The sequence below is a fragment of the Nicotiana tabacum genome, chromosome 11 (assembly GCF_000715075.1).
Source record: "Nicotiana tabacum cultivar K326 chromosome 11, ASM71507v2, whole genome shotgun sequence".
Lineage (NCBI taxonomy): Eukaryota > Viridiplantae > Streptophyta > Magnoliopsida > Solanales > Solanaceae > Nicotiana > Nicotiana tabacum.
Window position 1 is genome coordinate 177943816 of NC_134090.1, and position 144179 is coordinate 178087994.

At 36.3% G+C, this 144179-nt stretch overlaps 9 protein-coding genes, 1 long non-coding RNA gene, 1 other non-coding gene and 1 pseudogene across 16 annotated transcripts; 8 read left to right on the top strand and 4 right to left on the bottom strand.

Moving 5' to 3' along the window:
- The first annotated feature begins 19726 nt into the window (after positions 1-19726).
- LOC107783495 (large ribosomal subunit protein uL13w) lies at positions 19727-22091 on the top strand. Its single transcript, XM_016604474.2, has 4 exons — positions 19727-20073; positions 21099-21215; positions 21304-21391; positions 21753-22091. The coding sequence occupies exons 1-4, from the start codon at positions 19802-19804 to the stop codon at positions 21894-21896; spliced, it is 621 nt and encodes a 206-aa protein (XP_016459960.1). The 5' UTR covers positions 19727-19801; the 3' UTR covers positions 21897-22091.
- Positions 22092-23932: 1841 nt separating this feature from the next.
- Positions 23933-28098, top strand: LOC107783490 (putative pectinesterase 29). The gene is made up of 5 exons (XM_016604467.2): positions 23933-24174; positions 24812-24971; positions 25170-25382; positions 26852-27096; positions 27930-28098. Exons 1-5 carry the CDS (start codon positions 23933-23935, stop codon positions 28096-28098), a joined length of 1029 nt encoding a protein of 342 aa, XP_016459953.2.
- A 6079-nt stretch (positions 28099-34177) lies between these two features.
- LOC142166150 (uncharacterized) lies at positions 34178-40316 on the bottom strand (annotated as a pseudogene).
- Positions 39299-44641, top strand: LOC107783494 (ubiquitin carboxyl-terminal hydrolase 2). 2 transcript variants are annotated; one of them, XM_016604473.2, is made up of 4 exons: positions 39403-39556; positions 40118-40204; positions 40456-43214; positions 44150-44641. In XM_016604473.2, exons 3-4 carry the CDS (start codon positions 40462-40464, stop codon positions 44382-44384), a joined length of 2988 nt encoding a protein of 995 aa, XP_016459959.2. In that variant the 5' UTR covers positions 39403-39556; positions 40118-40204; positions 40456-40461; the 3' UTR covers positions 44385-44641. The 2 variants fall into 2 exon arrangements, with proteins under 2 accessions (XP_016459958.2, XP_016459959.2); XM_016604472.2 differs by lacking the exon at positions 40118-40204 and having other exon boundaries at positions 39299-39556.
- Positions 44642-45143: 502 nt separating this feature from the next.
- Positions 45144-53145, top strand: LOC107783488 (xyloglucan endotransglucosylase/hydrolase protein 2-like). The gene is made up of 3 exons (XM_016604465.2): positions 45144-45252; positions 51961-52154; positions 52767-53145. The coding sequence occupies exons 1-3, from the start codon at positions 45199-45201 to the stop codon at positions 53143-53145; spliced, it is 627 nt and encodes a 208-aa protein (XP_016459951.2). The 5' UTR covers positions 45144-45198.
- Positions 53146-53509: 364 nt separating this feature from the next.
- LOC107783493 (O-fucosyltransferase 1) lies at positions 53510-60857 on the bottom strand. The gene is made up of 9 exons (XM_016604470.2): positions 60640-60857; positions 60384-60534; positions 59045-59123; positions 58851-58921; positions 57377-57465; positions 56311-56434; positions 55947-56230; positions 55481-55610; positions 53510-54748 (listed from the first exon to the last, which is right to left on the bottom strand). Exons 1-9 carry the CDS (start codon positions 60645-60647, stop codon positions 54134-54136), a joined length of 1551 nt encoding a protein of 516 aa, XP_016459956.1. The 5' UTR covers positions 60648-60857; the 3' UTR covers positions 53510-54133.
- Positions 60858-62135: 1278 nt separating this feature from the next.
- Positions 62136-62230, top strand: TRNAY-GUA (transfer RNA tyrosine (anticodon GUA)). The gene is made up of 2 exons: positions 62136-62172; positions 62195-62230. It is a non-coding gene; the product is annotated as a tRNA-Tyr (tRNA).
- A 1865-nt stretch (positions 62231-64095) lies between these two features.
- Positions 64096-69788, top strand: LOC142166151 (uncharacterized). Its single transcript, XM_075224578.1, has 8 exons — positions 64096-65215; positions 65267-65419; positions 65578-66010; positions 66473-66875; positions 67343-67780; positions 68103-68507; positions 68903-69051; positions 69488-69788. The coding sequence occupies exons 1-8, from the start codon at positions 64096-64098 to the stop codon at positions 69786-69788; spliced, it is 3402 nt and encodes a 1133-aa protein (XP_075080679.1).
- A 4129-nt stretch (positions 69789-73917) lies between these two features.
- LOC107783492 (uncharacterized) lies at positions 73918-77495 on the top strand. Its single transcript, XM_016604469.2, has 2 exons — positions 73918-74417; positions 77081-77495. The coding sequence occupies exons 1-2, from the start codon at positions 73989-73991 to the stop codon at positions 77249-77251; spliced, it is 600 nt and encodes a 199-aa protein (XP_016459955.1). The 5' UTR covers positions 73918-73988; the 3' UTR covers positions 77252-77495.
- A 665-nt stretch (positions 77496-78160) lies between these two features.
- LOC107783491 (alkaline ceramidase) lies at positions 78161-82855 on the bottom strand. The gene is made up of 3 exons (XM_016604468.2): positions 82721-82855; positions 80260-80533; positions 78161-79007 (listed from the first exon to the last, which is right to left on the bottom strand). The coding sequence occupies exons 2-3, from the start codon at positions 80511-80513 to the stop codon at positions 78494-78496; spliced, it is 768 nt and encodes a 255-aa protein (XP_016459954.2). The 5' UTR covers positions 80514-80533; positions 82721-82855; the 3' UTR covers positions 78161-78493.
- Positions 82856-103647: 20792 nt separating this feature from the next.
- LOC107812908 (triacylglycerol lipase 2-like) lies at positions 103648-109807 on the top strand. 5 transcript variants are annotated; one of them, XM_075225966.1, is made up of 9 exons: positions 103648-103836; positions 104284-104391; positions 105040-105180; positions 105734-105844; positions 106700-106843; positions 106936-106976; positions 108118-108197; positions 108414-108515; positions 109179-109807. In XM_075225966.1, exons 1-9 carry the CDS (start codon positions 103672-103674, stop codon positions 109496-109498), a joined length of 1212 nt encoding a protein of 403 aa, XP_075082067.1. In that variant the 5' UTR covers positions 103648-103671; the 3' UTR covers positions 109499-109807. The 5 variants fall into 5 exon arrangements, with proteins under 5 accessions (XP_075082067.1, XP_016493577.2, XP_075082069.1 ...); XM_016638091.2 differs by having other exon boundaries at positions 108414-108509; XM_075225968.1 differs by lacking the exon at positions 108414-108515.
- Positions 109808-124527: 14720 nt separating this feature from the next.
- Positions 124528-125792, bottom strand: LOC107812915 (uncharacterized). Its single transcript, XR_001654205.2, has 2 exons — positions 125468-125792; positions 124528-124679 (listed from the first exon to the last, which is right to left on the bottom strand). It is a non-coding gene; the product is annotated as an uncharacterized LOC107812915 (long non-coding RNA).
- Between the last annotated feature and the right edge of the window lie 18387 nt (positions 125793-144179).

Consider the following 144179-nt stretch of genomic DNA (forward strand, 5'->3'; position numbering starts at 1 on the left):
TTGGGGAGGGGAATAATAAAACAAACATAAAACAAAAGGTAATCAAGTTAGTGAGTATCACGAAAAGTATAGCAATATTTAAACACATAGTGCGGGAATGCAAAGCGCGTCCTAATTTGAGGACCTCTTTGTGCCTGAGGTAGGCCTAGAGACAAATTATTTTGGAGAACTAAGAATGCTAAATGCCTCATTTTATTGATAGAAAATAAGATGAATCCCAAGTTGACACTAAATAAACAGGAAATAAAAAGTCACTAATGGTCATTGGCCTTATTACATTTATAAAACAAAAAGATAAACTCCTATCTACTTGGTCCCAAAAGGACCTTCCCCAGATTTGGCATCCTTGGCTTCGTCGAACAACATTCCCAACTCGCGAAGTCCCAGCAACAGGTACGCTCTCGCTAGATGTCCACATTCGGTCCCTTCAACCTCTTGACAGTCTTCAACCCTTTTGAGAAATTTTCTTTCCAATTCTACTATGCCTCGCTCCAAGTATCCTAGTCGCTTGTTGGCACTAACAACCATGTCCTTCCAATCCTCGATCAGCCTCTAGTTGGACTCTTGTATCTCGCGGTGTTCGCTTTCGCACTCACGGATCCTTTTGCGCAGCTGGTTGTATTTGACTTGCACCTTGGCCCTTTCATCTATAATCATGTGGCCTCGAGCAAACCCTGGTTGTCCCAGACCATCATGATTGTCTTTTAACCAACCGGAGTAGAAAGGAGCACAACCGGCATGATTGTCTGGTTCGATGGTATCTCTTCCCATTATGATCTTGCAGTGCCACATATGCTGAGCTTGGCACTTGTAATGGCTATCATCATTCTAGAAGTTAGCCCGGAGATGACTCATCTTGTCAACCCTGGGTATAACCTACTTCCTACCAGCTTGTCTCATAACTCGGAGAGAGACGTAAGGGTAGGTTCCTCTCAGACCAATCAATATCAGGAAATGTGCATCTCTGGATCGAGCGATGAACTCCTCGGTCGGAAACCACTCGAACATCCATTGAACCTGTTCTTCAGTCAGATTATCAAATAGTTCCAACCAACCTTTGCCATCCTCAAGCTGAGCCAACATATTAGGGATGTAATTCATTTACTTTGGATGATGGAAAGTGAAGTGATCATCCCAGTCCCTTCGCTGAATCTCTTGTTGGTATTCGCCCTTTTGGAGATGTTCCATGAGCCAGAGTTGAAGTAATAAATTGCAGCCTTCGAAGTGTTTTTCTCCTCATTGATACTTCTCCAAGATTTGGTATATGTCTGCAATGATCATGGGCACGATGCTGAATAGCTTCTCACCAATACCCTCCATTAGGGTCTTAGTTACCATAGCCAGCGTGGTATGGATTCTCCCTTTCTTCATTGGAAACACGAGCCCCAGGAAACAAAACATGAAGACGAAAACCCTACGATGGATGTGCCCCAAGGATGTGATGGAAAACTCGTCAGGATAGGTATGGTAGGATTTGCTGTGACCGTACCTTTCATACAAGTAGTCAAAAGAGATGTAGGATTCCTTTAGGCATGTCAATTCTAGATTTTTCTTCAGACCTATCATTTTGAGGAAACTCCTACCTTTGCGGTTCTCAGGCATCAGCAGACCCAGAGTTTCCTGCACTAGATCGGCCAATCCTCCTATCTCCTCTAGCAAGTGGGTCATTTTAATGTCCCCAAAGCGGAACACAGCCCTTTCACAATCCCAAAAAAGTGTGGCAGCTTCTATGATCTTGTTATTAGGTTGGATCTCCCGGAGGGAAGGTAGGTTTCCCAGATTCTTTCTGACGAGAGTTTGATCACTAGAGTGAAGATCTTTCCACCAGCTTAAAAATCTTGGGTGGATGTTGGTGACCATGCTGAATCTAGGGACTTCGTGCCTCATTTTCTGCAAAACAAAAGGGTTAGGCCCCTTACCCTCACCAGAATCGACTATTTAATATCAACAATTAGCATAAAGCATTTAGTTCTCTAAATAAATGCACAGAACATGGTGGTGTCCGTTTGGGTTCAATGAAACCCGGTGGACTTTGGACAAGGCTATCTTAAAGGATCATTATGTGGACAACATAACTAACCCGGCTAGGTTTGACCATGTTGCATGCACAATTGAACAGAGTAAGGTTTCTATGGGGTTTTAGACTGGTACCCTTGAGCGGACAACTTAAGGGGGAAGGCACTGAACCATCGACTGCACCGCTAATCGACTGGTTTTATCGCAAATATGCCTTTCCGATTTAATGGGGTAATGGTATAGGAAGAGCGCAACCACTCATTAAAAGCGTTGCTATAGTATTTGTTTGGCACAAGTGGAGTATGATGTCGAGCATGATTATGCAATAATTAAAAACATGTTGGCACGTATTTTCACGTTAAGAAAGCGATAAATACAGTAGTTTCATAATTTAAAGCAGTAATAAAAGAAAGAAACGAAGAAGATAAGTCAGTTTTGCTTTTGAAAAGAAATTAAACGATTAAAGGAATTAAATAAGTAATTGCACACAAGGGAGGTTACAAATTCACAAGAACAATCTGAAGTGGTAAAAGTCTAATATCCTCATAAGAGTCGCCATGCTGGCGCGCCCCCTTTTTCCCTCTTTGCATCGGAAAATCGGGTTTATGATATTTTTTGGGTATAGGACAACTCATTCCTTTTGGGAACTGGATTTGTATTTGAAGAGTCGTCACCTAATGATTTAAGGTGCATTAGGACACCTATAGGGTTCATTTCTAAGTTTGTTTGATAACCATAGATAGGGTAAGGGCTTGAAATTATCCTAAGGGGAAGGTGTTAGGCACCCCTTAGGATCCACTAGTGTGGTTCCCGGTTCCCGGTCAAACAATTTTGTGAATTTGTGCAATTAGAAAATAGAAAAGTATAGTCCCAAACAGTAGGGGATTTAAGTTTAAACACATAAGAGTTTGAAAAGGTGAATTTTGAAAAGGAGTTGCAGTAATAAAGGAAGGGCGGTTCTAAGTTTGTTTATAATATGGATCACATCAATGGGATACCCGGTATGACACTCCTTAGAAGAGGGGATACATGTGGCATTAGCGCATCGGTCATCATATCCATTTCTACCTTTCCCACCCCGTTAAGGTATTAAAGCGCGGATTGGTCTCGACCTCTATTGCATGCTATTACTCGTCACATTTCTATCAGTCTCAGAGGAATTTAGGACTACTATTCCAATGAGAGGGAAGATTTTAGGCTGACTCTCGGGTTTTAAAGGTAAAAAGGCTAGGGCGACCTACAAAACACATAGGACTGCATATTATGGGAAACATATAAACAATTAAGAGGCTAATATATACCTCCACAGACAACGCACATAAATAGCACGACTTAAACACAGTCAGGGTCAGAATTTAAAGTACTAAAGCAGGGTGTTTAAATTGTTGAAGCAGAACCAAATTTATTGCATAACTCAGATAAGAAGTCCGAATCGGGCCTACCTGCTGGTTGTAGCAGTTGCTAATTAAACAAAGAAGGATTAAGCTTTATCATTATTACCTAAGTCTTGCCTAAATGTGTATTGGTGATGCCCTATAAGCATAATATCTATTACTGATTAAGAATGCAGCAGAGCAGTGGTTAATTTTAAAACAGGCGATTTGGATCTTATAGGCATGCTTTTTAAACCGTATTAATAAAAGGAGTAGGTTGCTTAAACTGATTCATAATAGTACGAGTCAAACTGATTTTTAACTAAACCGGTTTCAGATCCTATGGTCGTGATTTCTATTATAGCTGATTTAAATTCTTACAGACATGGTATCTAAATATTAACGGCTGATTTGGGTCCTATAGGCATGGTATCTAGTTGAACGTGAAATGAAGCAGGCAGGATTTATTTGATCACAACGAAATTCCTATAGGCATGATTTCTATAAAAATATTGATTTTAATCTTATAGGCATGACATCTAATTTCAAAGCTAATATTAACCTTGTAGGCATGATGTCTTATTATAGCCATTTAGATCCTATAGGCATGGTGTCTAAGTGTGGAATTAAAGCATGCAGAACTTGAATTAAAATAGAACAGATCCTATAGGCATGTTCTCTACCCTTTCAATAGCTAAAACATGCATAATTACCCATCCCTTTTCACTAGCCAACCTCAATATTTGTTACAAATTATTACAGACCAAATACTGAATTACATCAGAAAAGTGCAAAAATAAGAAGTTACAACCATAGGAAGCCTGATTCTGACTTCCTCTCTGAGTTATGGAATAAACCACCTCAAATGCCATTTGTTTCAAAGCCTTTCTCAGACTTGGGTGTGTCAAAGTTTCCTAAGGGTCTCAAGGGACCCCAGTCAGTGCTTACACCCAGGTTGCATAACCAGACAGAAATGAGTGCAGTGTGGAAAGGACAGCCCTTATGTGTCCAAGTTCAGAGGGAGCTCAAGAGTCCCAAGGCAAGGCTCACACAAGAGGGGCAGAACCTAAGTTCTAGGAATATAGTGGAAGTGCAAAACATAAAGATTTATTTAAAACTGGACTGGGAAATAGTAAAGGGTAAGGGTGCTTTGAAAACAGTAGTAGTAAAACTCAAACTACACAGAATCAGCAATTACACAAAGGGGTCAGGGGTTTTGGGAATACATTGTATGAAGCATATGACCCCAAAAAGGGTCAGGTTTGGTCATGCACAACAATAGGTGATGTTGGCATGCCCACAAACCAGCCAGAGAACGCAAACATATAGAGGGGGTGTGGGGTTTGGGATTCATACACATTGGAGAGCATTACTTTAAAAGGGAAAGAGAACATATTTCAACATGCTAGTAATGTAACTTAATTACAGAAACATAAGCAAAAGTAGACAAGTATGAGAAGTTGGAACAATTAAAGAAACATGTTGTTGTTGATGCTTAAAAATTAACTAGGACATACCAATAGAGAAACAAAGTGCACAAAGGTAAAGCAGGCAAGATTCCACAGTCTAGCTTTGGCTTTCAGCCGGCTAGACAAAGCAATAGCACAAGTAATAGTAAAGAAAGAGAGAGTTTTTGAGTGTGAGTGTGTGTTTTTAACTCAAATTGTCCATCTTTGAAAGAAGAGGGGGTGGATATTTATAGTTTTGAAAACGAGTGAAAAAAAAGGTAATAAGTAAAGTCTTAACACAAACATGGAAACAATCACAAGTCAGAATCAATTACCACAAATGATTCCCTTTAATTAAGGAATCACTGTTCAACGGGTAGTAGCAGGTTTAATTAAGGAAAGAAATCAATTTGGGGACAGATTGATTATTTCCATATAAGGGGGCAGTAAAAGTATGAAATAAACAATCAAGTCTAAGTATAAAATAGGCTTATTTTGGGAAAGGATTCAGCAAGGTAAAACATAAGAGTAAAGGAAAGGAATCAATTAATTTAAACAAGCGAGTGAGATTATGTCTCATAAAAGAAAAGCTTTTGCAATCAGACACAAGATCAAGATCAATCAAGGAAGAAACATGATTCCGCACTTCAGTATATAAATAACAGAAGCATCAGACATGCGAGGCCAAACATATTGGCAAAAGAGATAACATAGGCATACAGTAGCAACATGGTAAGCTAGGATTCAACAGTAAGAAAAATATTCGGAGCATAGTAGTCACATAGGTCAAGTAGTCACGTAGAATCAACAGTGAAGAAAATATAGCAACAAGTAAAGAGAATCAGAAACAAGTAAAGGTCTCACAGTATCAAGTGAGGAAAACCTTTTAAGAAATTAGGGCTTCGACAATAGTCGAGTTTTGGAGATGATAAGAACTCAAAATCAAACAAGTCAAACAAGGAAAAGAGAGTTAGGAACAAAGAACAAGTACACATTTAAACAAATAGTTTCAGAACTCGGATAAGACTAAAAGGAACTAGGGTTTTCTTAACATGCTAAAATAGATAGAAGAACAACATGAGCAAATCGTTTTAAACATAGCAAAATCACAAACAACATTAAAATCGGAAAAGAAATCTTTTTGGAAAATTTAAAGGAAAACCCTAATCGCCGAAGAATGAACAGTCATTTTGAAAGAAAAGTTGAAGAACCTTCGAAAAAACACTTAAGAAATTCATAGTAAGTACAGATCTAAAGTAGATCTGAAAGTAAATCTAGAAGATTAGGGTTTCGAAAAATCTAGAAAAGATGAGAAAGACCTTGAAAGTTACCGATCTAACCAGGAAAATCAAGGATCTGCCTTGAAAGGCAAAGAATGGCCGGTGAGAGGTCGTGGATGGACGGAGAAAGGCCATGAACAAAAGTCGAGCAAGGACTGAACCAGATCCCTTCGAGGTCTGGCCATGAAACCACAGAAACAAACACCCAGGAGCCATAGGAGGCTGATACACATCTCCAATGGCCACGAGAGGCCATGGATTATGCAGGGGTTAAGGCGGATTAGGGTGGGATGAGATGGCGGCGGCTAGGTTTCATGTGAGGTTTCAGAGAGAATTGAGAGAAGAGGGGATTCAAAGTTGGCGTTTGGTGAAAAATGAAGTAGGGTAAGGGGTCTTTTGGGTTTAATTATGGAAAGAGAGGACGGTGGCCGTTGATCTAAATGATCAACGACCGGGATTAAAATGGTTAGGTGGGGAATCTGGGTTGGGTCGTTTAAATTGGGTTAGGGGTCAGGTTTAAAATGGAATTGGGCCGGGAAATTGGGTTTAATTTGGGGTTAAATTGAAGGCCAATTTGAGCTAAAATTTAAATAGCCACTTTTCGCTTTTTAATTTATAAAAAATAGTAAATAAATTTTTGAAAACAAATTGAAGGCACTAAAATGATTTATAATATATAATAAATAATTTAAAAATACAGGATCTCATTTTATAAATGTGAAACCTGATTGAACCTTAAAAGGGCTAATATTACAATTATATGCAATTTAGCTTAAAAATACTAAATAAAATTATAAAAATTACATTAGCCATATCGGTCCAAAGAAAAGATTATTTGGAGATTATAAGGATTATGCTATTTCAAATAAATAATGAACAAATTCATGAAGGTGAGAGGGGAAGCAAGTCAAAGAAAATGAATTTTCGTCCAAGTTTGGCATTTTCAGATAAAATATGGCCTGAGCTAAAATACCTGATATTTATTGACTAATACCATACAAGATACCACATGGCCATGATAGTAAGGTGTATCAGGTATGTTAAAAGTGGGTAGTATTTTAATTAATTTGGGATAATTCTTAATTTGTGAATAATTGGATAACTATTAATTTTTAGTAAAAAATTACCATGTAATTAAGGAATTAGGTGAATAATTATTGGGTTAATCCACAACGTGGCAGCCCTCCATGCCAAGAATGTGACTCATGAATTAAATTGAAAGGTGGCAACATTTAAAATCATTTGGAGAGCCTCAAGAATTCTCTTTGAACAGACCAGTTTGGTTCAGTAGTAGGCTGTTCAAATTAAGCCACGTGTATACTATTAACTCTCATAAATCTTTTATATTTGGAGGTGTAATTTATTTAGCCTTTAATTAATGGGGCAACAACAATCCAAAGAGGAATTATTGTATCAACAAGTCATTGAAAAAAACATTGAAGCTATCAAATCTATTCACAAAGATGGTGCAAGTTTTGAGTGGATCGATAAAGAAGGAAAGACACCATTGATTGTAGCGTGCATGAAGCTGAATGGCTTGAATACTTCAAAAGCTTTACTTGAGATTGGTGCTAATGTAAATGCTTACCGGCTCAGGTATGGTAAGGTTATCCCGTCTTTCTTTTGGCATGATTCATACGATACAAACGAAGCGAGCAAATGCACAATTTCCATAAATGACTCTATTCACAGAAATACTAGAGAAGCCTATGTTCTTGATTCATCATGTGTCATATTATTCTATCATCTATTCATGGGTCTCAGAAAAATACGTAAGTTGAAAAAAATCTACTTCATGATATTAATCAAAGGTAAAATGGTCTTATGACACTCCGAAATTTTTTATTGACGAACTTCTCATGCATTGCATTCATTTACATTGAGCTAGCAAAGCAACACTTGAATAACGAGAAATCATACAACAAAATAGAAATATACCAAAAGAGACACAAACATTTAACGTGGTTCGGTCAATTGACCTACATCCACGGACGGAGATGAGCAATCCAATACATAAAAGAGAGAAGAAAATATCGAGAGAACAACTTCACAAAGAGTCAAACACAAGTGACATACTAACACTTGTTCCGTAATGTTCCTCCTCCTAAACAAGGCTCTCACACCCCTTATGGCTACATTGTGGATGAATGAGAAGGAAGGATCTTCACTTTATAGAAGTTTCAAACCTTTTCCTACAAGAAAAGGGACTAGACAAATATGGTAGATTTATAATTTCCTTCTACAGGAAGAAAAATCCAACTATGGTAATATGTTGCTTTTTCCTTCAAGATATAGGAAAATCAAATATGGTAAGAAAATCAGGACAACATCTAAAAATTCTTCCCCTTGGCCTGAATTTTTTGATAAAACAAACTTGATCCACCTTCTTCACATAATCTTCAACATGTTGCATCTCTAAATCTCCACCGCAAAGTTTGTCTCAAGGTGAGTTATACTCCAGTCAAATTTCTCATATAAAAATCATGATTACTATCAAATAAGTTTCGGCTAGAACAAAATAAACCAGGATGAATCTTTCTTGAACTTTGCTCTGATACCACTTGTTAGGATAGAAAAATCAGGTGTCGTGCGTAAGCTAGCAAAGCAACACTTGAATGGAAAGAAATCAGACAACAAACGAGAACTATACCAAAAGAGACACAAATATTTAACGTGGTTCGGTTAATTGACCTACATCCACGTGCGGAAATGAGCAATCCACTATACAAAAGTGATTACAAAATATCAAAAGAACAACCTCACGAAGAGGCAAGCACAAGTGATACACTAACACTTGTCCCGTAAAGTTCTTCCCTTAAACAAGGCTCTCACACCGTTTATGGCTACATTGTGGATGCTACTGAATGAGAAGAAATGATTCTCAATTTATAAAAGTCAAGAAAAGAGACTAGCCAAATATGGAAGATTTATAATTTTTTTCTACAGGGAAAAAACCCAATTATTGTAAATATGTTGCACTTTCCTTCAAAATATAGTAAAACCAAATATCATAAGAAAATCAGGACAACACCCAATACCCGGATAGCTTAAAAAAATTTTGGACCATAAAAAATAATTTAAGGAACAATAGTCACTGCCTCACCATGACCGTTACTCGTTTTTTTGCGTTTTAGGGCCATAAAACTGGAATCGTGCTTGATTCCATAATTTTCGTGTGCGATAGCCCATGCCTCATGCATGGGCCTGGGCAACTGGACCCGGATTGCCTTAAATTTTGCCAGCCCATTAAAAATAACCAAAAGAACAATAGTCATTGCCTCGCCATGACTGTTACTCTTTTTTTGGCGCTTTAGCGCCATAAATACTGCAATCATTTTGTCGGCCCAACAAAATAATCTTAGGAAAAATAGTCACCGCTTCGCCATGACCGTTACTCTTTTTTTAGTGTTTCAGGGCTATAAAACTGAAATTCTATCCGATTTCTAGATTTTTGTGTGCTATAACCCATGCCTCCTACTTGGGCCCGATGACCGGACCCGAATCACCAAAAATTTACCTGCCTATAAAAAATGACCTAGGATATAATAATCACCGCTCAGCATGACCGTTACTTATTTTTTTGAGTTTTAGCGCCATAAATATAAAATTCCGCTCGATTCTCAGATTTTCGTGTGTTATAGCCCATGCCTCCTGTATGGGCCCGGGCGACCGGACCCGGATCGCCTAAAATATTATCTTCCTATAAAAAAAGACCTAAGGAATAATAGTCACCACCCCGACATGATCGTTACTTATTGTTTTTTAGGGCCATAAAACAGAATTCCACCCAATTCATAGATTTTCGTGTGTTATACACCTCCTACATGGGCTAGGGCAATCGCACCCGGATAGCCTAAAATTTGGCGGCCAATCAACAATAACCTAAGGAACAGTGTTCACCGCCTCGCCATGACCGTATATCATTTTTTGGCATTTTAGGGCTATAAAACTGGAATTCCACCCAGTTCACAGATTTTCGTGTACTATAACCCACGCCTCCTGTATGGGCTAGGGAGATCGGACTAGGATAGCCTAAAATTTTGTTGGCCCATCAAAAATGACCCAAGGAACAATGGTCACCGCCTCACCATGACCGTTACTCATTTTTTGACGTTTTAAGGTCATAAAACTAGAATCTCGTCAGATTCTCATATTTTCGTGTGCTATAGCCCACGCCTCCTGCATGAGCCAGGGTGACCGGACTAGCATCACCTAAAATTTTGCCGGTACATAAAAAATAACCTAAGAAACAATAGTCACCGCCTCACCATTACCGTTACTCGGTTTTTAGCGTTTTAGTGCCATCAAACTGGAATCCCGCTCGATTCCCAAATTTATTGTGTGTTATAACCCACGCCTAATGCATGGGCCCCAGAGTGTCACGATCCAAATGGATAGGCCGCGACCGGCACCCGGTACGTTATTCAACCGAGTACCAAAATAACGTATCTTTTCATGTCATACTATCATAGATAACTGAGCCGGAAGGCTACCGTGAGATAAGTAGAATATAAGATGTGATACCAACTGATACATAAGATATACGGTCATATAAGACCAAAATAACTACTCGTATACTGAACATAGGCCAACAAGGCCATACAATCTTTTACGTACATGACATTTGTCTACAATCCTGTAAGAATACATAATTTTCATAAAGGTCGGGACAGAGTCTCGCCATACCAAACAAATACACGTCTAAATCGTACTAATCAAACAAGGGACTCCGAAGCAAATAGAGCGCACCAACATCTTCCGCTGAGCTAATAGCCTACTTGGAGAGCTCTCGACTTGCCTAGGGCTGTGCATAATTTGGTAAATACCGAATTATCGTACCGAAATCGAAAATTTTGGTATTTGGTATACACTATTCTGATATTTGGTTTAAGTTTTTTAAAAATATTTGGTATTAGGTATAGTATTTGGTATTTTAAAATAAAATACCGAAATACCGATACCGTACCGAAATATATATATTATATTACACAAAATATATATTATCAATTATAACATAAATATAAAAAATCTAAAATTTTACTTTTATTTATTCTCTAAGTTCATCAATTAACTCTAAACAAGTAACAAGACATTTCTAATAATCAAATATTCTTTTATGTACAATTTTCTCTATTTGGGTCGATATTTACTAGTTTTGGACAAATTTTTTGTCAACAAACATTTTCAGTTTTGTATTTTTGAGTACTTTAATTAAGAATATTAGAGTATATAGATCTATGCACTAGTTAGTATTCAAACCGAATAAACCGAAGTTACCGAACCGAACAAACCGAAACTGAAAAGTGAAAAATCGAACCATACTGAATTTAATTTGGTACGGTATTGGTATAGGGTTTTAAGAAACCGAATACCGAAAATACCGAACCGAAATGTCTAAATATCGTATCGTACCAACCAACGAACACCCCTAGACTTGCCTATCGGCACCTGCAGGCATGAAACACAACGTCCCTAGGAAAAAGGGACGTCAATACAAATAATGTACTGAATATGTAAGGAATAAAAATCAGTAAATAATATACACGAGGGAAACATGGAGTAAAAGACTCGACATGTACGTTTGACAGCTTTGTGAATCACTTCATATTATAATATCATGCATATGCATATAAATGTCATACCATGCATGGGTATGGGTATATGCGTTCATGACATCATCAAGACTCTGAGGGTATCCCATCATATCATCTCGGCCACTGTGGGCAAAATCATCAACGTATACCAGTTGATCAGGTGGTGGTGTGTATATAACGCCGTAACCATTTTCCATATCCCATATACATACATACATACATACATACATACATATATACATACATACATATATACATACACACACACGCACACACATATATATGCATATGTTTGGTATGTATTCTTATGGAAAATGGTTACGGCGTTATATACAAACCACCACCTGATCAACTGGTATACGTTGATAATTTTGCCCGCAGTGGCTGAGATGATATGATGGGATACCCTCAGAGTCTTGATGATGTCATGAACGCATATACCCATACCCATGCATGGTATGACATTTATATGCATATGCATGATATTATAATATGAAGTGATTCACAGAGCTGTCAAACGTACATGTCGAGTCTTTTACTCCATGTTTCCCTCGTGTATATTATTTACTGATTTTTATTCCTTACATATTCAGTACATTATTTGTATTGACGTCCCTTTTTCCTAGGGACGTTGTGTTTCATGCCTGCAGGTCCCGATAGGCAAGTCTAGGGGTGTTCGTTGGTTGGTACGATACGATATTTAGACATTTCGGTTCGGTATTTTCGGTATTCGGTTTCTTAAAACCCTATACCAATACCGTACCAAATTAAATTCAGTATGGTTCGATTTTTCACTTTTCAGTTTCGGTTTGTTCGGTTCAGTAACTTCGATTTATTCGGTTTGAATACTAACTAGTGCATAGATCTATATACTCTAATATTCTTAATTAAAGTACTCAAAAATACAAAACTGAAAATGTTTGTTGACAAAAAATTTGTCCAAAACTAGTAAATATCGACCCAAATAGAGAAAATTGTACATAAAAGAATATTTGATTATTAGAAATGTCTTGTTACTTGTTTAGAGTTAATTGATGAATTTAGAGAATAAATAAAAGTAAAATTTTAGATTTTTTATATTTATGTTATAATTGAAAATATATATTTTGTGTAATATAATATATATATTTCGGTACGGTATCGGTATTTCGGTATTTTATTTTAAAATACCAAATACTATACCTAATACCAAATATTTTTAAAAAAACTTAAACCAAAAATCAGAATAGTGTATACCAAATACCAAAATTTTCGATTTCGGTACGATAATTCGGTATTTACCAAATTATGCACAGCCCTAGGCAAGTCGAGAGCTCTCCAAGTAGGCTATCAGCTCAGCGGAAGATGTTGGTGCGCTCTATTTGCTTCGGAGTCCCTTGTTTGATTAGTACGATTTAGACGTGTATTTGTTTGGTATGGCGAGACTCTGTCCCGACCTTTATAAAAATTATGTATTCTTATAGGATTGTAGACAAATGTCATGTACGTAAAAGATTGTATGGCCTTGTTGGCCTATGTTCAGTATACGAGTAGTTATTTTGGTCTTATATGACCGTATGTCTTATGTATCAGTTAGTATCACATCTTATATTCTACTTATCTCACGGTAGCCTTCCGGCTCAGTTATCTATGATAGTATGACATGAAAAGATACGTTATTTTGGTACTCGGTTGAATAACGTACCGGGTGCCGGTCGCGGCCTATCCATTTGGATCGTGACACTCTGGGGCCCATGCATTAGGCGTGGGTTATAACACACAATAAATTTGGGAATCGAGCGGGATTCCAGTTTGATGGCACTAAAACGCTAAAAACCGAGTAACGGTAATGGTGAGGCGGTGACTATTGTTTCTTAGGTTATTTTTTATGTACCGGCAAAATTTTAGGTGATGCTAGTCCGGTCACCCTGGCTCATGCAGGAGGCGTGGGCTATAGCACACGAAAATATGAGAATCTGACGAGATTCTAGTTTTATGACCTTAAAACGTCAAAAAATGAGTAACGGTCATGGTGAGGCGGTGACCATTGTTCCTTGGGTCATTTTTGATGGGCCAACAAAATTTTAGGCTATCCCAGTCCGATCTCCCTAGCCCATACAGGAGGCGTGGGTTATAGTACACGAAAATCTGTGAACTGGGTGGAATTCCAGTTTTATAGCCCTAAAATGCCAAAAAATGATATACGGTCATGGCGAGGCGGTGAACACTGTTCCTTAGGTTATTGTTGATTGGCCGCCAAATTTTAGGCTATCTGGGTGCGATTGCCCTAGCCCATGTAGGAGGTGTATAACACACGAAAATCTATGAATTGGGTAGAATTCTGTTTTATGGCCCTAAAATGCCAAAACAATAAGTAACGATCATGCCGGGGTGGTGACTATTATTCCTTAGGTCGTTTTTTATAGGAAGATAATATTTTAGGGGATCCGGGTCCGGTCGCCCGGGCCCATACAGGAGGCATGGGCTATAACACACGAAAATCTGAGAATCGAGCGGAATTTTATATTTATGGCGCTAAAACTCAAAAAAATAAGTAACGGTCATGCTGAGCGGTGATTATTATATCCTAGGTCATTTTTGATAGGCAGGTAAATTTTTGGTGATTCGGGTCCGGTCATCGGGCCCAAGTAGGAGGCATGGGTTATAGCACACAAAAATCTAGAAATCGGATAGAATTTTAGTTTTATAGCCCTGAAACACTAAAAAAAGAGTAACGGTCATGGTGAAGCTGTGACTATTTTTCCTAAGATTATTTTTTTGGGCCGGCAAAATGAACGCAGTATTTATGGCGCTAAAGCGCCAAAAAAAGAGTAACAGTCATGGCGAGGCAATGACTATTGTTCTTTTGGTTATTTTTAATGGGCTGGCAAAATTTAAGGCAATCCGGGTCCAGTTGCCCAGGCCCATGCAGGAGGCATGGGCTATCGCACACGAAAATTATGGAATCAAGCACGATTCCAGTTTTATGGCCCTAAAACGCAAAAAAACGAGTAACGGTCATGGTGAGGCAGTGACTATTGTTCCTTAAATTATTTTTTATGGTCCAAATTTTTTTTAAGCTATCCGGGTATTGGGTGTTGTCTTGATTTTCTTATGATATTTGGTTTTACTATATTTTGAAGGAAAGTGCAACATATTTACAATAATTGGGTTTTTTCCCTGTGGAAAAAAATTATAAATCTTCCATATTTGGCTAGCCTCTTTTCTTGACTTTTATAAATTGAGAATCATTTCTTCTCATTCAGTAGCATCTACAATGTAGCCATAAGCGGTGTGAGAGCCTTGTTTAAGGGAAGAACTTTACGGGACAAGTGTTAGTGTATCACTTGTGCTTGCCTCTTCGTGAGGTTGTTCTTTTGATATTTTGTAATCACTTTTGTATAGTGGATTGCTCATTTCCGCACGTGGATGTAGGTCAATTAACCGAACCACGTTAAATATTTGTGTCTCTTTTGGTATAGTTCTCGTTTGTTGTCTGATTTCTTTCCATTCAAGTGTTGCTTTGCTAGCTTACGCACGACACCTGATTTTTCTATCCTAACAAGTGGTATCAGAGCAAAGTTCAAGAGAGATTCATCCTGGTTTATTTTGTTCTAGCCGAAACTTATTTGATAGTAATCATGATTTTTATATGAGAAATTTGATTGGAGTATAACTCACCTTGAGACAAACTTTGCGGTGGAGATTTAGAGATGCAACATGTTGAAGATTATGTGAAGAAGGTGGATCAAGTTTGTTTTATCAAAAAATTCAGGCCAAGGGGAAGAATTTTTAGATGTTGTCCTGATTTTCTTACCATATTTGATTTTCCTATATCTTGAAGGAAAAAGCAACATATTACCATAGTTGGATTTTTCTTCCTGTAGAAGGAAATTATAAATATACCATATTTGGCTAGTCCCTTTTCTTGTAGGAAAAGGTTTGAAACTTCTATAAAGTGAAGATCCTTCCTTCTCATTCATCCACAATGTAGCCATAAGGGGTGTGAGAGCCTTGTTTAGGGGGAGGAACATTACGGAACAAGTGTTAGTATGTCACTTGTGTTTGACTCTTTGTGAAGTTGTTCTCTCGATATTTTCTTCTCTCTTTTATGTATTGGATTGCTCATCTCCGTCCGTGGATGTAGGTCAATTGACCGAACCACGTTAAATGTTTGTGTCTCTTTTGGTATATTTCTATTTTGTTGTATGATTTCTCGTTATTCAAGTGTTGCTTTGCTAGCTTCCGCATGACACCTGATTTTTCGGTTCTAACACCGGGTCCGATCACCTGGGTCCATGCAGGAGGCGTGGGCTATAACACACAAAAATATGAGAATCGGGCGGGATACTAGTTTTATGGTCATAAAACACTAAAAAACGAGTAACGTTTCATGGAGAGACGGTGACGATTGTTCCTTAGGTCATTTTTTATGAGCTAAAAAAATATAAGCGATCTGGGTCTGGCCGCCTGGGCCCATGCAGTAAGCATGGGCTATAGCGCACGAAAATCTAGAAATCGGGTAAAATTTTAGTTTTATGGTCCTAAAATGACAAAAATTGAGTAATGGTCATGGCGAGACGATGATTATTATTCATGGGATCATTTTTTATGTGTTGACAAAATTTTAAGTGATACGCATCCGGTCGCCTGGGCTAATGCAGGAGGCGTGGGCTATAGCTCACGAAAATATGGAAATCAGGCGGAATTCCAGTTTTATGGACCTAAAATGCCAAAAATCAAGAAAAGGTCATGGCGAGTCGGTGACTATTGTTCCTTAGGTCATTTATGATGGGAAGGAAAAATTTTAGGCGACCGGTCGCCCGGGCAGATATAGGAGGCGTGGGCCATAACACACAAAAATCTTGTAATTTAGGGAAATTCTAGTTTTATGTTCGTATCATAGTGAGGCACTGATTATTATTCCTTAGGTCATTTTTGATGGGCCGGCAAAATTTTAAGTGATCCGGGTCCGGTTGCCCGAGCCCATACATGAGGCATCGGCTATAACACACGAAAATTTGAGAATCGTGCAAAATTTCAGTTTATGGCCCTAAAACACCAAAAATGAGCAACGGTCATGGCAAGGTGGTGACTATTGTTCCTTTGGTCATTTTTGCTGGGATGGTAATACTTTCGGCGCTTCGGGTCCGCTCACCCGGGCCCATGCAGGAGGTATGGGCACACACGAAAATCTAGAAATCGGGCAAAAATTCAGTTTTATGGTCCTAAAACATCAACAAATGAGTAACGGTCATGCCGAGGTAGTGAATATTTTTCCTTAGATCATTTTTGATGGACAAGCAAAATTTTAGGCGATCCGGGTTTGGTCGTCCAGGCTCATACAAGAGGCTTGGGCTATAACACACGAAAATCTGGGAATCAGGCGGGATTCTAGTTTTATGTCCCTAAAACGCCAAAAAAATGTAACGGTCATGGAAATGTGGTGATCATTGTTCCTTAGGTCATTTTTGATGGGCTGACAATATTTTAGGCGATCCGAGTCTGGTCGTCCGAGCCCATGCAGAAGACGTGGGCTATAGCACATGAAGATTTGGGAATCAGGCAGGCTTCCAATTTTATGGCCCTAAAACGGCAAAAAATGAGTAACGGTCATGGCGAGACGGTGGCTATTATTCCTTAGGTCGTTTTGATAGGCCGATAAATTTTTAGGCGATCCGGAACCGGTTGTCCGGGCCCATGCAGTGCCGATGATGGGCCTTGTCTAACGAACAATAACTTTCGATTTTTCACTACAAGGAGAAGAGTTGATGCCCAACCCTACCTATATAAAAGAAAAATTATCGTTCAATAGCTCTAAAGCAATTTTACCTTCTTTCCATAATCCCGACACTCGTGTATCCCATTTCTTCCACTATTTTAAAGCTTTTAATAAAGCCTTCTTAGATGTGGACGCAACAACCGGTGTTGGAGCTAAAAAATGATATAGTCATAGTGAGTATTTCTCACAAGGCTATATCTGATGGATCCACCAATTTTAAGTTGATCGGAGTCCATCAACCAAGTTTAGAAAAATCATCATGTGTATAAACACATGAAAAATAAATATAATTATTATTTTCTATTTTATGTGGTAGTACATAGTATTCTTATGACCTCAAAATGCTAAAAACGATGTTAATCATGATGAGTATTGCTCACAAGGTTGTATCAGGTGGATTCATCAATTTTAGGTCAATCGGAATTCGTCAACCAAACTCAGAAAAATTACCATGTATATAAACACACAAAAGATGAAGATTCTCATTAATTCCTATTTCATGATCACGAAATGCCAAGAAACTATGTTCTTCACGACGAATAAATGAGCATTAGTCATTAGGCTATTTCCGATGGATCTATAAAATTTTAATTCAATTAGAGTCCATCAACTTTTTGAGCACCAATAGGATCCAAGTGGCCGTGTGGAACACGAGTAGGTTCCACATGGTCGTGCATAGTATTTTATGACCATAAAACGCTAAAAAATAACGTTACTCATGGTGAGTATTGCTCATAAGGTCATAGTTGATGGATCCACAACTTTTATGCCAATCGGAGTCCGTCAACCAAACTAAGAAAAATTATCATGTATATAAACACACGAAAAATAGACATAATTAATAATTCTTGCTTCATGTGGTCGTGCATAGTATTCTTATGACCCCGAAATGCTAAAACACGATGCTAGTCATAGTGAGTATTGATCACAAGTCTGTATTCAATGGATCCATCAATTTTTAGGCTAATCGGAGTCCGTTAACCAACCTCTGAAAAATCATCATGTATATATACACACGCAAAAATAAACATAATCATTAATTTCTGTTTTATGATCCCGAAACGCCAAAAAATGATGTTAATCATTAGTGAGTATTGATCACAAGTCTGTATCCAATAGATCCATCAATTTTTAGGCTAATCGGAGTCCGTCAACCAACCTCTGAAAAATCATCATATATATATATACACACACACAAAAATAAACATAATCATTAATTTCTGTTTTATGGTCCCGAAATGCCAAAAGATAATGTTAATCATTAGTGAGTGTTGCTCACAAGGACGTATCTAATGGATTCACCAATTTTTAGGCCAATCATAGTCCGTCAACCAACCTTAGAAAAATTATCATGTATATAAACACATGAAAATGGGCATAATCATTAATTTCTATTTTATGATCCCGAAACACCAAAAAATGATGGTAGTCATGGTGAGTATTGCTCACAAGGCTGTATCCGATGGATCCACTAATTTTTAGGTCAATCGGAGTCCAATAACCAACTTTAGAAAAATTATCATGTATATAAACATACGAAAAATAAACATAATCATTAATTCATGTTTCACAGGTCGTGCATAGTATTCTTATGATCCCAAAATGCTTAAAATGATAGTAGTAAGACCATATTTGATTGATCTTCCAATTTTTTGGGTCAATTAGAGTCCATCAACTTAACTTATGAAAATCATCGTGTATATAAATATGCCAAAAACGGATATAATCCTATTTCATGATCCCAAAACAACAACAAAAAAATCCAACCCTCACTTTATTAGCAATTTATTTGCACTACATGACCTTTTTTGAGATTACTCTTTCAATTCTGCCCCTATTTGTCCAATGAGCTAAATTTTATCATTAGAAGTAGTCGAATGAATTTTGATTTTTGCAGTCCAATTTTGCTCGCAGATCTAAAAGATGACTTAATTTAAATAGTGGCATAGAATAAGGGAATCTTTATATAAATAGCCGGTCATATTCATTGTTTACTTCTTCTAGCAATATACATGATTATATATTAATTATACACATATAATACACAAATTATGTTTATATTATAACTCCACCGGCTATTTTTAATTTAAGCGGTCGGGTAAACGGCTATTTGGGTTAATTCTTCATAAAATAAATGTTATTTGTGCAAAAACACCATTACTGGCCGGGCTCTTCTGGACCAAATACAAAAAAAGCCCAAAATACGTACTGATTCATCAGCCCATTAGTTCACCTCCATATAAAGAAACCCTAATCACTTCTCTTCATAAACCCTAGCCTCTTCCCATTTTACTCCGTTAGCTGTTTAGCAAGAGAAGAGAGCTAAAAAATGGTGTCAGGTTCAGGGATCTCCGCAAGGAGGGTGGTGGTTGACGCTCGCCACCATATGTTGGGCAGATTATCTTCAATTTTGGCTAAGGAATTGTTGAATGGACAGAGAGTTGTGGTTGTTAGGTGCGAAGAGATATGTTTATCGGGTGGACTTGTGAGACAGAAAATGAAGTATTTGAGGTTTCTTCGTAAGAGGATGAATACTAAGCCTTCTCATGGTCCTATTCACTTTCGTGCTCCTTCTAAGATCCTCTGGCGTACCATCCGTGGGTTAGTTTTTTTTTTCTTTTTTCGGTTGATGATTTGTTGTGAAGTAGTTGTTTTGCTTAAGGTAGATTTTTTTTGATTTTGTAGATTTAGTTGTTACTGTTTGTGTTTGTGTTTAAGTATTTGTTATTTGTAGATTCAGTAGTAACTGTGTGTGTGCAGTCGTTATTTGTAGATTTATCTGTGTTATTCTATAGTACTTAGTTATTGTATATATAGAAATGTGTGTGTGTGTGTTTATGGGCACACATACATTGTATACACAATTCATGAAATGAAAATTAGAAAACTAGGGAGTGAATAGTCCGATTACATATTTTCTAGTAGCATCCTACATTGAATGTTCGGGATATACAGTCTTTTTTACAATGGAGGGATCATTAAAAAAAATGAAGTAAAAAAGGCTGAATATTTCAGTAGTTGGAGAGTAATTACTAGTAGATTGAAATACTTAAATTTTTTTCTTGGATTTGCTATAGTTTGATGTATGTAGATATAACTTAGTGGATTTCCTGGTTGGTGGTATTTTACTATTTTAGCTGGTGTCTGTGTAACAATAAAATTGGAATATCTGATGTTAGTTTGCCAAGTACTTCATACTTCTAGTGCTTAGTGTGTTTGGTATAATGTCTACTTCCAAGACCATGTTACTGAGTTTTTGAGAATTTAGCTGGTGTCTGTGTAACTATAAATTGGAGTATCTGATGTTAATTTGCGGAGGACATCATACTTATAATGCATGGTGTGTTTGGTATAATGCCCCCACTTCATGGCCATTTTACTTGGTCCATGTGACAAGGATGATAGTTTAAAACATACAATGTAAGCCCTTTCATCTGACTATGCATGTCAACGAAGAATTTGTACAATTTGCAAATTGAATTTGTCCAAATGATTTGCTGATCATTTGTTACACACAACATTTGTTTGGTGGATGATTTGTTGGATGGTTTAGTAGACTATGTTGTTGGATAGGGGCAAATTTTGCTCTATGTTGTGTCTGATTGGATCTATGTATTTTTCTTTAGTATGATTCCCCACAAGACTAAGCGTGGAGCTGCTGCACTTGCCCGCTTGAAGGTTTATGAAGGTGTTCCACCACCATATGACAAAATTAAGAGAATGGTCATTCCTGACGCTCTCAAGTGAGTTGCAAGGCTGCTTCAGTGCTTACTTTGTTGTAATATCAATGTTGCTATTAACACTCATGTGTTTGCCCTCTTATGTAAATAGGGTATTGAGGCTCCAAGCAGGACATAAATACTGTCTCTTGGGCAAGCTTTCATCAGAGGTTGGATGGAACCATTATGACACTATTAAGGTGAGTTTCTTGCTATCGCCTTTCTATTTGACCTACCTTTATTATTTTGAATAATGAGTATACAAGGATATCAAGTTGTCCTGCACGTATCTAAGATATGTAAATCATATGACACTTGTGTTGTGCTTCATTTCAATGTGCAGCCACTATTTTCAGTAGTTTGACTCTTCTGCCTGCATGTTATTGTGCATGTAGATGGTTGTAGGTTTCACATTGCTAATTCCACTTTACACCCTTGTTTACATAGTTGCATTACTAATGGAGATATGATTTCATTTCGTTTGTTATCCGTGTTTCCGTATTCATTACCATGTTCCTTGAGTAGTTGCTTACTTCCCTCTTGCAAACATGATTACTACAGGAACTTGAGAACAAGAGAAAGGAGAGAGCCCAAGTTGCATATGAGAGGAGAAAGCAGTTGGCTAAACTAAGGGTTAAGGCCGAGAAAGCTGCCGAGGAGAAGCTCGGTCCACAACTTGCTGTTATTGAACCTATCAAGTATTAGAGCGCAAACATAGTAGTTATCTGAGGTGAAATTTTGCTGGAGATTGAGATTTCAGCTTATCTGTTTTTTTAAAAGTTGTACCGCATGGTTTAGTATTTTGCTTCTAGCAATATTTGAGCAGACTTAAATTGTTTCAACTGTCTTTTTAAAGATACAATTGTCTCATGGTTTTATTGGCAAAACTTTGTTTTCTAATCCTTGCTAGTTTTGCATCTATCATGATAAATAACTCCTTTCATAGAGCCGAGGAAATATCGGAAACAACCTCTCTATCGCTAATGTAGCGGTAAGGTTTGGGTATGCGCTACCCTTCCCAGACCCCATTAATGGGACTATATTGGATTTGTTGTCTCAAAATAACATTTTTTTAATACTTTAATAGGAGTAATACGTTATATATACCGTAAGAGTTGTTTGAGATATTAGTACCATATGGTCCATATTAATGGTGCTCTTTTTCTCAATTTCATTCTCAAAAGAAAACAGAAGAAACAAATTGAATTGTGCAAACATAAATCAATAGCACGATCAGTGTATACCAGCTAGCGGTGGGATTTTCTTATTTAATGCAACAACTAGAATATTCAAATTGTCTACTCCCTCTGGTTCATAATAAGTGACCAATTTGCTTTTGACATGTCCGTTAAGAAAATATTAAATTTTATACAAAAATACCTAGTATGACTAAATTACCCTTAATTAAATATTTAATGTGAGGAGTAAGAAAACTTTTTAGGGATATGTACATAAGGATAATTTTGTAAAAACAAATTGAATTCTTTCTTGATTATATAAATGGACAATTATTTTGGACCAAAATAATTAAGAAAATTGGTCCACTTATTGTGGATCGGAGAGAGTATAACTAAAAGAAAGATAAATATGCAGGACTACAAAGTATCCAATTTCTTTGACGTGTAATATACTCGTTCCATCTCAAATTAATTGTCGTGTTTATCTTTTTCACGCCCCTTCAAAAATATTAATTTGAAGGGATTTCAGACTATTTTATCCTTATTTTTGTCTTTAAGATATAATCTCTCTTCATTGAATGTTTACTTTATTTATGTACTATCTCATCTTCAACAGCAATTATTATTAAGGGTAAAATGAAAAAAATATAATGTATTTTATCTTGCACTTCTAAAATGACAAATAATTTGAGATAACTATTTTTAAAAATCATGACAGATAATTTGAGACGGAGGGAGGATGACATGATATAATGGAAAGTGAACAAAAATTAGGGAAAATTGTTTTAAAAGCGATGTAGTATTAGTGTATCATAGTGATCGTTTACCAGCAAAGGTTATGATGGAATGGTAAATACGCATCCATCCATAACGAGAGATCTCGGGTGTGAACTCTGAATATAAAATTGTCTTGATATAGAGCGCATTAAAGTAGGACTTTTCGGATTAATCCAACCTCAAAGAGGGCACCAAACATAGAAACGAAAAAATAAATTATCATATTGATGGCTCATCTCGTGAGCAAAATCAGATCAAAGTACTACCATTGTTCACGTTATACTTTCTAAATAATTGCAGATTCTATGCCTTTAATCAGATTTTTAATTTTTAATTTAAACCACCCATGCTTTATTCTTTTTTACATTTTATAAAATTCATTTCCATTTTTTTTGTTAGAAATAATCTATTTTCCATATTTGCTATCCTCCCCACTATTCACTTTCCATGTTAGACTCCAATTTAAATTACAAAAATCACTCGGAGGATCAATCAATGGAAATTTAAAATTTACCAAATCTTCCCCAAGAAATAATTTTTTTCCTTAGAAAATTTAAAATAATACTTAATAAAATCAAAGTAAACTATTCAAGAAAATTACTTAACATATTAGAGCAGATTTTGCAAATCATTTGAATTATTTCCCCGTTGAATAATTTTCTTTACTTAGACTCATTATTTCCATTTTAATTTTAACTCCTTATATAGAGTTAAATCCAAGTAGTGGTTTTACTTGTTCTTCATCTTTTATTCATACTAAAAAACTTCTTCATTTTTTCTTCTAAAATGGCTTCTTTTCAATGGTTTTTCTTCTTAATTCTTTTTCTTTATTTCATGAGTTTTGTTGAACAAGGAAATGCAAGATTTCACAGAGTTTTTCATAGGAAAAAACAAATAGTAAATTTGCCAACAGTGTATGTTGATCCATCTGGCCATGGAAATTTCACAACAATTCAATCAGCCATTGATTCTGTTCCTCAATATAACAAAAATTGGATCTGTATTTACATTAAAGCTGGAAAATATAGGTACTCTTTTCCCACTTCACTCAACATTTTGTTCTTTTGATTTCTTTTAGTCGTGTTAATACGTTTACTTTATGTCCCGATGTTTGTTACTAAAAGTCTTTTAGTATGTTTAGAGATGTATATGCCAGTAGAAAATGTGGATAATTTTTAATGCTAGAAAAACTGATGTTTTTGTAATATTGGGACTAAGACCGACTTAAATAGAGTGACGTGGATAAATAATACTTATTTATTATTTATATAGTTTTGGAGCAAAGATAAAGTTGTCTTCGTGTGACCTATAGGTCATAGGTTTGAGTCGTGGAATTATCATTAATGCTTGCATTAGAATAGACTGCCTACATCACACCCCTTTGGAGTGCGGCCCTTCCCCGAACCCGACGTTAACGGGCGTAGTTGTTGTTGTTATAGTAATATTCAATCACCATTCACTTGCATCCAACGGCGTATCCAGTGTGAGACTATGAGTTCATCGGAATCTATAACTTTCGCTCATACCCTGTATTTTTATCTGAAAAATCATCAAATTTGTACAAATAATAAATAGCCTATTAAATTAGATGGGATGTGATGTAATAAAATTGCAAATCCGAACTCATAAATTTTAAATTCTTAATCTGTATCTGTTTGCATGCAGGGAACAAGTGAGAATTCCTAGAGAGAAGCCATATATCTATCTCAAAGGAGAAGGAAAAAGAAAAACAAATGTGACATGGGATGGTCATAATTCAATTGCTTCAGATGCTACATTCATTTCTGAAGCTGATTATACAATTGCTAAAAGCATAACCTTTATAGTAAGACCAAAAAAATTTAAAATTTTAACCTCATGGAGCAACGATAAGGTTGTCTCTGTGTAACCTATAAGTCACGGGTTCAAACCGTGGAAGCAGCCACTAATGCTTGCATTAGCGTAGGCTGTCTAGCGTTGTGCACCGGACTACCTTTAATCTCTTGGAATTTTATTTTATAAATTTTATGTTTATTTTATGCAGAATTCTTATAATTTTCCTCCAGAAGGCAATGTTAATCCAATGCAAGCAGCAGTGGCTGCTATGATATCTGGAGATAAATCAACATTTTATAGGTGTGGATTTTTGGGATTTCAAGATACATTATGGGATGTTCAAGGAAGGCATTATTTTAAGCTTTGTACTATTGTTGGAGCTGTTGACTTCATCTTTGGCGCTGGTCAATCTATTTATGAGGTAAAATAATAATTTATTTCTTACTATTTTAGAATTTATAGGGGAACTTTGGCGTAACTGGTAAAGTTACCTCCATGTGACCAAGAGGTCACGACTTCGAGCCATGCGTGGAAACAGCCTCTTGCATAAATGCATGATAAAGCTGCGTATGATAGGCCCTTGTGACCGGCCCTTCCCCATACCTTACGCATAGCAGGAGCTTAGTGGACCGGGCAGACCTTTTTTACTATTTTAGAATTTCAGTTATATATATCGACACTTCAATAATTATTTATACTATCAATTTATTTTAACCGATTATAATAAGTTATTACTATTTTTTAGATTACCATATCAAACTTGTTATTAAAATTTTCCTATTTTTGTCGGTTAATGTTGTTGTGTGATTATTTAGTAGGGGTTTAACTCTCGAGCGATGTTATTATATATGATAAAAAAATTCCCCTAAGTTTTCCTCTCATAAAGTTTGGCTTAATTTTATTTTTGGAGTGAGCCAAAATCTTTTACGCAAATATTTGATGATAAAACATTAGAGTTTAAGTTTTATATACTAATATTAACCTACCAACAACATGTAACTCTTTATTACAAATACGGTGACAACTTGCTAAACCAATTAAATTGAATTGATAACTTAAAAATTATTACATTGTCAGGTACATATAAATTAAATATTCGCATTAGCCTATCAATTTCCAAAAAAAAAAAAAAAAATAGAGGGTGAGAAGAAGTTTACTAATTACTTCCTCTGGTCTACTTTAATTGATTTTTTGGTCGTTTTCACACATATTAAGGGATCCATCTTTTAACATTAATAAATAATAAAATTGACCATATTAACCTTAATTTGTTCTTTGGAAATATAACAATACTTCTAGGTTCTTTAGTCCAAGGGCAACTTTATAAAAAAGGAGTTAATTCATTCTTGATATCTGAAAAAATTAAATATTGCGGACCACAAAAAAAGGCCAAAAAATCAATTAAAGTGGATCGAAGGGAGTAGTAATTAGTACTCCCTCCGATCCACAATAAGTGACCAATTTGCGTTTTTATTTGGTCCAAAATAAGTGTTCATTTATATAACCAAGAAACAATTTAATTTGTTTTTCCAAAATTACTCTCATATACGTATCCCTAAAAAGTCTTTTACTCATCATATTAACTATGCTTCAACATTTAATCAAGGGTAATTTAGTCACACTAACTACTTTTATCTAGAATTTAGCATTTCCTTAATAGGTGTGCCCAAATCAAATTGATCACTTATTGTGGACCGTAGGGAGTAGTAATTATTTTTATTTCTTTAAAGAAGTAAAGCTTGAATTAGGATATGCGGTCTATATTATACCCTTTGGATGCATCCTCTCAACGGACCGTACGTGAATGCGGGATCCCTCGTGCACCGGACTGCCCTGTTTAATTTACAAAGAAGTAAATCATGTATTAATTTTTTGTTTGTGTACATGCAGAGATGTACAATATCAACAAATGCAGGAGGCTTAGATGGGTTGATAGGGTATATTACAGCACAAGGAAGAATAAGCCCAAATGATGAAAGTGGTTTTGTTTTCAAAGATTCTGCAGTATTTGGAACAGGACTAACTTTCTTGGGCAGGCCATGGAGAGATTATGCTAGGGTTCTTTTCTATAACACCACCATGACAAATATTATTGTTCCTGAGGGTTGGGCTGCTTGGTCTTTTGTTGGCCGAGAGTAAGTTCTTTCCTTTTCTATACTACAAATATCTTCTTCTCATTTGAGTTATATACATTGGAAGATGATTTACATTAATAGTGTAAAGATATTACACGGGTTGTTGCCATATGACCAGAAGGTCACGGGTTCGAGCCGTGGAAACAACATCTTGCAGAAATGCAGGGTAAGACTGCGTACGATAGACCTTACGGCCCGGCCTTTCCCTAGACCTCACGTATAGCGGAAGCTTAGTGCACAAGGCTTTTAGTGTAAAGATTTTAGTTGAAGGATTGCTTTCGGTTATGGGTTTTTGAGTTGAAAATTAGCCACTGATGCTTGCGTTAGGGTAGGACCAGTAGGCTGCCTACATCACATCCTTGCAATGTGACCTTTCCTAAACCCTGCAGAAATGTGTGATCCTTCTTGCATCGGACTGCCCATTTTTTATCATAAAGATTTTAGTTACACTAATTCGATCCATTGTTTAGTGAGGGTTGGAAGGTGGGGGTGGGGAGGGGGATAGCCATTCCTATCAAAGTGGACTATATTATTCTCGCTCGAATCAAGATCTCTGATTAAGAGTAGATGAACCTTTATCATTCTTCACTATATACTCCTTGGTGGTATTATCAATGAATTTTAACATGTGATGAATGCAACAATAAGAACAATATATCTAATATGATCCCACAAGTCGAGTCTGCAGAGGGTAGAATGTATGCAAATATCTTACCCCTACATTGTATGAGGTAGAGCGGCCGTTTCCGGTAGCTAGATCCTTGACTTTAACAATCATGAATGCACTATACCATAATTGCTATCATAATCGTACTCACTTGTTTATGATGCAGGAATCAATTGACATTTTCTGAAGAAAATTGTAATGGAATTGGATCAAACACTACACAAAGAGTGTCATGGGAAGCCAAGTTAAGCCAACAAGAGTTACAACAATTAACAAGCCTCTCATTCATTGATAATGAGGGTTGGATTATGAAGCAACCCGTCAAAGTCCTATAGTTATTATAATAATTAATAAATTATTTTAAGACATGACAATTATGTTTGGAGTCCACGCGCTGATTTATTGCTAGAATGTAACAATTTACTGCTAGAAAGTTTGAATCCTTATTTTACTCAAGTTGGACTTTAAATATTTTTATTTATTTATTGTAAGTTTGTAATTGTTAGATGTAAAACTATGCTTCCTATTTATATGGGAATTATGTGTTCTTTTTTTTCTTTTTCAAATCTATCGATTAGATTAAAATGTGTGTGATTATGACTATGAGTCAAATTGTCTTGGATTGAGATTATTGCAACAAAAATGATCTTTTTTTAACTTCTCATTATTTAATACATGAAAATAGTTTACTTCACACTAAATGCACAACCAAAAATATTGTCGTTTTTGCATTCACAAAGAAAATTGGAAAAGGTAATTCCAGCTTGTAGCGTGAACTTCATATTTGACTTCAAGTATTACATCAAACCCTCGGATTGTGACTCTTTCCCGAATCCTGCATAAACATGAGAGGCCGGTCAAATTTCTTTACGATGTGCCACCATATATTAGGTGCATCAAATGTATGCATAAATTCAATTTCGTCCAACTCTCTAGACGCAAAATGAATTGAAGTGCTACCACACTTTATTATTTTTAATCGCACATATTTATTATTATTATTATTATTATTATTATTATTATTATTATTATTATTATTATTATTTTGGTTTCTCGCCCGGCAATTGAAATTAGTGTCGTATAAAACTCATTAAAAGAGATTACCGTTGAATATGGGAAATCAAGAGAATTTCTTTGAGGCGTAGGACCAACCATGTTCTTGACATCATGCACAAGATGAACTTAGGCTAATAGTGTAATTCAGAGGAGAGTCACCAAAAAGGGCCGAAGCGTGATAAATAAGTAAAAATTATACGGGCACCCTATTTGGTCGCCCTCATTTAATATATACTTGTTTTTTTAAAAAAAATTAACTTGTACTCACTGTTTAAACAATTTCAGGCCTCTTTCTCTCCCTCCTTCCCCTCCTTCATTTTCTGAATGCTGAAGCTTGAGATATTGTTATGCATTCTAGCATGATGATTCATATATATCTGCTTATCACATTATGTTCAGTTTGGTCTTATTCACAATAATTTAACCTCTTAGATATTTTAGCTTTACAGGAACATTGGTTTTTTGTTCTAATTTATCTGTAGTGATTTGTTTTCATGTCGAAAATATTTTTCTTTCTTTAATCTTTGAAATGAACAACATCAATCGTTGCTAATCATGATTTATTAAATTCATTGTTGTTTAGAACTTCAGCTCTAAGAATGTTGAAGTCAAATACAAAACAAACTTTAGCCCTAGAATGCTGAAGTTCATCACAAACATAACAAAGTTTCAGATAAAATATGTTGAAGTTCACCAAATACAAAACAAAGCTTCAGCTAAAATATGCTGAAGTTTCGCAAATACAGAACAAAGCTTCAGCTACTAGAATGCTGAAGTCCAGCCATTACAAACAAAAACTTCAGCCAAGACATGATGTAGTTTTATTGAACTGAAGTTTGCCATTTGCACTATGAACTGAAGTTTGCGTGATTGTTTTTGCAAATCAGGCCAAACTTCATGCAAAAATTGTTGGAATATATATCGCAGACAGTATTTTATTCACGTGTAAATTAAACAATTAGCACATACGGAGATTATACGAGTTACCTCTTGAAGCGTGAACAAAGCAAATCGATATCCTTCTCCAGTTCCAAAATTGCAAGACCTTGGCAACCTTCCACAGTCTTCTACTGTGTTACCCAAATAAAAATCGGAAATAAAGAACTTCGGGTGGGCGAAATTTAAGGAAGAAAAACGTGTGTTTTTCAGTGCAAAAAATGGCTAGCTATATACCATGTATATATAGCTACGTTTTTTTAGGTTAAAACCCTTTTCCAAAACATGTTAGGTTTTTTTCTTCCACTAATGAAAAGTTTCCTTTATTTCCTATTATTCAGGCACAGTAGGGACCACAAAATTTAATTAACAAGGCTTCTTATTATGAAATTAATTTCAAAATTTTGAAATTAATTTCTACCATAATAAATTACGAATTATTTTACTAAAAATTCGTAATTGCACTCCTTAGTTCAATTTCGAAATTCTTCCATAAAACCTTATTTAACTCCTCATGTTAAGATTCAGATACTAACCAATCAAATTAAATTACTGACAATTTAATTTATTGATTACTTCCTTTAGACTTTCACTCAACTTATTTCATGTGTCGGATACAAAATCCATCGGCCGTGTTTACACATGAAAACTTATAAACTTTCATAAAGGAGTATCATCAATTTCAAAAAACCGAGACATGGATTCTATCAACTAATTATTACTTCGCCAATGTTTATCATTATTGTCTTACTTACTAGGCTTATTGACCCACGAAAGAATCTCGCCTTTTAATAAATCAAAATAATAAATGATATACACAACTAATAATAATTATATCAAGATTAAGAGTATAAGTACATTGAATGGACTAGAGAAATTATTTTATTAAGTCAGTATAAAATACCTATCTCTACTTGATCCGTTCAATACATACAAAATGTACTAGCACAAGAAGTTGGAATTAGACCACTCCCATAATCAAGATAAATTATATTTAATCTTGTGCTACAACCATTCCGATGGCTTGTCCAATTCCATCATTAGGTTGTGAACATAAACTTTATGACTTATAAGAACCGATGATTTAATCTTCCGTGTATAAGTTAAACTCTATACACTAAATCATATACTATTTAAGCAACGGACACACAAACAAATACATGATCTATTTAAAATAAAACTTTATTGAATTGAATAAATAAACAAATAATTATTCCATAAAGAATACTATAACAATATGCATGGTTTATAGTATATCCTAACAAAAATATCTGAAGTTTTGCTACAATTCAGGCAAAAAGTTTTGAAGTTCAAACTTCAGATATAAATTTTTGCTACTTCAGGCCTGTATGTCTGAAGTTACGCGAAAAGTGGGTACGCTTGCAATTTTATTTTTTTTGCAATGCGGGTATAAGTTAAATGATGACCCAAAAAGCGGATATAGATGCAAATGCCCCGATAACGAATAGGCCTTCTTATGAAATTCATGATTTACCAAGTTTATTTTTTGAAAAGATTTGTGGAAATGACACCGTGTAGCCACTTTTACCTATGATGTGTAAACTATACCCACAATTTATAACGTATTTAATAATTAGCCAATTCGTTAAAACTTCAAGACATGACGTCCTGAAGTTTAAACCTCAAAGTTCAAATTTCAGGACATCGTGTCCTAAAGTTCGAAAATTGTGTCTAGAAGTTTGAATCTTATTTCTTGAATTTTAAATTAGTAGTTCAGAAATTCATGATACTTTGTCTTGAATTTCAAATTAGCACCTCAAAAATTCAGGACACTAAATCCTGAATTCCAAATTCAGGATACTTAGTTATGAAGTTTGGGTGAATTGGCTAAGCTTTAAATAGAATGTAAATTGTGGAGATATTTTAAACAACAGGTTTAAAAGTGGCTACTAGTCCACTTTCCACGCTCATTCTGATGTGGAATTCACCTAAGGTGAAATTATGAAGAAAGAGGTTATTTCACCTTAGGCGAATTCCACATCAGAATAAGAGTGGAAAGTGAAAAACTTATGAGACATAACACAAGTTCACATGATTTGGGGCTAGATGTGGCATAACTCGAAAGACAAATCCATGCGAGCCTAGGCCCAAAGCGGACAATATGACTCTCCCTTAGTACGATGGTGGGACAAATCTCAACGAAGACACTGAGTCCTAAGGGGGCGAGCCGTCGAGGGCAGGTCAAGCAGGACTAGCAAGCTTGTAGGTTGGCAAGTTTTTGAAGAACAGGTGCACATGTCACCTTAGGCAAATCCCACATCGAAATGGGAGAGGAAAGAGAAGGGTTTTATAAGGTACAACACAAGTTCATATGGTATACGTACTTTTGAATTTCTTTGTGCTTGATGTGGTATAGTTCGAAAGATAAATCCGTGTGAGCCTAGACTCAAAACTGATAGGACATGTCATAGACTTAGATTGTCTCAAATACCCATGTGGATTTTACATTTGTTTAGCTATCAGACTTCTTTTACTTATTATAGTAGGTAAAATATCTTATTTACGAAATTATAATTCGCACTATTTTATGGAGAATTAGCTATGAACGTCTTTTGAATGTCGTGATAATATAACTTTTTTTTAACACTCTCGAGTCTCGATACATATGAATTAGTCTCTTTTGCAATATGCATATATAATAAAGACTTATGTGTCACATTATTAATTTTTTGAAACATCAATTGTGAGTATCAAAATAAGGAATCTTTATACAAATAGTTGGCCCGTTTTTTTTAGCATATAATATAAATTATGATTATTTTAAATTTAAAATATGTATTAGGACCTGCGCGATGTGCAGTTTATTTTAACGAAACTTATCATAGCAAAGAATACTCTGCAATTTGTAGAAAGCAACAAACTTGATTAAAGGACAAAAGTCACAACATCCAACACATTGGTTTGCAGTCCAGTCTATAACATAAGATTTACATCACCCACGTCTGTTTAGAATACTAAAAACATGAAGCAAATGAATTGCTTTAGTAGAAATCAGCAATCTCAGTTAAAGTCGCAGTATAGAAACATATAGTTACATCCTGCATGCATTTGTGGCGATTTTTCGGTTCGATTTGAACACCCCTAACTATAGTGCAAATTTTGTTCACCACTAACCCCAGTCTTCATCTTCTTTTCCTCACTTAAACTTGAAACCAATTCAACTTTTAATCATCTTGATAAATCTCTGTGTTTTATTTTTTATATTAAATAGAAAAAAGGATAAGTGCTTAGCTTATCTGAAGAATACAATATAGACACATTTCTAATTAGGTATATATGAACTTGGCTTCCTATAAATTTTTGGTGTATATCTTCATCACATACGAAAGGACATTGGCACTGGAATTATCATAGGGAAGTCTGCTACTGAAGAATGAAATGGTATATTGGAAACATTGTTGTAGACTTGTTCCGAGGTAGCTTGTGATTTTTTGCCATTTATAATATATTAGGAACATTTATGCAATCCTTTTTTTTTTCTTTCGCTTAATACTCTTAATCATTTGCTATGAAAGTATGGTAACGGATGCTGAATTTAAAAGGTAGCTATCTCAGAGTAAAAATTCACATGGTCTCCAATACATAAAGATGACTGAAGGATGGTGCCTACATTTTTTACCTTTTTTCCATGTTTCTAAATCGGGCTGCTGTTGCTGAAAGGATGGAGTATCGATTCTTATTTTTCCATTTTATTGAATACTATATCTCATACAAAAAAATTGTATCAGAAGTATGAAGTCTCACAAACACAAGTAGGTACGAAAACCTCAACTACACAAACTCTTACTCAACACTTGATTCATTCACTTAACTCACATATAACATTCATAAATTCTTTTTCATTAATTTTTGACTGATATAACAACATAAACATTCAAGTATGGTATTTCAAACTTTGCCAGTAGCTATTCTAATATCAATTAAATCAATAACATAAAGAGTCAAGTAACTTCAGACTAAAAGTCATAATATAAAGATATTTGCTAAAATTTAAATTATGCAATTGCCTCAATAAAATCATTTAAAATGAAGTAAATGCAGTCATTCATGGATTTTTTCTCTTGTTTAATCACTCTTTTGATCTTGTTGCTTGATAATTGTGCAACATCATCATCAACTTCTACTAGAGATGATCCATTATCTTCTCTAGTTCTCTTGACAGGGATCTTTGTAGAAGAAATCATCTTATTATCATCCATGGAATCTTACAAAAGAAAAATAGTTAAGGGCCAAATAATCAGAAGAGAAAAATAAATTATCAAAACCTTAGATGAGAATAGATACTGGAAATATACAGTGAAAATATAATCAACAGTTATTTTACTCAAAAGTTAAAGCAATTATAGAAATCAGAAAAATATATTGTAAATATCTGATAATTCCATCATGTCTAGATTCATCTCAAACTAAATTACGGAAAACTTCTTTATACACCATATTTCTAGCTTCATTCGTTATTTGACCATCATTATCATAAACTAAAATTTTCAACCCTTTTCTACTCGTCACGCGCGAAAGAGCAATATACAGTTATTCATGAGTAAATACTGGCTTATTCAAAAATAATCCCACATGAGACAATGACTGGCCTTGACTTTTATTAATTGTCATGGCAAAAGATACAACAATTGAAAATTGTCTTCGCTGTAACTTAAAAGGTATTCTTGCATCTGATGGCGTCGACATCATTCTCGAGATAAACACTTTTTGTCCAGCCATATTACCCGATAAAACCTTGGCTTCAATAACCTGATTTCCAAGTCTTGTGATGATCAACCTCGTACCATTACACAATCCTGATGACCGGTCTATATTTCTCAGCAACATCATAGGAACACCAACCTTCAAAGTAATAAAGTGATTTTGAATTCTAGAACATTTAATATTGTTTAGGAATTCGGGTGTATGTACGTGCTCCAAAGCTGAAAAAGAATGATCAGACATACAAACTGTATCAGAACTCAAATATGTCTTCTCAGGACTATGATTGAGTGAAACCATGTATTCATTGATCGACTCTACCATATCAAGAGTCGGAGCAAGAATTGCTCTTTGCTGGAGGCAATCAATATCACTGGAATGGTTAAAGAAATCTGGATATGTACTTTCAACAATTGTCGATATTGGATCATCACAATTATTTATGAGAAAATCATCGGGGATTTGGACTTTCTCAATGCCATCAATGGAACTCCCAGTCCTTCCATCACTGATTGCTAAAATCCATTCAGAAAAACTTTTTAACTCATCCAAATGTGCATCTAACTGATCTCTTTGTAACCTCATATTCTTTGATAAATTTAAGACTTCACAATGGGTCCACAAATACGAAGAATTAAGAGTAGCGTTAACAATATCTTGCCTAGATCCTTTTGCAATGACATGCAAAATTTGTCCGAAGTCGCCACCAAGAACAAATGTTTTACCTCCAAAAGGTTTATCAGCATTGGATGTGTCTTTAAATCTAAGAATATCTCTAAGAGTTTGATCCAGATCTTCAAAACAATATTTTGCATTATCCCAAATAATCAACTTTGTCTTTATAATCAAATTTGCTAGAGGACTACCTTACTTTTATATTGCATGTTGAATCTTCAGTTGGATTGAGAGGAATTACAAATCTCGAATGAGCTATTCCACCACCTGGTAAAAAAAAAGAGATGCAATTCTACTTGATGCAACAGTTAACACGATGTCTCCTCTAGATCGTATACCAGAAGACTGAGTCTTCCAAATAAAATCTTTCCAGTTTCACCATAACCATACAAAAAGAAGAATCCACCTTTGGCTTCATTCACTGCCCTCATAATTTTGTCATAAACCAACTTTTGTTCAACTATCAAATTTATTAATAATTGTTGATGTTCCTCTAACAGAGAACGACGATTATAACGCAATTCATCATGGATTAACATATTGTTATGGTCAACTTCTTCCTCATTGTAAAGAGGTCTTGGCATTGTTGGAAAATCATGAAAACTTCTTCCACAACTTTTCAAAAACTTTTTCCAATTTTTGGAAACAACGATTTTTCAATTCATCATCTGTTAGTTTTGCCTCTGAAAGAACAAAAAGAATTATAGAATTTAAATAACAATAATATAAAAAATATATTACATGATTACACAAATAAGGTATATTTAATTTAGCTTTTTAGTTAGATTAGTTGCTTATAATAATGATTTACACAACAAAGAACTTATGAATTCTATGTCGTGAAACTCCATATTATCTTAAACATAAAGGTCATAAATTAAAGAATATCAATTATAAAGAATTAAGTAAAGAAATCAAATATAAAGAGTTTCATATAGGTTCAAAATTTGTAGATTTTGTTTTAAATTTTGTGCAAAATTTAGTCGTGGAGTTATTAAAGACTCAATATGTTAACCCTTTAAATATGCTTTGAGCTAGACTGGTTATATACTCACATGTACACTAAAATAACTATAAGTGTGTATGCATGTAATTCTTATCCTCTTTATAACTATATTTAGTAATTATGCTACAAATAACTACTTAAATATCTTCATACAGACGCTGAAACATTATTTGATAACTTAAAAATAGAAAGTCTATATTTATACCTGGATTAGTCAACAACACTCTTTCTTCATGGAGGATATCTTCTGATAATAATTTCCATGTTGATTGCCAAACATATTCTGGCCAAGATATCGAATTGGATAACAACAACATAACAAATAATTGCCTAAGATATGATGGCATTTCCCAGTTACTTGCTTCCAATATGGCATCCACATACTCTTTATCATCATCCAATTACCCAAGTGCATAACATGCAACTCTAAAAGTGAGATGGTTATGATTGTTGATTATTTTAAGATCGTCATAGGATTTTGGACCTTTAATAACATGCGACAATAATCTAAGATAATATAATTCACCAGTTCCAGGCGGAGCAAAGAAAATTCTTCCAATGGAATATACAAAAGTTTTTCTTTTCTCCCATCTTTTTAATTGTTTATTCCAAACAAACTTAAGAGGGAATTCTGCATAAGTCAAATCTCTTGTTTCTGGCAATGTTTTGTTTGTCTCAAACCAGCTTAAAAACATTAATTCCTTTACACTTGGTTTATTTGCAACATCATCAATTGGATCATCATCAGAGAATATAACATTTTGTTCATTTGAAAGATGAAATTATAGTCTTTCCACATGAGGTTCTTTATGGTGAATTGGAAATTTGAATATTCTCCAAGCAGCTTTACATGGTGATATGTATCGGCAATCATAATACATATTTATTTCATCAATATTTGATGAATCTTCCTCTTGCACACTTTGAGAAAGAGCAGCGGTAACACGATCATTTCCTTTGTTAATATACTTAAATAAGTACTTAATGGATCTTCACTGATTGCATCATTCTACATTATGAGCATCATACTTAAGTAATAAGAACCGATTGTGAGGCACTACATACTTACTGTCCAAGTCAATACCATCTTTTTTGATAGTTCTACCATTATCCCTTCGTCTATAAACAGGATAATAACCTTTTTGGAAAATGCTTGGTACATCTTCCGCTCTGCATGCAAGGAGAAGATTTTCTTGCAGAACCACATGGGCCATGCATCATAAAATTATGCACGACCTTATAATAAACAAGATCGGCCAATTCATCTGGTATTTCGGCAAAAATGATTCGATAAATATCTACAACAATTGGATATTTATCATGCTCGTGAAGAAAAAGCAAAACGTGAGTATGAGGCAACCCTCGTTTTTGGAACTCAACTGTATAAATCACTACATCAAAAAGAATTTATTACACTTTATAAATATAATTGAAATATTCATTTTAAAACCTATTATCCTATGTAACATAAAAAGTAGTTATTATTTTTTAGAAGTTGACTATGGCAATATACCTGCTTTTACTTTTTCAAAAATTTGATTGTCGCGTAATTCCTTTATCAAACGGTCCAATTTGATTTTGAATACCCTAGCTAAAATGTCTGGACGATCCTCATGATTTAAGCCCCTACTCTCTACAAATCTACTAATCTCAGGCCACTTTAGATTGCAAGTAAAGGTGATGAAAAGATCAGGGTACCTAGCCTATTTGCATATTGCCATAACATCTTGATAGTTTTGAATCATGTATCGTGCACCCCCTGTGAAGCTGGACGGTAGAATTATCCTTTTTCCTTGAGAAGAAGGAATAATTTCTCCATGCAAAATATCTTGTAAGCTTTTATACATGTGAAATCTCAACTTTTTTTTGATTGAGCCTAATATACCTTAATCGAGAAGATTCGATCATTGTATATGCATCAACCAAGAATTGCTGAAATAATCTTCTAGAAGACACAATCGTCAGAACTTCATTATTCCTTTCTTGTATTTATAAGCAAAATACTCTCGCATGCTAACACATTTTCTTCCTCCAGCTGATTCATCATCTCCCTCGAAAGGAATATCCTCTCTATATCCATCTTCACCATATGGAAATAGTAAAGGATATTGTAACCCTAAATAGGCAGCATTTAATTCATTTATCTTTTGTAGCTGTCCGGATTGGGTTTCGATAATGATGACCCTATCACATCTAGATAGTTCAAAATCTCCCACCACCAAAGCAGCTACCTCTGAAACCGTAGGCAAGTTGTATCTTCTTCCATCGGTGCTCCTTTTTCCTATCAATCTGATTCTAACATTGGAGCTTCTATCTTCTTGAAATCTATCTCTTATGGAGAATTAGCTATGAACGTCTTTTGAATGACGTGATAATATAACTTTTTTTAACACTCTGGAGTCTCGATACATATGAATTAGTCTCTTTTGTAATATGCATATATAATAAAGACTTATGTGTCACATTATTAATTTTTTGAAACATCAATTGTGAGTATCAAAATAAGGAATCTTTATACAAATAGTTGGCCCATTTATTTTTTTAGCATATAATATAAATTAGGGAGAAATTTAGAAATAGCTAGATTTACAACTGGTCATTCAAAAATAGCCCAGTTTCAAAAGTAATCGAAATTTAGCCACTTTTCATGTAAAGATAAATCTGATCGAACACACTGTTCAAAATCCGGAAAATACGCCCGTATATTATACTGGAGTTCCAGCATAAGTATGCTTGAACTCCAGCATATTATACGGGAGTTCCAGGATAACTATGTTGGAACTCCAGCATAATATGTTGGAGTTCCAGCATAAGTACACTAGAACTCCAGCATAATATATTGGAGTTCCAGCAAGTATAAATGTCCAGTATAATATACTGGAGTTGGGAGCACCGGTGCTCCAGTCTCCCGTATATTATACAGGAGTCATCAAAGTATACCGGTCCAGCATAATATGCTGGAGTTCGTACACAGATGCACCGAACTCCCGTATATTATGCGGGACCGGTCTCTGTTGCAACAAAATAGTGGCTATTTTTCATTGACTTCGTAAACGGTGGTTATTTTTGAATGACCGGTCCAAAAATTGGTTATACCGTGCTATTTTAACTATAAATTATGGTTATTTTAAATTTAAAATGTTGGGTGGACGATTATTGAGATTTTGGCCCAAAGACGGTGATGCTTGTAGGGCTTGGCCTATTGAGGTTTTTGAATTTGCCCCACTGCCCACTCGGAGATTTTACCCCCCTCAAACAGAAACACAATTCCCCTTTGGCACCCTCTCTCACCATAGAGAGAGGTAGCGGTAGAATACGAAGAGGTGCCACAACCCCACTCTCTCTCACACACACACAGTGAGGAGGAATTTCTCTGCCTTTTTACACCATAGTTTCTGGTAAATCTCTGAAAAATCCTTTCTCTTTAACTTGTATTTACATACCCTTTGAACTGTAATCCACAGATAAAAACACTGAAACAAAATAAATCAAACATCCTTTTTGTTGCTTTTATTCTTATGGGGGAGACTTTTTTTCTGGTATTTTTTAATTACTAGATGATGATATTAATTAATTAGAATGAAATTCAAAATGTTTAGTACACTTGCAACCTAGTTTAACTTAAACTCCAAGCTTTATCCCCCTCTTCATTGCAAAAGCTAATTTCTTTTTTACTTACTGTGTTAATTAGATCATTGTGCTTGTGTGTGTCACCAGTTATATATGAATGCACTATGAATTCAAGCTTCTTTTTCGTCAACTTGACTATACACAGTGTGTGTGTGTGTGTATAATGTTCTGTTGAGTGTATTTGGTTTGAATTCGACTCTTGAACACTTTTGATTTTAAAAAATACTTACATAATCAGGTCATTAAAAAGCTAATCACAAGTAAATGTCGATGATAAGTACATAGTTGTAACCTGAAAAATATTCTAGCTAACCTTTTTTTTTTGTAAGATTGATGTCCAAGCCAGCTTGCATGCGCCTCGATTGTTTCACCGCATATATGTTGCCTCCCACCAGCACAATTATCAAATAGCACAGGTATCAAATAACTCTGTCCATCAAAGCTTGGGCAGATAGATGCAAAGAAATTACCTAGTGTTATTTGTCTCCGATTTGAACCTGAGACCTCATGGTTCTCCTCCGACTGCATTGATCACTAGACCAAACCTTGGGTGCTATGTTCTAACTGACCTACCACAACCAGTTAAATGACATAAATAGTGTAGAAATAATTTGCACTGTTAGTACGTACAAGTTAAATCCATTTTGATGTTTGTGGTCGTTTTTAGGGAATAATGGGGAAAAAGGCCAAGAAAAAGGCGAGAAGTGGTGTCAAGGAGAAGCGGAATCCCTTAGCATCTGCAAATCCTATTGATCAAAATAGCAATCAGAATATTGGAACTCCTGATGATGGAGTAGTTGTGGTAAATGATAGAAAAGAATGTCCACATGTCGATAAGGTTATTGATGTGGAGAAAGTCACTGCTAAACTTGAGTCTTCGGAACCTGTTAGGTGTGAGGATTGCAGGGAAGGAGTAGCTGATAGACGAGCTAGTAAGATGAAAGGCAAACATGGGAAAAAGAAGGGAGGCGCAGATCCCAAGCAGGGGTCTAAAGCCATTTGGATCTGTTTAGCATGCGGCCATTTCTCGTGTGGAGGTGCTGGGTTCCCTACTACACCTCAGAGCCATGCAGTTCGGCATGCAAGACAGTACCATCACCCTCTTGCTGTACAGTTTGAAAATCCTCAACTGCGCTGGTGTTTTCCATGTAGCACACTGATTCATGCTAAGAAAGTAGAGGATGGCAGTGAACAGAAAGATGTATTTCAGGACATTGTGAAGATGATTAAAAAGCGACCGACTGAAGGGCTGGCTATTGATGTGGAAGCTGTTTGGTTTGGGAGTGGGAGTATCACTAGCGGGATCAAATCAGAAGCTTCTGCTTCACTTGATGCTGATGGAAAAAGTGGTTATATAGTTAGGGGACTGGTTAATTTAGGGAACACATGTTTTTTTAATTCAATAATGCAGAACCTACTGGCAATGAATAGACTACGGGATTACTTCCTTAAGTTTGATGGTTTTGCTGGTCCTATTACTGCTGCTCTGAAGAAGCTCTTTTCTGAGACAAGCAATGAAGGTGCCTTGAAAAGAACTGTAAATCCAAAAGCTTTCTTTGGTTCAATCTGTGCCAAGGCTCCACAATTTCGAGGATACCAACAGCAGGACAGTCACGAATTGCTTCGTTGTTTACTTGATCGTCTGTGTACTGAGGAATTGATCGCCAGAAAACAAATCAAATCTTCTCAGGATGGTGGCAAGTCCCTAAGTGCATGTCCAACTTTTGTTGATAACATCTTTGGTGGTCGACTCTCGAGCACTGTTAGTTGTCTTGAATGTGGGCACACTTCAGTAGTGCATGAACCATTCTTGGATCTCTCGTTGCCTGTTCCAACAAAAAAACCTCCAGCTAAAGGAGCTAAATCAGTATTCCGTGCCAAAAAATCAAAACCTCCTATGAGAAGTGTAAAAGTTCGCCCTAAAGTTATCAGAGATGCAGCTCCTCTTAATGCTCAAAGTGCCCAAGGAGATGGGGAGAAATCTGTCACTGAAGGAATGGCAGTTCCTTCTGCTGATGTATCACAAGATTTCATTGATGCTCGTGTTATGGCTGACTATATGGGTTTAACTTCACAGAACTTATGTTCCTCTCGTAAGTCCGATAATGCGCAAAATTGCGAGGGCATGTCTAGGACGTTGGCTTCAGCGGACAATTTCACATGGTTGGATTATCTCGATCAGGATACACTGCCAAATGGTGATGATGTGGTTTCACAAGTTGATCACATGCTGACTAATCAGGTTTCTGAAACTGAAAATTCTGTTCAACCTGTTGATGCTTTGCAGAATAATCTGGTTGCTGATACAGAGATGAAGTTGACATGTATAGACAACGCTTGTTCTCCTAATAATTTAATGCGCTTGAATGATCAAGGACAATCCAAATCACCAGACTGCGATATAGCTTCTGAGTTCAGTAAAAAGTTACTGGTTAAAGACTCTGGAACAACAGATGCTATAAATGTTGAGCACAGCTCAGCATTCTGCAGCCGTATTTGCTCTGTGGATTCAAATCTTGGAACAGATTCATATACGAAGCCATCGGAAGATGAAGCCCCACTACAGTTACAAGATTCCGAGGTTCTGTTACTTCCTTACAAAGAAGTAACCTCAACTGCTGATGACATGTTAAAAGGAGGTTGCAAATCCTCAACTGCTGTTCGTTGCGAACAAGATTTATTGGACTTCAATGGTTTTGGAGACTTATTTAATGAACTTGATTCTGATGCACAACCTTCTGAACAGCCTTTGTGCAGTTCTGCTGCTTCTCAGGCCAATGGTAGCAGCGAGTCTGATCCGGAAGAGATTGATAATAGAGATGCTCCAGTGTCAGTGGAGAGTTGTTTGGCTTATTTTACAAAGCCCGAGCTTCTTTCCAAAACTGAACATGCTTGGAAATGTGAAAATTGCACAAAAGTTCTAAAAGAAAAGAGGATGAGATTTAAGAATAAATTGATGAAGCCTAGATCACATAATATTATGAACATACGGGAGGACCAAAATCCAAATGGTGCATCTTCTTCAGGAGAAACTTTTGACGACAGGTTGTTGTCCCAAAAGGGAACCAGTCCTCGAGCTGAGCAAGATTCAGCCTCTTGGCTATCAGAAAATGGCACACAGGAAAATCAGGATGAAGATAATAGTCAAGTGAAAAGTGACTTTAAGAGCAATGAAGTTCAACTGCTGGAAGCTCCATTGGTTTCTGCTAATTCTGAATCTGAAGAAAGTGAGAATGAGGAGACAGTTGTTAAATGTGTTAAAGTTGAGAGAGATGCAACGAAAAGGATCCTAATTGATAAGGGCCCTCCTATTTTGACGATTCACCTAAAGAGGTTCAGTCAAGATGCTCGAGGGCGCCTGAGTAAGCTGAGTGGCCATGTGAATTTTAGAGATACCATTGATCTCAAACCATATATTGCAACCAGGTGTGTTGATTCTCTTTCATTTGGACTTTATATTATCTCTGGACTTTTGAGTATCCCTTGTTCATTAGACTGAGATTCGTGTGTTGATTCTCCTTCATTTGGACATGTAATTATCTCTGGACTTTTGAGTATCCGTTGTTAATTTTTTTTTAATGAGATTCTAATAATTTAATCCATATTTTAAGGGGGAAACCTAATAAATATCAGCCAAAAGCTTTGGAGTACATATTAGGAAGTTCAGAGGACAAGCTAGACGACATTTTGTTTAAAATCATTTGATAGTATGATGCATACTTCTTACCTTCTAAAGGTCAATGATTAGACATCATTTGTGGGTTAATAATTTGGATTTTGTCAAAGACCTCTGGCTTGAACTAGAAGATACTATATTAGAGCAATATTCTCTAGCTTGCATTCGCAATGAATTTGATACAAAATAGCGCAAGACTAACTGAAAAACGTATGGAGTAGGAAGCGGCAAAAATCATAGTATTGGAGCAAGAAGGTAAAAGTCGACAAAACTGCAGTTTATTCTTAGGACCCAGTATGGGCAGGGGCGGATCTAAAGGGAATTTATGGGTTCATATTTGACTATGAACCTAGTTATTACTGTATATTAACTTGAAGTCATTGTCGGAACCCATAATTATAAAATCTTGGATCCGCCCAAGTAAGGGGATATTTTAGTGCTTGTGGTGCTTGCTTATTTACTGTGTTAATTTTACTTGTATATTTGCTTCTCAATACATTCCCAGCATGTTAGCTTGAAGCTTTGTATTTCTAATGTCCTTTATAGTATGTCATCAAATATCAAAGATTCGTCCATAAAATGGTCATATGTTCAATGCACACGCAAAATGTCATCGTTCTAAAAGTTTCTGCAAAATGGAATTTCTCTGTTGAAATGGCGTGCTGATAACTTAATGCCGTTTCAGGTCCCTGCAGAAGGAGATATACAAATACTGCCTTATTGGTGTAGTCGAACACTCAGGGACGATGAGGGGAGGTCATTATGTTGCATATGTTAGAGGAAGTCCTAAAATCACAGGGAAAGACAAGAACGCGGAAGATTTTGCGTGGTATTATGCAAGCGATGCTTATGTTCGCGAGGTCTCTTCGAAAGAAGTTCTTAGTTGTGAGGCATACATTTTATTCTATGAAGAAACTTGATATATAAATTTTTCTGAAATTTATGATTATTTTGAGTCATACACATACACAGAGAAGGAAAGGGAAGGGGTGTGGTAGGGGAGAGTGAGTGTATTACTACATTCTCTCAATATTAACACCCATATTTTTTGTTCTTTTTTTTTTCTTTTTCAAATTTTGATGTGCTGTAAGCTTAAGGAAGTACAACTTCGAAAAAATGTATAACTTGAGAATGAGAATATGATTAATTTTGCATTTTGACACATCAGTTACTAAAATCCCTCCTTCACCCCCCCCCCCCCCCAACCATCCTGTCATGCTATTTTTTTTTTTTTTTTTTTTGTATGAATTGAAGGCATATTTATTGATCTAATTCAATTTAAGCCACTTTAAAATTCTTTATTTACTCATTCAATCCAATTAAAAGAAGAAAAGAAACCCACCTTCTAAATATCTTAGAGAAATAGATTTTATTTTATTTTCTTAAAAAGGGATAAGTTTTAGTGCAACTTTGTTATTTACTGAATGGATTTCCTTCTATTAAGTGTTCTTTTGGTATTAAGTAGAGTTTTTGAAGGTCAAGCTTTACCCTTTGATAAAAGTTACAAGATTTCTTGGGGGGACAATAATTTGAAGTCCTTTAACAATGGAGAAGAAATTCAGCTATCCCTTAATAATTTTTCTGGTGATATTCCTTTTGTAATTTTCTTATTTCTTCTTTTTTTCAGTTTTTATTTTTAGAATCTTAAATATCAAATTACAATTTTTTAAAATATAATTATCTGCAGGATCTGGAATTCAGTCCAAACTAAGTTATGGCTCGGGATCCTTCAAAATGAGAATAAAGCTACCGAGCAAAGACACAGCTGGAGTAGTGACGTCCTTCTATGTAAGAACATACACTTAATTTCGCGAGTTATACAAATTATTTATTAACTATATGTTTTTATGAATATTTTATCTCTTAGAATCAAACAGACATGATGCATGAATAACGCAAAATGAGAAAAAAAAAATTATATATGTGATATCAATTAGTTGAGGTTAAGTTGTAATCATGTACGTTTACATTTTTTAATCTTGTGAGAGATTTATATACTAATAAAACACAATTTTTAGTGCTAAAAGAATTGTTTTTTATAACTATTGATTAAAAAGGACTTAAATTGAGCGACATAGACAGTGAAGACTCTAGTCGACGCCAACTTGTTTGGGATTGATAGCCTAATTATTGTTTGTTGTGAGTTTGCTAAGTTTTATAAATATTTCATTACTTTATAGGTGGGAAAATTGTTATATAGATATTGATGTTAATGAATTTTATCTTAAATAATTCTAACTATCAGTTTACTGGGTGTTTTCTAGGAAGGAGGTGGGGTAGTATGCGGAAATTATGTTTTGGATAAACTGTAGAATTTCAAGTTCTCAGGCACACTCCCCGAGGAGCCTGAGTACAAGAATTTTTAGCTTTCCATGAACACCATTAGACAGGCCTCGAAATTCCGACCACTCCACTGAAATTTTTCCGACGAAACAGCCTCCACGCGCCGCCACGCGCGGCACTTTTCGGCGACCCAGTCACCACGCGCCGGGCGCGTGAGCCATTTTCCGGCATCTTTTCAAAAAAAAATTTGGACAGCTTCCTGTACTGCTAATTCCGACCAGATCGGTACAATTTTTTCAGATTTCCGACGACTTTTATTTTTCCGGGAGCGGGAAACCTCTGTTTTAGCCAAAATTTCAGTTTCTTTTACCTCAACAGCTCAACTGTGATGACCATCAAATACTCCTTATAATTTCCATAACCTGAACAGCTGGGTTGTACAATATGGGAGACAACCGGATTTATTTCAACGCAGGATTCAAATCTTTTGACATCACCAGATGGAATTCCAACAAAGAGGTATGGTTCGAATGGGTGGAGAGAAGCCGCAGCATGATGAGACGTTCATCCATGGGCAGAAAGGTAATGGAATGGATTTGTGTTGTACTTAAAGAAGCATCGACAGATCAAATGAATTTAGTGAAGCGATGGAAGTACAAGGAACATATGACAGAACATTTCTGTACCAGGAAATTCAACGTTCATGGAAGATACATGAGCATTCTGTCACTGAAGGGAGAAGGGAGGTCTGTTATTATAATTCCAGAGTTAGCTTTGAATGCAGGTTGGAAAGACATAGCAGCTAAGATAGAAAGATTCATACATCAGACCCCCAAAATGAATCCCACAGCCCCACCTAGAATCATTGTGGACAACTACCCTTATGTCAAAGCAATCAAGGAGAGTAAATGGCAATCCAATATCCTTTGAGAGGCAAAGGTCAGCATAAACAATGGAGATATCTCTGTTGTGGAACCGACAGGTAGCGAGGATTCTAGTTTACTAAAAAGATGCATTATCGGATTTTTTGGGAAAGAAATCAATGAGAGACCCACTCTAGCAAACATAAAGCGATGGGCTAGTGCGTCATGGAACAAAGCATATGGAGTAAACATGTATGAAATGACATGCAACATGTTTCTTTTTGAATTTCCAAACAGATTCATGGCGGAGCAGATTATGCAAGGAGAATGGAGTTGGAAAAAGTTCAAGCTTCATCTGGAATGGTGGAGTCATACTGCTGGATGCATTCCAAACTCACAAATCGAGGAAACATGTTGGATTAGAGCCATGAAGATTCCTTTACATCTATGGTCACAAAAGATCTTCAAAGAAATAGGAGATCTCTGTGGGGATGGATAGCTACTGAAGAAGAAATTGATCTCAAAAATCATCTTAAGTGGGCAAGAATTAAAATTGTTGGTGATGGCATAAAGACTCCTAATGAGTTAGGATTGAAAGAGACGGTATCAAATTTTTCATCCCAATCTGGGCTGAAAGACAGACAAGATATGAGTTGAAGATGCAAGAAAGCGAACAATGTTTTGAAATAGAGAGATATTTGAACAATCTAGTGGGGTGCACCATATTGCAAAACACTGATAAAGGAAAGACAAATGTGCAATTTACACAAGGTTCGAGTTCGATGAATCAGAGCAGTAAAGCGACAAACAACGAGCTGAAATCCTATGACTCCGACTTGGCTGCACAAGTCATTTTTAATGATCTCTCGTGTGAGTTTTCTGATAATATTAGGCTGAAGCCTTGTATGGAGGAAATGGGTGGACATTCTTACCTGGGGGCAAAAGAGTCCACTCCAGGGGATCCAATCCCCAATGAAAACCTTGAAAGTATGCCAAAGGCAACACTTAACAGTTGTAGTCAGCCAGAAGGTGGAGCAGAGATAGCAAGACTGGAACAAAAGGCAGGGGAGCAGAGCACAAAAACAAATATGGGGGAAGATCAGGTTGGAAGTGCTTTGGAACAACTAAAGCACTTTAGCTCTATCCAAGATTGGGAAATCGAGGAGGTGAATCCTATAGCAATTCAGTAACACAATCCATTAATGGATAAAGACATGGATGCAACACTATGGGTTCATCAAAATATGATCAAATTGGGGAAAATGTTTGGAGTAGATTTTCAAGGCCATGAAGAAGAAGCATTGGAGTTGTTAATGCAAATTGACAGTTGCAGACATGTTAGAAGGGTGGAGACAGAGTTGGAGGTGAAGAAACAAAGATTCAAAGTATCACTGGAATTAAAAGGTTTAACTTCGTTTGATGTCAAATTCAAGAGTGACGGGAAAAGGAGTAGGGGAAGAGATCTATCAATCATTTCAATATGAAGGTCAAAGTAATTTCCTGGAATGTAAGGGGATTAAACGAAAAGAAGAAAAGGGAGATCATAAAAAGTCAAGTGCAGAACTGGAGGTCAGACATTTTGATGCATGCAAGAGACAAAAGTGGAGGGGGATATTAAGGAAATAGTCAGTCAAATATGGGGTGGTAGATGGGTGAGGTATGCAAGTTTAGAAGCTAGCGGCACGAGAGGGGGGATTTTGTTATTATGGGATTGCAGAGTATGGAAAGGGGATGTGTTACAGACTGGTGCATACACTTTGACTTGCAATTTCGAGGCTCTTTTACAGAATTTTCAATGTCACATAACAGGAGTGTATGGCCCCAAATTGTAGAATAGAAAGGAAAATAGTATGGAGAAAAATTGGTTCAGTGAGGGGATTGATGGAAGGTCCTTGGGCAGTTTGTGGCGATTTTAACGTTACAAGGTACCCTTCTGAAAAACGGGAATGTTCAAGGAGATCCAAAGCGATAGTGGAATTCTCGGATTTTATAAAAGATATGGAGTTGATAGATCTACAACTTGAAGGAGGCTACTATATTTGGTTCAAAGGGGATAATCATACAGCCGCTTCAAGAATCGATAGATTTCTCATTTCAGAAGATTGGGATGAAAGCTTCAGAAACATCAAGCAAACTATCCAACAAAGGTTGATTTCGGACCATTCACCTGTGGCTCTATACTGTGGTGCGTGGGAACAAGCTAAATCATACTTTAAGTTTGAAAATTGGTGGCTGAATGTGGAAGGTTTTAATGACAGAATTAGAGACTGGTGGGCATCTTTTGAATTCTCAGGAAGACCATATTACATTTTAGCTTGCAAGTTAAAAGCTCTCAAGGGCAAGCTAAAAGAATGGAGCAGAGTTTATGAAGGTAATTTGGGACTGCAAAAATCAAAATTGCTAAGTCAACTAGCAGGTTTTGAGACAACACAACAACTAAGAGCGCTGACATAGGAGGAATCAGTGAGGAAAGCAGCTACTCTAATGGAGATTGAGGAACAACTCAAGAATGAAGAAATTGTATGGAGACAAAAATCAAGAGCTTTGTGGCTCAAAGAAGGGGACAGGAATACAAAAATTTTCCATCGCACAGCAAATGCACACAAGAGAAACAACAACATTGATCAACTAATGATTCGACATGAAGTAGTCGAGGATCCAGACAGAATAGAGATTGAGATAACTGAATTCTACAAGGAGTTATACAAAGAACCTGAAGAGTGGAGACCAACGGTCAATTTCGAAAATAGCTCAAGAATTTCTGAATCAGAAAGGGAGTTTTTACAGAGTAACTTTGAGGAACAAGAAGTTTTGACCTGTTTGAAGATGTGTGCAAGTGACAAGGCCCCAGGACTAGATGGATACACAATGGGTTTTTTCAGAAAGTGTTGGGACATTTTGAAGGAAGACATCATGGCGGCCTTCAACAACTCCCATTCTCAGAAGATGTTTGAGAAAAGCTTCAGTGCAACATATATAGCTTTGATTCCAAAGAAGACATGTGCGAAAGAATTGAGAGATTTCAGACCGATCAGTCTGATAGGGAGCTTCTACAAATTGCTCTCAAAAGTCTTAACCGAAAGACTTAAGAGGGTGGTAGGGAAAATTGTCGATGCTCAACAAATTAACTTTCATCAATGGAAGATAAATAATAGATGCTGTGTTGATTGCCAACGAAGCTGTGGATTCAAAAATAAAAAAGAAGGAACCTGGAATTTTATGCAAATTAGATATTGAGAAGGCCTATGATCATGTAAATTGGAGCTTCATACTCAGAATGTTAGAACTAATGGGTTTTGGGCAAAAATTGAATTGATGGATGAAATTTTGCATATCTACTATAAAATTCTCCATTCTCATAAATGGATCTCCTAAAGGTTTTTTCCATTCACACAGAGGTCTAAAACAAGGTGATCTTTTATCTCCCTTTCTATTCATTATAGCCATGGAAGAATTGAACAACATGATCAAAACAGCTAAAGTTAGTGGATGGGTTAAAGGTTTTGAGGTAAACAGAAGTGAGGCAAACAATCTAGAGATCACACATCTCCAATATGTTGATGATACTCTAGTCTTCTGTGATGCCGAAAAGGACCAACTTAGATTCCTAAGAATCATTTTGGTCTTATTTAAGGGAGTCTCAGGATTACACATCAACTGGAGAAAGAGCAATATTTTTCCCATTAATGAAGTTAACAACATGGAGCAACTGACACAGATATTGGGAGGAGAAGTTGGGTCCCTACCAACTGTTTACCTTGGGATGCCTCTTGGTGCAAGATCCAAATCAAAAGAAATCTGGAATTCAGTCATAGAAAAGTGTGAGAAGAAGCTGTCAAGATGGAAATCACAATACCTATCATTGGGGGGCAGGCTAGTTCTAATCAACTCAGTATTAGACTCACTTCCTGCTTATATGATGTCTTTGTTCACAATTCCAGCATGCATTTTACAGAGATTGGACAAACTCCGAAGATCATTCCTTTGGCAAGGTAATAAGGAAAAAAAGGTCTTCCATTTAGTTAAATGGAAGACACTCACAATGGATAAAAAACAAGGTGGCTTAGGAATAAGGAATTTGAAGAACCATAGAAAGGCTCTTAGAATGAAATGGTTATGGAAGTACTCTCAAGAACACCAATCTTTATGGGGCAAAGTGATCAAAACAAAGTATGGTGAGGAAAATAACTGGGTGTCAAAAAAAGTCAGAACATCATATGGAGTAAGTGTGTGGAAATCCATCAGAGAACTTTGGCCTATAATGAAGAATCACTCCTCCATAAGAGTGAACAACGGAAGGAACACAACATTTTGGAATGATAATTGGTTAGGAAACAGAAGCTTAAAGGAAAGATACCCCGATATGTTTGGTTTAGCACAAAACCAGCATAAGACAGTAGCTGATATAAGGAGTCATCAAGGATGGGAAATCAATCTAAGAAGACAGTTGAATGATTGGGAGATAACAAGATTAGCTGACCTTTACAAAGAGCTGGAAGCATTTAAAGGATTACAGGAAGGTTTTGATTCACTTTGGTGGAAGAGGCACAACAGAGGGGTTTACCGGGTGAAGGATGCATATAAGATTTTGAATCATAATAATCAATAGGTGGACCTATGGCCTTGGAAACATATATGGAAAACAAAGATTCCATACAAGGTAGCTTGCTTCACTTGGCTACTAGCAAAGGAGGCGGTATTAACACAGGATAATCTCATAAAAAGAGGAATTTCTCTGTGCTCAAGATGTTTTCTGTGCAGGGAAAATGCTGAAACTGTCACACATTTGTTTCTACGTTGCAAGATTATAGACCAACTATGGAAAATCTTTATTAGTCTTAGGGGTATTTCATGGTCAATGCCATACAAGCTTAAAGATGTCCTTTATAGCTGGGAAGAAGCTGGAGCTGAAGCAACTAGTAGAGATAGATGGAAGACTGTCCCGGCTTGTATCTGGTGGACAGTTTGGAGGGAAAGGAACAATAGATGTTTTGAAGATAGAAGCAATCCAGTGCAGAAGATAAAACTCAATTGTATTCTTCTTTTTTGTTTTTGGTGCAAACAGATTTACATAAAAGATACATTGACAATCATAGACATACTAGGATCTTGCTAGGTCTCGAATTAGAACATCTACTAATCCTCTCCATGTAAATCTAGTTTTCAGTGCAACCTATGTACTGATGTTTTTAATATATACAATAATTACCAATTCAAAAAAAAAATTATCTTAAGTAACTAAATTAATATCTGTTGTGATGGAAGAGATAGTTGATTAAACTAGTTTATAAATTGTATTATTGTTTTATCTCTTCTTTTTTTTTAAATTGTTATTTTAACCTTTTGGCAGCTGATTTCACATACAAACAACCACGATGAATTAGATTTCGAGTTTTTGGGTAATAGAGAAGGGAAACCATACACATTGCAAACAAACGTATTTGCAAATGGTATCGGTGATAGAGAGCAGAGAATTCAACTTTGGTTCGATCCAACTGCAAATTTTCATGAGTATTCAATCCTCTGGAACTCACATCAGATTGTGTAAGTTTATTTATCTTCTATAGAATCATACGGTTTCCGGACCCAGTGCGAATGCGGGATATTTTGTTCATCGGGCTACCCTTAGAATTGTGTTTTTTTTCCTTTAACCATCCAATATCTAAAATTTACTGGTTTGACTAATTTGTTTCTCATCGGATAGGCCCACTGAGAAGGTTAATATTCATATTTCTTAGCTTTCACGCTTCCTTTCTCCCGCCTATTGTATCGGCTCGGCTTCATCGTAGGAGCTTCTGCTTCAAGATCTTTTCTGACCTTGACATTGTATCTGAAACTATTTCGATATTTCTTTAAGAGTAAAGCAAGACATAAAAATTTTACCGGCAAAATATTTTTTATTCCTAGGATCGAAACCGAGACCTCTTGTTCAGAGTCGAGAGATGTCAATCATTCCATCATACCTCTCAGCTCTCGATGCTCATATTATGTTTTCATTTAGCTATTTAATACATGATTATGGTCTAATTAATTTTCTTCTCTACCTTCACAAGGTAGGAGTAAGGTGTGCGTATACACTATCCTCCGCAGACCCCACTTGTGGGATTACACTGGGTATGTTGTTGCTGTTGATCTAATTAATTTGTTTATTTACAGATTTTTCGTAGACGAAGTACCCATTAGGGTTTACAAGAACAAATCCCATAGAGGAGTTGGATACCCTACACAATCAATGCAATCAGAGGCTACAATATGGAATGGAGAAACTTGGGCAACAGAAAATGGAAGTGCCAAAATCAATTGGTCTAATTCTCCATTCACAGCTCAATTCCAAGGCTTCACCATTGAAGGCTGCCCATTTTCTAATTATAGTTTGAACTGTAATTCTACCAACTTCTGGTGGAATTCCAAGCAATTTTGGAAACTAACTTATGCTCAAGAAAAATCATATAAGGACAGGCGCAAATATATGACTTATGATTATTGCAAAGACACCAATAGATTTCAAACCATTCCCCCAGAATGTACAAAGTGATTCTTAATTTGAAAGAAAATGGAGACTACGTAGAATTGCTCAATACTTTCTGGTTAAGTTTTCCCTTGTTCGTATATGAATAACACCTTCCCGTTATAGTTAAACACCAGCCGCACCTAACAGTGTGGTCTAGTGGTCAATGAAGTGGATGAGAACTATGAGGTCTCGGGTTCAAATTCATGTGAAGGCAAATTACACTAGGAGGTAATTTCTTCCCATCTATCCAAGCCTTGGTGGATAGAGTTACCCGGTACCTGTTGCTGGTGGGAGGTGGCAAGTATTCTGTGGAATTAGTCGAGGTGCGCACAACTGGCCCGGACACCATAGTTATCAAAATAAAAATAAATAAATACCAGCAGTCAGACCTGAAATAACAAATCTAGTGTATAATTGCAGATACTCGAAACCAGTAGTAGTCAAATATTAAAACACAATGATGAAATGTAGGGAAGAATCTACTTTCTTATTTGGAGAAGACATCAAATCAGATACAACAATGATTCTTGATGAAATAGGCATCGCCAAACACCAAAAGAGAACCTGAAAAAGTGAGCAGAATAAAATGTGCAGATTTCGACAACTCCAGCATCAAGTGGCTTGGTAAATGACTCCTTGATACTGCTCAAAAGAAGGTGATAATTCAGTCCCTTGGTCCTACATATAAACCCTTTCTGGATTCTCTCGTGTTGGAAAAGTAATTCGAACGCCAATCTCAAATACCAATCGACCATATTCTCCATACATCTAATTCCTGTAAACTAACCTCCTACTCAACCCCATTGGCAGCTACATTTATTGTTGTCAGGTGGTCAACAAAAATGTACAAGTATAACATCACAATAGCTCGATAAGAATGATTTGAGATAAGTGATACCTTTAATGCCAACCTATAGATAACAAAACCCTGGCTCATTTCTTCCATTTGACCTCATGGTGCGCATCATTTCAAAATCCAAAAATATCACCCCAGAAGTTTCACGCAGAACATCTACTTATCCACGGCTGACGTCAAATTTGATCTGCTTGCGTCGAAGTCACTGATTCCTTCATTCTCCAGTTGACTTTCTAAGATATCTTGAATATTATCTGGTGGACATTTATCAGCGGGATTTACGGCTGATTTTTGACAAAAGCACTCAGGCCAAGAATTAGTATAAAATGATTCAGGTGAGATCCGCTTATGAGGTCCACCAAAGCTTGTCTTTAACATGGCATGCCTAACTGCTTCCTCAAAACCTGCTGTATGACCCTTTTCACGATCGATAAAGATAGGGGCCAGCGCTTTCCTATCAGGTCGGATTGTTGTGCGAAAACCATAGTATAGCCGGTGACCAAGGAGATTGTTCGCAAAATTGCTTGGTCCATCATAAGTTGGCATGAAAATATCAGAGAGAAGACAGACCATATAATCCACAGCTGAGCCTAACAAGCCCCTTGTGTTCTTACCTAGCTCACCCGTGGTGTCCACTGTACTATGGTTCTCCAAGCGTGGGAACATGGACCGGAAAGGTTTCATGAATCGTTCACCACCAAAGAGCTCGCCTGCAGCAAGGTATATCCTAGTAGAGTTGTCAAAACCCATTGCACGTAAAATAAGACCCACCTGCCAAATTAAAACGTAAAATATCAATACCTGAATACCAATTTCCAGTTAACAATACAAAGTATCCACGCATATACTTAAATAATTCACAAAGAATTATTGAATTCCCTATTGTTTGAACGCCTTTCTACTGTGAACACTGGCGCGCATGTTAAGTAAGTCAAGTTAAAGTTGAGCTTCATCAAAACAAGAGAAAGACAATTCTTTTTCACAAACTCATTCAAGTCATTGAGAGGAAACTAAAAAACAGCATCTTCTCATACCCTGAATATCCTCACCTTGTTCTGTCATTGCTTCTTAAAATTTCAAAACTATTTCAGACTGAGATTAATACAAATATCATCATAAAAAATCACAAGGAATTTACAAACTCTCTGCCCGTCTATTTTTGCACCTTCCCATTGTGTTCCAAAAGGAGTTCTTTGATGGTGGTATTAAATGATATCAAGTTCCAATGACTAAACTTCTATAGTGATTTCCAGAGTTCCTCTTTACATAGATACACTTCCTTAAATGCCAAGTTATTTTCTCGGAAAAGCAGAGTCTACTTGAGATACAGACTATTGTTATCAGAAAGAATTAAAGCTACCTTTAAAAATCTTTAACCTCTACTCTCATCCAAATGATACATATTCACCCATTTTAAGATGGCTTTCAATCAAAAAATTATAGCAGGAAAATTGTAATTTTGAAGAACATCCACACATTGTGTACAAGTATCTACAAGATTACCTCTTCTGGAGTTAGTGGACATTTCCCAATCGCCCTTCTTTCATCGTAAACAAGTCTTTTTTCTGCAAAATTTTCCTGCCTATACTTCTTTAAAATCTTTTGCTCTTCAGGAGAAAATATGTCAAAGCACCTGCAGAAATGAGTCCAAGGTTAAACAGATCTCAAACTCATGCTAAAAAAAAGATTTTTGGTCTACACTACTAGACACCCAACTAGAAGTACTTCATGGGCTAAGGATAACAATGGAATAGAGCAATTACTTTTGTAATCAGCTCATAAACTTTCCTGGCCAAAAAGGAACAGGAAAAGAAACAACGTGAGAAAGAGAAAAGAGATTTGAAGCTTATGACACTGTTTCAGTTTTCCCCCGGGCCACCTAAGAAAAGGACAGAGGATGGGGTACTAAAGCACCACTTGAGCTTTAACCTTTAATCAACTTGGGCGCACGCAGCAATGAGTTACTTACCCAGCAAATGCAAGCATATCCATCTCAAAACGAAGGTGTATCGTCATAAAGTGGCCTTGCGTACGAAGTTTAGTGACTATTGAGTTGCTTAACTCCATAATATGAGGCTTAAATTGAAGAGCATGATAATTAACTCGACATCTCAACCGCTGGTACTCAGGATTATCAATCTCTTCTGCCAGTCGATGTGAAAAAGGAGTAAGATAAATGGCACCATGTTCCTTCATCGTCTTTAGAGCCTCTGTTGTATACCAACTGATAGGAGCATCTCTAGGTGGTCGAATCTGGAATAAAAATGCTTTCATTTTAAGTCCATGAGAACCTCAAGAAGAACATTATCAAACTCTGCCGGCGCAATATATACCTGTTTTGCTTTTATCTTCTTGACCTTCCCATTTTTCCGAATTTCTGGAATACTTTCCACTATTCTTACATCATACTTCAATGTCTTGATAAAATGTTCAACGTCATAGATACCTTGAAATCCACTGAACATTAATAGAAATAAAGTTACATATTATGACTCAGTTAATGGTAAAAACTCAATCTACTAAATATATTGTGAGGATTATAAATCAATCAACAGGAAGCTTGGGGACTATGTGAATGGTAACAGACTAACTCCACCAAAAACTTTGAGGGACTGTCTAAAATACATCAATACCAAATTCAAGGGCAAGCTTCCTCCGTGAGCTATAAAGACATTGATGCAACAGTCTCAAACTTCTCACTGTAAACACCATAAGGCCATAGGATTTACTTAGCTGAGTTTAATCCTATTTTCTAGTAAACCTTTTGTAGAGCAGCACCAGAAACAAGAATAGCAAAATCACTCGGTAACATATCCAGTAATAACATCAGCAGTATAACAAATAAAATTCAAAAACATTAAGTAAAGAAAACTAAAAGTCTTGATGCCCCTGATTCAAGATGAGTTACTTAACTTCAAAATGTTTCTAACTCTTAGATGTCCTTTAATTTCTGAAGGCCATCTCTATCAGAGAAAGTCTACCAACAAATGGGTGCATGACTAGTATGTATACTGCTATATGCATAAAGATTCCCTTTTCTTCTTAAAAAATTCTTGAAATGGTTATAATTTCAAGAACAAAAAAAAGTAAACAGAGAGAGCACAAATATCACGCTCAAAATGATTTTCCCATGTGGAATTAAGGTACAGAATTATTTCAAGAGTATTAGATAAACTGCTTTCTACTTTCTTTTGACAGGTAAAATGTAACTTCATATTGGCCAGCCTGTTTTTTACTTTTTCTGATAGATTTGGAATAATATCGTGCATCTTATTGAGACATACTTAGAACCAATGCCATTATAGTACAGAAATTTAAGCAACATACTCAAATAAAAATGTCGATCTTGATACATGTTCTAAATGGTAGAAGAATTAGGAAACTCGAGGAAATAAGTACCTATCATCGTGCCAGAAGGAATTTGCATCCAACTCAGGTAGCACCAGTGTAGCATTCATAATTCTTGCAGCAAGAACTGCATTACAGATCTATAAAGTCACAAGTATTTGTTACGTTGAGTATAAGCAATTTATGCAACATAAATGATGAAAAAAGAGATACCAATCAATCAACAATCAGTTGCCAAATTAGCTAGATCAACTATATGAATTCTCATTATCCATTCTGGCCAGGTTCAATTCATTAAAATACAAAATAATTGTCTTTTAAGATGAATTAGGAGTTTTTAAAAACTACAGGTTCTCTAAATTCACATGTATCTGTACAAAGACATGCATATGCCTAGACAAAATAGAAGGACCTTAACAAACATCAGAGATAATATAAGTGCAACAACAATAACAACAACAAAAAAGTCGTCATCCTTGCATATGTAGAACTTTTGTTTGCATTATGTCTGTTCTTAGCTAAACATGCATTGATTACAAGAGACTACTCCAAGTCCTTTTAGATAATCTACCTTCACATGGATTGTCTATGTCATCCTCTTTTATCACCTTCAATCATGAGATTGTACATGATCAGTGCCTCTGGAAGTGCACAGAGGATATGGTCAAACTATTTCAGGTGACCTTACGACATATTATTCTGGTATTTTCACCTTCAGTCGGACGTGATCATTTCTGATCTTGAGCAATCTTCTATGACTATGAATCAACTTAACAACTGCATTTTAACAAAATTTATCTTGCGGACATCTTGAGCTAGGCCAACAAGCACTCCTATATAACACTACTTGCCTTTCAGACCCTTTCACTATATTTTATTGACCTCACATAGAACATTGTGAATCTAGTTAACACCTTATTTAAGAATAAACGAACAAATACTTGTTTGGACGGTATCACCGATCAATTGCACTTAATGAGGGCCCTAGCATACAGATGCAGTTGTCATTGGAATCTGATGTGAATCCATGGTGAACTCACATTAGCAATGAGAAGAGGTCTACACAAGAAATCATCGCGACTTAACCACCACTTCGATTTAATCATTGTTAGGTATCTATCACATATCACTCAACTTATTGTATCACTCCTATTTAAATTCTCAGCATTACATTTTCATCTACCATGCCACTTTACTAGAACACTAAGCCTAGACATGTGAATTGTTTGCTTAAAAATCAGAATTTTATTGACTTTTCTGTCCACAAGCTTATATTCCAACTACCTATCTGAATATACTTTTCTTGCGCTAGCTTCTTTGCACATCCTTCCAATAAGATGAGGAAACCTTTCCTATCTAGTTCTACTTCCGGAAGTTGATGTTGTTTGACTAACTATGTTACCTACTTCTGAAATTCATGTTCTTTGATAAAAACAACAATACAAGAACACAAGGAATTTACTTTGGTAAACAGATTATAGGAAGAAAATATTCATAAACCTCACACCAGGGATCAGTTACACACCGCACTACGTTGTTGGTTCAGACCACCATTACATCGAACCCGTAAATAGCCATTGCTTTCACTTGGAGGAGCTGCAAAAGAAGAGAAAAGATGCAGAAACATTGACATAAAGCTACAGAATTGAAGATTTAGAGATTGTAACTACTACATTCATTTTAAATTGGTTTAGGACATTGATGGGTAAAATTGCATACGAGGCCAATCTGATCGAGGAGCAGATGACGGCCTCCAACCCTTAGAATCGGCAGTTCCCCAGAGCGTCTCCGCATCGATCTGCTCAGATAGGGCAAAGCATATAAATACATACAATAATAATCAACTGAAGAAAAGTGAACTGCTAGTTCAGATTCCATGATGACACAGGATTAAGCATTTACATACAAAGATTAAGAAATGGCTCAACTCATGCAAGTATTACATATTAGGTAGTATGTGTTACTATATGCTAGTGTACAGGCTCATCTTTTGGGACTATGCAAGCATGGCCAATTCTATGAATCAAGAAGCCTCGTTTAATAAGAACATCTTTTTTGTCTCTACATCCTTCTACTGCCTATGACTTCAAATGATCAGACTATACCCTAGTCTTACTGACCCTAACAAGAGACATCTACTTTGATTAATGACAAATCCATATTTGAAGCAGATTGATCGATTATGAGAGCACATGACCAAGTTAACCTCATAGAATTATCCTCACGTACTTCAGTATTAAATTTTCTTCAAAAAGGTGCATATAACGTATTAGGATAGGTGATTAAGAGCTATCTGTTGCAAAAAATTTCACAAGAATGTGAAATATATAGATAATAAATTTAGAGAAAGAACATTACAAAGATAAAACCATCGCAAGGCCGTTAAATATTACATACTTGTTGAACAAGGTCAAGGTGAATTTATTAAGAGAAAACAAAAACATAAAATAAAATTGAACAAAAAAAAGAACATTAAAAAGAGTTTAAGTTCTATGCAAATAATTATTCAAGTTTACTTATTAGGTAATCACTTGATAAACATTAATTGGTAATATAGTAAAAATGATAACTAATCTACTATCACAAGTTAAAATTCACTAATAGCATAAAAAAACTTGTTGTATATAACTTAAACCCTATTAAAAATGACAACTGTAACACTAATCGACTGTAGAATCCCTAGAAAAACTAAGGATTCAATTTTTATGCATTGACAATGTAATGTATTTTTTACACCATCAATGCAATTTAACCATTTATAGCAAGTTACATACCATTTATAAAGATTACCAATCAAGTTATTAAATAGAGTTACCTGCAATTACTTTTCAAGTGACGGAAAATATTTTTTTACACTGCCAGTGCACATAACCTAAGCTCATAAACTAATTACAAAAGTAAATTAGAGTGATCTTCTAGCTAAATCACCACATATCTAACAAAATTAAGCAACAAAAAACTACAAAAGCAAGCCAAGCAAATTCATCACTCAAAATTAGACGAAAAATGTTAAAATTCCAAACAAATAGCTACAAATACAAATAGCTTAAAGCAATACCTCAGCTGAAGGACCGTTACTGTTACTACTCGACATCGTCGTTAAAAGCATGAGCATACAGATCACGAGTACGATTACAGCAATCGAAAGCCTCGTGAACATAGCCTTAACGCCTCCTAATTGTTGCTTCAACGGTTGCCGATGCCCTGGCCTGTGAACAAAAATCCGTCATAACCATCAGATCCAAAACGTTACTAAATTAGCAGACTTTTTGTGAATATAAGAGATTTTATGTATGGAATTAGGCGAAATTTACCTCCGCATTTTTGCTGAGATCTGAGAAATAGAGAATGCTGTAGAGATTCAAATGTGCAGTACTGAGTGTGAAAAATTTTGTGTGCTGAATCTATGGCGAAATCTGCCGACAGTACGCGGATTGAGAGGAAATTAAGAGGGAGAGATAGTATAAATCGTGTTATGGACGTCAATTGTTTGTTAATTTTTAAAAAATAGTATTAGCTCATCTCGAGTTCAAAAATCGGAAGTAGATGCTTAAATTTAAACTTTTAAAAAATATTTATTAACCATCATTTTTTCTGTATTTAATAGATTATTTTGTAATACCAATTATTTGGAATTAAGGCATACTCTTAGCTAGCGTTTAGAATTTGATTGAAACTTGAAAAAAGAGTTTTTGGAATTGTGTTAAAAAATAAATCTTGAAAGTTGTAATTATATTTGGACATGTATTTTATTGGAAAAAAAATTAACGTTTTGTGAGTAAAAGAACAGCTAGACACTTCTATAGTGGGATCTCTTGAACCTATGATTAGTGAAAGCGGGTGAACCCCTTGCCCCTTCCCTGGCTCTCCTTGCACGTATCCTGAGTCGCGGTGAAACTGAAAGTGGAAATAAAATTATGTATCTGCTGCGGTGCTTTGCTCCCTCCGGTTCGTTTATCTTGGGCATACGGGTCTTTTCCGGAAATAAAGGATTGCTACCCTTGTCCCTCGCAGCAACACCCCAAAAAAAGTTTCACCCAAAAGACGTCCTAAACTAGTTTTTGGGAACTTGAAAATAAATTCAAAATATTTTTAAAAATTGATCATATTCCATGAATAAACAGTATTTTCCATTTTTTATTCTGAAAAATTGTACCCAAAATCTATGGCCGAACGGGTGCTTAATTTCAATTTCACATCAAGCCTTCTCGGCTAAAGGGATCACGATATGTCAAAATTCTAATATATGTTTGGCAGTTTAGTTATTAGTATGCAACAGTATTAACAAATTTCATGATATTACCCATAATATATAACACAGGCTGATAGCTAAATGGATTATTCGAGGATCAAGGTACGATTGTGAATATAAAGATATCTTAGTTTAGAATTTTCTCTTACAATTTGAAAAACAAATGAATGACGTGAAAGGCTATTAAGTGTAACTAAATATCAAAATATTCATTAGTCCTACTCTTCCCTTTGAATAAAATGTAAATAGGAAATTAACTTGAAACATGTACAACAGTTATAGTGGGATGGATATGATCCCTTCACCCTTAACTAAAAATCTCGAACTCAAACCTTAAGAATGAAAGAAATCTTGATAAGGAATACTTTTTCTTTTAATGTATCTTACGCAATGCGAATCCATATTTATGTCAATACATATACCCGACACCAAATAGGAAACCATAAAAATAATTAACTTCACACAAGGTGAGAAACCATTATTTGAGACAAGTAAAATTTAACTTGAGATGAAAAATGTAAAATGTTATTATAATATTAGTGTGCTTTGCATTGCAAACCGACCTTAGCTCAGTTGGTAGAGCGGAGGACTGTAGTCGGGTCAAAAGCCCACAGCTAATCCTTAGGTCACTGGTTCGAATCCGGTAGGTCGGATTTCTTTTTTGCTTTTTGGGGCATTTTTTATAATATTTTTGTAGTAGTTTTACTCTAAGAATTTTCATTTAAATATCGAAACAATTAATGGGAGAAATTTGGAGCTGTACTAGTGTTTGTGAACGAGTCAGCATAACAGACATTTATACATGGACTGACATACATACATGAATCATGATCTATTTTTTAAAAAAAAAATATTTTGCTAAAGTAATACATGATCTATATACTGCTAAGTTCTTTTACTCAATGAAAAAAATCGTATAAATGTTATAGAAAGTCGAGTAGTTAAGTTGGAGCATATCTAGTTCAGACAAGAATTTTGAAGAAAGTCAAGCATACTAAGTGTGCGTGATAATTAAAAATTCATAATTATACAATGTCTCGAGTTTTCCATAGAAAATATGTGGCGTAATAGTTACAAAATTGAGGCAGAGTTTGGTTATGTCTAATTTATTCACCATACATAAAAATGAACTTTGTCCAACATCATTATACAAGATAGAGCAATGTTTAACTTGTAGTTAAGGGGTGTACAAATCGATCCGAAAAATCGCACCAAATCGAAAAGTCAAACCAAGCCGACTAAAAAACCCAACTTGGTTTGGTTTGATTTGGTTTGGTATTGAGTAAAAAATCCGTAATCAACCCGACATATAAGTATATAATTTTTATATATACTTTTAAGATTTTATATAGAATTTTTTTAAAAAAATATCTAGAAATATTTGGGATTCTCTTGCGGGATATAAATTTTAATAGAATATGAAGTGCTCCATATTTATTGACGTTAAATAATGGATTGTATGATCACTTTCTTATCAAGTGTTACTGAAATGCGTCTATCTCTTTGTTCTTCCATATTCATATCATATGTTAAGATCTATTAAATTTTTATATCTTTTTCGAATGTGAAGTGATTATTAATATTTAGGTATCATATTGATTTTTATGTTTAATTACTAAATTTGGTTAACTTGAAAGTGTATATTAACGAAAAATTATTATCAGAAGAATAAGAAAATAACTATTATGTGCTACTAATAGAATTCTCCCATAAGAATATTTTAATCAATAATAAATTTGTCAAATTTTAATATTTTTACTAAATATATATTTACTTATCAAATATTTAACAAAGTAAGATTGAAATAATATGTAACTAACAAAAAACCCGAAAAGCCGAAAAACCAGATAAAACCGGACCAATCCAAACCGATATAATTGGTTTGGTTTGATTTTGATAAAAACCAAACTAACTCGGTCCATGTACACGCCTACTTGTAGTCATTATCCTCTCAGCTAAGTTCGTCACAAAATTGTAAGGGATTGATCATCTCTCTCAAATACTTCTTAGGCAAACCTCTACCTCTTCTCATGTCAGCCAAAGCCGCTCATACCTCCTTACCGGGGTATCTAGGCTTCTCCTTCACACGTACCCAAACCATCTTTGTTATGAATATCGAAATAGCTGAAAATGCACATGCACCTGACCAAGTTAGTAGCCAGATCAGCACTCTTCAAGTAACAGAAAATGTGAGGCGCAACACAAGAGTGAAGAAGCATCCAACAAAATTAATAGACTTTGTTTGGCAGCAGAGTGCTGGAACGTGTAAAGTGTGAAGCAAGGAAATAGGATTTAGCATTCCCTATAATTACCTAGTAGAATAAGAATTACAATAGGCTTGTATTATGTGAAAGTTATGTGCCTCTCATCTTCGTCTTCTCATCCTCATTCTTGTGGTGTTTGAGTTCTTTGTAATTTCCTTTAGCTGAATTGTTCCTATTACTGCCAATTTATCAATACAATATACTTTGGTGTTATTTGGGTTTGTAGCATTGGTGTTTTCATTATTTTGAGCTCCATGACTGGGTTTTCGAGTTCCACTACTACTGACACTATGTTGTCTACGTCGTCCTCTAAGGAGATCGCGGATCTCGCAGCCTCCATTGCCGATCTCACTACGGCCTTTGCTGGGCAGCAGAAGCTACTCTTGGATTTGATGTCGCGGGTGGCCGATTCGTCGTACTCTCAAGCAGTTTCCACAGAAGCTCCCACTGGCATTCCAACCGTTCCTTCGATGCAGTATAAACCAACTTCTATGGAGATGCCTCGCTTCTCTGGTGCTAATCCAGAGGGTTGGGTCTTTGACGCAGAAAGGTACTTTGATTTCTATCATATCTCTGAAGATCACAAACTCTCCTTAGCATCATTCTATTTGGACGGTGAGGCCCGTGAATGGTATCGGTGGTTGTTCCGCAACAAGCAGCTCAGTGATTGGCCTCGTTTTGCCTTAAAAGTGATGAGCCGCTTTCAGAAGCGTTCCTTACTTGCACCAAAGGGTCATTTATCGAAGCTCCGACAGACGTCCACCATCGCTGAGTTCCAGGCTCGGTTTGAATCAATTGCCAATGAAACTAATGACATTCCAGAATCGTTGTTAGTTCATGTGTTTACTTCAGGCCTTAGAGCTGATATTCAAATGGCTGTTTTGGCCCATAAGCCCAAAACATTAGATGAGGTCTTTGACTTGGCCCATACCCATGAGCAGAGAATTGTATTTGAGCGGGAAAGGTCGCTGCAACCAGTTTTTCCTAGATCCCCACCCCTCCTGCCAACCCCTACTTTCTCTCCACAAAGTAATTCCCGCACTCGTCTTCTGCTTAAACGTCTTTCACCAGTAGAGATTCAGCAGCGCCGAGAACAAGGGTTGTGCTTCCACTGTGATGAGAAGTACTCCGCCGGCCACAAGTGTAAGGCTCCTCCACAACTATTGTTGCTCAAACACGAAGTCCTCGAGCAGGAGCCTCTACCTGATGTAACTATGACAGATGAAATATTGGCTGAGGAGCTTCAAAATTTGGAGGCGATGCACCATTCTGCCATTTCTTACCATGCTATGGCCGGAGGTACCACTACTTCTACGCTTCGATTCATTGGCTATATTCAGAACTCACCAGTGCAAGTCATGCTTGACAATGGAAGTACACACAACTTTATTCAAACTTGTGTGGCAAATTTCCTTTGATTGGCAGTCGAACCCATTCCTCCCTTCTCCGTTATGGTAGGAAGTGGGCAACGTCTTCAATGTGCCGGCCTTTTCCTCCAAGTTCCGCTTAGCATTCAGGGGTGTCTTCTCACAATGGACTTCTTTGTCCTGCCTATGCATGGCTTTGACTTTGTCTTAGGTATTTCGTGGCTCGCTACTTTGGGTCGTGTGGTGACTGACTATGGCCAGCGGGTATTTGAATTTGTGTTGAATGACCAGCAGGTCTAGTGGGTAGATGAGTCATTTCCAGATGTGCAACCGGTCCAACTTCAGTGCTTAAGACGCATTGCGCTACAGATGCTATTGATACCTATTACCATTTGGAGTTAATTGGGACTTCACTTCCGAAGTCCCCTGATCCTCCCCTGGCATTGTCTACTTTATTTGAGTCATTCGAAGATATATTTACTAAGCCACATGGTTTGCCACCTACGAGACCTCAGGACCATGCTATTCATTTGACTCCTGCTGTCGGGTCTGTCAATGTGAAGCCATGTCGGTATCCATATTTTCAGAAACAAGTGATGGAAAAATTGGTTGAGGAAATGCTTGCTGAAGGTATTATTCGTCCAAGTATCAGCCCCTTCTCTTCCCCTGTGTTGCTTGTTCGTAAGAAGGATGGCTCTTGGCATTTTTGTGTTGATTATAGGGCCTTGAATGCTATCACCATACGCGATAGGTTTCCAATTCCCACAGTTGATGAATTATTTGATGAATTACATGGTGCAAGGTATTTTTCTAAACTCGATTTGTTGTCCGGGTATCATCAGATTCGACTGTACCCAAAGGACATTGCAAAGACAACATTTTGCACACACGAGGGCCATTATGAATTTTTGGTAATGCCTTTTAGGCTTTCTAATGCACCCTCCGCCTTCCAAGCTACGATGAATTCTATGTTTCGCCCTTTTTTGCGATGATTTGTATTGGTATTTTTTGACGACATTCTGGTTTATAGCCCATCCTGGGAGCTTTATTTGGACTACCTCCAGTGTGTTCTATCCACGTTGAGGCAACACAAGTTGGTTGCTAAGTTCGCTAAATGCACATTCAGTTAGGAGACGGTGGAGTATTTAGGTCATATGTTATCACAACAAGGGTTATTAGTAGATCCAACAAAGACTACCACTATTCAATAATGGCTCGTGCCTCGCAATGTTATGGAGGTTTGCAGCTTTTTGGGGCTCACCAGATATTACCGGCGTTTCATCCATAACTATGTTATGATTGCTAGCCCATTGACAGATTTGTTGCGTCATGACTCTTATTCTTGGACCCCTCTAGCTCAAACTACCTTTGAGACTCTTAAGAATTGTCTTAGCTCTACGCCGGTGTTGGCTTTACCTGACTTCACTCAACCTTTTCAGGTTGAAACTGATGCGTCAGGAACCGGCATTGCGGCTATTCTCTCTCAGAGAGGTCATCCAGTTGCATATTTTAGTCAAAAGCTATGTCCTCGAATGCAGCAGGCTTCTACTTATGTGCGGGAAATGTTGGCTATCACTCAAGCTGTTAGCAAATGGCGCCAATATCTGTTGAAGAGATGCTTCACCATCATCACTGATCAACAAGCACTTAGGAACCTCACCAATCAAGTAATACAAACTCCGGAGCAACAAAAATGGTAGGGCAAACTCGTGGGTTATGATTTTGTTATTATGTACAGACCGGGGAAGCACAACCTCATTGCAGATGCCTTGTGATCTCGAATGCCAACTGCTTCCCTTATGGCTATTTCTAGTCAATCCTTTCAGTTGTTTGACACCTTACTACAAGCCAACAAGGTGCATCCCGAATTATTGTCTATTCACCAAGGCCTTCAATCTGATCCTACTGCATATTCCGATTATTTGTTTCGTGACAGGCTCTTATTCTTTAAAGGCCGCTTGGTCCTGCCTACAGATTCGCCACTTCGTTTACACTTAAGCCATGAGTTCCACTCTTCATCAATCGAGGGCATTCTGGCATTGCTCGTACCTTTCATCGTTTATCCTCCAATTTTTATTGGAAATCCATGTGACATGACATCAAGGTGTTTATAGCTACTTGTCCCACTTGCCAGCAAATGAAGGATCTGCATCATCATCCAGCTGGCTTATTACAGCCCCTACCGATTCCAGAACAAGTCTTTGAGGAGATCGCCATGGATTTTGTGACTTGCTTGCCTGCATCTCGTGGCAAGACAACCATCATGACAGTAGTTGACATATTATCGAAATATAGCCATTTCATACCCTTGCCAGCTACTTTCACGGCCCTCACTATTGCGGAGGCTTTTGTTGCTTACATCATCAAGCTTCATGGTCCTCCGAAGTCTATTGTTACTAATCGTGACCCCCATTTCTTACATGTGTTCTGGCAGGAACTAAACCGGCTCCAGGGAACATCTTTAGCCATGAGCACTGCTTACCATCCCCAGACGGATGGCCAATCTGAGGCGCTCAATAAATATGTTGAGCAGTATTTACGCTGCTACGTTGTTGATTCTCCAAAGGATTGGGTTAGCATGATGCCTTGGGCGGAGTACTAGTACAATACTTCTTTTCAAACCTCCGCGGGTATGTCTCTTTTTCAGGCCTTGTATGGCCGCGCTCCTCCCACTATACCTCGTTATGTTCTAGATGGAAATTCTCACGACCAAGTGGAACAGTTCTTCCTGCGTCGTGATGAGGTCCTGGAGGCCCTCAAGACAAATTTACTACGTGCTCATGGTGAAGAAGTTCGCTGATCAAAAGCGCACGGATGTCATGCTGCATGTTGGGGATTGGGCATATGTTAAATTGCAGCCTTATAAACAACATTCTTTGCATTCCCATAAGTAGCACAAGCTGGATAGGAAGTATTTTGGACCCTTCAAGGTGCTGCGACACATTGGTCTGGTGGCTTACAAGTTAGACTTACTCGAGGCAGCTTCAATTCATCCTGTCTTTCATATTTTAATGCTCAAGAAGTGTGCAGGAACACCTGAACAACAAATCACTCCCTTGCATCTCAAAGACTCTTCTTCTGCTCCTACGGGCGCGAACCTTGTGGACAAGGTTCATTTTTTGGATGGGGATAATGTTATGAATATCGAAATAGCTGAAAATGCACATGCACCTGACCAAGTTAGTAGCCTGATCAGCAATCCTCAAGTAACAGAAAATGTAAGGCGCAGTACAAGAGTGAAGAAGCATCCAACAAAATTAACAGAGTTTGTTTGGCAGCAGAGTGCTGGAACATATGAAGTGTGAAGCAAGGAAATAACATTTAGCATTCCCTATAAATACCTAGTAGAATAAGAATTACAGTAGGCTTGTATTATGTGAAAGTTCTGTGCCTCTCATCTTCGTCTTCTCATTCCCATTCTTGTGGTGTTTGAGTTCTTTATAATTTCCTTTAGCTGAGTTGTTCCTATTACTGCCAATTTATCAATACAATATACTTTGGTGTTATTTGGGTTTGTAGAATTGGTGCTTTCATTGTTTCGAGCTCCATGACTGGGTTTTGGAGTTCCACTACTACTGACACTATGCTGTCTATGTCGTCCTCTAAGGAGATCGCGGATATCGCAACCTCCATTGCCGATCTCACTATGGCCTTTGTTGGGAAGTAGAAGCTACTCTTGAATTTGATGTCTCAGGTGGCCAATTCGTTGTACTCTCAAGCAGTTGCCACAAAAGCTCCCACCGGCATCCCAACCGTTCCTTCGATGCGGCATAAACCAGCTTCTGTGGAGATGCCTCGCTTCTCTGGTGCTAATCCAGAGGGTTGGGTCTTTGACGCAGAAAGGTACTTTGATTTCTATCATATCTCTAAGGATCACAAACTCTCCTTAGCATCATTCTATTTGGACGGTGAGGCCCGCGAATGGTATCGATGGTTGTTCTGCAACAAACAGCTGAGTAATTGGCCTCGTTTTGCCTTGAAAGTGACGAGACACTTTCAAAAGCGTTCCTTACGTCCACCAAAGGGTCGTTTATCGAAGCTCCGGCAGATGTCTACCGTCGCTGAGTTCTAGGCTCGGTTTGAATCAATTGCCAATAAAACTAATGATGTTCCAGAATCGTGGTTAGTTCTTATGTTTACTTCAGGCCTTAAAGCTGATATTCAGACGGCTGTTTTAGCCCATAAGCCCAAAATTAGATGAGGTCTTTGACTTGGACCATACCCATGAGCAGAGAATTGTATTGGAGTGGGAAGGGTCGCTGCAACCAACTTTTTCTAGATCCCCACCCCTCCTGCCAATCCCTACTTTCTCTCCACAAAGTAATTCCCGCACTCGTCTTCCGCTTAAACGTCTTTCACCAGTAGAGATTCAGCGGCGCCGGGAACAAGGGTTGTGCTTCCATTGTGATGAGAAGTACTCCGCCGGCCACAAGTGTAAGGCTCTTCCTCAACTATTATTGCTCGAACACGAAGTCCTCGAGCAGGATCCTCTACCTGATGTAACTATGACAGATGAAATATTGGCCGATGAGCTTCAAAATTTGGAGGTGATGCATCATTCTGCCATTTCTTACCACTGATTCTACGCTTCGATTCACTGGCTATATTCAGAACTCACAAGTGCAAGTCATGCTTGACAATAGAAGTACACACAACTTTATTCAAACTCTTGTGGCTAATTTCCTTCGATTGGTGGTCAAACCCATTCCTCCCTTCTCCGTTATGGTAGGAAGTGGGCAACGTCTTCAATGTGCCGACCTTGTCCGCCAAGTTCCGCTTAGCATTCAGGGGTGTTTTCTCACCATGGACTTCTTTGTCCTGCCTATGCATGGCTCTAACTTTGTCTTAGGTATTTTGTGGCTCGCTACTTTGGGTCGTGTGGTGACTGGCTATGGCCAATGGGTATTTGAATTTGTGTTGAATGACCAGCAGGCCCAGTGGGTAGGTGAGTCATTTCTAGATGTGCAATCGGTCCAACTTTAGTGCTTAAGATGCATTTGTGCTACAGATGTTATTGATACCTATTACCATTTGGAGTTAATTGGGACTTCACTTCCGAAGTCCCCTGATCCTCCTCGGGCATTGTCTACTTTATTGGAGTCATTCGAAGATATATTTACTAAGCCACATTGTCTGCCACCTGCGAGACCTCAGGACCATGCTATTCATTTGACTCCTGCTGATGGGCCTGTCAATGTGAAGCCATACCGGTATCCATATTTTCAGAAACAAGTGATGGAAAGATTGGTTGAGGAAATGCTTGCTGAAGGTATTATCCGTCCAAGTACCAACCCCTTCTCTTCCCCTGTGTTGCTTGTTCGTAAGAAAGATGGCTCTTGGCATTTTTGTGTTGATTATAGGGCCTTGAATGCTACCACCATACGCGATAGGTTTCCAATTCCCACAGTTGATGAATTATTTGATGAATTACATGGTGCAAGGTATTTTTCTAAACTCGATTTGTTGTCCAGGTATCATCAGATTCGAGTGCGCCCAGAGGATATTACAAAGACAACATTTTGCACACACGAGGGCCATTATAAATTTTTGGTTATGCCTTTTGGGCTTTCTAATGTACCCTCCACCTTCCAAGCCACGATGAATGTCGTGTTTCGCCTCTTTTTGCGACGATTTGTATTGGTATTTTTTGACGACATCCTGGTTTATATCCCATCCTGGGAGCTTCATTTGGACCACCTCCAGTGTGCTCTATCCACGTTGAGGCAACACAAGTTGGTTGCTAAGTTTGCTAAATGCACATTCGGTCAGGAAACAATGGAGTATTTAGGTCATGTGTTATCACAACAAGGTTTATTAGTAGATCCTACAAAGATTACCACTATTCAACAGTGGCTCGTGCCTCGCAATGTTAAGGAGGTTCGCAGCTTTTTGGGGCTCGCCGGATATTACCAGCATTTTATCCATAACTATGCTATGATTGCTAGCCCATTGACAGATTTGCGTCATGACTCTTATTCTTGGACCCCTCTAGCTCAAACTGCCTTTGAGACTATTAAGAATTGTCTCAACTCTACGCCGGTGTTGGCTTTACCTGACTTCACTCAACATTTTCAAGTTGAAACTGATGCGTCAAGAACCAGCATTGCGGCTGTTCTCTCTCAGAGAGGTCATCCAATTGCATATTTTAGTCAAAAGCTATGTCCTCAAATGCAACATGCTTCTACTTATGTACGGGAAATGTTGTCTATCACTCAAGTTGTTAGCAAATGGCGCCAATATCTATTGGGGAGACACTTCACCATCATCACTTATCAGCAAGCACTTAGGAACCTCACTAATCAAGTAATACAAACTCCGGAGCAACAAAAATGGTAGGGCAAACTCGTGGGTTATGATTTTGTTATTATGTACAGACCGGGGAAGCACAACCTCGTCGCAAATGCCTTGTCTCGAATGCCAACTGCTTCCCTTATGGCTATTTCTAGTCAATCCTTTTAGTTGTTTGACACCTTACGACAAGCCAACAATGTGCATCCCGAATTATTGTCTATTCACCATGGCCTTCAATCTGATCCTACTGCATATCCCGATTATTTGTTTCGTGACAGGCTCTTATTCTTTAAAGACCGCTTGGTCCTGCCTACAGATTCGCCACTTCGTTTACACTTAAGCCATGAGTTCCACTCTTCACCAATCGGGGGACATTCTGGCATTGCTCGTACCTTTCATCGTTTATCCTCCAATTTTTATTGGAAATCCATGCGGCATGACATCAAGGTGTTTATAGCTACTTATCCCACTTGCCAGCAAATGAAGGATCTGCATCATCATCCAGCTGGCTTATTACAGCCCCTCCCGATTCCAGAACAAGTCTTTGAGGAGATCGCCATGGATTTTGTGACTTGCTTGCCTGCATCTCGCGGCAAGAAAACCATCATGACAGTAGTTGACAGATTATCGAAATATGGCCATTTCATACCCTTGCTAGCTACTTTCACGGCCCTGACTGTTGCGGAGGCTTTTGTTGCTCACATCATAAAGCTTCATAGTCCTCCGAAGTCCATTGTCACTGATCGTGACCCCCGTTTCTTACATATGTTCTGGCAGGAACTAAACCGGCTCCAGGGAACATCTTTAGCCATGAGCACTGCTTACCATCCCCAAACAGATGGCCAATCTGAGGCGCTCAATAAATGTGTTGAGCAGTATTTACGCTGCTACGTTGTTGATTCTCCAAAGGATTGGGTTAGCATGCTGCCTTGGGCGGAGTACTGGTACAATACTTCTTTTCAAACCTTCGCGGGTATGTCTCCTTTTCAGGCATTGTATGGCCGCGCTCCTCCCACTATAGCTCGTTATGTTCTAGATGGCAGTTCTCACGACCTAGTGGAACAGTTCTTCATGCATCGTGATGAGGTCCTGGAGGCCCTCAAGACAAATTTACTACGTGCTCATGGTCGTATGAAGAATTTCGCTAATCAAAAGCGCACGGATGTCATGATGTAGGTTGGGGATTGGGCATATGTTAAATTGCAGCCTTATAAACAACATTCTTTGCATTCCCATAAGTAGCACAAGCTGGATAGGAAGTATTTTGGACCCTTCAAGGTGCTGCAACACATTGGTCTGATGGCTTACAAGTTAGACTTACCCGAGGCGGCTTCAATTCATCTTGTCTTTCATATTTCAATGCTCAAGAAGTGTGCAAGAACACCTGAACAACAAATCACTCCCTTGCATCTCAAAGACTTTTCTTCTGCTGCTACGTGCGCGAACCTTGTGTACAAGGTTCATTGTTGGGATGAGGGTAATGTTATAAATACCGAAATAGCTGAAAATGCACACGCACCTGACCAAGTTAGTAGCCAGATCAGCACTCCTCAAGTAACAGAAAATGTGAGGCGCAACACAAGAGTGAAGAAGCATCCAACAAAATTAACAGACTTTGTTTGGCAGCAGAGTGTTGGAACGTGTGAAGTGTGAAGTAAGGAAATAGGATTTAGCATTCCCTATAAATACCTAGTAGAATAAGAATTACAATAGGCTTGTATTATGTGAAAGTTTTGTGCCTCTCATCTTCGTCTTCTCATCCCCATTCTTGTGGTGTTTGAGTTCTTTGTAATTTCTTTTAGCTGAGTTGTTCCTATTACTGCCTATTTATCGATACAATATACTTTGGTGTTATTTGGGTTTGTAACAATCTTACTCTCGTTTCCCGCATCTTGTCATCCATGGGAGTCATGCCCACCTTCTTCCGAATATCTTTATTTATAATCTTATCCAGTCTAGTGTGCCTGCACATCCATCTCTGCATCCTCATTTCTGCTATTTTCATCGTTTGGATTGTGTAAGTTTTTGACTGGCCAATATTATGCCCCATACGATATGACAATATTGGCCATACGATATGACAGTCTAACCACCACTTTATAAAACTTATTTTGAGTTGCGGTGGCACACACACAGGACTCCAAAGTGACTGGTTTGTTACAAATTTATTAATTTGGAAAATTTGTGATGGAATATGTTTTTCGTTACTCGAATTTATAATGGATTATAAAAGAGAATGATAGGGAAAATAGGAGAAAACTTATTAAATTATATAACAAAAGTATCTATAAAAATAAAATGAGTATAAATTTTAAAATTTATATTATTGTCCTGGTATCATTTGTTTTAGTTTAATACTAGCCAAATTTCATTCAATTTTAAGTCAAAATACACATTATTTTGATACACGTCATTTTCGTAGTGAACCTAAAACAGAAATAGATTGGGTACACCATAGTTGCGCTAGTACAATACCATAGAGCACAAAAATGTCGCTTTCCCGGCAGCTCCTCCGTAAAATCCCATCCCAAACCCTAAAACCCTATCTCCGATCCATTTCCACCGCGGCCGCCGATTCTTCCACCACCGCACCATCGCACCACAACCACCACCAGCGCAACCACGAGTTTCTTCCGCCGAGCAACTATCTGAATTCATGGACAGCACCTAAGGATCCTAAGGAGGCGGAGGCTAAACTCGCACTTTTACGCCGCGAATATGCGAAAAAGGTGAAGGAGGTTCGGAAAGAGTACATACAAGAAATGGAACTTCAGAGGATTGAGAAGATGAGAAAAGCTGAAGCTAAAAAGGAAGCTCAGAGGATTGCTAATGAGGAGCGTAAAGCTGCTAAGGCCGCTGAGAAAAAAGCGAAGGCAATGGAAAGAGAGGCTGCTGAAGAGGAGTTTCGCAAAACCTTGGTATGTGATTAATATTTTTTTATTTTTTTTTGTTTTTACAAAGTTTGGATATTACTTCTATATGCTTAATTTTTCTTTTTAATATTGTTCTCTGAAACAATGTCATTTCTCGATTTGCCTAATATCTACAGTTTTGGTCACTTTGTGCAATACAATAATGATTTGTTAGTCATTTTTTGACATCTAAATACTACTTTTCCTTGTTTAATATTAATATTGATTAATATTATTTCTTAATTTTTTAATTCAGTTTTTGTTGTTTGCAAAGTTAGGATATTACTTGTAGATGCTGATTTGATTGAGTTTGAGTTTTATGAATTGATGGTGTAAAAAATATTTACACTTAGTTTGTACGCTGCTAAAAATGATAACTAAACTGCTATCACCCGCTAAACTTGACTAGCAATGTAAAAATTATCTTTACAATGTCAGTGTGTATAACTTAAATTCTACTTGTATATGCTGAATTGAGTTTAAGTACTATATAATGATGGTATAAAAAGTATTTACACAATCAACTCACTTAAAAGATAATTGCAGGTAAATCTATTTAATAAGTATTGATGGGTAACATAATAAATCGTAAGTAACCTATTATAAAGGTTAAAACTATACTGATGGTGTAAAAAATCATTAGACTGTCGGTGCGTAGAACTATGCTGGCTCTCATGTCTCATCCTAATAACCAGTCAAACTTAGACATTCAACTGGTAAGCAACTGCTAATATTTTCTCTTCCCATTGGCAGGTGGTTTTCAAATGTTTGATTTTTTTTTTCTCTTATGTGTAGATGGTTTATGTATAGCCCCATTCACTTCTCTCTTACTTATGTTGTTTCTTGATAGACGTTCTAAAATAAATTGAGCATTACTAAGAGCTTGTTTGAGCTGACACTAAAGTATATGTCTGTCTGTTATTATTGTAGTATTAAATTTTATTCTTTGTTAAAATGATAAATCGTTTCAATATGTCTCGTTTTATGAGGCGACAGGCCAATTTGCAAGCAACTCGACTAGTTTATTGGGCAATTGTCACCTTTCTCCAATACAAGTATTAGGCACTGCGACCATCGATGTTAAGGTGGATGCGGAGAATTCAACTAGTTTTGTTGATATTTTGATTTAGAGATTGGTTCTCAAGGTATCATAGGTTCTGAATGGGGATTACGTGTTTCAAATTTATATCTAACTCTATCTATATTTATTGGTCTCTCACTCTCTCCAACACACACAGTTTGAGTCGAAAACTGTTGGTTCTGTACTGCAAAACTCATGTTCAATCTCCCACTGCTTCGATCGGTAGGCCAATCCTCACAATATTATATGCCAAATGGGGATAAATAAATGTAAAGGATTCATATAGCCGAATGAACTAGTAAGCATGGTAATGTTGAAGTGCACCGATAGCTTCTGTTTAATGAATTCTTCCCAAGCAGACTTTTCCAAGAGAACAACATGTGATTTTTGCAACTACAGAGCTATCACTATAATAAATATGTGAATTAAAACAAAGAACAGACAAATTGAACTCTAGAGAATGCTAGGACTGTAAGCACACTGCTTGATGAAATTCACCCATGGGCTCTCTTTACTGAATTAACAAAAGAGACTCGTTCCGAGATGATCAAAAACTCTTACAGTCCTGCCATCTCTCACTATATTTATTATATGGGTGGATACTAATTACTGAAAGTAAATGTGCCTTGTCATCTGGCTTGTCTTTTACTCCATATTTTACCTTGAACTAAGTGCATACTGAATAAATTTGAATATTTGAGGTGGTCGTTTGTCATTTATCTTTATTTGACTATACAGTGAGTTTGAATAGAGTGGATCATCATAATCTGTACTTCATTATGGCAATATATATTTTGCATCATTTGTTAGTCCTTGACTATCTTCCTTGAATTCCCTTTGTCCCAAATTATATGTGCAATATCCTTTTGCTATCCATTCTGAATAGTGTCCTAGTATTTTATTTGCCTGATATTGGAAGTAGTAAATCATGTTATACGACACAAGTATTGTGATGTGATTCTTGTTTTGACTTCTTACTGCTATCCTTATTTTAAATCCAAACAAATCAAATGTTATTTGTGGCTCATGTTCTTCTGAGTAAGATTAAAACTGTACACGTTCTCACATTAATAGCCACTAAAACTTAGACGTTCAATGGATACACAAGGGGCATTGTTTTTCCCTCTAGCAGGGGTTTTTCAAATTCTTAGTTTAATCTTTTGATGTGTCGTAATCAAAAAATATAATCTTTTGATGTGTGATTCCTTGATATTAATATATCACATTGTGAGTTATATTTCTTGCATAGTTCCGCCTCTTCAAGACAGATCCATGCATGATGAGGCATATGCCTTGGAACCTTGTTTACTGAAACACTGCCCAAGTGAGGCGTAGTCCTCAGGACTCTGCGTCATCTTTAAGCGAGCCCCCTTTTTTAACAACGTTGTTAGTAATCTTATGTTTCCTACCCCCTTTTTTCCGGAGACGATACTTAAAATTCAATTAGCAGGTACAACTGTAAAGTAGGTTTAAGAGCGTAGTTTGCCATAGTCTTGAGTATGTCTGAATTGTATATAAGCTTTGCTTGCAAATATTCTCAATCAAGTATAAACTAACATCCCATTCGTGTTTAATTATTTGTCTGCAGCTTAAAGAAAGACGGGAAAAACTTGAATATTGGAGGATGAGGGAAATGAAGTTCTCAGAGAAGAAGAAAGAGAAACGCGATCTTGTACGACGGCAAAGTTCTATATGGATTGATGAAAAAGATTTGGAGAAAAAGACACTTGAAGTTATTTGTGATGCTATTCATCTTTGAATTGTTTTCCTTCTCGAACGACTTTGATCAAAGCGTTGTGTTATCGGTTGGAGTTGATTTCAATAAATTCCAAAATGTAAACTGGATATCTCATTATCTAGCCTCTAGTTTGTAGTTCATCTACCACCCGTGCGGACTCGACCCCTCTCTCCGGGAAACAATTTTGAGAAAATTATCTGTTTATTCTGTAACCAAATCTGGTAATTTTACAGTCAGACAGACTTGGGACGCTTTGTAGTGAAAAGTGTATTTGTCTCGCTCTAGTGCTTAATGCTTAAAAGTAAACTCAAGAGAGTGGGCTATCAAATGAGAGAATGGAAAAATGACACTGTATAATTGCTGTAAAAATAATAGTCGAAAAAATGTATAAAAAGTATATATTTTTTGTATATATATACATTATGTATGTTATATATAAAAATTATACAAGTTTTATACACTTTTTCGGCTACCAGATATAAATAGTTTCTGACACGGGCTAAAAGTGATAATACCCCGAAAATAGGAAAATTGCGTTAATTTGTTTGGCTAAATGCTTCTACCAAATGACAATTGAAACATCAGCCCTTATATGTTACACTGACAAGGGTATGGTGCATAGATTCTTTCTTTTTATAGGGTTAGGTTGTTCAATAGAATCAACAACAACAACCTAGTATAATCCTACAAGTGGGATCTGAGGAGGATAGTGTGTACGCAGACTATACCCCTACCCTATGGGTAGAGATATTGTTTTCGATAGACCATCGGCACAAAAAGATGAGGTTGTTCAATAGAAGCATAAAACACAAAACCTAAAGATTTCTTTGACTATCCATACATGCATTGCCAGATGAGCTTCGCAATCAAAAACCACCTTTTATCGCGCTTACATAATAACAAAATAAACCATGTTAGAACATTTCCTAAAATGCAAAAACAAAAACATTAGCAAAAGATTACTAGTAAGTCCATATCAGTCTTCTGTGGGAGTATAAGTATATGGTACACCGGGAAACCACTAATTTTACAGTCAAAAATTTGATCACTACCCAAACCAGTCAAAACTAGTTCAAACTTTCATTTACATAATATTCTGCAAAATGGAGAAGCGAAAGAATGATGACTGCTGGCACTAGCTCCTTGGTGCCATTTCATGGCCGCGTTGTTTCTTACAGGATGATGACTGCAGGCACTAGCTACTTGGCGCCAATTCATGGCCGCATTTTTTCTTACAGGATGAGCTCATGCAAACAACTTCTGCTACTGAGCTTTTGGTTTCTGGATCTTTACGTATGGAAAAAATCCGAGGAAGTGCTTGATTTTTGGATTCCATTCTCTTTGCTGAGCGCGACAATACATCAAGAAAGTATTAGCAAAGTACGCGTTAAAACCCATAAGGCCATGCCATAGTGCGTGACCCTGTGGATTAAAGTACCAGCGCGAAATGTCCTTGCAGAATAGACGATCACACAGCCAGCAAACAGCTCCGACTAATAAAGTGGCCACATATAACTTTGCAATCTGCTTTGCAGATCTGTCTTCTGTATGAATGTAATACTTATATGTGCGAGGAATGCAAAGAAGGCACAATAGTGCATAATGTAGCATGAAACCAATATCAAAGCGAATCTGTGAATGCGCAATGGCAAATAGTGCACCGTAAAGGAATAAAAACGTGGGCATTGTACTCTTGTAATGCCAATCTGGTGAATAAAGGATGTAAAAATAGAGAAGCATTTCCCAGACCATGGGTGTCTCATCACCTTGCTGTTGCCTGTCAAAAGCATGGATCATAATGCATTAGAATGACCATCAAATTCAAGACATTACAAAGTATTATCCAACATTCTGGATACATGATTTTCCATCCAATCTGTATGCAGCACAAGGCACGGAATAGTTTTATCTAACAAGAAACTTCAATATTAGACATACACCATTCACACAACAATCAAGAGGGACACTATAAAAGGTCAACTTGATGTTCATAGTCAGCTTTATCTTGTTATGCAGCAAATTGACAACATGAGATTGTGGGCATTCGTTTATGCAAATATTTAATAGGGAAAAATAAAAAACTGACCAGTCGGCTGAAACTAATTGCATTCGCTAGCCGAAAAGTGTATAAAATATGTATTAATTTTTGTATATAATACACATACATACAAAAAAATACATTTTGTTGGCTATTATTTTTGGGAGCAGCTAAAAATATACATTTCTCTATTTAATATCCAATGGAGCTACACGGTTCCAGTGTTGAAAAGTAGCAACTTGGAGGTTAAAGCAAATTGGAACTTTAGAGGAAAAGTTGTGGAGGGGATATTCTTTTCTAAGTTTTTTGGACAATATGGAGAGAAAGATGTAGGAGACGTTTGACCCGAGAGTCCAATGTTAGGTTAAAAGTTCCCTTATTCATGTTTGTACTTTTATTAAAAAATGGAAACACCTATTTGAGTAGATAGGTAACTATATTTTTAAAGGTTTCATTAATTTATAAATTAAGACCAGTTTGACGTAGCCTCTTTTCTTTTGGGATAAATCAATTAGCATCAATCAATCTTTTGATTGATGTAAAGAGGGAAAAAAAGTCGAACAATCCACAACAACAACATCCTATCCTAAAGACAAGATGCAACAAAAGAAAAAGAGAAAAGCTCATCCTAATAATCTCCTATCAAGTTAACTTACCAAAAAAGACAATAAATGATCTTCTGTCAAAGTTTAAACCAATTACTAGGAAGAAGCATGAGCTTCCCAAAAGTACTAAGGCCTAGTTTATAGGCTTTCAACAATCCTGGCATTCCATTCGCTACTTCAAAAGTTCACTGTAGTGAAAGAGACCGAAATACATTTCCATGCATTTAACATTTTATAGGTACTCATGTTAATAATTTGGAACTATAGATCCTGACGTCAATAATATGTATTACCTTCTTCCTGCTATGGCAATGTGGGTAATACATAACGACAAACCGACTTTTTTATAGATAAAAGAAATGGGAAATAAGGGAGAAAGTGCTTACATCTGCCGCAACGTGGCATGATAAATCATGCTCCCTATGGCAAGTATTATATTTGACATATGAAGGACACTGAACCTTTTCTCAAACCGCTGTCTGAGGGCATTCACAAGACCAATCAACGCCAGAATAATACATGGGACATTTGAGATGGTATTAAAGAACTCTGCAATATAGGAGGAGCGGACATAATTTGGCTCACACCACTCTTTGGTAGATGTTACAGGACCCCAAAAGCTTGAAATGTCATCTGCCATTCTTCAAAATATGCATGTACCTGAAATGAAATAATCAGTTAGTAAGCAGTTGCAATATTTTTTAGATAAAACCCCAATTGCAATATTTTGGGTAACGATAAAAGTTAAAGCATGTCTCATTGGTTACTGTCATATCAAGAAACCAAATTCTCAATACTCTCTAGAGGAGGAAGAGAATCCACAATACCAAATATAGAGAAAGTTGGGCATTCCGTTTTTTGTGATCAATTTTTCAACAACTAATATGTGCACAGAACAGTATTGGGCAAATCACTTAATAAAACAGAACAATGAGATCATGAATGGAAGGGATAAGAGTAAGAATAACACAGCGAAGTGTCACAAAATCTACTTGACACCACCAAAGCATTTGATATTTGATAATAGGTCGTTTATTAACTTTCAAATGTATCCAATGTACTTACCTAAAGCTTGGTCACCAGGTCTCAAAAGTCTTTCATATATATATATATATATATCAAGACTTATTTGCCACATACTTACTTGCTCTTCAAGTCTAATGCTCTATATATGTGGAGATTTATGCATACTTCATCTCTGTATTGATCAATCAATCAATCAAATCATATTACTTCTCTAATGAGATGCACATTATTTAAAAGAGAAACATATTTGCTCGCAAAGATCAGATGAGGTCACTTTTGCCCAGAATATTAGAGCATATTCGCTAAACCAAATATGTGAACAAGAAGGTTTTTCTGGTCCTCTCAAGTAAAATTACATACAAAAGGTTTATCCAGCTTTACTTTTACAAAATTTAATAAAAAGTCCATTCACCCCCTTCTTGTTCGAATCCAAAGGAGAAAGCAGACAATATTTACATATCTTGGATTCAAAGAGTAAACTTCATAGCAATCTAGCCTATGTCTATGACCAATCAAACCGAATGGCAGATGCAAGAGACTGGAAAACGGAATTATCAAACAGTTTTTTCACAATAAAGATGCATGTAGGATCATCATTCTACAAGCTTAAACCAATTTAATTCATTATCACATGAAAACCAGCCTAGCAGAAGCATTTCGAATTATACTAGACATAGTTTATAGCTTCCTTTCCGAGCAGAACTTCTTATGTTGACCTTTCCTCTGAAGATTCTCAATCAAACTATCCCATTTTGGCACAATTTCTTATATCCATTTCTAAGAGCAGCCACCAAATTAATAAAGCCATTTTCGAGGACTAAAGATGCACAAACCCATGAATCACCACTAAAAATACAACTTATAGCTATAGCAAACAATTTCCTTTGATATCCTGCTAAAACAAAACCTACCAAACCATGAATGTGCCGGGGTTATTTGATATGGGTGGAAAGAGCATCTGAAGGTTACTTTAAGGTGATCACAGTTCATACATCGAACCGGAGAAAAATCACACATAATATGTTTTCCCTAATTTTATGTGCAAACAATAATTATGCCTCGTTACCAAACAAGTTAGATTCGGCATATCAATAAATTTATGCCTCGATGTTTTGGCAATGCAAACACCATAAAACTCTATGTTTGCACCCAACTCCATCTCGGCCAGCATCTTCCTCTGGGGGGTAAGGGGCTTCTTTCCTTATCAAAGAGGGGCTCGTGCGGCTTAATTATTAAAATAAAATATCTTTTCACAACTACATTTCTATCTTAACATAGACAACGAAATTTCAAAGTAATTGTGGTATCATGCTTCACGCCATAATTAATATGCATAATGTTATGACCTGTAGGTCACGGGTTCGAGCCGTGGAGTCACTGATACAAGCATCATGAGGCTGCCTACATTATACCCCTAGGGTGCGATCCTTTCACCGACCCTACGTGAATACTGGATGTTTCTGCACCGGGTCGCCCCATTTATGTACAGTAATTAACTTAAAACAAATCAATTTATTCAATATCCACTGATCTATGTATTCGACATTAATCTAAATAGTCAAAATGGATAATAATTAGCAGAAATCAACTCCAAACATCTTTTTCGACACCTCATCACCAAATTTTTTTTATCTATACCGAAATTAAACTTCGAGATCACCGCGAACAAAATTACAAAACAGAATACAACAAATAAAAGAATCCAATAGCATTACATCAAAACATATAAAAAGATATGCATATCTGTATATAAGTGTATCAATTTACATAAACTGATTTAGCAAGTATAGAAAATATGTTCAAATAAAGTACACTTTTTACCTTTCAAATGAGATCCAATCCGCCCAAATTGAGTCGCTGTAATCTGTAGAGGTTGCTCCCCCAATATATATATATATATGTTTCTATGTATATAATATACACACAGTGATCTCTCTCTCTCTCCCTCTAGGGCTAGAAAAGGAATAAAACAATTGGATTTGTAAGTTTTAAAATTTCGAGTTGCTAATAAATGGAGAAAATGACAAAAATGGTTTTAAATTTGTGTCTACTCTCGAGCAGTTTTGATATTTTTTTCAATTTTTTTGTAGCTTTTGATAATTTAAGTTTGCCAAACTTCTATATCTATATCTATATTTACTTAATAGAAAAGAAGTCGGTCCTACAAATTTGCCAAGTGTTCCACATATAAAATGCCACGTGTCTATTTTAGGACAAATTAGTTAAAGTTAGGTAAAATTAATTTCTCTTTTTAAATTTTGAATTTAAAAATAATTAATTAGGTATTCTATATTTTTTTAAAAAGAAGTTTTTTAAAATAAGAAGCAGTTTCTACTTATATAGTTTGAAAAGAAAAGTCATTAATAATTTAAAAACAATTAATTAGGTATTCTATATTTTTTTAAAAAGAAGAAACAATTTCTACGTATCTTCTATATATTATTAAAAGGAGAGGAAAAAGCCCTCTCCTTAAGCCAAGTGGCAGCCTAGAAAAAAGCCACTTGGCATAATTAGTTATTTAGTTAATAATTAGTTATTAGTTATTGTTTTTGAATTTAAATATCTATAAAAAATGAAAATAAGAAAAAAAAATTAATAATTTAAATTGGGGAGTAGTTTCTTGGGTGGGAGTAGTTTCAAGTTGGAATTTTTAAATTATTTAAAATAAAAAAACAAAAAAAAAACTATAAAAAACAAAAAAAAGAGTGTGTGTGTGTGTGTGTGTGTGTGTGTGTATATATATATAAAAAAATATAAAACTACCATATATATGAATATATTCATATATATATTAATTGATTACTTTATTTGAATTAATAAATATAGATATCTTATAATTAACTATATAAAAAACGAAAATATAAATATAAAAAAAACTACCCATTCAAATTGGGTGGGAGTAGTTTCAAGTTGGAGTTTTTAAATTATTTTAAAATAAATCTAGCAAAAAAAAATTCTATAAAAAAACAAAAAAAACAAAAGAGAAGAAAAACTACCCATTCAAATCGGGGAGTAGTTTCAAGTTGAAGTTTTAAAATAATTTTAAAATAAAAATAGATATCTTATAATTAACTATAATTAGAAAATGAAAATATAAATATATAAAAAAGTAACTACCCGTTCAAATTGGGTGGGAGTAGTTTCAAGTTGGAGTTTTTAAATTATTTTAAAATAAAAAAGCTATAAAAACGAAAAAAAAAAAGAGAAAAAAAATTACCCATTCAAATTGGGGAGTAGTTCAAGTTGGAATTTTAATATAAAAAAGAAAATTAAAAAAATAATAAATTACCAATTCAAATTGGGGAGTAGTTTTAAGTTGGAGTTTTAAAATTATTTAAAAATAAAAAAACAAAAATAAAGTAATAAAAAAAACTTCAGAGGAAAATATTAAATAACGTAATATGCTAATGAAACTTTCTATTAACAAAGTAATAGTATTAAATATTGAAAGATATAATAAAGAAAAATACATAACAAAAACGTTATTCGATGCGCTGCCTGTATAAGTCCCGTTAGTTTAACATAAATTTTATTCACTAAAATTTAGATAATATTATTAAGAACAACATAATAAAATTTATAAAAAAAATTCAATAGTAATAAATTATATATCTTCTCATATATTACAAAAAGAAAGCGAATACTAAATATTGTTTAATATAATAAAGAAAAATAGAACAAAAAAGTTATTCACTAACTATATAAGTACGTTTGATTTAATAGAGATTTCATTATTGGGTATATCGTATTGACAAACAAGATGACAATTGAATTTTATTAAAGCAATACGATCTAATAGGATCAAACAAGCCTGATCATAATTTAATTTAATTAATATTTTTTTAATATTGACCGCGCATCGCGCGGATACGACTACTAGTTTTACATTAAAAGGAGGAGACTAACTTCCCTCACGTAGGGGCACCTTAGAAAAAGGCCACTTGGCATAATTAGTTATTTAGTTAATAATTAGTTATTGGTTATTGTTTTTGAATTTAAATATCCATAAAAAATGAAAATAAGAAAAAAAATTAACAATTTAAATTGGGGAGTAGTTTCTTCCTAATATATATATATTCACTCATAGATTTTCTTCTAAATTACCTAGAAATATGGAGGTAAAAAATTAATTAAAAAAACTATAATTGGAAAAAATAAAAAATATATAAAAACGTAAATTGAGATAACCTATGACTATTTATACTTTGAAGTTATATAAAATAAAACTAAAATTTACTTATGCTATTAAAGATTTATTGACATCAAAAATTAAAATATTCAAGCAGTAAAATAAGATCTTACATAAAGTATACAATTATTTATAAGATAAGAAAAAACTTAAATATTTGTATCTTCTATATATATATTATATTAAAAGGAAGGTAGTGAGGCATGACATTAAGCCAAGGGGCATATTTAGAAAATGTCACTTAACATTTTTAAGACATGATCTAAATAGATTTTTAGACAAATTTAATAAGGATTAGAACAAATTAGATTTGATCAAATTTAATTTATGGTAGAAATCAATTAAAATTGACTCACATTCTTATAGTAAATAGAAAATGTCACTTAACATTTTTAAGACATAATCTAAATAGATTTTTAGACAAATTTAATAAGGATTAAAACAAATTAGATTTGATCAAATTTAATTTATGGTAGAAATCAATTAAAATTGACTCACATTCTTATAGTAAATAAATTTTGATAGCTTTCCAAATATAATTATTCACTAACCACTTGATCTGTTTTCTTTTCTTTCATTTCATAATTTTATTATTTTTAGAAATAGTACATAGAGAAATAAAATGATAATGAAAATATTATCATCAGATATAATGTGTTCAAACAAATAAGAAATTAACTTTTATGATTAATACTAAAATAAGAGTGGTAGAAATAGATACTAAATTAAACAAGCTAATGAAAGCCACATAACAATGTAATAATATTATTTATTGAACAATAGAATAGCAAAAATAAGGAATAAATAGAGAGAAATTAATCAAATCTTTCATCATAAAGAAAATGATAAAACTTATTTAAATTTGAGAAGAGAAAGTTGTTATTTATCTATTATGATAAGAAATATCATATTGTGGATAATACCACGCAACTTATGCCTAACAGATAAAATAAGAACTTAAAAATATTTAAAATAAATTAGAAATAGCGTGAGAATATTTATGCTAAGAATTGATAAAATAAAATAAAGTGAAATAAAATAATTAAAAATACTATTGATAAATTTAAATAACTTAAGAATTCAAGAAATATTTTAAAAATAAAATAGATATTTATTTTAAGATTAAAAAATTTCTGGATTATCTATATTATATTAAAGGATAGTAATGGATAATAATACTAAATAAAGTGGCACCAAAAATTAAAGTCTTGCTAGATATAGAATTAAAATTTAAAAATATAAAATAAATATCTAATATAAGTAATTTTATTAACTAAAATTAAAAGTCAAATTTTGTATGTTGAAACTAAAAGAGAATTTTTTTTATTGTATGTAATACAAAAAATAAATATAAGAAAACTTAATAGATTTGGAATATAATAATCAAAGAACTTATATATTAATATTTTATACTAATCAAAGTTACAACTTAAAGTCAAATATGATATTATTTTGATTACGGGTAAAATAGTAATTAAAAATTTCTTAATAGGGAAGAGACGGTATAAAGAAAAAATAGATACAATGTGAGAATATTTATACTTTAAATTAATTTAAAATAAAATAAAGTAAATAATTGAATTATTTTCAAAAATATTATTGATAGATTTAAATAGTAAAATATATTTTAGTAAGAGGATAAAAGCGTAAAATATATTAAATTTCAAGAATAAAAAATATATTATAATTATTAAAAGGATAATAAGCAAAATATAAAGTCAATTAGTGTGATGACCCAAGGGGTCATCACCGTAATTCTTCCTTGTTCCGTGCTCTCGAGGCCTTGAAAACCTCGCTTTTAGTTGCCTCGATTGGCGTGCGCAGTTCGGGTGCGTAGCCGGAAAGTTTTTATGTTAGAATATGTGAATTATGTGAAACATTTGATGAATTTTGGTATTAATATGCATAATGTTGACTTCGGTCAACATTTTGGGTAAACGGACCCGCACCTGTGATTCGACGGTCCCGGAGGGTCCGTAGAAAAATATGGGACTTGGGCGTGTGCCCGGAATCAAATTCTGAGGTCCCAAGCCCGAGAAATGATTTTTTGAAAGAAATTATTTTTCTGAAATTTGATATGAAAATTTGAAATCAAAAGAAGTTAGAAAATATAGGTATCGGGCTCGTATTTTGGTTCCGACGCCCGGTACAAGTCTTAAATATGTGTTAAGCAATATCTGTAAAGTTTGGCTAAAAACGGACGTCATATGACGTGTTTTGGACTAAAAATGGAGAATTTGAGTTATGAAAGTTGAAGAAAGAAAATCATGTGTTTGAGGCTTGACCCTATGTATATGATGTTATTTTGGCGATTTGATCGCACGAGTAAGTCCTTAAGATGTTTTTAAGGTTGTGTGCATGTTTGGTTTGGAGCCCCGAGGGCTCGGGTGAGTTTTGAATGGGGCCCGGGAGGTCTTGGACTTAAGAAAATGCAGGTTCAGGTGTTGCAGACACCAGCGCGGCCGTGGTCATTTCCGCGCGGTCCGCGCTGGAGCCGCGATGCATTTTTGTGCGGTCCGCGTGGCTGAGTCTGAGGGCTAGGGTTTCAGGATAACCAGCGCGGCCGCGCACCAAAACAGTGCGGTCCGCGCTGGAAGGGTTCAGAGAAGCCCCAATTTTTCTCCCACTCGGCGCGGCCGCAACACATTTTTGTGCGGTCCGCGCCAGGTCCTCAGAAAGGTATACAAGTTCGGAAATCTCAGTAATTTTTCACTTTTCAAAAACCCAAAACCTAAGAGGCGATTTTTCAAACAACTTTTCTTCTTCAAAACGATTGGTAAGTGATTCTAACTTATTTTTCTTCACTTCTTAACATCTTTTAAAATGATTTCAACTTCAAATCAAAGATTTTCATTGGGAAAATTGGGTGTTTTGAGTAGAACCTAGGTTTTCTACAAATTGAGAAGTTGGACCTCAATTTGGGGTCCGATTTAAAAACAAATCATATATTGGGATTCAAGGGGGAATGGGTAACCGGGTTTTGGTCCGAACCTCGAGTTTCGACCCCGTGGTTCCGGGGGTATTTTTGACCTTTTTGGGAAAAACCTTGAAAAATCTATTTTTCATGCATTGGGGATGATTCATTTAGTAATTATTAATGTGATTACGTAACTTATGACTAGATTCGAGCGGATTGGTGGTGGAATCAAGAGGTAGAGCTGTACTAGAAGTGTGAGTTGAGTTTGGAGCATTCAAGGTAAGTGTTTGTTCTAACTTTGGCTTGAGGGAATAGGATTAGGATGATATTTGTTACTTGCTAATGTGGAGTACGGTGTATAGGCATGGTGACGGTTATCTATGCACCGGAGTCTAGCATGACCGTGAGTCTTGATTGTTTTTGATTCGAATAATGTGACACAAACTCCTTGTTTATTTGATGAGTTTCATATAATGTGAACGGTTGAGGAAGAATGATTTAAAAGGAGAATGTGTTGTGAATACTCCCTTTCCGGGATGTGTAGATTGATATATATATTCTCCCTTGTCGGGATATTTTGGGTTGTTAGCTGTACCCTTGCCGGGTTAAAGGTATTGAGTTGTTATTCTCCCCTGAAGGGGTCTACTATATGAAGTAAGATATTATGAACTATATTATGGGATCGTGTGGCACGCCGTCCACTTATATATGATATGAATTAAGATCGTGTGGCACGCCGTCCACTTGGTTATTGGCCTCCGTTGCCGGGTTAAAGGTATTGAGTTGTTATTCTCCCCTGAAGGGGTCTACTATATGAAGTCAGATATTATGAACTATAATATGGGATCGTGTGGCACGCCGTCCACTTATATATGATATTATGGGATCGTGTGGCACGCCGTCCACTTATATATGATATTATGGGATCGTGTGGCACGCCGTCCACTTATATATGATATTATGGGATCGTGTGGCACGCCGTCCACTATATATATATATATATCATGGAAACTAGAGTTTCTTCTGTTTATTTCCGATATTTCATTTTTATCTGTTACTCCCCGATAGCATGTCCCCTCCCAGTTTTACTTTGTATTATCTTGTTATTGTTTTCTTGCACTTGTTGTATATATATCTGTACAGGTTAATTGTGGTAGGTACTGTCTAGCCTCGTCACTACTTCGCCGGGGTTAGGCCAGACACTTACCAGCACATGGGGTCGGTTGTGCTGATGCTACACTCTGTGCATTTTTGTGCACAGATCAGGGAGCAGCTTACGGACCGCAGTAGTAGGACTTTTGGGAGCTATCTTCAGTCCAGGGACTCTCGAGGTAGCCTAGCTGGCGTTCGCAGGCCGAAGTCCCTTTCCATGTTTTTCGTTTGTTCATCTTGTATCAGACAAACATGATGTATTTCCTTTCAGACATTGTTTGTAGTATTCTGTAGTAGTCCGTGAGCTAGTGACACCAGTCTCTGGGTAGCATTTTGGTTCAAACTTCTGCACTTTTGGTTCTCAGTTGCTTTAGATTTAAAGTCTTCCGCTTAAATTTTGTCTCGTTTATTTTATTGATGGAAGAAAGCAGGAAAAGTGTTTTATATATTTGGCTTGCCTAGCTCCGATAGTAGGCACCATCACGACACCCGATAGTGGGAAACCCGGGTCGTGACAAGTTGGTATCAGAGCACTAGGTTACTTAGGTCTCACAACTCACGGACAAGATCAGTAGAGTCTGAGGGATCGGTACGGAGACGTCTGTATTTATCCCGCTGAGGCTACTGAGTTAGGAAAACTTCACCTTGTTAATTTTTGTCGTGCGATTCTGTTTCTCAAGTACTGATTGTCCTTCCACTCTGTTCTTTCGCAGATGGCGAGAACATGTGCTTCCTCTTCTACCGCGCAGTAGCCCGAGCCCCCAGCAACAGCTTCTATTAGGGGCAGAGGGCGAGGCCGTGCCAAAGGCCGAGGCCGGGGCAAAGCTCAGCCCCGAGCAGCATTTCCAGCGACGGAGCCTCAGGTCGATTTTGAGGAGGAGGTTCCGGCCCCAGCTGTTCCAGTGGGCCCAACTCAGGTCCCAGAGGGTTTCATAGCCACTCCAGTGCTTCAGGACGCTTTGGTCCGACTGATAGGCTTTATGGAGGGCATTTCTAGAGCGGGTTTGCTTCTCGCATCTCCAGCCACATCTCAGGCTGGGGGAGGAGTTCAGACTCCCGCTACTCGTACTCCAGAGCCGGTAGCTCCTCAGGCTCAGGTTCCAGCAGTTCAGCCAGCCATGGCAGTTCAGCCAGTTGCAGCGGTCCAGCCAGGTATTGCGGCTCAGTCCAGTGATGGTGCAGCTATGTCCGCGAATGCTCTGTGGAGGCTAGATCGGTTCATCAGGCTCTTCACTACCACATATAGTGACACACCTTCAGAGGATGCCCAGAATTTCATATGCAGTTGTCATGAGGTTCTTCGGACTATGGGTATTTTAGAGACCAATGGGGTCGACTTCGCCACTTTTCGCCTAGCAGGATCCGCAAAGACTTGGTGGATAGATTTCTGTTTAGCCAGGCCAGCAGGGTCGCCATCATTGACCTGGGATCAGTTTTCAGAGTTATTTCTGGGGAAGTTTCTCCCAGTTACTCAGCGGGATGCCCTTCGCAGGCAGTTTGAGCGTCTCCAGTAGGGTTCAATGTCAGTTACCCAATATGAGACACAGTTTATTGATCTTGCACGCCATGCCATTGTGATACTCCCCACCGAGAGAGAGAGAGAGAGAGAGAGAGAGAGAGGGTGCAGAGGTTTGTTGATGGGTTGGTTCAGCCGATCCGTGTTCAGATGGCCAGGAGTGTCGGGAGTGAGATTACATTTCAGGAGGCGGCAGATGGTGCCCACCGGATAGAGCTGGAACATTCTTAGGGAGGTGGTCATGGGTCTGATAAGAGGCCCCGTCATTCTGGTAGATTCAGCGGTACCTCATTTGGAGGTAGGGATTCTTATGGTAGAGGCCATCCTCCGAGGCCCTTTCAGTCAGCTCTCCAGACTTCTCATGGTTCACCAGTGAGTCGTGGTTCTCAGCCGCAGTATTCTGACCAGTAGCTCTTCAGTTATCCATCAGCACCTATCAGTGCCCACCCACTTCGTTACTCTCAGCAGTCGAGGGCTTGTTTCACTTGCGGCGATGTGAGGCACATTTCCAGGTATTGCCCTCGAGCTTCCGGCATCTCTCAGCAGCAGGGACCTCGCCCTATGACTCAGGCACCAGTTGCCCCACAGCCTGCCCAGCCAGCTAGAGGCAGGGGTAGAGGACATAGAGGTGGAGGCAGAAGTCTTAGAGGTGGAGCTTAGACCGCCAGAGGTAGGGGTCAGTCAGCAGCGGATCGTCCTAGGGATATGATTCAGGGAGGTGGGTCCCAGCCCCGTTGTTATGCTTTGCCAGCCAGGCCAGAGGCTGAGTCATCAGATGCTGTGATTACAGGTACCATTCTGGTCTGTGATAGGGATGCTTCTGTGCTATTTGATCCCGGATCTACGTATTCATATGTGTCGTCCTATTTTGCACCCTATTTGGTTATGCCTAGTGAGACCTTGAGTATTCCTGTATATGTGTCTACACCAGTGGGGGATTCTATAGTGGTGGACCGGGTTTATCATTCCTGTATTGTGGTATTAAGGGGTCTTGAGACTTGTGTTGACTTGTTGCTCTTGGATATGGTGGATTTCGACGTCATATTAGGGATGGATCAGTTGTCCCCATATCATGCCATCTTGGATTGCCATGCCAAGACTGTGACCTTGATGTTGCCAGATTTACCCCGACTAGAGTGGAGAGGTACCCCAGGTCATACCACTCGCAGCGTTATTTCTTCTGTGAAGGCTCAACGCATGGTTGAGAAGGGGTGTCTAGCTTATCTGGCTTATGTTCGCGACTCTAGCGCTGAGGTCCCATCTATTGATTCGGTTCCTATTGTTCGGGAGTTTCCCAAGGTTTTCCCTTCAGACCTGCCGGGCATACTGCCCGACAGGGATATTGACTTTTGTATTGATTTGGCCCCGGGCACTCAGCCCATTTCTATCCCGCCATATCGTATGACCCTGCCGGAGTTGAAAGAGTTAAAGGAACAACTGCAAGATTTTCTTGAGAAAGGTTTCATTAGACCCAGTGTTTCACCTTGGGGTGCGCCGGTGTTGTTTGTTAAGAAAAAGGGTGGTTCGATGAGAATGTGCATCGATTACCGACAATTGAACAAGGTTACAATTAAGAATAAGTATCCACTGCCGAGGATTGATGATTTATTCGACCAGCTTCAGGGTGCGAGGGTGTTCTCGAAGATAGATTTGAGATCTGGTTATCATCAACTGAGGATTAGGGCGTCTGATGTCCCTAAGACAGCATTTCGCACTCGGTATGGGCACTATGAGTTTTTGGTCATGTCATTTGGATTGACTAATGCCCCAGCAACGTTCATGGAGTTGATGAACCGAGTGTTCAGACCTTATTTGGACTTGTTCGTGATAGTCTTCATTGACGATATTCTTATATACTCCCGCAGTCAGGAGGAGCATGAGCAGCACCTCAGAGTGGTCCTTCAGACCCTAAAGGATAGTCAGTTGTATGCTAAGTTCTCAAAGTGCGAGTTTTGGCTGAGTTCGGTCGCATTCCTGGGTCATGTCGTATCAGCAGCAGGTATTCAGGTAGACCCGAAGAAGATAGAGGCAGTCAAGAACTGGCCTCGACCAGCTTCAACTACGGATATTCGGAGTTTCCTGGGGTTATCAGGTTACTACCGTCGGTTCGTGGAGGGGTTTTCATCCATTGCAGCCCCTATGACTAGATTGACCTAGAAGGGTGTCCAGTTCAGGTGGTCGGACGAGTGTGAGGCGAGCTTTTAGAAGCTCAAGACGGCTCTGACTACGACACCAGTATTGGTTTTGCCCACAGGTTCAGGGCCATATATGGTCCATTGTGATGCGTCTCGTATTGGGCTTGGTGCAGTGTTGATGCAGGAAGGTAAAGTCATTGCTTATGCTTCGAGGTAGTTGAAGATCCACGAGAAGAATTATCTGGTTCATGATCTCGAGTTGGCAGCCATTGTTCATGCCCTGAAGATCTGGAGGCATTACTTATATGGCGTGACGTGTGAGGTTTACACTGATCACAAGAGTCTTCAGTATCTGTTCAAGCAGAAAGAGTTGAATTTGAGACAGAGGAGGTGGTTAGAGTTGCTAAAAGATTATGATGTTACTATCTTATACCACCCGGGGAAGGCCAATGTGGTGGCCGATGCATTGAGCAGGAAGTCCGCCAGCATGGGTAGTCTTGCTTATATTCCAGTCAGCCAGAGATCGCTTGCTTTGGATGTTCAGGCCTTGGCCAATCGTCTTGTGAGGTTGGATATTTCTGAGCCTAGCAGAGTGTTAGCTTGCACGGTTGCTCGTTCCTCACTATTAGAGCGTATTCGCGAGCGGCAGTTTGAGGATTCCCATTTGTGTGTCTTGAGAGACACGGTGCAGTGTGGAGGTGCCAAGAAAGTAACCTTAGATGATGATGGTGTATTGAGATTGCAGGGGCGAGTTTGTGTGCCCAATGTTGATGGGATTCGAGAGTTGATCTTAGCGGAGGCCCACAGTTCTCGGTATTCTATTCACCCGGGCGCCGCGAAGATGTATCAGGATCTGAGGCAGCACTATTGGTGGCGTAAGATGAAGAAAGACATCGTTGCGCACGTGGCTCGGTGTTTGAATTGTCAGCAGGTTAAGTACGAGCATCAAAGACCCGGTGGTCTATTTCAGAGGATTGCACTTCCCGAGTGGAAGTGGGAGAGGATTACGATGGATTTCGTTACTAGACTTCCGATGACTCAGAAAAAGTTTGATGCAGTTTGGGTCATTGTTGATAGGCTGACCAAGTCAGCGCATTTTGTTCCTGTTGTAGCCACCTATTCGTCCGAAAGGTTAGCCGAGATTTATATCAGGGAGATTGTTCCCCTTCATGGGGTGCCGCTATCTATCATTTCGGATTGGGGTACGCAGTTTACCTCGCATTTCTGGAGAGCGGTTCATCGAGAGTTGGGCACCGAGGTTGAGTTGAGTACAACATTTCATCCCCAGATGGACGGTCAGTCCGAGAGGACTATTTAGATTCTTGAGGACATGCTCCGAGCCTGTGTCATTGATTTTGGAGGCTCGTGGGACCAGTTTTTGCCTTTAGCAGAGTTCGCCTACAACAACAGCTACCAGTCCAGCATTCAGATGGCTCCATATGAGGCGTTGTATGGTAGGCGATGTCGGTCTCCAGTTGGATGGTTTGAGCCGGGAGAGGCTCGATTATTGGGTACGGATCTGGTTCAGGAAGCCTTGGACAAGGTCAGGATTATTCAGGATAGACTTCGTACAGCTCAGTCCAGACAGAAGAGTTATGCAGACCACAAGGTCAGAGATGTTGCTTTCATGGTCGGTGAGCGGGTATTGCTCCGTGTATCGCCTATGAAGGGCGTGATGAGATTTGGGAAGAAGGGCAAGCTCAGCCCTAGGTTCATCGGTCCATTTGAGATTCTTGATCGTGTGGGAGAGGTGGCTTATAGACTTGCCTTGCCACCTAGCTTGTCAGCTGTGCATCCCGTGTTTCATGTATCTATGCTCCGGAAGTATCGCGGAGATCCATCGCACGTGTTGGATTTCAGCACTGTCCAATTGGACAAGGATCTGTCATATGAGGAGGAGCCGGTGGCTATTCTAGACCGGCAGGTTCGACAGTTGAGGTCGAAGAGTTTTCCTTCGGTGCGTGTTCAGTGGAGAGGTCAGCCTCCTGAGGCATCGACCTGGGAGTCCGAGTCCGATATGCAGAGCCGTTATCCTCATTTATTTCCCGACTCAGGTACTTCTTTCTTTTGTCCGTTCGAGGACGAACGGTTGTTTTAGAGGTGGAGAATGTGACGACCCAAGGGGTCATCACCGTAATTCTTCCTTGTTCCGTGCTCTCGAGGACTTAAAAACCTCGCTTTTAGTTGCCTCGATTGGCGTGCACAGTTCGGGCGCGTAGCCGGAAAGTTTTTATGTTAGAATATGTGAATTATGTGAAACATTTGATGAATTTTGGTATTAATATGCATAATGTTGACTTCGGTCAACATTTTGGGTAAACGGACCCGGACCTGTGATTCGACGGTCCCGGAGGGTCCGTAGAAAAATATGGGACTTGGGCGTGTGCCCGGAATCAAATTCTGAGGTCCCAAGCCCGAGAAATGAATTTTTGAAAGAAATTGTTTTTCTGAAATTTGATATGAAAATTTGAAATGAAAAGGAGTTAGAAAATATAGGTATCGGGCTCGTATTTTGGTTCCGACGCCCGGTACAAGTCTTAAATATGTGTTAAGCACTATCTGTAAAGTTTGGCTAAAAACGGACGTCATATGACGTGTTTTGGACTAAAAATGGAGAATTTGAGTTATGAAAGTTGAAGAAAGAAAATCATGTGTTTGAGGCTTGACCCTATGTATATGATGTTATTTTGGCGATTTGATCGCACGAGTAAGTCCGTAAGATGTTTTTAAGGTTGTGTTCATGTTTGGTTTGGAGCCCCGAGGGCTCGGGTGAGTTTTGAATGGGGCCCGGGAGGTCTTGGACTTAAGAAAATGCAGGTTCAGGTGTTGCAGACACCTGCGCGGCCGCGGTCATTTCCGCGCGGTCTGCGCTGGAGCCACGCGGTCTGCGCTGGAGCCACGCGGCTGCGATGCATTTTTGTGCGGTCCACGTGGTTGAATCTGAGGGCTAGGGTTTCAGGTTAACCAGCGCGGCCGCGCGCCATAACAGTGCGGTCTGCGATGGAAGGGTTCAGAGAAGCCCCGATTTTTCTCCCACTCGGCGCGGCCGCAACACATTTTTGTGCGGTCCGCGCCAGGTCCTCAGAAAGGTATACAAGTTCGGAAATCTCAGTCATTTTTCACTTTTCAAAAACCCAAAACCTAAGAGGCGATTTTCCAAACAACTTTTCTTCTTCAAAACGATTGGTAAGTGATTCTAACTCATTTTTCTTCACTTCTTAACATCTTTTAACATGATTTCAACTTCAAATCAAAGATTTTCATGGGGAAAATTGGGTGTTTTGGGTAGAACCTAGGTTTTCTACAAATTGAGAAGTTGGACCTCAATTTGGGGTCTGATTTAAAAACAAATCATATATTGGGATTCATGGGGAATGGGTAACCGGGTTTTGGTCCGAACCTCGAGTTTCGACCACGTGGATCCGGGGGTATTTTTGACCTTTTTGGGAAAAACCTTGAAAAATCTATTTTTCATGCATTGGGGATGATTCATTTGGTAATTATTAATGTGATTACGTAACTTATGACTAGATTCGAGCGGATTGGTGGTGGAATCAAGAGGTAAAGCTGTACTAGAAGTGTGAGTTGAGTTTGGAGCATTCAAGGTAAGTGTTTGTTCTAACTTTGGCTTGAGGGAATAGGATTAGGATGATATTTGTTACTTGCTAATGTGGAGTACGGTGTATAGGCATGGTGACGGTTATCTATGCACCGGAGTCTAGCATGACCGTGAGTCTTGATTGCTTTTGATTCGAATAATGTGACACAAACTCCTTGTTTATTTGATGAGTTTCATATAATGTGAACGGTTGAGGAAGAATGATTTAAAAGGAGAATGTGTTGTGAATACTCCCTTGCCGGGATGTGTAGACTGATATATATATTCTCCCTTGTCGGGATATTTTGGGTTGTTAGCTGTACCCTTGCCGGGTTAAAGGTATTGAGTTGTTATTCTCCCCTGAAGGGGTCTACTATATGAAGTTAGATATTATGAACTATATTATGGGATCTTGTGGCAAACCGTCTACTTATATATGATATGAATTGGAATCGTGTGGCACGCCGTCCACTTGGTTATTGGCCTTCGTTGCCGGTGACATTTTGTGCACTGTGATAAAGATGAAATAGGAACGGGTGGTACGCCTACCACGTGGTATATGGAAATAGGGATCGTGTGGCACGCCGTCCACTTATATACTATATTATGGGATCGTGTGGCACGCCGTCCACCTATATATGATATTATGGGATCGTGTGGCACGCCGTCCACTATATATATATATGTCATGGAAACCGGAGTTTCTTCTGTTTATTTCCGATATTTTATTTTTATCTGTTACTCCCCGATAGCATGTCCCCTCCCAGTTTTACTTTGTATTATCTTGTTATTGTTTTCTTGCACTTGTTGTATATATATCTGTACAGGTTAATTGTGGTAGGTACTGTCTAGCCTCGTCACTACTTCGCCGGGGTTAGGCCAGGCACTTACCAGCACATGGGGTCGGTTGTGCTGATGCTACACTCTGTGCATTTTTGTGCACAGATCAGGGAGCAGCTTACGGACCACAACAGTAGGACTTCTGGGAGCTATCTTCAATCCAGGGACTCTCGAGGTAGCCTAGCTGGCGTTCGCAGGCCGAAGTCCCTTTCCATGTTTTTCGTTTGTTCATCTTGTATCAGACAAACATGATGTATTTCCTTTCAGACATTGTTTGTAGTATTCTGTAGTAGTCCGTGAGCTAGTGACACCAGTCTCTGGGTAGCATTTTGGTTCAAACTTCTGCACTTTTGGTTCTCAGTTGCTTTAGATTTAAAGTCTTCCGCTTAAATTTTGTCTCGTTTATTTTATTGATGGAAGAAAGCAGGAAAAGTGTTTTATATATTTGGCTTGCCTAGCTCCGATAGTAGGCGCCATCACGACACATGAAAGTATAATAATATTTATATATTTATGGTGGAAAACCCGGGTCGTGACAATTAGTAAGCCGAAAAAATCACATGAAAGTATAATAATATTAAATAATAAATAATATAATAATTATAAGCAAAGAACAAAAAAATTGTGTAAAATTTAAAAGAATAAGACTTATTAAAGCTTGAGATAAAAAATAAACTAATACTGAAAATTTTATTAAAATAATATAATTTAATATGTTCAAACGAGACAAATCACCACATGACATAGTTAGTAATTTTTAATATTGATAACGAAACGAAATTCAAGTACTAAAATTAACCTATTGGATTATATAAATATAGAAAAAGAAAACAGGTTATCCACTATGAGATTTGCGAAATGGTTTCATGTCTTGTTTCTTAATTAATATCTAATGATTATCAATAAATTTTATCTGAAAGGTTTATATTTTAAAGTTATTTATACATAATTCAAATAATCAAAATCACAATCCGACATGATTTGTGTCCGCGCATCGCGCGGGTACTAATACTAGTATAGTTTGAAAAGAAAAGTCATTCCTATAAAAGAAGCCTGTAGTTTCTAAGTTTTTTGCCCCCCCCCCCAACCCAAAGAAAAGTCATTCTTATTAAATAGGTATAGATACATTTTTCTTATCAAATAGATATAGATACATTTTGAAATAAGAACGACAATTGGGAACGCTATTTTTATCTTTTGCCCTAAAAATTTTATCCTCCAAATTCGACACCTCAATCCCACAATTCGGCACCTCAATCCCAAGATGTCTCACCACGATATCAACTCCTTATCCACGAACTCTTCTGCCCAAGATTCCAGCAACGTGATTTCACATTTTTATCAAATCAGTTCTATTTTTATAGTATATAGTTTTGTTCTTTCTCCATCGCGTGCATATCAAACAACAATTCTAGACTACAGAAGGTAATTTGTATGATTTGTATTTCATGAACAATCTTTTTTCCATGATGGAATGGTATTCCTTTCATAGATATTTTTGTGCAGTTTTAGTTTCTACTTATATTTACAAATTCCTCTGTCTATTTCAGGATATAATGGCGGTTGAAAACAATTTCGTTAGTGAAATTAACAGGAAGTCAAAGAATTGGAAGTTAAAGGTTCGTATTGTTAGGCTTTGGAAAAATCCGGATCGCGATAGGCCTGACAACTCATTTTCAATTGAAATTGTTCTGATGGATGGAAGGGTATTGTTTAAAACTTTATACTTACTTTCTATTTATCATTTTTTACATATGCGTAAGTATATTACAGTCATATACGAAATAACTTAGTCATTTTAACTAATTGAGTTTTTTGTAGGGTGACTGCATTCACGCAAGTATTGGCAGGTCTTTTATCCAAAGGTTCAAACAAAAAATTAAGGAAATGAGTTTGTACATCATGAAGAATTTTGTGGTTTGTCCAAATAATATGAAGCTGAAGACCAAAGACCACAAGTTTAAGTTGATGTTCACGCATAAGACCATTGTTCTGATGGATGAAAAGGTATTGTTTAAACCTATTCATCCTTCAGATTATATCATATCAACATCATGTATTCTTTCACGTATTGTATGTTCTGAAAATTACAAACTATGAATGCCTATTTTTTTTTCAATTATTTTTTATTGGTCTAATAATGTGGTTTAATGTGGTCCACGTATGAGGTGTAAATTATAGGCAAATATTGTTACGCTTACTGATGACGAGGAAATTATAAAGAAATACATTCCTTCTCCATGTGAAGAGATTCAAAGTGTGTTTCTATACTCAAATTCTTCTCAATTTTCCTATTTGTGATTGAATTGAGTTTTAATTATGATACACAATTTTTTATAGGATCCAGATTTCAATAATAACAAAGTCAGTCATGAAGATAACGAAATCATGGTAATTTTATAACTCATTATTAATATTTGATATAATCTATTCTTTTAATTAAATGATTTGTAGGTTATAAAATAATAAAGCAATAAGAACTATATATTAACTACTGATTTTATCAAGTTTTTATATATTAAATATGTAGGATTCCGCTGAAGATCATGGGCTGATCGATATTGCAAATACACATGCCAAGATAGGTATAACTAATCTTGTAGTAGTGGTTGAAGAAGATTATCAGGAAATAAGATCAAGAGAGTATTTAAAAAAGAAGAAGACAATATATATGCTTTTGCATATGTAACAATTGGAGAATCTAAAAACTATCTGATTAGTTAGTTTATTAGTTATAAACAAGATGGTTGAATCATTTCATATTTTTCCTGATATTGAACTTTTCCTGTTTAGTTAGTTTGGTAATTTTATTTATTATGGACAAAATATTTGAATCAGTTCATGGTTCTTTCAGATACTAAACTGTTCTTTATCTAAATACATATGACATTTCATAGATTTTTAAAACTCCATTGATTTTTTACTTAATTAGGCTGCTTGGTGGTGTTGGTTATTTTTTTTTTTACCCATTTTACTACTATGTTGGTTTTATATGTAGTCGATGAATTTTTCTCCATTCTTAGTTGATTTATTTATCCATTAAGTTATCCATAATTGATATGAGAGTAAAGGTTTGATGTGCGACATGCATGCTTGAATAGATGTGAGTGTGGAGCTATTTAATTATGTTGATAGATTTTTACATTAAACCATTGATAGCTTGCATCTTCCACCAGAGATGGATCACAAAGTTAGTTGAAGAAGATTTCAGCTATATGACTGAAGTACTTTCCATAAAGTGCAGCATCGCTCTAAAAAAGTAAGGAAGAAATTTATTTTTTCATGGCAAGTATATTTTCTTAGGTCTGGTGAGAGCGTTGGAGTCGTTATAATCAATATTGATTTCAAGGTTACTGGATATAATTTGTACTTAGCAATTGTCATTACTTGATAGGACCCTATTTTGTAAAAAACAACTTAGAGTTGAGACATTCTAAGTTGTCCATGACACCAAGTACAACTGCGATGGAAATAGGAGATTTTGTATCAAGACTTGGAATATGTTATGATGTATATGGGTAGGGCTGTCAAATTTGGCCCAAGCCCAAATGACCCGCCCAACCCGCCCAAGGTTGGGTTAGTTATTGACCTGCCCATTTATTGAACTTAGCCCATCTTGACCCAACCCAATTAAAGTTGGGCTAATTTTTAGCCCAAATTGATTCATGAACAAGTTTGTCAAAATATCTTAGAAATAATTTTATTTTTTGTTTAATATTTTAAATATGACCATAACAAAAGCAAAAAAGCCTTATTTAGTAATTATACAATTTATAAGAAAATAACACATATTAATTAAAGTTTAATAAGAGTTGGGCGGGTTGAGCCGAATTTTAACCCATCTTGACCCAACCCATCTTAGCCTACCCGCCCAAAATTGACCCAACCCGCCCATTTGACACCCCTATATATGGGAATACTCAATATTTTACTATTGATAACATAAAGCAGATGGGGGCATTTACAAAATTTATAGTAGTTGAGGAGGAATTAGTGGCAATGAAGCCAAAAAATATTTCATTTGAGGAAGCAGCAATCTTGTCAGTGGCATATGATGGTGCAGAGTATGTTGAAGCAACATGAACATGAAATAGTTGTGAACATATCAGATAAGAAAATTTCATGTTAAAAATCTCATGCTAATCGTAACCTTTTGAATGTTTATTAAACAATAGGTGTTAATTTTTATTTTTTATTCTTATAAGCAAGTTAGAATGGCATTGATATAATTTCACTATTTAATTAAGGGTTTTTTGCTTTGAATATATAGATAGCATATAAGGGATAAAATGAAAAGTCACATGAATAAATAGATTTGGTGGCTAGCCAAAAAGAGTTATAGAGACTACCCGATCAAATTATTCTTTTTGTTTTTTGTTTTAATTGTTTTGATTGCGGTGAATAAATTTAATCTGTAATATACATATACATCACAGTCTACCAATGTGTAATAAATAAATTGTTTTGTTTTGAACATGCAAAGAACATTCTTCTGAGGCAAATGTTTCTGCCAATGTGTATATTGATTGAGATTTTGTATCATTATTTACTATCCCTGCAACTATGGGCGATGTGTATATGCACTTAAAGTGAATTTTGGGAAATCAATTTTAGAATCTTCTTAATTCTTCTAGTTATCCAACATTCTCTACTAATCATGTTTTAGTGCATAAATATTGGTGGTCCCTCGCATACAATCCTATGAAATTCATATATTTGTTTTTTGATTTAATTCTTTAGAATGTGATCGCTAAATTTAGTCTAAAATAAAAACATATTTGTACTATATTATTTTTTCCTTTGAAATAATTCGCGCATCGCGCGGGTACGTATACTAGTTAAAATAATTAACAACAACGACATTCAATTACTTCTTTTTATAATTATTTAATAGCCAAAGTTAGATATTTGACGAAATTAAAAAAAATACACACTTTTTAGCAAACTTAAAGGACCAAAATTGCTTAAAATATATTTATGTGAGACACGTGAGAGAAATACTCAAAATGTCACACGAGTGCGTGAATAAATTCGTATAAAGGATTATGTCTTGTTAGATTAAAATGATAAATCGCTCGAATAATTTCGTGGAAGGTGCATTACATGAATTGTGATTTATAAATCGCATTTGACCAGTATGATTTGGAGCATCCTTCGTAACTCCGAAAACTTTTTTGTAGTGTTATATGAGAGCAGAAAGCGCATTCACCAAATGTGACTTACTAAGCGCATTCATGACTTATAAAGCACATTCATCAAATGCGACTTATAAAGCGCATTCATTATAAATCACATTCATTAAATGCGACTTATAAATCACAACCAATGAATATTTATAACTTGCATTACATGAATTGTGATTTATAAATCGCATTTGACCCGTATGAGTTTGGAGCTTCCTTCGTAACTTCGGAAACTTCTTTGTTATATGAGATTAGAGTGCATTCCCCAAATGCGACTCATAAAGGGTATTCCTTAAACGAGGCTTTTAAATTGCATCCAATTTATAATGCGACTACGCATTCGAAAATACAACTTATTGATCACATTCCTCAATTGTCATTTATAAATCGCATTCCATTTGTGACTTAATGGCCTACATTATTAATGATGTTCTAAAATTTATTACTTGTTCACTTTGCCACAAGGAGCACACCAACTTATAATTCTTTTTTCTCCAGCATAGTTTCCAAATATTATAAAATTCCAACTAAACCAAATTGTAATTTGACTTTTGAAAAATAAAAAACAAACAACTTTTCTTTTCATAATCAAGTGATAGTTCACTGGTAGAAATATTAATGTTTTGGATATCTTATAAAATTTTGTTATGTAAAAACTAAATTTGTATTATAATTTAATCCAATTAACTAGTGTGTACTATAATTAGTCAGTATTAACAACAAAATTAAAGACTAACATAAATTGATAATACTACGCATCGTCATGGCAACAATAATATCCTGAAGCAAAGGCGGACCTATGCTATATAAAGGTTCTCCACCAAGCACGGAAGTTTAAGGATAACTGTAGGTCGGTGGCTACCTAAGGAAACTCCGATTCGATCCGCCCCCCGGCTGGGAGGCATCTACCTCATCCCGATCACAAGGAGAGGTTCACTATGATGGGGGTACTTTTTTTCCCTTAAGGAAAAAATGAAATGCATAGGGGACCATCCTTTTGTTGCGGCATGCTCCTCAGATTTACGGATTCGCATTCAAATTATGGATCCGCCTCTGTACAGATGTTTATAAAAAGACAATATACCGATAGAAAAGAGAAGCTTTGATTAATACCATTTCTTGGAATTAACATTATACCTTTTTCTGTCTCTTCTTTTTTGGCACTAATTACAACTATTATAAAAAGGAAACAAAATTGAACTTTGGATATAAGGAAAACTCAAAAGTGAAATTGTTTGAGTTATGGCTTTAATGAGAAAGCTAATTACTACAAGTTTAGTAGTTATTTTCTTTGTATCAAGTGTTTCTGCAGCAAAGAATAAATTGCAAATATTGAGTGATCAAAATGATGATGGTATTTGTATATCTATGGTAGAAACTCAAGGCTATGGTTGTGAAGAACATAAGGTATGTTCAAGATCTTAAAAAAGTAACAAAATTGGTGATTATATAACATGCACTTTGTTGGTTTGAAACCCTCTGTATGTTTTCTCGGTCAAGCTCATCGCACGAGGCTTGTTTAGTGCGATTTACCTCTCTAATATGGTTTGCGAGCTATTATGGAGGAGCCGGATTTACCCAGAGCGCACTCGAATGGTAGCGGCAGCAGATTCCTTAGTTTACAAAAAATATAGGATTTTTTCACTTTTGGCTCACGTCAGAAACTATTTATATTCGGTAGCCGAAAAAATGTATAAAATTTGTATAATTTTTGTATATAACGTACAAGATGTATATATATACATTTTTCGGCTTATTACTTTTAAAGCGATTATACAATATTATTTTTCCAAAAATATATAACTTGCACCTTGTAATTCTTTTTTTAATAATTTTTTATTTTTTTATTTTTAGGTGACAACAGAAGATGGTTATATTCTCAGTTTACAAAGGATTCCTAAGGGAATATCAGGAAAGGCAGCAACTAAGCCACCTGTTCTTCTACAACATGGACTATTGATGGTTATAATTCTTCACTTTGATTCTAATTATGCTCTCTATATTTAATCTTTGGCTTGTTCAAGATAAACATATTTAGTCTTTCCAGTATGATTTTTTATTCATAATCAAGAAATCCCTGAGAGTCAGTAGTATACGAGCTAGAATTAGTGGATAACCGGCCCAATTCGATTTAACACTCTAAAGTCTGTCTTATATTCTTCTCCACTAAAATACCAGGTTTTGTCTGCGACAGAATTCAAACTCATAATGTGCGATTAGTTCACACATTACGGACTTCATTCTTACCACTAGACCAAAGTCCTGAAATCTTTCAAACTTGTTTAGGCAAGTGAAAATACATGTACATGTCTTTAAGAAATAGCCAAATATTAGCATAGGCTCCCGTACCAATCTTTATGAGCAGTGATAAATTTATTGTAAATATCATAGTTTTTCTGCGACCACCAAATTTTGAGTCCGCCTCTGAATATAATGGATATCATTTGGAAAAAAATAAAGGGATAATAGATCATCCGTAAAGTTTATGTGTGTACGAAATTTTTCAAGCAAAATATATATCTTCTTTTTTTCTACAAGAGTTTATTGAACCTTTTGCAAAAAATAAAGGTTAAATTCCTTATTTTGCTAAATAAGTTTTTACCATTACAGGATGGAATTACATGGCTGTTAAATCCTCCAGATCAATCTCTAGCTTTTATTTTAGCAGATGAAGGTTATGATGTTTGGATTGCAAATACAAGAGGAACTAAATATAGCCAAGGGCATACTTCACTTAGTCCTCAAGATCCAGTTCAGTCTCATATTATGCGTCGTGTTTCTCTATTAATTAGGAAAGGGATTTGACTATTCTACCTTTATTTATATCTCACTCCCTCCGGTCCAAAATAAGTGATTTTTCCAAATTTCAAGAATGAATTAATTAATTATTTTTTTTCCTACATTGTCCTTGGAGTAAATAGTGTTGGAATATGTGTTTGGAGTGTTTATGTGAGATAGTAAAGGTTAATTTGGTCAATTCCATTGCTAATTAATGCTAAAAGGTGGATTTCTTAATTTGTGTGAAAACATTCAAAAAATCACTTATTTTGGACCGGAGGGAGTAAGATATAATCTCTCTTCATTGAGTATTTATTATATTTATGTGTTATCTCCATCTTCAAGAACAATTATTATTAAGGGTAAAAAAGGAAAAACAATCAATTTTGTCTTGAACTTTTAAAATAACAAATAATTTAAGATAATTAATTATTTTTAGTAAACACCACTGTTAAAATGAGACGAGGGAGTATTAAATTAGCCAAAAAAGCAATTTCCAATTTTAATTTTGTGATTTTTTGGACAGGAATATTGGGAATGGTCATGGGATGAATTGGTGGATTTTGATTTACCTGCTACACTAAAATATGTTCATGATCAAACTGGCCAAAAGCTACACTATGTTGGCCATTCTCTGGTAAATATTTTTTGTCTATTTTTAGCATTCTGCCCATACTTTTTTATTTTTTAATTTCAAAAATAAGGTTCATTTTACGAATGATCTTAAATTTTTAATTTATTGCATCAAAGTCACAAAACTAAATTTTGTCACTCGAAAATCTATATACGCATGCCAAATCAGCAAAAAGTGGCATGCTATTTGGATTCCTTGTGTCTTCTAATGGATTTTCTAGGCAGTTAATTTTTCAAATAATGTTAAAAAAATTATTTTTAATTTACAAAAATTAAGTTATTTTTAATTAAGAAAGTGTCACTCGAAAATCCAAATATGTAAGCCAAATCAGCAAAAGTGGCATGCTATTTGGATTCCTTGTGTCTCCTGATAGATTTTCTAGGAATTTGATTTTTCGAATAATGTAGAAAAAATTAAATTATTTTTAATTTACAAAAAATAAGTTATTTTTAATTAACAAAAACTAACTTTTGTCGCTCGAAAATCCAAATATGTATGCCAAACTAGCAAAAATGGCCTGCTATTTGGATTTCTTGTATCTGCTAATGGATTTTCTAGGCATTTGATTTTCCGAAAAATTTAAAAAAATTAAGTTATTTTGTATCAACAACGAGGAAGAAACAACCAAATGGAAACAGCACTGCCCCCTCACTTCCCACTTCCAAGAGAGGACCGAATCGAGGACTCGAAGACTTAGACGGAAACCTTAATTAACAAAATTAGTTTTGTGACTTTGGTGCGACAGACTGATGGTTTAGTGATCATCGTTGAAATTAACCTTCATAAAATTTGAACATATTATAAGTAATATATTTAAGAAATAACTAATTATTGGATTATATTTTTTGTTGGTGCCAGGGGACACTAATTGCATTGGCTGCAATTTCACAAAATAAGTTAATAGACATGTTGAGATCAGCAGCTTTATTAAGTCCTATTGCTTATTTGGGACAGCTGAGATCTCCTCTTGCCAAAAGTGCTTCTAAAGATTTTATAGCTGAAGTAAAGAGCTAATTTTCTTCCATTTATAAATTAATTTTGGAATTATACTTTAATAAATTTGATTTATTTCTCTTTTTTATATTTGCTTATAGGGTTTGTATTGGTTGGGAATACATGAATTTGATCCAAGAGGGTAAGATATTCCAACCATCACATTTTACAAACACTTAGTTCTTTATTTTTTTTACTTGAAAGAATAAGATGATCAACAACAACCCAGTAGAATTTTATTAGTGGGGTATGAGGAGGGTAGAGTATAAACAGACCTTATCCCTATCCGGGTGAGGGGAGGGGGGGGGGTAGGGAGGCTGTTTTCGGGAGACTCTCGGCTCAATAGACGAGGCAATAATATCATAAAAGAACAAAAAATAAATCGGTAACAACAGAAGAAACCAGAAAAATAATACTCAGCAATCGAACGAGACAACAAATAAGTGGACAGGTAATAACCCAATACTATGCAAAAAGAGAAAAATAGTGTGCACACAACATAACCCGCTAGCAATCCTAAACAAAATTCTATCAGACTAATCGGTACAAAGAGAGAGAAAAAATGCTCGACTAACCCTAAAACTCGACCTCCAAATCGGCCTTCCTATCAAGAGCCATGACCTCGGAAATCTGAAGTAGCGTCATGTCCTGCCTGATCACCTCGCCCAATACTTCTTAGGCCGCTCTCTACCTCTTCTCGTACCGACTAAAACCAACCGCTCATAGCTCATAACTGGGGCATCTTAGCTTCTCCTCCTCACGTGCCCGAACCATCTAAACTTCGCTTCCTGTATCTTGTCGTCCATGGGAGCAACGCACACCCTCTTATGATACATAAGTTTTTCATGTCTCGATTCTCCCTCGATTCGTTGGGAAATATGGTAGTTTTTTCATGAAGATTACTGAGAACGAAAAATATGCAGGGGTTAATACGACGACGAAATTTCCTTCTGTATGTTGTCATGGAATATATAGGTAAAAATTGTTTTATGCTTAGGATCGGCATCAAAACTTTAAATTTATTCACAAAAGCCATAAATTAAAACGGACAAATAACGCAACTATGCTCATATAGCACAGAAAAGCTAAATCTTGACATGTAAAAAATATATAGTATAGTCACGTCAGCAACTTACCTTATATAATATTCACGTACGTGTTACAATTTTAAATAAACAAATAACCTTTATATGGCTTCTTTATAGGTATTTATCTCACATTAAAAAGACATTTCATGTTGATTAAATTAATTTGAAATTTGCACTTATGGCTGAGTTAAACAGAGATGCTGTTGTCAAATTATTGCAAAAAATCTGTCAAGATCCAGGCAACAATTGCAGTGACTTAATGACTTCTTTCACTGGTATTTCAACTTTTCAACAATTCATTCTTTTCCATTTTCTTTGGATTTTTTCCTTTTGTAATTCTTAATATTCGTAACTATCGGAACCAACCTTTCTACCTGCACAAGGTATAGAGGTAAAATCTGCGGACACATTACCTTTCTCCTACCCCACTTATGTGATTATACTGAGTTTTTTACTGTTGTTGTCGTCGTCTTTATTATTCGTGACAATAGGTCCAAATTGCTGTGTAAACTCTTCAAGAACTGATATTTTTCTTGAGCATGAACCACAGGCAACAGCAACAAAAAACATGATCCACATTGCCCAAAGTAATTGTAATAAATACATATTATTTGTTAATTTGCGTTTAGTACGACAGAAGTCATTTTCAAGGAATTTTTTTCTTTCTAAGGAAGTCGTTTTCTGGTGTTTAGTTACCAATTAGCATTTTCTAAGGGGAAAATGATTTCTTTCATTACTTATGAATGAAAATCATTTTTCTTACAACTATAATATTTGTTTTAACTTCATATTACTTGCTACAACTAACAACTTAGACATTATTATTAATCCTTCCTACTCAAATTTCATTAAAAAAATTCTCCGAATTGCTAATACTATTAATCTTTAATACATAACTTTTCTCAAAAAAATACTTTTCACTCATCAACTAAACACCGAGTTAACATTAGGGGCGGAGCTAGCATGCGGGATACGGGTTCGACCGGATGCAGTAGCTTTGGTCCAAATTCTATATTTGTCTTAAGAAATTTATTATATATGTATAAATTAATTAATTTAGAAACCAAGTAACTTAAACGAACTGCAGTCCCGAACCTATAAACTTCAAGCCCTAGCTCCGCCTTTGGTTATCATTCCATTTTTTAGAGAACCGTTTTTTCTATGAAAAATGACTTCTGTCGCCCCAAACACATTTAAATGCTCTTTTTTCTTATGTTTCTCAATGGAGTTTCAATTTATATGTTTTTTTTGGACAGTGACAAGAAAAGGGACCATAGAAAAATATGACTTTGGAAGTGAAGAAGAAAACAACAAACACTATGGTCAGCCAAATCCACCTGAATATATAATGGCAAATATCCCAAATAATATCCCTCTTTTCTTTGGCTATGGAGGGGCAGATTATCTTTCTGATGTCAATGATGTGAAAACTTTGCTAAATAAATTGCAAGGTCATAATCCAGACAAACTTGTGCTGCAATACAGAGAAGATTATGCACATGCTGACTTTGTTTTTGGTATTAATACTAAACAAGTTGTATATGATCCTCTAATGGCCTTTTTCAAGCTTAATTGAGAAGATGTTCAAGTCTTAACGGACAGAGTTATTCGATACCTATGATGGTGGGAGGTATTACGTGAAATTATTCGAGATGTGTGCAAGCTGGTACAAACATCATTTTTATTAAACGAAAAGTTTAATTGAGAATGAAAAGACTGACACTTCAAGATGATAAAAAAATTATAAGGTTGATGTAGGATTTATAATTGTTCTTCCATTATGTAGATATTGTACTTGTGATCTGAATAGTAATTACCAAGCACGTTATGTATGCTAAATAAATCATTGGGTTTGTGTTAAAAGTTAGACCTTTATACGAACAGCCGGTCCAATTTACTGTTTACTTTTTTCTATAGCTAATATAGATAGATTATATGATTATACATATATTATATATGAATTATACATGTGTTATATATCTGCAGGCTATTTTTAATTTAAGCTATTGGAAAGGTGGCTATTTAAGTTTATTCTTCTTAAAAAGAATTTTACTAGTTTGGCCACTATAGCAATTTACTTTTGAATGTGGTAATTTTTAGCCCAAAATCGTGTAATCTAATTAATTTGTCAGCTAAACATTCCTGAATTAATTAGCTCTCTTGGAAAAAATTAGGGTAGTTTATATGAATCGTTATTTCACATGTTTCTCCATTTAAAATTTTCTCGGTTAATATTAAACAAAGCAAAAAAAAAAAAAAAAAAAAAACGGCTAAAAGATCAAGAAACAAAGGATAGGAAAAAAGTAAACAAATACATCTCGTTTGCCCTAATTCTAACCTTCTAGGTTTTGACAACACCTAAATAATCAAGATTAAATACACAGCTCAAAACATTCAACAAAGCATCAAAAACTTTACATAAAGAAAGAACTGATCACTAAAATTTGGATTACTTATATATGATTTAGAGAGAGAGAGAGAGAGAACGTAACATTGAAGTTAATTAATTGGAAACACAATATTTTCCCTATAATTTTTCCATAAGGGTAAAATAAAAGAAAAAGGCAAGAAGTAGAGGCGGATGCAGTGTGAGAGTTACGGGTTCAATTGAACCCATAACTTTCAACGTGGAGTAGAAATTTATCTGTAAAAATTCGTTAGAATTGTAAAAATAATAGATTTGAACCCATAACGTTAAATATATAATGGGTTCAATATTAAAAATCTTAAAAATTGAACCTATAAAATTTAAATCCTGAATTCTGGCAAGAACATGAATTGAAGAACAAGAAGCTAAAAAACTGGTTCTGAATTTTTTTAAAAAAAACATTATAATCAAAGACATAATCTAAGATACGAAGAGTCAAATATCATAAATCAAAATAAAAACAAACAGACGAATATATACCTTTTCATGACTTCATGTATGGTGTAAAGCATATAATATAATGTTGGTGAAAATAGTGGGAAGAAAAGGCATTGACAAACATACTGCTGCTCATTAATAACAAATCATATTATAAAAATACTAAGGAGCAGCAGAATGCTTGTCAAAGTCTTTTCCCCACTATACATGATTAATGGTATTAATTAACAACGGTATTAGGGTTTTAGCTATTGTATATATAAGCAACAAAGAAGAAAACGCACCTCCATGCAAAAGGCAATTTATGGAAAGTTATTAATGAAAACCTAATTCTAATTGGTTTCGTTCTGTTACAAAATATGGAAACTTTTATAAGGAAATTTCAGAGAAAGAAAAAGAAAACTTTCCATAAAACTGTAGTGTATACAGAGGCGGATTCAGTTCATTAGTTACGGGTCCCATGAACCCAGTAGCTTTTGTCCCGAATATGTTTTTGTATTGAAAAATTCATTAAATTTATAAGAATATTTAGCTTGGAATCCAGTTCGTTCATCCGGTTAATATATATTAACTCAATTTTTGTAGGAACCCATAAACCTAAAATCCTAGATCCGCCTCTGAGTGTATATAAGGTATTCCTTTTCTTTTTCTTATGTATTTTTTCAATATATTTCTACATTTTTGTTATTACGTTTGTTTTTTTTTACTACTGCATATTTTAGGAAACTCGAAAGAAAATCAAGATCTAACTAGTTTCCTTAAAAAAGAAAAAAACGCACCGCCATGCTAAAAAGCAATTTATGGAAAGTTATTAATAAAAACCCAAATTCTAACTGGTTTCGTTCTCTTACAAATATGGAAACTTTTATAAGGAAATTTGAGAGAAAAATAAGGAAAATTTCCATAAAACTGTAGTGTATATAGGGTATTCCTGTTCTTTTTATATTTCTTTGATATATTTATTACCCTTTTAAGCTTTTTTTTTTAACTTTGCACATAATTTTAGGAATTGAAGGAAAATTAAGATTCTAACTAGTTTCCTTAAAAAAAAAAAAAAGAAGAAGAAATACAAGTTTCCTTATGTTGCATTTTTGTTGCACGACCGCTCTACAAAATTATAACTGTTATAAATATATATTATATTATAGATGTTTATTTAGTACTCCGTTATGGATAAATATTACCCCGGTAAGAGATTATTTATATCTGGTACAATAGCAGCTTACAAGCAACTTACAAGCAGGTTACACAACAACTTCTTTACTTCTATAAATAAAGAAGATTTCAGTTCATTATGTACCTCACTTTTGAAAGTTGAATAATATATCGGTTTCTCTCTATACTTTTTTTTAGTTTATTTACTTTACAGTTGTTATTTTATAACACGTTATCAGCACGAGACTCTGTCATCTCGAGCAAATACTTTGAAAGTATCAGAGGTACGGACTTTCTTTTTATAAATAATGTCGAATATTTCTAAACTTAAATTTGTAGCCCTGGATATATCGGGCAAAAGCTACATGTCTTGGGTGCTTGATGCCGAAATTCATCTTGATGCGATGGGTCTGGCAGATACCATCAAGGACAAAAATCAGGCACCAAACCAAGACCGTGCCAAAGCAATGATATTCCTACGCTGTAACGACCCGACCAGTCGTTTTGAGCTCTAGCGCGTTGTTAGGAAGTTTGAGGCCATGAGCAATTTCACTTCAGGTATTATGACTCGTACGTGTGGTCGGAATTGAGTTCCGGGAAGTTCGAAGTTGATTTGGAAAGAAAATTCTTATTAGCTTTAAGTTGGAAGAATTGACCAAGGGTTGATTTTGAGTAAACGACCTCAGAATCGGGATTTGAAGGTTTAAGGAGGTTCGTATGATTGTTTTGGACTTGGGAGTATGTGCGGATCGGTTTTTTGATGACCCGAGAGCGTTTCTGTGCCTATTGTGGAAGTTAGCATTTTTGGAAGAATTTCATAAATTTGGTTTGAAGTGTATTTCAGTGATATTGATGTCCGTTTGGATTCCGAGTCTGGGAATAGCTCCTTATAGTGATTCTGGTATTGGGAGCGCGATCGGAAGTGGATTTGAAGGTCCGTAGGTCATTTGAAGTCATTTGGGTAAAGTTTGAAATTTGAAGGTTTTTGAGAAGTTTGATCGGAAGTGGACTTTTTGATATCGGGATCGAATTCCGATTCCGGAAGTTGGAGTATGTCTGTAATGTCGAATATGACTTGTGTACACAATTTGAGATCAATCGGACGTGATTGGATAGGTTTTGACATCAAATATAAAAGTTTGAAGTTCTAAGTTTATAAAGTTTTAATTTTATATCTACCCACTCCACATTTATTTTATATTTGGCATGCCTCTGAATGTGCGTAACAAATGGTATTTTCACATATTGCCAACAGTACTATGGTACGATGGTCAAATATTGGTAAAATTGTTTCTTTGTAACATTTGAAAGTTCTTAATAATAAACAGAAGTTTTCCTTTGCTTTTACCAACAAAGGTTGCAGTGGTGGAGTGGTAAGTACTCATTCATCCTTAATTAGATGTCTCGAGTTCGAGCCCTGGGTATGAAATCGTCATTGTTAAGGAGCGTTTTACCTCCCAATATGGGCAGCAGCGTAGCCACCTTATAGCAAAGGGTAGTCGCCGCTACCTTATAGCGAAGGGTAGTTGACACCCTCATACCCCTTCACGGTAAAAATACATTGTGTAGATAGGTTAAAAAAAATTGTATGCATATGCACTATATGTTGGCTCCCCTTAATTTTTTTCGTCAGTTTACTTTTATATATTTTGACACCCCTTAATAAAAATTGTAGCTCCGTCACTGAATGTGGGACTTCGATCCCGACGCGAATCTGGATTTAGACCCTAATACGGGTACCGGACACCGGGAGGAAAACCAAAAAAAAAAACAAATGTCTTGTTGTATGTTGCTTATGTTCGTTGAGCAAGGGATCTATATATCACCGAGAGTTGTAGGAATGAATAAGATATGTAGAACCCTTAACCAGAAGCCTTTAGTTCGAGTTCTGAAAATGAACAATCTTGGTAGGAGGCGATTCTCCTTTATTAATCTTATGATGTACGAATTTGAATTAATCGATGCTCCGACAAGGATATGTAACATCGGGCGGAAAATCAAAAAAAAAGAAAAATTAGAGCGCGAGGGACCTCTAAGGAGTTGTTAGTTTGAGACCAGCAACTTCATGGTTAGTTAACCAACTGAATAATATAGGTGAATATCAAACATTACTTTTCAGTGTCTGAATATTTTGCCCAAGGTTATGTATTTTCATAACCTTTTAACCTATTTTTATTTAGGAAAAATTACGCGACACATTAAATATATACATTATATTTACTATATGTAGCTATACTTTTAGCAAATTTACTATTCCTAGCTATATGAGAATTTTATCGCAAATTTACTATTACTTTTCTCAAAGAAAATATTGACTAATTCAAATTACTTTCAGTTTTATTTTACACAAATTTTTTGTAGATTATTATATTTTATAATTCGCTTTCTAGCGACTAAGTTCTATACAAAAAAATAGAAAATTTCCAAAAATAAATTGTAAGTAGATATATTGCAGTACGTTTCGTGGCGACTAAAGCAATCGCCAAAATAAGTCGTCACGAAAACCTTATAAGTAGGTCGCAACTAATCACCGTAACTTTTTTATTTCCTTTCGTACTCTAACAATAACAAATAGGGAAAAATTCAAAAATAGTCAAATTTACGAGTGATCGTTCAAAAATAGCCTAGTTTTAAAAGTAATCGAAATTTAGCTACTTTTCATGTAAAGATAAATTTGAGAGAAAACACTGATCAAAACCCGCAAAGTACGTCAGTATATTATGCTGGAGTTCCAGCATAAGTATACTTGAACTCCAACATATTATACTGGAGTTCCAGGATAAGTATGCTGGAATTCCAGCATAATATGATGGAGTTCCAACATAAATACACTAGAACTCCAGCATAATATGCTGGAAGTTCATACACAGGTGCACCGAACTCCAGTATATTATGATGGACCGGTTTCTGTTGCAGCAAAATAGTGGCTATTTTTTATAGACTTAGTAAACGCTGGCTATTTTTGAATGACTAATCCAAAAACTGGCTATACCGTGCTATTTTTACTAACAAACATGAATATGAGCTTACACATGTTTAACGGGCGGGCTTGGACGGGCTGAACGGGAAATACTCCAGCCCGTTCGGTTAGCGGGCGGACTGTTTAGCGGGCTAGGGGTGTTGGGAAATTTCGGGCTTTTTAGGGCCCGTTGGGTTCAGGCTAAGCGGGTTCGGGCGGGACGGACTACTTTTTTTTTTTTTTTCATAAATTAAATTTTATTTTTCTTATTCAATGTTATTGATACTTAAGTATTTGCAAACTTTTAAGGCTTAGAATTAAACTTTGAAGTTTAAAATTTAAAGTTTTAAATTTGAAATTTGTATTTTAAAATTATAAAATTGAAATTAGAAAGTAAGTGGCTACAAAAATTATTTAATAAGACCAGTAGGCAAATAATTTACAAAATTGAAGTTTGCATTTAACAAGTAAATTAACGAAAAAAGAGTAAAACTAAATTTTTATGCATAATAAATTAATAATACTTAAAAATTCAAATTAATCTAACAAACTAAAACATTAAGCATAAATACGTCTAATAATTTTAAAATAACACAAATTGTCTCAAATCAACTTAAAAGACGAATTTCTGGAGTACGCTCAAGACAACTCTTGATATGCCTCCTTAAAGAGCCTGTGCCACACTTTGGACGAAGATTTAAGACTACACCACAGTTCTTGCACTTTAATTTTCGAGCTTCTTCATTTTTTTCTACCACCTTAAAGTGTTCCCAGATATATGAGCGCACTCTACAAGTACGGGGCATGATTTAACTTGAAGTCTTGAATTGAGAATTTAAGAACAATAATATCAAGAGAGAATTAGAGTAGTAAGAGAGTGAATTGTGAGAAAAAATGAAGAAGAAGGGGGGCTATTTATAGATTTAAAAGGTTAAAAATGTAATTTGTCAATTATTAGGGGTGGGAAGGCTATATTTTTAATGGGGGAGGCCGAAATGGCCATTTTTGCAAAGTCTGGCCGTTCCCCAACGGTCATTTCTCAATTTGACAGTTGGCAACGGTCCAATTAATTTTTTTTAAAAATTAACCAATGGTAACCGGGCTACTAACGGGCTGCAGCCCGTTAACGGGTCACGGGCTATGCGGTTTCGGTGCACCGTTAAGTAGAACGTGTTCGTCCAAAACCCGCCCCCCAACCAATCCGCCCAATAGTGAATAGTAGCGGGCTGAACCGGGCTGACCCAAGTTGAAGCGGGTTGAAAACGGATCAGCCCGGCCCGATTAACAGGTATACATGAGCTATTGATGCCAAGTATATATATTCTTAAAGTATTACTCTTTTCATACAAAATATTGGCAAATCCATTTTTTTTTTCATATTTTTTAATATAATTTTTTTGAAATTTTTTCGCCGAGTATTTTGTTAAATTATTAGATTTCGTCTTCCTCATTTTTATTATTATTATTATTATTATTATTATTATTATTATTATTATTATTATTATTATTATTATTATTATTATTATTATTTTATGTTCTAAAATGAATTTTTTTTATTGTAAGCTATAGTATATCATTCAATTATAGGTAGAGATATACAGTACCTTTGGTGCGACTATAACCGTTGTCACGAAATGTTTACTTCACATGGCTTTTCAGAAGCTAGAGAGATATGAAGTTACACTATAATTTTCAAATAGTACTTTATAAAGAACTAAGCATAATTAACAATTTTTAGTGATAACGAATTAGAATAGTATCTTAAATTCTTTAATAAAATTAGGAATTAAGATAATGTTTTTCTTTCCTAATCGTGATTGAGCGATTGCAGTGTTAGGATGGGTGACCCCATACAAAGTCTTCGTGTTATATCTCTCTTTAAAATAGGAGGGGGATATAAAAGGATACCGCCACTAGACTGCAAACTTTTATATACATATATAAAAAAGATAATATTTTTTCCCTAAATGGACAAGTATATAAAGATATCAAATAAAACTCCATGCAAAAGGGTGCCTAGTACTTACGCAACTTTGGGGATTAAAAATTAAATATTTTATAATTATTGTACGATAAGGGTATGAGATACTAAATTTAATTAAGTGAATCTTATTAAACTAATTGCCATATCTTTGAACAAGACTTTTATATTATATTCTATTTAAGACGTTGAATTGACATGAAAAAGAAGTATTATTCTTCAACTACTCCTTCAAGCTGTCAATTTTGTAGTAAAAAGGGCTTTTTGCGTTTTTAGCTTTCATCGGAAACTATTTGGTAGAGGAAAAATATATAAAATTTATATAATTTTATATATAACATACAGAATATATATATATATATATATATATATATATATATATATAAAAATATTTTTTGGCTATTTTTTAGAGCGGCTATACAATGTCATTTTCCTAGTAAAATAGCCGATTTGGCTAAATTATTTTCCCAAATAAAAAATATTTATCTAAGAAGTATTCCTAGTCAAAAAATGAGTTTCAGAAAACTACTTTAGATTTGTAGTTATATGCGTTGATCAATTTTTTGAGAAGAACTTTAGAAAGGTAACTAGGACTCACCTTGAAGTTTGATCAATTCTCTCCTTTTTGAAATATATTTTCTTGTCTATAATTAAGAATGGAAGTCCCACTAATGCTACAAATAGTTTTATTTAATGTTGATTTAATTTAATAACTAATCCATAGTTGATTTGAATTATTCTTTGAAATCCTCTTTAAAGTATAAAGTTAGGGACGACTCCTCTAAAGTTCGTCTCGGGACAAGATAACATATCCTCGTAGAGAACTAGCCAATTATAGCCAAAACGGCAAAAAACTTCTAACTTGTTAAGAAACTAAATCAAAATAACAATGTGAAACAAGAAAATATACAAGAATGTAGAGCGCAAGAGATAAGAGCTTCTTGTTTCTTTCAAGTATCAAGTGTGTACAATATCACTTCTCATCCTCTATTTATAGTATTATATAGAGATATATAAAAGAATGCCATAAACATGACATTAAACATTTGAGATTATAGAGGAAGATCATGGAGAGGTTATGGAGGTGTGGGAGTTACAATTATAATAGTGAGAAGTAGTGGGGGAGGTTAATGGAGAAGAGTAGTGAGAGTAACTTCTTTAGGAGTTATAGACATCCACTACAAAATATAATATTTCATAACACTCCCCCTTTGATGTCTATAGATAATGTGCCTCATTAAAACCTTACTAAGAAAAAACCATGTGGGAAAAAATCTTAGTGAAGGAAAAAGAGTACACATATCTTGTAATACGCATTGTTTGTTGCCTCGTTAAAAATCTTGCCCGGAAAATCCAGTGGGATAAAACCTCTGTTGATACCCAATTTTACCCCGCGTATCTTACTCCCCCTAATGAAAATATCACTTTACTTTTCGGAAATGACGCATTCCGATCTCGTATACCAGCTTCTCAAATGCTGGGGTTGGTAATGATTCATTGAACAAATCCACCAAATTATCAATCAAATAAATTTGTTAAACATCTATATCACCAATCCGTCGAAGATCATATCTGAAAAGAACTTTGGTGAAGTGTACTTTTTTTGTTGCCTTCAATATATCCTTCTTCCAATTGATATAAGCAAGCAACATTATCTTCAGTATTATTGGAATCTTATCTTCAAAGTCAAGTCACACGTCTGTTGTGTGTTGAGACCATTGCTTTATCAATTGCTTATCTTCGCATGACTTGAATAAGTATCAACAATTAACTGCCTTGTAGAATAATAATATGGCATTATCCTCACATGAAAATAGATTGTTTGAACAACAAACTATGCCCTGCATTTGTATAACCAACAAAACCTTGACAATATTTGTTAGAATAAACAAATCTATATCAAGGATTCCTTTTGCAATATAACACTAATCATATTTCAATATCTCCATATAGCCTTTATACTTTCAGCTGTTGGAACTATCCGTCCAACTTCATATTTTTCAGATGAAGTCAATTTTCATTGCATATTTTTCATTTGGCCAATCATTTATCTATCCAAATTCCATGACAGATTTGAGCTCAAGATCCTCGTCAATATTAATAGTATTGAGCGCCACATTATATCAACAACATTGTTGGCGATCATTTTACGTCGGTTCCATCATCAGTCAATAAAGACATAACTTATCGAGATCTCATTATTTTCAGGTACATGAGCCTCTTCCATGAGGTCTTATAAAGTATTATGTCATGGTGCTCTTATAAAGCACTTGCCTCCTTATTATGACCATCTTGAACATTTGATCCTCTCCTTCTTCAAGGAGTTTTATCTTTGGCATCGATTAGTCTATTACGCTTCATGCGTTCCATAGACTATGTCCATTATGAACTTTATTCTATTTGGAGAATTAACAGCTGAAATATGACATTTAGCTTTGGGTCAGCAAATGCGCATGACAATATTTTGCAAATGAATTATCACTTGAACTTCAAGTTCATATTTTCTTGTACGAAGATCTCAGTGTACTCATAATAATTCCTTCCATAAATTATTTTTTTCAGCTGCTCATTTTTTCTCCCTACTGTTGGGATCACCAACACATATCCCCAACCTTCTTTGGGGACCAATCTTTGTGCATTGTGGTGGCAGAATTAAATCATATAGTACATCCATATTTCTAGATGAAAATATTTGGTTCTTGACCCTGAACCAATTATGATGGGGAGAGTGTTTCATAACTTGTTGGCTAGAAGCATACAAGTGTTGTTGTATATTAAATAATACACTTCATACAAAATTTCTGTTTGGAGTTTTGTTCTCATAACCAATAGTTTAGCTATAATTGGAGGCATGCAATTTCTACTAAACCAACTTGGATTTAAACTAGCATTATCATCATAACATTCTGGAATTCTGCTCTAATAATTTGAGCAAGCAACCTTGCAAAATCCAATTGCAAGTTGATAATCAATGCACATGTGACCATACAATAGATGCATTTATTAAAATCATATAATAGTAAACGGTCCACATGACAGGTGACTGAGCCCATATATATATCACCTTTTTAAAAGGTGATATATATATATCACCTTTTATACGTTCCAAAAATCAGAGAATACAATCCCAACCCCAGCTGGTATAGTAATCAATTTATCATGAGAACAAGTCATACATGAGAATTCTCGAAGAATCTCCTTATTCTTCAATTTATGCCAATGTGAATTCTCAATCATTTTTCGCATCATAATTGAACTGGGATGGCCAACCGGTCATGCCAACTGATATTTGTTTCAGTAAATATTTAATTTAATATGGCATGTGATTTCATCATCATGCTTATACATTTGTAGTACAAATAGAAGAAAATCGGGTAATCTTCATATTTACCCGGTATGTTATAGTAATATGAAGATAATCGATCTTCCTTTCATTTATAATCTCAATATGCCAACCACTTTGGCTAATACATTTGAAACTCAAAAAGTTTCTTTTGAGACTTACTACCACCAATGTCATGAATAATTTTATTTATTCGAGTAGTAACGAATTTGCTCTTCTGGAGCTCTAAATAATTCTGCACTACAAGATCTTTTATAACACCATCCAAGTGGTGAATTTTTCCTCCACAGAGAAAATTATCTTATCATAATAATTGTCATGGTCAAAATCATCATAGGCAAAATCTTTTCTTGCTTTAATTTTGTCTTTAATAACATTTTATAAGGCATGACAACCACATGTACACGACCAATGACATATTCGTGTAACCACATTGTAATGTTCATGATCTTTATTCTCTCAAACCTCTCGTAGAGGTGAGTTGTAGTATTTATTCAACCATGCATAAATACATTCTTGTGCATAATTTATATCACATATATATTTTCACACCACTTCAGGAATAAGTTTGCATTTACAATGCTTATCACAAGTCGCATTCTTTCAAAAAAAAAGGACTATAATCACCTGAGTGTGCCTCATATTTACAGACCATATTGATACACAATTCCTTCACCTTTGAAGGATTATTTTGAGAAACCTTATTGTTCTCCTTTTATAATTAGCATAATGATGACTATTATTATTTTGGTCTTTGGCACGCCCACATTCATTAGTCAACTACTTGTTTTCATTTAGATTTATTATGCGCCGCTATCACATTCACTTAAAGAATGGAGCAAATCAAGTGAGACAAGCTTCATGCTTTTTCATGAAAAATAAATTATTTTTATTAGTCATCATTAGATCATCAATATGGTACATTGGGACTCAAACCCATTGCCTTACCCATATAAAAACATGTTACACCATAATGAGTTGAGACTCAAATCCAACTCTTACAATCATGGAGCATCAGGACTCAAAACACGATGTCTTACCCTCATGGTGCGTTGGGACTTAAAACCATCCATCTTATCATTAACCATATTGTTACTCCCAAATGCACATGCAAATATACGTAGTCGACAAGTAATATAGGATTGTAAGTCCAGATAACGTACCCACAGGGACTTGTGATTAACTATCAACTAAATTAAACCCAACCAATTAATCTATTCAAGCGAATTCTAAAGTATGAATATTTAACTAAAATTAATCTAGAGTAACAAATTAAGAGATTAAAGAAAACAAGTTGGCGAATTATAAAGGCGAATTCAATGTGAGTGAATATTCTAGAGCTATGGGTTAGCTAACAATCCCGTTGAGTTTTTTACTTCAATCGTCTAATTAATTTATCTGGTTTGTTGATTGACAGGGTTAATATTGCTCATAGCTTTCTCCCAAAGTACAACTCGCCTATTCAATCTAACTTAATGCCTATATTCCTGTAGAATTAATATTAACAAGAACACATTAATAATTCCCGTATATTAACCAAGCAAGGCGATTAGGTATATTCCTATCCTAACCGCAAATCTACTCCCCCTCAGAGTTAAGATCTTGCTATACTCAATCTTATATGCAATCTAGAATTTCCTCTCCCGAGTTCAATCCTAGATTCGTAGATAGTATTCAATTGGTGATCAAGCAATCCAATAATTAAGCGCAATATTGAATAAATAAACCAATATGATAAAATAATAAGAACAATTCAAGCTTCAAACTACAACGTTCATGTAGCACCCAAAACTCTAGAACTAATAAACTATGAGATTAAAAGAAGAGAAGAGAAGAAAAACTAGTTAGAAGCCTTCTCCAAACGTGGTGTGTGTTCCTCCACGTGAATTCTCCTTCAAAGTATGTTAGATATATCCAAAGTGGCGTCTCTCCCCCCTCAAAAATAGGTTTAGTCTTGCTTTTATACGTGTTGGGTAGGTTTAGGGCCGAAATAACCTTGTCCCGGGCAAAATTGGACAAAATTACGTCACCGGCGCCCAGCCCGGTGTCAGGCGCCTACCAGGGCGCTGTCCAAATTGTCAGTACTGTCTCCAATGCCACAGGTGGCGCCATGCGCTGCCTGAGGTGCCCAAATGTGCATTTTCCCGGTTTTGTTCGTTTTAGCTCAAATCTTGCGCGTTTCGCTCCCAATTGCTCCCGAATCATTCCTACAAGTAAAAACACTTCAAATTAATATAAATCATAGCATTTAATATCCCAAATTCACGAAACAAAAGTAAAGTATGAGGCAATATACATAGAAAAATATATGCTTTAGGCTAAATATCAACTATGATGGTGAGAAGTAGTGTGGGTTATCTAAATAATGGAGAAAAGTAGTGGGAGTAACTTCTTTAGGAGTTATAGGAATCTACTACAAAATATAATATTTCATAAAAGAAAAGAGTAAAATATTTTTACTTTACAAGATGATAAACATTTTAGAAACACATGGAGAATACTCGAATTTACTTCTGTGAGGCTAGTCTAATAGAATTTTTGTCTTACACTATTCATGATTAATATTGTATTTACTACTTTTTCGTATTTTATAGTGCCAGATCTATTTAATGGTTATCGCTTTTGCTTTTCATCGACTTTCTGGTCTTTATGATGTTGTTATTATTCCTATGGTATCTGTTGGTGGTACTATATTATCTCTTTTCGTCTTCTTGAGCTGAGGGTCTTTCGGAAACAGCCTCTCTACTTTCTCAGGGTAAGGTAAGGTCTGTGTACACACTACCCTTTCCAAACTCCACTTGTGGGATTTTACTGGGCCATTGTTGTTGTTGTATGGAGAATACTTGAATTCAAAAAAGTGTAATTAACTCCAAGTGGCAAGATGGATCTTGAAGGTTGATTACGGGTTCTTGTGGATTCAAATTAAAAATCTACTAAATGTTTATTTAATATATGATTATTGTCACGAACCAACTACCATGTCGTGATGGTGCCTATCATGGTACTAGGCAAGCCGACTCTTTACCAAAAATAACTCTATATTTCAATTTAAGAATAACTTCAAGCTATTTAATAATAAAAAAACTTCATAAAGAAAAATCTGAATAATGAAAGTGCGGAAAGAAAAGCCCGACATCGGGGTGTCACTATTCATGAGTATGTACTAAAATCTGTCCAAAATACCCAGACTAAAACAGTCTGGAAAATGTAACTACAAACAACTATAAGAAGATATGAGCGAGAAGAATAGGGCTGCGATCGCCAGCAGCTACCTGTCACACCCCTTTTTACCCCTCCAAGAGATAAGTGTGCAAAATGTAACGGATTGTGGGTTAAAGAGCTTTTCCAATTAAAGTGACAGATTTAAAGTAGGGATTATTTATTTACAGAGTCGCCACTTGGAATTGATTTTTACTGGTGTTCCAAGTCACCTTTTATTCGAATCCCTTATCAAAGGAAGGTTTGACTCTATTATTATTGGTCTGCGAAAACAAAGTCCGGGTAAGAAATTCTGTTGACCGGGGAGAAGGTGTAAGGCATTCCCTGAGTCCCGTGGTTCTAGCACGGTCGCTTTATTGACTATATTTGGCTTGAATTAAACTTGGATAAACTGTGGTTTATTTGATTTTTATGCTTTTCTTATGTCCGTTTTTATTTTTATTTTTTAAAAAGATTTGAATAATAATCTACAACTTAACTAATGAGAGAAAATTATTGTTATGAGTACTAATTTAAAATATGAGAGTAATGAGAGAAAATTATCAATTGACATTGCTTAAAACTAGTAAGATGTGGGTTTGTCTTGACATTGAATGAGGCAGCCCACTATTGGGTTGATGGAGTCAAATAGGCTCATGTCCAAAACAAAATCCAAAAGCTCATATGCTTTTGGACTTTAAATCTGCATATATGACCTTTTAAAGCTATGTTACAGATTTGGCCATATCTTGCTATTTGCAATCCGTAGCCAACTATTTACAAAAATAAGTTTACAAATTGTCTTTCTAATCTACAACTTAACTACCTTACTAAATAAGTATTTTTTAAGAGATAAAAAAAAAATTATTGGGACTCTAAAATATAATAATAATAATAATAATAATAATAATAATAATAATAATAATAATAATAATAATAATAATAATAATAATAATAAAACTTAGCTTGGTGACAACAATGGGACAAACATGGCTATAAAGGTTCAAATTTTAATATATATGCTCCTTTCAAACAACCAAATGCCAGTGGAATTATATCTAATGCTTTGCAAAAATAAAAATAATTAAAGATGCTTAACACAATTTAATTAACTAACATATCGTTATAACATTATCAAACATTCAAGAGCATATAAAAATGAATTACAATAGAAGGATAAAGCTACTAATATTTCCCAGCGTCATTATCTTTCATTCCAACTCGATTTTATGAGTTTACATGGTCCGAAAATTACCTGGACAGCAGAAAGAAGAACAAATACAGCAGAGTCGGCTCTTTCCAAAAGCAACAGCAAAACAATTAAACGGGCAGCAACAACAGCAAAAGACAGCGACAACCGGCAGATTCAAACCCAAGAAAATAAACTAGAAATACCCCAGCAAAACAGTACAATTATGTAACTCTAGAAAAAATCTTTCAAGACTACTCTATTTTCCTTAAACAAGTTTTTCACTTAAGAATCAACTCACAAAAGCTGCTAAGGGATATTATAGCTACTGATTTTTTTCTCTTTTTATTGTGTAGATCTACCTCAATAAGATGGAGTGTCCTCCTATATATCAAAACAATCAGCTATTTCAAAAAATTAAAAATCAATCTTTTTGACAGATTTTTCTCCAAAATCTGCTCTTAAATTCAAAATGCCAGACTTTCTGGTTCAAATATTGTCAAGTATTTCAAACAAAATCTGTTCTCCACTATTCAAAGACACACTTTTATTCAAACACTATCCAAAGGTCTACATTTTCTTACCAAATAATTTGACTTTTGAGTGTTGTACTCAAAGAGTCTTGAAGCAGTAAATAAACAACCAAACAAGTACCATATACTCCTAAGTATTATTCACTACCTCACTTTTATCAACACAAAACTATTTTAGTACGTCAACAAGTGCAAAAATAGAAAATTTAACATTTCAAACTTCAAAAACTAATGCTAAAATAATTAATAATAGACAAAATAAAATCTGAAAAAATAAAAATAAAATAAAAAATCAGCCACGAAAAATAATAGGATTTTTACCATTTTATAATTCAAGTGGCCGAAAAAATGGTGGTATGCCAAAAGAGGGTGTTCGGGGAGGTCGCCGAAATTTGAACGGATTTCGATCGCCGGATTTTCAGGGTGAAATTGGTATCAATAGTTAGGTCTTGAGGAGCTCTATCCATTGATGTAGGTATTGTGGTGCGGTAGTGGTTGGAGCTTCAAGAATTTGGGCAAAAAAGTGACGGGAAAGTTTCCTAGATCTAAGATTCAAGGAGTTTGAGGGATTTTTGAAGGATTTGGTTTGGAGATATGGAAAGAGGAAGTTGTGGAGATTACATGGTGTGAATTTGGAGGTGTTTGGAGGTGGCGGCGATTTCCGGCCGGCGGCGGTGGGCGGAGCTGGGGCGGCGTAGAGAGAGTGAAGAGAGAGAGAAGAGAGAAGAAGGAGAAAAGAATTATGGGTGAAAATGAGGACAATTTTCAGATTTTTGAGGCTTTAAATACCTAAGCCAAGAGTGAATGAGATCCATTGGATCAAGATGGAATAGATGAGTATGATTTGATCTTGTTTCATTTAGTGAAACGACGTAGTTTTGAGACAAAACTACGTAGTTTCAGACCCTTTCAATGGTAGCCCTTTATCTTTGCACTCTTGGACACTTTCAAATTTGGCCAAATTTCTTCCTTAATATTACTTATTAAACTACTTTTACACAAATAAATTAATTAAATAACTTATTCTAATGATCAATTAACTAGATTAATTCACCAACTGAACAACTAGTTAATTCTTAAAATGCATAAATGAAGAAAGAACTATTTTTTTAGTATTTTATGATAGGAAATATGCAATTAAAGTCACAAAAATTGAGAAAAATAATTAAAATAACAAAATACTAATAACTTTAGGAGGTGTTAAAATAGTGCAAAAATTAGGTGTTCACACTATCTTGCCAACTCCGAGAAGAATCTACAGCTGGACTAGTCAATAGCTGCTACCGGGTCCTCATACACCTGGATCTGCAAACAAGGTGCAGGGAGTAATGTGAGTACTCCAACTCAGTAAGTAACCAAAGTAAATAAAGGCTGAGAAGCGGTGACGAGCAATAAAACATATAAGTTCATATCATAAAATCTCAGTAAAAGTACAACAGGCTTTTAAAAGAAGAGTTTGAATCAAATCATTCGTTTAAACTCAGTTTCAGTAAAAATAATTTGAAGATATGTTTTCAACAGTTCCCAACAGAGGCTCAATGAAATAGTGAGCAAAAATGATGGAATCATAAGCAGCCCCTCGGGCTAAACATCACTCATAAGCAGCTCATCGGGCAAAACATCACTCATATACAACCCCTCGGGCAACCTCATAGTCACTCGTATACAGCCCCCCCCCCCCCCCCCTATAACACATCTCACACTGGGTACCCGCACTCACTGGGGGTGTTCAGACTCCGGAGGGGCTCCTTCAGCCCAAGCACTATATCAAGCCATCTCGTGGCATAATCAATAGGCATCGGCCTCATCAATCATGAATCAGTAACAATATGATGCGGCGTGCAACCCGATCTCATAAATATCCTCACAAATCAGGCCCTTAGCCTCACTCGGTCATAAACCTCTCAAGCCACTCGGGCTCTCAGTAAAAACAGGGTACTCAACCAAAAACAATATTTTATATGCATCAAAATAGAATAATGAAGACTGAGTTATGAAATCAATAAGTGTAACAAGACTGAGCTCAGTATAGATTTTCAACCAAAAACAGTGAGAGGATAGTAAGAGAAGGCACCTAAGGGTACAAACAGCTCTGGCACAAGGCCCAAATATGGCATTTAACTCAATTTATAGAAACTCTTTCTAAAATACATAAGTGTAAGCACGTGATTTTTGCCCTATATGAGAATCACTCCCAAAAAAAAAATTCCGTAAATAAAACAATTTTTAGGTTTGAAATTGTTGTGAATTTTGTGTTATTTTTCTTGTATTGTTTGCATTTTTGTTTGTGCATGTTTTATTTGCTAAATTAATAAAAAAATACAAAAATATGTCGCATTTGCATTTAGGATTTAGGTTTGCAATTATGAGTAATTAAGTTTGTTTTACAAGAATGAAAATTATAAAAATAGGCATCTCTTGCATTTTTAGCATTTAATGTCCAAATTGTGTGATTTTATTTTTATTTGATGTTTAATTTTGGGTGATAATTATTATTAGGAGTTAATTAGTATTTTAAGATAATTTTGGTTTTTATAATTTAATTTTAGCATTTTAGTTTTATTAATAAGTAAAAGAAAAGAGAACAAAAAATAGAAGAAAATCGGAATTGGGCCTCCTCTTCAATTCTAAATATAGGCCCAAAACACCTCCACCCAACCCAAAACCTCATCGGGTCGACCCGACCCAGTCCTCCCCATAACCCAAACTAATCCCAACCCCCATTTTCATTTTTTTTCATTACCCTAAAAAAACAAAAACCCTAAAAAATCATCCGCCCCCCCTTTTCTCTCCATCTTCTCCAAATACCCCAAGCCCCTCCCATGGCTGCCAATTCCCCTCCATCTTCACGTCCAAACAGACCCCTCATGTCTTCATCTCTTTCCTCACCTCCAAACGACCCCTTCAATCACCGGAAAAAACCAGTTGACCCCCCCTCTCGTCCGCCATTGACGAGTTGCGTCGACCCCCAAGCTCCACCCTTGCTGCTTTTTCGTCTTCATCTTCTTCATCATGGCAGCTGCTTTGTCGCCCAACCAGCAGCAACCAGCCTCCTTCTCACGTCCGCCATTGACGAGCAACCATCGCTGCTGCGTCAACCATTGTTGCTGCCCTCGTCGAGCTTCCATGACTGTTGCACCTTCTTCTGCTTCGTCTTCACGTCGCCATGAACGACCCCCCTCCTGCTTTGTCTTCCAGCTGTGAACAACACATACAGCGCCACCAATATACCACCCAAATCCGCCATCGTTTCTACTACGTGAAGCAGCCCAACGCCCCACTGCTGCGTTCTTGCTCGTCGAGCAACCTAGCTCACTCGTGCGTCGACCAGTCACGGCCCTCGTCGCCCACCAGCAGCTGAGCCGCTCACGTTAACCATCGTCGAGGTCGTCCAGCAGCAACAACTTCATCTCACGTCGAGGTCGTTGGCAGTCTTGGTTCGAGTTTTTTGTTTCCGTTCAAGTTCGTCGTTGTTTATTTCCGGTTAGTTAGTTTAAGTTTCATTTTTTTCCCGTATTTTGTTTGATATTCTCGGATTTGAAATCAGTATATGTTTGATTCTTTTCTTGTTCGTTGTTTATCGTTTTTTTTAATTATTTCTTCAGATTGTATTATGTTCTTGTTTAGTTTAATATAGAAGTTGTTGGTTGTAATTTTGTTAGATTTAATTTAAAGTTCAATTGATTATTGAGTTTAGTGATTTGAATCTACTTGTTTGTTATGTTCAATTTGTTATTGTTGTTGAATCTGAAAGTAGGTTTGTTGTTAAAAAATATTGTTCAGTCAAAATAATTCCAGTTGTTTCTTTGTTGTTCATCATTTAGTTTGAAATTGTTGATTAAATTTGATTAGGAATTGGTTATATTTGCTGTATTTTGGTTAGAATTGATTAGGTGAATTGGTTATAGCTGATGGGGGTAGAATGGTAAATTGCAGTATTTTCAGGGGTAAAATGGTAATTTCAGCAATTTCAGAGGGGTATTTTTGGAATTGAAAATTTGAACAATTATTTAATCTGAGTGCTCTATCCACTAGGTACTAATAATATTAAATTAATATATTTTAATACGTAGTGGGGGACAAGACATAATGGTGGGGAATTAATACATTGTTTAATATAGTGGGGGACAAGACATGCGGTAGCAGGGAATAATGGAATTAAATAAAGAAAAGATATGTGTTAGTGAGAACTAATATATTTGTTTAATATAGTGGGGGACAAAACATTAAGTAGTGAAAGTTAAAGGGGGATGGGTGGAAGATGGTGAGATTTTAATTTTAAATGCTTGAAGTTTGGCTATAAATAAGGGGGCTGGATATTGAGAAAAAGGGGGGAATTCCGAAAATATTGAGAGGAAGACATTCTGGAAAGGGGTTGAACATTTTTCTGAAAATCTTAAGAGAGTGCTAGAGAGTTTAGAAAGAGAAAACAAAAAAAAGTAGTAGACGAGTTTAGTTTTGAGTTTAATACACGCGTAGTTGAGTCTGTTTGTGGTGATGTTGGTTGTTGTTGTTTAGTCTTTTACAAACTTTTGGGGTTGTTCTATTGAGCTTGTTTGGTTTTCTTCAAATTTTCCCGGGCCTCGAATTTGGTTCGAATTGCTGCTGTTGGGTTGCTATTGCGTTGCTGTGTTATTACTGTTGCTGACTCCTCCTTCTCTTCTTCTTGTATTGCCATTTCCAGGTACATGTCCTGAATCTCAAACCATGTAGCTATCCAGTTGGAATGAAATAAAAAATGGAAATATAATTTCATTGAAAGCTTTAGTTCTTGCCGTATTTTATCATAATTGATTGTAGTAGTTTGGACTGTAATTAAAATTGTTTTACAACGATTTAGATTGGTTTGGACTGTTGAACTTATGGACTGTTCGGGACATTTGATAGTTTGTTAAGACATGTGGTAATTTAATTTCATTTAGTGTAGTTAAGTTTTAAAAATCAGAAGTTATTCAAAACATAAAGCGATCTTGTGATTCACAGTCCTCACTCGTCCTAATAATTGACAATGTAATCCCGGAGACATATTGTTTTGTACTTAGTAATGGTAATTGTGAGTTAGTTTAAAACTGGAGGTGTAATTTGACTGTTGGATTTGCTTATCACTAATTAGCCTAGAATAGTTTGTTGATTAACTCTGTTAAAGGAAATAAGTTTGGAAATTGATTCTGGACTTGCATTTTTTGATAATTGGATATTTGAATGATTATAGATAATTAGTTAAGGTTAATTGCAACATGAGTTAGGAAATATTATTAACTAGGATTCCTCCCTTTATTTTAGAAACAAATTTAATAGAAATGTAGTCACTTTAGGATTGCCCTTTTAAAATAAATGAGACGAATCTCGCCAAATAAAACGAAAGCTACGGGGCCCTCAATAATAATTAATTGAACTTCGGATGGGCCGTTTTAGCAAGATTTCACGGCCTTCTCAAAAATAATAATGCGCTAGTCGCTTTAGGCGCGCCTTTAATAATTTAATTTCTTAAATGCTGGTGTACATTGATGTGACCCAAATCCAAATCTCAACGGAGTCAAAGTGTATCGACGACCACGAGTACATTGATTGTGACGTGGTTCGAGATACATTTTCACAACGTTGCAATTCTTTGTAAAATAATAATAATAATAATAATAATAATAATGAAAGCGGTAAAGAGTTAAAATCTGCACATAATTTCATATTTGTATAAAATCAGATAATCAAGCCGAATATGACAGTTGAGCGACCGTGCTAGAACCACGGAACTCGGGAATTCCTAACACCTTCTCCCGGGTTAACAAAATTCCTTATCTGGATTTCTGATGCGTAGACTGTTAAACAGAGTCATTCTTTTCCTTGATTCGGGATTCAACCGGTGACTTGGGACATCATAAATCTCCCAAGTGGCGACTATGAAATAAATAAATAAATCCCATTTCGATTGTCCTTTAATTGGAAAAAACTCCCTTCCGCGCCCCCTTTGAGGTGGTGCGGGTGAAAAAGGAGGTGTGACAGCTCTGGCGACTCTGCTGGGGACTTTATCCAGAACCACTGGTTCAGGGTTAGAAATTCGAGCTTGGATAAATTGTTATATTTGATTTTATCTGATTTTGTTACATGTTTGGGCCCAATGTGCTAAATGTTGCTTTTACCGCTTTGATATTATCTGAATTGTATATAAACTGTGCCGAAACCCTTCTCTTCTTACCTCTGGGGATGTGCTTACTGGTTGAGACTCCCTATTCTGTTAGTGTCATACCCTGAAATAAAAGAGGCTCGGAAAGTTTCTAAGCCGGCTGGCCTTTTGGTTCCCGGAAAGGAGCTCCTTCCTCAACTCGAGTTGTCCGCTCGGGTACACTGTCTAGAACTATACCCAGGTTTTGAACATAGAATAACGTGACTTCATGCTGGATCCCTAGTAGGAACGCTTATTTGCATCACGTTGCATTCGACTTAGGGGACTCAACACAGGGGTTGGGTCCGTCTAGGACTAGCAACCTGAAATGAAAAGACCATCCTGATGCATCCTATTTGTTTTCCGTTCATTTATTTGTCTCGCGCCCGTATGCTGACCGGCTTTTGAATATCAGGAATATTGTGAAATTGAGGAAAAGAAAAAAAAAGAGAAATAGCGATTAAGGAGTTAATTGTTTATTTTTGAAAAACCCAATGCCCAAATACTGTCAAAACTCTGCCGAAATTTTGAGAAAATGAAAAAAATGTTTTATTAGTTTGTTTTACTAAAAGCAAAGGAAAAATAGAAAAAAAAAGAGTCGTTGTTCTGTCTTGTTTTCAAAAATAGAAAAGAAAAATAGTTTGTCTTGCCATGAAAAATAAAAATGAAAAAGAGTCTTATTTTTAAAATAGTTTTTTTTATTTGTTTATGAAAATGCCAAAAATAAAAATGAAAAGAGTCGTGCTTTGAAAGTGGTTTTGTTATTTGCTGCCAAAAATGAAAAAAATAATAAAAAAATCTACGTCCCCGAGGCTAAGTCCTGTTTTAAAATAGTTCAGTTAATTTGCCCGAACTACGCCAGTTTGATTCTCACAGGATGTGAGATACGTAGGCAGCCCTCATCGGGTCCAACCTCCCCTTTTGCAAAAATAGCAACAAAAAAAAATGTGTGTCAAAATTTTAATTTTTGTCATAAATAAGTCGGGTGATGCCGCTTTTTGTCAAATATAGCCGAATGTTCCCGAAAGGGATGTCGGAAGGCTGACTTTGCATAAACGGCCACCTTAGGTCCCTTTTTAGTTTTCTGGCCGATTGACCCACACAGCCGTAAAATCTTCACCGCCAAGGTGCTAAAAGGCCTTCTTTGCAAAACCTGGCCTTTTTATTTTGAAAAAAAAAGAGTCAGTGGTCAAGTAAATACCACTTAGATTTTTAGTCAAAATAAACCATTCCAGCTTCGGAGATGTATTAAACCGTTTTTGCCGAGATAACCTTAGAGTATCTTTCAGTTATCGAAAGGCTATTTTCGTAAAAGAATGGACCAGTTTGTAGTGTCATAAAATAATCCTCCACGGCCTCAAAATTCATGTGAAATTAGGAAGGGGCCACGTTTGAAAAAACAACCATTTGGTTAAAATTAGCAAATAGGGAAATGAATCTGGCCGTTTGTTTTTGAGTTTGTAATTCTTTTGATTAGGGTATGGTATGTTTTGATTTTCAAGTCTGTAGGTCGTTTTTTCGTCAAAATCTGTTAGTATGGTCAGTTTTTAAACCGTTGTAATCATGTTTGTTTTATTATGAAAATTGAAAATTTCAAAAAAAAATATATATTTTATTGTTGTTTATCTTTTTGGGCAGAACTACGCTCAGCCTTATTCATGCGGGGACATGATACGTAGGCAATCCACATAAGATTCGACCACCATTAAAAAAAAAGAAAAAAGAAAAAAAGAAAAAAGGGAGCACAATTACAGGAAGCCGGAATGACACACATAACCAAAGCAAATGCATGATAGAAAAGGGTTAATTGCCTAGTTGCACTGCATCCCTAAATGTGTGTTTTCTTATCTGTTGAAAACCCTAACGCTAACAAGCTGCTTCTCATTTTTGTTCCTTTTCAATCTTTAGAAAGGTGGTTGGTTGTGGTCCTGAAAGTAACGCTTCCCTTCAACACAAAGGCAAAAGACAATGGCAGAGAACAACAGAACTGAGTGGGTTGGTACCGATGCCCGAAAGTGTTTGGTTGAACATGACTGTGGGTTGGTAGAAGAGGTAAAAATGTTGAGACAACATGTGGCAGACATGTATCAGGCATGGATGACTGGTAAAGCACCACCCCCACCACCGCCTAGCTTCTTGAACTCTGTCCTTACCCAAGCACCTAACATAATAACGGATGATCCCCCATACTCTCCATCTCAACCCACTTATAACAACTTTCCCAGCCACCCGAGTAGCTCCATCACTCATCAACGCTACTCCCCTCCCCAACGCTACTTTTCTCCACGGGACTCCCAAAAACATGCTTCCCTTTCCCAGGACCCAGCTCCACAAAATGCTTATCCACCCTCACGAGCCTACCGAAAGCCCTATGGATCAGGTTTCCGGCCCAATCAAGCATTTAAGAAGGAGAGGTTGCTGAAAAAAGAAAAGGCTTTCACCCCTGTTGGAGGATCATATGCCGGTTTGTTCCAAAAGTTGAAGCAATTGGACATGTTCAAGCCGATTCAGATAAAAATGCCAAACCCTCTGTCAAAGAAGCTTGATTTTTCTCAAACGTGCGCATATTGCTCAAATGCCCCGGGGCATGACACAAAGAAGTGTTGGATTCTAAAGAAAGCAATTCAGAAGCTTATTGATGCAGGTGACATTGTCATGCAAAATCCAGATGCAACAAACACTAGCCAAAGTCCGTCGCCTAGTCGTAATGAGAGGAATATGTCGAATATGACTTGTTTTGAAAAGGAATATGAGAAGTCTTCTAAGATCTTCGAAGGTCCGCGCGTTGTAGAGTTCTCAGTGCCATCAGAGGTGGCTCTTAAGAACGAGCCTGCGAAGGGAACCCAAAAGCAATTTGTTAAGAACAACGAGATGGAAGCTGGTGGAGGTCCCAGTAATGTTGATGCCGAATTCAGGGGCTAAGATGCCGAGCTTGGCAATTGGAAAGACACTCCTTTCTTGGTTGGTCAGGGAGGAGTTTTGGTGGTTCATTTTGTTATCATTTCTGTTGTCCGGGTTATTTGCAGGGTTGTAATCCGAATATTGTCTTGTGTCAAACCCTCTTATCCTTCCATTTTGTCATAATGGTTTGTTTAGTATTGTCTAGGTTCGTTTTTGGTTTGTTCCTAGGTTGTACCCCAGTTGTTTTGTTTGTTTTGTTATTCAAACCATTTCACCGTTAGTCTAATGCAAAATCCGGTCTTTTATTATTTCCAGTCATCTTTTTGTTTAGTTCTTTTATCATTTTGTTCAGAGCCGATTCTAGTGACATGACATGTGCACACAGTTTGGGCCTAATCTTAAAAGTTATTCATAAAACCATTGAAAGGTGATCAGAACATTTAAAAGAAATAAGGACGGTTTGAGATTATTCGGAGCTCGAGTCATATGGAACTGGGACAAGTAAAACATAAAGAAAACCGTTAAAGGCAGGATTCGCCAAATTGACATGAGGGTCGAGAGTGAGAGTGTTGCCCAACGGTACTTTAGAGATGATAAATGAAAAAGCAAATGTGTGAATATAATTATCAAGTCCAACACCATCAGAAGAGGCTACAAATCTTTGTTTAATTGTGCTGTTTGTACTTGGCATGTTTTGAAGATTGGAATGACGAAGGCATTTTATTCTGCTATCTAAACACTTTATCCTTTGTTAACCCTTTGAGCCTTATTGGTTTTCTTTCATACCCCTCATTCGGAATCAGTAGCAACGACTAGAAAACATGAGCATGGAAAAAAAAAGGAAAAGAAAGCAACAAAAACAACAAAAATAAAAACAAAGAAATGAGAAAAAGAAAGAAAAGAAAAGAAATAATATGTAAATGAAAAAAAATAAAAAAAATAAAGAGGAATTAAGAACTACGTTTGACCTGATTCCTCAAAGAGGATACGTAGGCGCTTCACGACTCGGTCATAGTGTGCATAGTGTATCATAGTGTAACGAAAAAATAAAAAAAAAATCCCCAAGCAAGAAACTGGGGCAGAAGTTGTGCTTGATGTAAAGAAATCCGGTTCCGAAAGTTGTAAATTTTGAACCCAAATTGATTTGTTTTGAGCCTTTAAAAACCTTTTTAGCCTATCCAAAATCCTACATTACAGTCCAAAGAAAGACATTCTGATCAATCTTCAAAAGATGCCAAGTTAGACAAATGAGAGAGTCTTACCGGTGAACACTCTGATCTCCAGCAGAAAAGACTCTGATCCCAACAGAAAAGAAATATGAGAGGGTCTAGAGGTAGCACCCCAATCCCTAGATGGAAAGTGATACAAATGAGAGAGTCTTATCGGTGAAAATCTTCACGGGCACCATAAGGCGATGAAAGCTGAGAGAAAAAATAAAATGAGAGAGGTTTGACAGTGAAAACTCTTCGGGCACTACAAGTCGAATAAAGATTGAGAATCAGATGGAAATCACTAGACGAAAGTTGTGAAAGGCGATTAACGACGGAGGATAGGCCATATGTACATGTCATGACCATTAGAGTTGGTATCCGCATTTGATAGGTTTTTATTTTATAGTTTCCTCATTAGAGAGTCATCTCTTTCCTTTGTATTTTATTCTGTTCCTTTTTATCTTTCTCCTATCATAGAAAAATTCCCTAGTAGAGTCTGTTTGGTCAGAACAAGTGAGAAATGACTTCAAAATCTACCATCAGCTTTCCAATTATGCAAGACGGGATCTGACTAGTACATCCAAGTGGTATAGTCCGTAAGGAACAAGCGCGAGGCCAGTGTCAAGAAAGATATCCCCCAGCAAGAGGGAACTGACAAAAGGATGGACGAGTGTCAAGAGGGATATCCTCGCCGAAATCAAAGGTTATAGACCTCAAGTCCAAGGCCCGTGGACAAATCAATAAAGAACAACGCGGAGAGAAATGGGCATGATTTGGGAAATTCATATGAGACTAAAAGGTCGGGGAAATGCTAGTTTCCGAGCTATGCCACAAAAGAAGAGGGATATCCCCAGCAGAAAAGGTTATTTTCAGTGACACGAATAAACAAAGAAAGTGGTTAATCAATGAACATGCAAGATTTTCAAGTGAAATCAGCTGTCATGAAAATACATGAGGTCAGATAAGGAGACTGGGAAAATGTTTAAAAGGTTTGGGAATAAGGAATCGTCAAGAAGGTCGGGAGGTATCAGCCCAAGCTTCAAGATGGACAGACAACGCATAGATGGAGAATGGTTGATGGCATCCCCAGCAGGAGTATCGCAACCAACCACCACGTTTTAAACTAACCAAATTTTCTTTGATTTGAAGCAGGGATAGGGAATGCTACTTGTGACGGAAAGATGCGCCACAAGAAAGATTGTCAAACTGGGGCAGAAAATTTTCGTTCATTTCGAAAATTTTCGGGAAATATAACACAGGTTTGGTGAAAAGCGGTATCCCCAACAATTTTTCGGGAAAAAGGCAAAACGAGTTTTAAAGGAGGTAGTCTTCGAAGGAAGAAGATAAAAAAACAAAGAAAAAATAATAATAATAAAAAATATAAAATAATAATAATAATAAAAAACTAAAGAAAGATTTTTTTTTAAAAAAAAAGAAGAAGAGAAAGACCAATTTTGCAAAAGGAAACAGTTTGCAGAGGAATGAAACATCCTACTTACAGGAAGTAGTCTTGGAAGGAGTAAGATAACATATATTACTCAGCAGAGTTATCCTCAGCAGTGTTATCCCCAGCAGTGTTACTCAGCGGTTTGCAGTGTTATCCCCAGCAGATCATCGAGATGTAGAAGCATCCTCGACAGATTTTCGACCAAGTTCCAAGAGGATCGGACAACACAGAGTGGGGAAGGAAGAAAGGGAAAAACCATCCCCAGCAGGAGTGGCACGACCACTCACCATGTTTTAAAACTAACAAATTTTCTTTAATTTGAAGCAGGAAAAGGAAATCTTATTAATGGAGAAAAACATGCCACAAGGAAAAGCACCAAAACTGGGGCAGAAAATTTTCTGCCATTTTCGAAAATTTTCTCGGAGGAACGAGGAAATCAATTCAAGTTTTAATGGATAGCAAGACAGCACGATTTTAAGAAAAACAGTCGGAGGTAAGACAATTTCAAGTTTTGAAGATGGGTCTATCCGCCCTCGAAAACGATATTTTGGGTTCGTCCGCCCTCAAATAGGATATTTTGGGTTCATCCGCCCTCGAATAGGATATTTTGGGTTCATCCGCCCTCGAATAGGATATTTTGGGTTCATCCGCCCTCGAATAGGATATTTTGGGTTCATCCGCCCTCGAATAGGATAGTTTGGGTTCATCCGCCCTCGAATAGGATATTTTGGGTTCATCCGCCCTTCAATAGGATATTTTGGGTTCATCCGCCCTCGAATAGGATATTTTGGGTTCATCCGCCCTCGAATAGGATATTTTGGGATCATCCGCCCTCGAATAGGATATTTTGGGTTCATCCGCCCTCGAATAGGATATTTTGGGTTCATACGCCCTCGAATAGGATATTTTGGGTTCATCCGCCCTCGAATAGGATATTTTGGGTTCATCCGCCCTCGAATAGGATATTTTGGGTTCATCCGCCCTCGAATAGGATATTTTGGGTTCATCCGCCCTCGAATAGGATATTTTGGGATCATCCGCCCTCGAATAGGATATTTTGGGTTCATCCGCCCTCGAATAGGATATTTTGGGTTCATCCGCCCTCGAATAGGATATTTTGGGTTCATCCGCCCTCGAATAGGATATCATCCGCCCTCGAATAATGATATTTTGGGTCTATCCGCCCTCGAATAGGATATGATGGGTCTATCCGCCCTCGAATAGGATATTGAATCTATTCGACCCGAGTGGTCCGGCTTGTATAAACATTGCCAAAACATATATTTTCATAAAGCATTGCCAAATGTATTTTTAAAAGTTGTTGTTGAGGCCAGGAGCCCCTCTGAAGAACAGAATGACGATTTATTTTTAAAAAGTTGTTGTTGAGGTCAGGAGCCCGCCTAAAGAAAGGAATGACATTTTATTTTCAAAGTTGTTGTTGAGGTCAGGAGCCCCCCTAAAGAACAGAATGACGATTTATTTTTAAAAAGTTGTTGTTGAAGTCAGGAGCCCCCCTGAAGAACAGAATGGCGATTTATTTTTAAAAGTTGTTGTTGAGGTCAGGAGCCCCCCTGAAGAACAGAATGACGATTTATTTTTAAAAAAGTTGTTGTTGAGGTCAGGATCCCCCCTGAAGAACAGAATGACGATTTATTTTAAAAGTTGTTTTTAAGGTCAGGAGCCCCCCTGAAGAACAGAATGACGATTTATTTTCAAAGTTGTTGAGGTCAGGAGCCCCCCTGAAGAACAAAATGGCGATTTATTTTTCGAAGTTGTTGAAATCTCGCCCGCCTGAAGAAAGTAATGGCGATTTATTTTCAAAGTTGTTGAGGTCAGGAGCCCCCCTGAAGAACAGAATGGCGATTTATTTTCAAAGTTGTTGAGGTCAGGAGCCCCACTGAAGAACATAATGGCGATTTATTTTTCAAAGTTGTTGAAATCTCGCCCGCCTGAAGAAAGGAATGGCGATTTATTTTCAAAGTTGTTGAGGTCAGGAGCCCCCCTGAAGAACAGAATGACGATTTATTTTTCGAAGTTGTTGAAATCTCGCTCGCCTGAAGAAAGGAATGACGATTTATTTTTCAAAGTTGTTGTTGAGGTCAGGAGCCCCCCTGAAGAACAGAATGACGCTTTATTTTCAAAGTTGTTTTGAAGTTGGGAGCCCGCCCATATAACAGAGGAATACATTTCAGTCTTTGAATTTCAAATTTTGAAGTTGGGAGTCCGCCCATATAACAGAGGAATACATTTTAGTCTTTAAATTTCAAATTTTGAAGTTGGGAGCCCGCCCATAACATTTCAGTCTTTAAATTTTAAATTTTGAAGTTGGGAGCCCGCCCATATAACAAAAGAATACATTTCAGTCTTTAAATTTCAAATTTTAAAGTTGGGAGCCCGCCCATATAACAGAGGAATACATTTAAGTCTTTAAATTTAAAGTCTATAAGTTGGGAGCCCGCCCATATAACAGAGGAATACATTTCAGTCGTTACATCTCAAGTTTTGAAGTTGGGAGTCCGCCCATATAATAGAGGAATACATCTCAAGTCAGTAAAGCAGAAGAATACAACCGGAATCCCCATCGGGAAACAACAAAAATCCCCAGCAGAGGAAGGAAGTCCAAGACTCGATGGAAAAATAATGCGAAGCTCCCGAAAAGGACATAAGCAGGTCAAGATCGACAGTCAAGGGAGAATAGAAGACAAATCAGAAGTAAAGAAATGCCAGAAGAGTCGCCAAGACATCAAAGCAACAAGAGACACAAGAGCATGATTGAAGATCTACATAAGATTTTGTAATTCATAGACTATGGTCTAGTCTAGCTTTTTGTTTTCTTTCAGCATGGTGTAATAAGGAGGTCGACAAACAGTAATAACAGCATGCAACAACAGTAACATTGCAGTCCCATGGTAGTCCAAGCTACCAAAACTTTCCGAACTACATTAACCTGATTCCTTTCTAGCCAGGGATATATAGGAAACCTTTGAAGCAAAGGTTCGGTTAAATCTTTTTCAAAAAATGCTTCACACGGAGTACTCGGATGGGCAAAAATCGCTCACTTTATCTTTGCACGAAAACTCTTCGTGTCTTCGGACAAACTGGGGTAGCTGTAAGCACGTGATTTTTACCCTATATGAGAATTACTCCCCCAAAAAAAATTCCGAAAATAAAACAATTTTTAGGTTTGAAATTGTTGTGAATTTTGTGTTATTTTTCTTGTATTGTTTGCATTTTTGTTTGTGCATGTTTTATTTGCTAAATTAATAAAAAAATAAAAAAATATGTCGCATTTGAATTTAGGATTTAGGTTTGCAATTATGAGTAATTAAGTTTGTTTTACAAGAATGAAAATTACAAAAATAGGCATCTCTTGCATTTTTAGCATTTAATGTCCAAATTGTGTGATTTTATTTTTATTTGATGTTTAATTTTGGGTGATAATTATTATTAGGAGTTAATGAGTATTTTAAGATAATTTTGGTTTTTATAATTTAATTTTAGCATTTTAGTTTTATTAATAAGTAAAAGAAAAGAGAACAAAAAATAGAAGAAAATCGGAATTGGGCCTCCTCTTCAATTCTAAATATAGGCCCAAAACACCTCCACCCAACCCAAAACCTCATCGGGTCGACCTGACCCAGTTCGCCCCACAACCCAAACTAATCCCAACCCCCATTTTCATTTTTTTTCATTACCCTAAAAAAACAAAAACCCTAAAAAATCATCCGCCCCCCCTTTTCTCTCCATCTTCTCCAAATACCCCAAGCCCCTCCCATGGCTGCCAATTCCCCTCCATCTTCACGTCCAAACAGACCCCTCATGTCTTCATCTCTTTCCTCACCTCCAAACGACCCCTTCAATCACCGGAAAAAACCAGTTGACCCCCCCTCTCGTCCGCCATTGACGAGTTGCGTCGACCCCCAAGCTCCACCCTTGCTGCTTTTTCGTCTTCATCTTCTTCGTCATGGCAGCTGCTTCGTCGCCCAACCAGCAGCAGCCAGCCTCCTCCTCACGTCCGCCATTGACGAGCAACCATCGCTGTTGCGTCAACCATTGTTGCTGCCCTCGTCGAGATTCCATGACTGCTGCACCTTCTTCTGCTTCGTCTTCACGTCGCCATGAACGACCCCCCTCCTGCTTTGTCTTCCAGCTGTGAACAACACATACAGCGCCACCAATATACCACCCAAATCCGCTATCGTTTCTGCTACGTGAAGTAGCCCAGCGCCCCACTGCTGCGTTCTTGCTCGTCGAGCAACCTAGCTCACTCGTGCGTCGACCAGTCACGGCCCTCGTCGCCCACCAGCAGCTGAGCAGCTCACGTTAACCATCGTCGAGGTCGTCCAGCAGCAGCGGCTTCATCTCACGTCGAGGTCGTTGGCAGTCTTGGTTCGAGTTTTTCGTTTCCGTTCAAGTTCGTCGTTGTTCATTTCCGGTTAGTTAGTTTAAGTTTTATTTTTTTCCCGTATTTTGTTTGATATTCTCGGATTTGAAATCAGTATATGTTTGATTCTTTTCTTGTTCGTTGTTTATCATTTTTTTTTGATTATTTCTTCAGATTGTTTTATGTTCTTGTTTAGTTTAATATAGAAGTTGTTGGTTGTAATTTTGTTAGATTTAATTTAAAGTTCAATTGATTATTGAGTTTAGTGATTTGAATCTACTTGTTTGTTATGTTCAATTTGTTATTGTTGTTGAATCTGAAAGTAGGTTTGTTGTTAAAAAATATTGTTCAGTCAAAATAATTCCAGTTGTTTCTTTGTTGTTCATCATTTAGTTTGAAATTGTTGATTGAATTTGATTAGGAATTGGTTATATTTGCTGTATTTTGGTTAGAATTGATTAGGTGAATTGGTTATAGCTGATGGGGGTAGAATGGTAAATTGCAGTATTTCCAGGGGTAAAATGGTAATTTCAGTAATTTCAGAGGGGTATTTTTGGAATTGAAAATTTGAACAATTATTTAATCTGAGTGTTCCGTCCACTAGGTACTAATAATATTAAATTAATACATTTTTTAATACGTAGTGGGGGACAAGACATAATGATGGGGAATTAATACATTGTTTAATATAGTGGGGGACAAGACATGCGGTAGCAGGGAATAATGGAATTAAATAAAGAAAAGATATGTGTTAGTGAGAACTAATATATTTGTTTAATATAGTGGGGGACAAAACATTAAGTAGTGGAAGTTAAAGGGGGATGGGTGGAAGATTGTGGGATTTTAATTTTAAATGCTTGAAGTTTGGCTATAAATAAGGGGGCTGGATATTGAGAAAAAGGGGGGAATTCCGAAAATATTGAGAGGAAGACATTCTGGAAAGGGGTTGAACATTTTTCTAAAAATCTTAAGAGAGTGCTGGAGAGTTTAGAAAGAGAAAACAAAAACAAAGTAGTAGACGAGTTTAGTTTTGGGTTTAATACACGCGTGGTTGAGTCTGTTTGTGGTGATGTTGGTTGTTGCTCTTTAGTCTTTTACAAACTTTTGGGGTTGTTCTATTGAGCTTGTTTGGTTTTCTTCAAAAATTTTCGGGCCTCGAATTTGGTTCGAATTGCTGTTGTTGGGTTGCTGTTGCGTTGCTGTGTTATTACTGTTGCTGACTCCTCCTTCTCTTCATCTTGTATTGCCATTTCCAGGTACATGTACTGAATCTCAAACCATGTAGCTGTCCAGTTGGAATGAAATAAAAAATGGAAATATAATTTCATTGAAAGCTTTAGTTCTTGCCGTATTTTATCATAATTGATTGTAGTAGTTTGGACTGTAATTAAAATTGTTTTACAACGATTTAGATTGGTTTGGACTATTGAACTCATGGACTGTTCGGGACATTTGATAGTTTGTTAAGACATGTGGTAATTTAATTTCATTTAGTGTAGTTAAGTTTTAAAAATCAGAAGTTATTCAAAACATAAAGCGATCTTGTGATTCACAGTCCTCACTCGTCCTAATAATTGGCAGTGTAATCCCGGAGACATATTGTTTTGTACTTAGTAATGGTAATTGTGAGTTAGTTTAAAACTGGAGGTGTAATTTGACTGTTGGATTTGCTTATCACTAATTAGCCTAGAATAGTTTGTTGATTAACTCTGTTAAAGGAAATAAGTTTGGAAATTGATTCTGGACTTGCATTTTTTGATAATTGGATATTTGAATGATTATAGATAATTAGTTAAGGTTAATTGCAACATGAGTTAGGAAATATTATTAACTAGGATTCCTCCCTTTATTTTAGAAATAAATTTAATAGAAATGTAGTCACTTTAGGATTGCCCTTTTAAAAATAAATGAGACGAACCTCGCCAAATAAAACGAAAGCTACGGGGCCCTCAATAATAATTAATTGAACTTCGGATGGGCCGTTTTAGCAAGATTTCACGGCCTTCTCAAAAATAATAATGCGCTAGTCGCTTTAGGCGCGCCTTTAATAATTTAATTTCTTAAATGCGGGTGTACATTGATGTGACCCAAATCCAAATCTCAACGGAGTCAAAGTGTATCGACGACCACGAGTACATTGATTGTGACGTGGTTCGAGATACATTTTCACAACGTTGCAATTCTCTATAAAATAATAATAATAATAATGAAAGCGGTAAAGAGTTAAAATCTGCACATAAGTTCATATTTGTATAAAATCAGATAATCAAGCCGAATATGACAGTTGAGCGACCGTGCTAGAACCACGGAACTCGGGAATGCCTAACACCTTCTCCCGGGTTAACAAATTCCTTATCCGGATTTCTGGTGCGCAGACTGTTAAACAGAGTCATTCTTTTCCTCGATTCGGGATTCAACCGGTGACTTGAGACACCATAAATCTCCCAAGTGGCGACTCTGAAATAAATAAATAAATCCCATTTCGATTGTCCTATAATTAGAAAAAACTCCCTTCCGCGCCCCCTTTGAGGTGGTGCGGGTGAAAAAGGAGGCGTGACAATAAGTATCAAATAGTTTCAACCAAATACGCAACTTTATAGTTGCTAAGGGGTGTATCTTATTTTGTTTGCTTGAGGACAAGCAAAAGCATAAGTTTGCGGGAGTTGATAACTAGGGATTTTGACACATTTTATACTCCTTCTTGCTTATGCTTTGATTAGAAATTCACACAAAATAGTCCCGAAAGGCTCACAAGTTGTGCTTGATTGCAGGTTGCTCAACAAAGTGACAAAATGTCAAAGATCAGCTCAAAAGCAGTGAAACTTGCACAAGTGCCAAAGACAAGACAAGCTCAGGCAAAACACGCCCAGTGCGGCCGCACACCACTTTGTGCGGTCCGCACTAGGAGATTCAGAGAGTATGATTTCCAG

Bases quoted from the DNA above. Each gene is read 5' to 3' on its own strand.
- LOC107783495 (XM_016604474.2), top strand. From the start codon at position 19,802: ATGGTGTCAGGTTCAGGGATCTCCGCAAGGAGGGTGGTGGTTGACGCT. The intron at 21,216-21,303 runs GTGAGTTGCAAG...TTATGTAAATAG, and splicing joins GTCATTCCTGACGCTCTCAA to GGTATTGAGGCTCCAAGCAG. The intron at 21,392-21,752 runs GTGAGTTTCTTG...TGATTACTACAG, and splicing joins ACCATTATGACACTATTAAG to GAACTTGAGAACAAGAGAAA.
- LOC107783490 (XM_016604467.2), top strand. From the start codon at position 23,933: ATGGCTTCTTTTCAATGGTTTTTCTTCTTAATTCTTTTTCTTTATTTC. The intron at 24,972-25,169 runs GTAAGACCAAAA...TATTTTATGCAG, and splicing joins CTAAAAGCATAACCTTTATA to AATTCTTATAATTTTCCTCC. The intron at 25,383-26,851 runs GTAAAATAATAA...GTGTACATGCAG, and splicing joins CTGGTCAATCTATTTATGAG to AGATGTACAATATCAACAAA.
- LOC107783494 (XM_016604472.2), top strand. From the start codon at position 40,462: ATGGGGAAAAAGGCCAAGAAAAAGGCGAGAAGTGGTGTCAAGGAGAAG. The intron at 43,215-44,149 runs GTGTGTTGATTC...ATGCCGTTTCAG, and splicing joins AAACCATATATTGCAACCAG to GTCCCTGCAGAAGGAGATAT.
- LOC107783488 (XM_016604465.2), top strand. From the start codon at position 45,199: ATGAGAATAAAGCTACCGAGCAAAGACACAGCTGGAGTAGTGACGTCC. The intron at 45,253-51,960 runs GTAAGAACATAC...ACCTTTTGGCAG, and splicing joins GAGTAGTGACGTCCTTCTAT to CTGATTTCACATACAAACAA. The intron at 52,155-52,766 runs GTAAGTTTATTT...GTTTATTTACAG, and splicing joins TGGAACTCACATCAGATTGT to ATTTTTCGTAGACGAAGTAC.
- LOC107783493 (XM_016604470.2), bottom strand. The intron at 59,124-60,383 runs GTATTGCTTTAA...CTATCTGAGCAG, and splicing joins GTAACGGTCCTTCAGCTGAG to ATCGATGCGGAGACGCTCTG. The intron at 56,435-57,376 runs GTACTTATTTCC...ATTAATGTTCAG, and splicing joins TCCTTCTGGCACGATGATAG to TGGATTTCAAGGTATCTATG.
- LOC142166151 (XM_075224578.1), top strand. From the start codon at position 64,096: ATGACTGGGTTTTCGAGTTCCACTACTACTGACACTATGTTGTCTACG. The intron at 65,420-65,577 runs GTATTTCGTGGC...ATTGCGCTACAG, and splicing joins TGGCTTTGACTTTGTCTTAG to ATGCTATTGATACCTATTAC. The intron at 68,508-68,902 runs GTGTGAAGCAAG...TTGATGTCTCAG, and splicing joins AGAGTGCTGGAACATATGAA to GTGGCCAATTCGTTGTACTC.
- LOC107783492 (XM_016604469.2), top strand. From the start codon at position 73,989: ATGTCGCTTTCCCGGCAGCTCCTCCGTAAAATCCCATCCCAAACCCTA. The intron at 74,418-77,080 runs GTATGTGATTAA...ATTTGTCTGCAG, and splicing joins AGGAGTTTCGCAAAACCTTG to CTTAAAGAAAGACGGGAAAA.
- LOC107783491 (XM_016604468.2), bottom strand. From the start codon at position 80,513: ATGGCAGATGACATTTCAAGCTTTTGGGGTCCTGTAACATCTACCAAA. The intron at 79,008-80,259 runs GTAAGCACTTTC...TGCTTTTGACAG, and splicing joins CATGCCACGTTGCGGCAGAT to GCAACAGCAAGGTGATGAGA.
- LOC107812908 (XM_075225966.1), top strand. From the start codon at position 103,672: ATGGCTTTAATGAGAAAGCTAATTACTACAAGTTTAGTAGTTATTTTC. The intron at 106,977-108,117 runs GTAAGATATTCC...TGAGTTAAACAG, and splicing joins CATGAATTTGATCCAAGAGG to AGATGCTGTTGTCAAATTAT. The intron at 108,516-109,178 runs GTAATAAATACA...TTTTTTGGACAG, and splicing joins CCACATTGCCCAAAGTAATT to TGACAAGAAAAGGGACCATA.